The sequence below is a fragment of the Dendrobates tinctorius genome, unplaced genomic scaffold (assembly GCF_039654945.1).
Source record: "Dendrobates tinctorius isolate UK_male_01 unplaced genomic scaffold, ASM3965494v1 ptg000226l, whole genome shotgun sequence".
Classification (NCBI taxonomy): domain Eukaryota; kingdom Metazoa; phylum Chordata; class Amphibia; order Anura; family Dendrobatidae; genus Dendrobates; species Dendrobates tinctorius.
The window spans coordinates 1,421,130-1,565,308 of record NW_027361893.1 but is presented as its reverse complement, the minus strand read 5'-3'; the positions used below and the strand labels follow the sequence as shown (position 1 = coordinate 1,565,308).

The 144,179-nt window shown below is 48.3% G+C and overlaps 2 protein-coding genes across 2 annotated transcripts; both read right to left on the bottom strand.

Moving 5' to 3' along the window:
- Window positions 1–33,092: 33,092 nt before the first annotated feature.
- On the bottom strand, window positions 33,093–136,602 carry LOC141059296 (uncharacterized). Its single transcript, XM_073555626.1, has 8 exons — window positions 136,445–136,602; window positions 128,161–128,310; window positions 127,852–128,031; window positions 127,645–127,768; window positions 127,457–127,554; window positions 127,170–127,260; window positions 91,060–92,311; window positions 33,093–36,605 (listed from the first exon to the last, which is right to left on the bottom strand). Exons 2-8 carry the CDS (start codon window positions 128,236–128,238, stop codon window positions 35,444–35,446), a joined length of 2,985 nt encoding a protein of 994 aa, XP_073411727.1. The 5' UTR covers window positions 128,239–128,310; window positions 136,445–136,602; the 3' UTR covers window positions 33,093–35,443.
- On the bottom strand, window positions 37,150–66,940 carry LOC141059295 (oocyte zinc finger protein XlCOF29-like). The gene is made up of 8 exons (XM_073555625.1): window positions 65,741–66,940; window positions 64,745–64,894; window positions 64,440–64,619; window positions 64,234–64,357; window positions 64,057–64,154; window positions 63,768–63,858; window positions 48,153–48,219; window positions 37,150–37,263 (listed from the first exon to the last, which is right to left on the bottom strand). Exons 2-8 carry the CDS (start codon window positions 64,820–64,822, stop codon window positions 37,260–37,262), a joined length of 642 nt encoding a protein of 213 aa, XP_073411726.1. The 5' UTR covers window positions 64,823–64,894; window positions 65,741–66,940; the 3' UTR covers window positions 37,150–37,259.
- Window positions 136,603–144,179: the final 7,577 nt, after the last annotated feature.

The following is a 144,179-nucleotide window of genomic DNA, read 5'->3' as shown; positions in this document are numbered from 1 at the left end:
AGGCCATGTTTTTTTGGTAAAAAATCCTTTGATGGGCACGAAAGAAGAACCTCCGTCGCCCCGAGACTGGTCTTAATTAGCTGTAAATTCTTGAGAACCAGCTCGACACCGTCCCAAAAATGTCTCAATTTGGGACAATCCCAAAATATGTGTGTATGATGCCCTCCAGGATTAAGGCATCTCCAACAAGCATCATTATCAGCAAGACCCCTCTGAAAGAGCTTCGCGGGAGTCCAATGCCACCTGGTCAAGATTTTATAAGAGTTTTCTTGCAAAAGAACACACCTGGAGAATCCTCGTGCACTAGATAGCATCCTAGATACTTGTTCCCCTGTAAACGTAACATTAAGTTCCATCTCCTAGGAGTAAATAAATGAGGGCTTAAAATGTACTCCTGGAGAGATCAGATGTGAGTAAATACGAGATAAGATTTTTAACCGTGGAAGCGGGATTTTAATCATAATATCTAACCAGGACCAGTTCGACTTGATCGGGAATTTCTTCCTAAACTGCATGAGCGTGCGTCGAATATGCTGGCACTGGAGAAAGTTAGTTGGTTGACTCGTTGCATTTGATGGCCAAACTCCTCCCTGTAATATTTTATTACCGTAAAAGCTATTCAATGTATCTCTAGGGAGGGTAAACCACAGATTATCGGGATCCAGAAAATCAGAATCCAATAAAAACGGTATCGAGCTAATCGGCGTGAATGTCGAAGGGAAAGTGCCCTACGGTAACTCCCCCAACATCAATCTCCTGGTACGCAAAGTAGTAGATGTTATCTCATCCAATCTAAGGGTAGCCGGTGGTTTAGCCCTAGTCCATAAATAAGGCAAGCCCCTCGGACCCAACAAAGTCAGGTCGACACACGCTCCCTCCCCTCCTTCAGAGCAAGACACCACCTTTAACCATCTGCCAAGGTGAATTGCTTTATAATATACCAAGGGGTCTGGAACTCCCAATCCACCAGAGGCGACTGGGTAAGTAAGAAGCCTATAAGGCAACCTAGCCGGTTTAGATTTCCAGATGAATTTTCCTATCAGTGACTTTAAAGATCCAAAAAAGGTCAGGGGTATCTGAATCGGCACCATGTTCATGGCGTACAAAATGATAGGCATAATATATGCCTTAAATACATTTATACGACCCAACCAAGATAAAGTAGGTAGGTTATATTTATGCATCAGGTTAGTAACTTTCTTCAGTAAGGGTATGAAATTACTTTGAAATAAGTTAGTAGGATCCCTAGTTATAAATATTCCTAAGTATTTGATAGAGTCTTTAGCCCAAGAGAAGGGAGTCTGAGTACGAAGAGTGGAAAGTTGGGAATAAGGGAGAGTGATATTTAACGCTTCAGATTTAGCTAGATTAATTTTAAAATTGGATAGGGAGCCAAATTGTTGAAAAATTTGAAGGATGATCGGGAATGCCTGAGGTGGATTGGATATGAGGAAAAGCAAATCATCTGCGAAAGCTAGCGTTTTAAATGTCCCCGGGCCCACCGTCAACCCCTCTATATGTTGTTCTTGTCGGATACGTTGTATCAAAGTTTCTATAACCAAAATGAACAAAGATGGGGACAAAGGGCATCCCTGCCTAGTCCCGTTGTGAATCTCCAAACTTTTTGATAAGGTGCCGTTTATCCTGACCCTGGCCGTCGGTTGGGAGTAGAGAGAAAGGACTGCTGTTATATATTGAGGAGGAAAGCCAAACTTAATCAACACCTGCTCCATAAATCTCCAGCACACTCTGTCAAAGGCCTTCTCGGCATCAGTTGACAAGAGTACCAAGGGGACCTGTCGGGTTTTGGCGAACATTATGGACTGTATGGCCCTAGTGGAGTTATCTTTACCTTCCCTCCCCCTCACAAAGCCCGCCTGATCTGCATGAATCAATTTGGGTAAAAAATTACCTATTCTGCCCTCCAGTATTTTAGCCCACAGTTTTATGTCCGCATTTAGTAATGAAATTGGTCTATAGCTGGCGCACAGGTTTGGGTCCTTACCCTCCTTCGGGAGAACAGTAAGATATGCCTCTAATGATTGCTTGGGGGAAGCTGGCCTTTCAAATAGGAGTTAAACAAGGTCACCAATTGAGGTAAGAGTGATTTTATAAACTTTTTATAATATATAATGGGGAGACCATCCGGACCCGGGGCCTTTCCATTTGGAATGGTGGAAAGAGTATCCAAAATTTCTTTAGGGGTAACTGGAGCGGTCAACAAAGCCTGGCCCTCCGGGGTTATTTTAGGTAAAACTAGTGGAGTCAGGAATTCTCTAATTTTTTCTATTGCTATTATTGGGTCTCGCATGCTGTCTGGTACATTTAGATTATATAAGCTATCATAAAAGGATCTAAACTCCTCGGCAATATCAGCAGTCTCGAAAATTGAGGAGCCATCCAGAGTCCTGAGTTGCGTAACAAACGTCTTTTCTTGCTGCTTTTCAAGCAATGAAGACATAAGCTTGCTACTTTTATTGCCATGAAGATAGAACCTCTGTTTACATCTCATGTAGGTTTTGGCCGATTGGATATTCAAGAGATTTTTTAGCGAATTTCTTAAGTCCGTTAGTTCAGCTAGTGTCTTATTTACTTGAGATCTCTTATGTAATCTTTCCAAAGAACTAATTTGGTGTAAAATAGACACAACCTGTTTTGTCCTCTCTTTTTTGAGATAGGAACTCAAAGCTATAAATTCTCCTCTCATAACCGCTTTATGTTATTCCCACACCATAGGAGTAGATGGGCCAGAGTGCAAATTTGTCTGAAAAAAGAAGTCCAGAGTGTCAGTCAGTCTCGTAATATGGGAATCTGAATCTAATAATGTCTCATTAAGCGACCAAGACCCGGCTGGTCGCGGAAGAGTTTTTATGCCCATATCGAGGAAAATAGGAGCATCGTCCGATAGTGTGATGACGTCTATAGTCGCGTTTTTGACTAATGAGAGGCTGGTTGTCTGTGTCAATATATACACTCACTGGCCACTTTATTAGGTACACCATGCTAGTAAGGGGTTGGACCCCCTTTTGCCTTCAGAACTGCCTCAATTCTTCGTGGCAGAGATTCAACAAGGTGCTGGAAGCATTCCTCAGAGATTTTGGACCATATTGACATGATGGCATCACACAGTTGGCGCAGATTTGTCGGCTGCACATCCCTGATGCGAATCTCCCGTTCCACCACATCCCAAAGATGCTCTATTGGATTGAGATCTGGTGACTGAGGAGGCCATTTGAGTACAGTAAACTCATTGTCATGTTCAAGAAACCAATCTGAGATGATTCGAGCTTTATGACATGGCGCATTATCCTGCTGAAAGTAGCCATCAGATGTTGGGTACATTGTGGTCATAAAGGGATGGACATGGTCAGCAACAATACTCAGGTAGGCTGTGGCGTTGCAACGATGCTCAATTGGTACCAAGGGGCCCAAAGAGTGCCCAGAAAAAATTCCCCACACCATGACACCACCACCACCAGCCTGAACCGTTGATACAAGGCAGGATGGATCCATGCTTTCATGTTGTTTACTCCAAATTCTGACCCTACCATCCGAATGTCGCAGCAGAAATCGAGACTCATCAGACCAGGCAACGTTTTTCCAATCTTCTACTGTCCAATTTCGATGAGCTTGTGCAAATTGTAGCCTCAGTTTCCTGTTCTTAGCTGAGAGGAGTGGTACCCAGTGTGGTCTTCTGCTGCTGTAGCCCATCTGCCTCAAAGTTCGACGCGCTGTGCGTTCAGAGATGCTCTTCTGCCTACCTTGGTTGTAACGGGTGGCAATTTGAGTCACTGTTGCCTTTCTATCAGCTCGAACCAGTCTGCCCATTCTCCTCTGACCTCTGGCATCAACATGGCATTTCCGGCCACAGAACTGCCGCTCACTGGATTTTTTTTCTTTTTCGGACCATTCTCTGTAAACCCTAGAGATGGTTGTGCGTGAAAATCCCAGTAGATCAGCAGTTTCTGAAATTCTCAGACCAGCCCTTCTGGCACCAACAATCATGCCACGTTCAAAGGCACTCAAATCACCTTTCTTCCCCATACTGATGCTCGGTTTGAACTGCAGGAGATTGTCTTGACCATGTCTACATGCCTAAATGCACTGAGTTGCCGCCATGTGATTGGCTGATTAGAAATTAAGTCTTAACACACAGTTGGACAGGTGTACCTAATAAAGTGGCCAGTGAGTGTAATCAATTCTATGGTAGCTACCACACGGATGGGAATAAAAAGTGTAGTCTCTGTCCGAAGGAGAGAGTGTCCTCCAGGGGTCTATCAAATGCAACTTCTGGAAAGAAAGGTGTAATTTTCTCATTGCCTTTTGGGAAAGGGCAGACTTGCCCGTGGAAGTATCTAAAGATGGATTGAGTGGTACATTAAAATCTCCCCCCCATCAGCAGTAAACCTTCAGTAAATAGTTTTAAAGTATCCATCGTCTTGCACAGCCATCCAACCTGACCCTTGTTTGGGGCATAAAGATTACATAAGGTAACTTTGGTATTAGCAATAAGGCCCTTCAGTATAATGTACCTTCCTTCAGAATCCGAAAGGCAATCATGCAAGACAAAAGGAACACCTTTTTTAATAGCAATACTCACTCCTCTAGATGCCGACCCCCCTGTACTATGATACCAGGTCGGGTAACGAGATCTGGACATGTCTGGTACTCTCCCCGCTTTAAAATGTGTCTCCTGTAGAAAGATCACACTAGCCTTCTTTGTATGCAAAAGGTTCAGTATCTGATTTCTCTTACACGGGGAGCGTAACCCCTTTACATTATACGAAGCCACTATTATAGAGGCAAATTTTTCCATGTCACCCATAGTAAGTTAGATGTAACAAAAGAAAAAATAAATAATAAAGTGTCACATGCCGACAGACCACAAAAAATACAAAATACAAGGTGAAATAACAGTAACCGATAAATAACAATAACCATCTACCTGCCAGTGGCAGGATCAGGGGGACCAACGTACCCCCCATGACAGATTAGGGAATCATATCCCCAACACACGAGTAGCACACATTAGCTTGTATAGTAATTAAATGAAAGTGTCAACACCTAGGCAGGCGTCAATCAAGGCAAACACAAGTGAACCAAGCCATTGTAAAATTAAAACAAGAAACTACTGAGTCCAAAGGTAAGAAAATACGACTAGACCCAGTTATACAATATTCAGGGGGGCATCTCTCTTCTTGCCACAGATTTCCCTCGCTTAGGGGGCATGCGTCTCTTCACTGAGGCCCACTCCCCCTGACCTCCTGTATAAGCGTTGATAGGAGGAGGCGTGCGAAGATCCATATCCAAAGGTAGCCATGAGGGGATATCAATAGAAGCAATGCCAAAAGTGTCCCATATTTTGCTTAAGTCGTCAGGACTTCTCACTGTTACTTGTTTGCCGTCTCCATTTACCGATATTCCAAACGGAAACAGCCATTTATAGAGAATTTTGCGCGAGCGTAGTATTTCCAATAAGGGTCTCAGGATTCTTCTCTTTGCAAGGGTCGACGGCGCAATGTCCTGGTAGAGTTGTATGACAGATCCTTCGTAAGCGAGATTTTTAGCATCCCTCGCAGCAGACAGAATAACATTGGTGTCCACATAACTCAACAAGCCGCAGATCACATCCCTCGGGGGTTCAGAGGACTTAGGCCTGGGTCTGAGCGATCTATGGACCCTCTCAATCACAATTTGGTCGCATTTTTCTTGTGGAATTAGAAGGGCAAAGATTTCTTTCGTGGATTTTTCCAATATTTCTGCAGAAACACTTTCAAACAATCCCTTAATCCTTATATTTTTTCTGCGGCTTCTATTCTCTTGATCTTCCAAGGCCAGAAGAGAGTTATTAAGCTGTTCTCTGTGGTATTCCAAATGGTCCCTCATGGCATTAGAGTGACTAATAAGAGAGGACTGAGATGCTTCAAGAGACTCCACTCTGTTACCAATATGTGACAAATCAGCTCTCATACCGGATATCTCTGTAACCAAAGGTTTTAATGCTTGGGTCAGAAGTTTTTTGAATACTGATCTAGAGAACTTCCCAGAGTCTGAGTGGGTAATGTCACTGCCTGAGACATCTTCACTTGAGTCAGAGTCCTCGACCCGTTCCTCTACCTCAGCATTAGTGTGTAGCTTTTTTGGTGTGGGCCTAGCCGACCCTGATTTATTTTTCAAAAATTTCTCCATTTCGCCTTGCCTGCCCCGATGTGCCCCAGTATCCAGCGATTTTGCACGCTCTTTATTAGATTTGACCATAATGTTATATTGAAGCGTGCATTTAAAGTCACCACTCGTGCATTTAGGGAGAGTCTATTAATACATGTTCATGGATGAAAATGACCTCATGTTTCTTAAAAGGTGGAGCGCTGGCATCAGTAAATAAGGCCTTGATATGGTGCTCTATATATATTGTTTCTCACTGCTATAGTGTGGGGACAGGCAGGTCCCGGCGTCTCCAGGAAGGGGGAGCAGCACCCCCAAATCTCCAGTCACTATGCACAGCAAGGAGCGCCTGACCCAGCCACCAGGAGCACCCAGCACTGCGGTCACCCTCTGATCACCAGCCAGGCTTCTGTGTCCAGCTCACCTCCTTCTCCTCCGGTAAGCAGACCTCTTCCCTTCTTCCCGCAGCGGTCAGCGGTCTCCCCTCCAACAAAGGCTGCGGCCCTCCACCTCCCCCAACGGCTCTCCGCAGTCTTCTGGCCCACGCCGCTCAGGAAGAAGCAGGAAGACGTGGCAAAGATGGCGCCCGTCCACCTCCGGCGCCAAGGTCTGTTCCCCGCGGCCGCTCTCCTCCCCGAGAGCCGCGAATTCCTCCACTGAAGCCTCCACCACTCTCTCCTGGTCTAATTCTCTCTGGGGGGCACACCCAAACCCCCGTTAGGGTCAAAATAGGGCTCCCTTCGTGGCTGGCAGCGGGAGCAACAGCGACACACGTCCTCCCCACAAGCGATCCAGGCCACGCCCCGACACATTATTTTTTTTCCCTATTTTCCTTCTGAAAATTGGGGTGCGTCTTATGGTCTGGTGCGTCTTATAGTCCGAAAAATACGGTATATGGGGGCTGTTAAACAGGGAGTTTATAGGAACAATAAGACCTCCTGTCTGGAGCTCTCGGATGTTATCATGTATCACCGCATTCTGGACAATACTTATAGGGTCCGGCTTCATACAGCGGGTTGGAGACTTGGATTAAGTTTTACTGTCACCAGAAAATGGGTAGTTGTCCGCAATAAAGTCTGTGATGTGCTACAGCTGGCTGGTTATGTTTTTGAACCAAGTAGGTAGGAAATGGTGTTCAGAGCATGTACTATCCAAGTCTGTGGGAAATGCCAGGGACAGAAGACTACACAGGGGACCTTCGCCTATGGGGCTTGTCATCTTGGGGCTATTTGGAGTGAATTCTATGCAGGCTCCAGTTTTCTGCAACACATCCCTAACAAATTTAAAAATACAATCGGGGAAACGAAAACCTGGGTCACAATTGAAATTGAATCAAGAAAATTCAGTCCGAAGGGCTGTCACTTGTAATTTAGTAGGTCGCCCATTTATCCTTTCACAAGTTACATATTTGGGGGGACACTATGTCCTCTGAGATGTGGTCTTACATTAATACTGTACGGGCTGCTCCAGTGTCTATCATGAATTAAACAGTTTGTCTCTCCCCTGAAACAAGACCCTCTGCTGTGAAATGTATTACCACAAGCCCCGAACATTACATTTAGAAGGGGAAAAAGAATAAGGAATATGGTAGCTCCCAGCCGACTGAAAAGCTCTTAAAAAAAACAAAATTCCTTAAAAAAACTTTACAAAAATCCATGGAATCATACATCAAAAGAATGTTAATAAAATTGAGGTATACAAATGCAGACAGAAAAAATGTTAGTGTTGCTATAATATAGCAGATAAACAGCCACAAATAGTCTCCTACAGTACAGGTGGAATATTTCAAATAGAACAATTTCTGACATGTACGAGCGACTTTGTAATATATGTCATCAATTGTGACTGTGGCCTCCAATATGTGGGGAGGACCACCCAAATGGTCCGAACCCGATTGAATGGCCACAGGCACAATGCCAAAGTCGGTCTCCTCATTCACAGTCTATCAAGACACCTCCTGCTAACACATAAAAAAAAATTCAATGTGACCCTGACACCGGTTGAACAGATTCCTGGAGATGTTTCGAACAGGATACAACAGTTAAATAAGAAAGAGGCCTTCTGGTTATACAGACTGAGGACTCTGTATCCAGATGGCCTCAATGATAAGCTAGAAAATATATAGTACTGTTGTCTTAAGTCTAAAAAGATCCTTTGATATATTCACCACCGGTTCCTTGTTGGTTCGCTTTGAATCCCCCTAAAGAATGTGATCATATGCCATTTCTGATGAGATGTTTCCTCTAGTATATAATAATGATTTGTGTGGAACACAAATATCCCCGGCTAGAAATCAATGGCTAAAAACCCCATTGAAAGAAACTAAGCACCCAGAGACCAGACATGTGGGTGGCTCTGTAGAGTAACTATGTACCGTATTTTTCGGACTATAAGACGCACCGGACCATAAGACGCACCCCAATTTTCAGAAGGAAAATAGGGAAAAAAATAATAATGTGTCAAATGGGGGTCCGTCTTACAGTCCGAATTCAGCTTACCTGGGAAGGGATCTGGCACAGGTGGAGAAGTAGTCACAGGGGTCATTCAGTGGTCCAGGCTCGTGCGGTGGCGGCGGCTCTGTGCTGGGGCAGCTGCACTGGGGCTGGGGCGGGTGGGCTGTGCAGGGGCAGCTGTGGCAGGGGCTGCTGTGGCAGGGGCTGCTGGGCAGGGGCAGCTGGGGTAGGGGCAGGTGTGGCAGGGGCAGCTGTGGCAGGGGCAGCTGTGCTGGGGCAGGGGCAACTGTGCTGGGGCAGGTGGGCAGGGGCAGCTGTGCTGTGGCAGGGGCAGCTGTGCTGGGGCAGGGGCAGCTGTGCTGGGGCAGGGGCAGCTGTGGCAGGGACAGGTGGGCTCTGCGGTGGTGTTAGCGGGCTGTGCTCCGGTGCAGGGGCGGCGGCTCCGCCGGCGCTTCTTCGCAGCCCGGAGGCCCCCGCACACCCCTTGCTGGGCGCCGCCATGTTGCGGTGGCCTCCGGAAGCATGGACGTCGGCAAGATGGCCGCCGGTCCGGGGATGGCGCATGCGCAGCTTCAGATCTCGTGCCGAGATCTCGGGGGGCGAGATTCAAATCTCGGCAACAAGATCTCGGCACGAGATCTGAAGCTGCGCATGCGCCGTCCCCGGACCGGCGGCCATCTTGCCGGCATCCATGCTCCCGGAGGCCACCGCAACATGGCGGCGCCCAGCAAGGGGTGTGCGGGGGCCTCCGGGCTGCGAAGAAACGCCGGCCGAGCCGCCGCCCCTGCACCGGAGCACAGCCTGCTGCCACCACCGCATCGCAGAGCGCCGCCCGCTGCCACCACCGCACCGCAGAGCCTCACCCGCTGCCACCAGCGCACCAGGTACTGTGCATTGCGACCATAAGACGCACCCCCCACTTTCGCCCAAAATTTTGGTCCGAAAAATACTGTAAGTGCGATAAAGATATAGGGAATGCATGAGTTCTAGTCCCGACAGATACTAGTTAATCTGATGGTCCCTAGTGATGAAACTAATAAAAAGAAATTATCTACGGGCTGGAAAAATGGTTTTGTCTCACCAGAGATATATACAAAATCTTTAATATTGATTGTAAAAGATAAATAACTTTATTAATTTTATGAATTTTAAACATGGAAGAAGTTATCTTTTATAATCATTTCCCTGTTTGAGCATGGGGATTTTGCAATCTTCTTAAAGAAATGGGAATTATAAGAACAATTTTACCTGATAAAATAAAAGGGAGAGAGGGAGAGGAAAAGAAAAGAAGGAGAAAAAAAGAGAAAAACCCCACATAGAAAATGAGTTTTTTTATTAGATTCCAAGTAATATAGATTCCACCTACAACTAGCCTCCCAACACTTTGGAGAGGTGTGCATGTGTTTTTAATCGATGATAATTGATTGAAGGGTGGAACTTTTTTTTTTTCTTCCCCTATATAAATGTGTCTTTTAAAGATATATATGATTTTACCTGATGAAGGCTAATTTTATGTATAGCCGAAACGCGTTGTGTTTTTATGTCTAATAATAAACTGGATATTCCTTTAAATATTCGGAGTAATTAATGAATCACCCGGAAGCGCTCCTTGACAAACTGGAAATCCTTTTCTGCTTTGTCTCTCCCCAGGAAATGTGGACAGTGACTGTGGGTCCCTGGGGGGTGATAACGGAGCACAGGGTGACATCTGGATGGCCAGTTTCCTATGGGAGGTTCAGGATAGTAGTTATTGATATTGTAAACAATTTGGAAGAAAAATGTCCTTTTTGCCCACAATACCAACATTTTCTTTGCTGCAGTCTCTATTTCTTCCTTGCAAGTTACTTCCCCCGCTTTCCTTTCTGGGCTGCACGGGTCCTCATTTACACTTTTTTGACATGCTTTCTAGTTCAGCACCCTGGGATATTTCCTTCAGAACAACCCATTGCATATTACACCACTTCGGGCGACTAGTACAGACTGCGGTCTGGACTAAAGGTTTAATACCTTTCATGAAACACTGCAGCAATAGTAATTGGACACTATAAAATGCCTGAGACTAGATCATCTCATGTGGCCCGATATGTCTCCTCAGCACCTTGGAGACACATTCTGTTAGGGATCCGGGAGCTGGTAACGAGAGATAAGCTCACTGGGGGCCAGCGCAATGTTATGCTTTTGGCTATACCTGTGGCTGATCATGTAGCAGCAGGTTATTTTCTATCCCAGAAGGTAGAAAGTGTACATGACTCGTGGTCTTCATGGGGAGCAGAGGCACCTTAGGCATCCATGGCATGGGGACCCAAAAGACACAGCAATTAACCCCACGGCGATTCTGTTGGCCACAATATCTGCAGTCTCATCCTCTCATTTCTGCATAAGGCAGGGGTGTCAAAAGGGATGCAAGTTTGACATCACGTACAGAGACTACAGGGGTCTCTGTGTTTTCATACTATCATAGATTACACACACAGTTCTATGTCTATTTCCTCTGATTTATCTTCACGCATTGAGATACAGGAAAGATCTTTTTCCCGTGTTAGCCAGTAGATAGAAAAATATTTAGAATCTAGAGTCCTCAGTGGTTGATGCCTTTTAATGGCTAACTGAAAATATAGTAACAAATTGCAAACTTTCAAGACTACTTAAGTCTCTGTGAGGTATAGAATAATGCAAAATCTGAAGAGTCACATATTTATACACAAGACAGAAATAATGCAATAGATAAGACAATTCACGTGAAGCAAACCTATCATTATGGGAGAGGGAGAAATAGTGGTGGCCATAAATATTGGAACAGTTCATAGATAAGGAATGTAAAAGTTTTATTGTCCTCTGATTGTGGTCTGGTTCTGTGTTGTAATGCCTCCACCAGATCTGAGGAGCAAACTCCTTCATTGATGTAAAAAGACATAAATCCATGTGACACATTCATTCCTGCACTGATTGCCTCAAAGGTTGTCATGAGTTTATACTCCCAGACTCTTCTTAGAATCTTAGAGCTTGTTTAGTCCGGAGCCACTATCAATGTGATGCAAGGTCGGCATACATTGATGGCGTTGGGCCTGAGCGTGGATGTAGGCCATGTGACCGGTGTGTTGCCTGTTCAAATGTTGATCGGGTCAATACATTCTTTAATTCATCTGGATCAAGGACCAATGAGATCAGGAAACACATTACATGTGTCTCCAAAAATATAATTTACTTTGCCGTTTGTCCTTGCAATTTAATTTATCTAGGATTGACCACTAGACAATTCAAAGAACGTGTCCGCGAGCATGTGTTCGGAATTGAGGCAGCTGTTGATCATGATGACATATCTATGCTCAGGACCCTACCTCGCCATTTTAAACAATATCACAATTGCGATGGTTCCTTACTTAGATTTAGGGGAATCGACGCGGTTGATCCTGGTATTCGTGGTGGGAGGATTTCCTCTAGATTAGGCCAACGTGAAACCAGGTGGATTTGGGTTTTGGATACCGTACAACCCAAAGGGCTCAATGAAAACATCAGCTTTGTTCCTTTTTTGTGATTTAGCATGGTTCAACATGTGCATGTTTTGGTTTTAACTTTTTCTTTTTTTATATTTTTTATCTAGCCTCATCTGCCTTCCATCTACCTTTACATTTTCAGCGATTAATCTATCTACATAATATGGATCTCAATGATGTCTTCCACCTAGATATGTAACCTGGTCTTCTGGCTGTTCATCATATGTCAGCAAGAAATGAAGATATGCTGCCATTTGTTTAATCACTATAACTGTCTCTAGTGGTATTTATGGGATTAGATTGCAATAACATCATATAATTTTTGATTTTGGTGATTTTATCTTCCAAACTGTACACTACTAATGTGGATACTTGTAAATCTTTATCAGGTTTTTTGTTGTGGATTATTTTACTATGTTTAGGTAGTATGGATAAATGTCCAGCAATTGTCCTTTATGCAATTTTCTTTGCAGCCGCTGTACTCGTGCGCGTCATGGTCCTGGTCCGTCTGGGGGCTCTTGGCGTCTCTGGTTGCTGCGGTGATGGTCATGTGATGTGACGTCACGGGCACGTGACGCCGTCGGGCATCCCGTTACCATGACTGCGCATGTAGCATCAAGCGGCTTTGGTGCTCGCTATGATGTCAATTGACAGATATCTGTGTATGGGTGCGATGCTGCAGATCTCACTGCAATTGGTGTGCCTGTTACCGAGGACACCTGAGACTAATTAGCAGACGCTAACATCATTGGCTGATGGGGCTTTTTAAACCCCTGTTCTCTCACTTCCTGCACCCCTTGGGAAAGGCACAGACCGCCGAAACGCGCGTTGGGGTGGACGCTCCAGGACATGCTCCCGTCTATTGATCTGGTAATGTTACATTTGGATGATCAATCACTAGCAATGCGGGTAGTATAGGTTTTTTTCAATTAGGCCATGTGGGGAATGTGCAATATTACTATTTAGCAATAAATTTTTATATACATCCCCATTGGTGCTCATAATGGATATATTGACTTTTACATATATGATGTTCCTGTGAGTGCCCCCTTTGCTACATGTGCTGTTTGGTGGACCCCTTCCCCTCCTTGTACCTACACATCTAATAAAATTTTGAGTTTTTGCATATTTTGAGGTATTATTGGAATTTTTTGATCACAGTTTTTCTTTGTATATTATCCCAGTCTCTTCTGTCTGAGATTTTATTTATTATTTATTTATATAGCACCATTGATTCCATGGTGCTGTACATGAGAAGGGGTAGCATACAAAGTACAGATATCACTTACAATAAACACACTAACAATCACAGACTGATATAGAGGGGAGAGAGGAACCTGCCCTTTCGGGCTTACATTCTACAGGAGGGCGGGGAAGGAGACAGTAGGTTGGGGGGTTGCAGCAGCTCCAGTGATGGTGAGGCGGTAGCTCCAGTAGTGGTGAGGAGGCAGCGGGGATCATTGCAGGCTGTAAGCTTTCCTGAAGTGACAGGTTTTCAAGTTTCATCTGAAGGATTCGATTGTGGTTGATAGTCGGACGTATTGGGGCAAAGAATTCCAGAGGATGGGGGCTATTCGGGAGAAATCTTGGAGGCGTTTGGGTGAGGAGCGAATAAGTGTGGAGGAGAGAAGGAGGTCTTGAGTGGACCGGAGATTATGTGAGGGAAGATATTGGGAGATTAGTTCAGAGACATATGGGGGAGATGGCCTTGTAGGTCAGTATTAGTAATTTGAACTGGATACGCTGAGGGAATGGGATCCAGTGAAGAGATTTGCAAAGGGGAGAGAGATGAATTAGTCGGGTGGCAGAGTTAAGGATGGACTGGAGAGATGCGAGGGTGTTAGCAGGGAGGCCACAGAAAAGGATGTTGCAATAGTCGAGGTGGGAGATGATGAGGGCATGTACAAGCATTTTAGTAGAGTGAGGGTTGAGGAAGGGACGGATTCTGGAAATATTTTTGAGCTGGAGGCGACAGGAGGTGGAGAGAGTTTGGATGTGTGGTTTGAAGGACAGGGCAGAGTCAAGGGTTACTCCGAGGCAGCTGACCTCTGGTACGGGGGAAAGCGTGATGTCGTCAATTGTTATAGATAGGTCAGGTAAGGAAGATCTGGGAGATGGGGGAAAGATGATCAGTTCAGATTTGTCCACATTGAGTTTGAGGAAGTAAGAGGTGAAGAAGGAGGATGTGGCTGATAGACACTCTGGGATTCTGGACAGCAGAGAAGTGACGTCTGGGCCAGAGAGGTAGATCTTAGTATCATTGGCATAAAGGTGTTACTGGAATCCATGGGTCTTTATGAGTTGCCCCAGGCCAAGTGTATAGATTGAGAAGAGTAGGGGTCCTAGAACAGAGCGTTGGGGCACTCCAACAGAGAGAGGGTGGGTGTCAGGATCACAGCACTGCACTTGCTCACTGAGCCAGTGCGCGTGTCCTGAGTACAAAAACAGTGCTCAAAGATACCTGTGGAGCGGGCAGCAGTGGTGACGTTGCATGCTCCAGGACCTGAAGCACGTGACTACTGGGGGCGTGGCCTAAGCTCCACAGAGCAAGGAGCTGCAGGGAAACTCCTGGAAAGGTAACTACAGGACAATGTTACCAAGGGGCATAGACAGAGACAGAAACCAGATCAAGCTGGGTCAAAGCACGAGATAGCAGGGCAGCACCAAAGGCTTAGACAGAGCGAATAGTCAGGACGTAGCAATAGGTCAGAAAACCAGAACGGACAATGGACGGTGCAATAGGGACAAACTGCAACGGAGTAACAATTGTCAAGCCAGGAGGTCAGAACCGGAGAAGACAATAGTACCAAAACGAGAGACGGAGTACAGAGTGAGGGAACAGGCCGGGTCATACACAGGAATCAAACAAGCAATGCAGAATACACGCACACCAGGGGGGTCGGTCAGACACACAGCCAGAATAACAGTATAGCTGACAGAGAATGCTTGTCTGGAGTGAGTATAAATACCCCTCCCAGATCCAAAGAGAGGCCGGCAAAAGTTAACCCTGTGAGAACAGAACATTAACCATGTCCTAACCATGACAGTGGGATGAGGAGGTAGTGTGGGAGTGGGAGACGCTGAATGGAACAGGCTGCCATGAGAGGTGGTGAGTTCTCCTTCAATAGAAGTCTTCAAACAGAGGCTGGACTTCTGTCTGGGATGAATCCTGCTTTGAGCAGGGGGTTGGACCAGATGGCCCACGAGGTCCCTTCCAACTCTACGATTCTATGAATGTGCGGTTGGAAAGGCATGAGGAGATCCAGGATAGGGCGAGGTCTTTGATGCCAAAGGAGGAGAGGATCTGTAGTAGGAGACAGTGGTCAACTGTGTCGAAAGCAAAGGACAGGTCTAGAAGGAGGAGTATAGAGTATTGTCCGTTAGTTTTGGTTGTAAGTAGGTCATTGGTAATTTTGGTCAGGGCTGTCTCAGTGGAATGATGGGGATGGAAACCAGATTGCAGATTGTCAAAGTGCAAGTTAGTTGAGAGGTCGGAGGAAAGTTCAGCGTGGACATGCTGTTCCAGGAGTCTAGAAGCTAATGGGAGCAGCGATATCGGGTGATAGCTGGACATGGCTGTTGGGTCGAGGGTTGGCTTTTTAAGGATAGGTGTGATTGTGGCATGCTTGAAAGCAGAAGGGAAGGTTAGTGATAGGTTGAAGAGGAGGGTTAGAGATTGGATGAGTGGTGGTGATGTTGGGGAGGAGGTGGGATGGGATAGGGTCAAGTGCACAAGTGGTGAGGTGCGATTTGGAGAAGATGAGCAGGCTCCCCTTTACTGATGTAAGGTAGGGAGGTTAAGGGGTTTGGGCATTGGTCTGGCGTGCAAAGGGGTGGTGGTGGTTGAGAGAAAAAGACTTGCCGTGTTTGGTCTATCTTGTTTTTGAAGTGTGCGGCAAAGTCGTCGGCAGAGATTATGGAAGTCGGAAGGGGCAGTGGTGGGCGGAGGAGGGAGTTAAAAGTATTGAACAACTGTTTGGGGTTGTGGGATAAGGAAGATACAAGGGATGTAAAGTAGGCCTGTTTAGCAGAGGTGAGGGCAGATTTGTGTGCTTGTTTGAATGCAATGAAGTCGTCTTGCGAATGTGTTTTCTTCCAGTGCCGTTGTGCAATTCTGGATGCTTGCTGAAGCTTTTTAGTGATGTTATTGTGCCAGGGTTGTCTATTGATTCATCGCACTCTGTTATGCATGACAGGGGCGAACGAGTCGATGGCTGATGCAAGAGTGGCATTGTAGAAACTAGTGTCAGTATCGTGGAGTGAAGCTATGGAGGACAGTGGTAGAATAGAATCAGAGAGTGTGCGAGTGCCTAGATGTGCAAGGTTTCTGCGGGGGTGTGCATGTTGCTGAACATGGGTGACAGGTGAGGACAGTGATGAGAAAGTGAGTAGATGATAGTCAAATAGAGGGAGAGGGGAGGTTGTGAAGTTGGAGCAGAGACGGGTGAAAACCAGGTCTAATGTGTCCATCTGTGTGGGTGGCTGAGGAGGACCACTGAGTAAGTCCAAAAGAAAGATTTGAATACAAATTTCAAAAAACTGACTGTCACATCCAAACATAGACTAGGTGTGAAAATGTGTGTTACGTGTTACAGAACCACTCAGCACCCAGAATATGTTGTGCAGTTATATGTATGTATAATAGGTTCTATGTGAGATGCATGTCCCTAATGCATCAGCCCACAGGCTGTGCCCCTGGGCAGAGGAGACACAATATTCTCCTTTTGTCCACCCTCCCCCCACTTTTGTAATTCCCACAGTAAACATCGGCAGGCTCCGGCCACCTGCGGCTTTTGTAATGCATGTCTGGCCTGCCGATTTTCTATTGGCCTGCCCTCTGTATCTGTGTGATATATTCTGTGTCCTGTGAGTAAAGTGTTGTCAGACTGGAAATACGTGGAGAAGCAGTGATCTTTTATATGCGCCCACGTAACCAAGGAATTCCAGCCAGCGTCATTCATTCAGACTCCAGCCAACGCAGAGCGGACCTCTGAAAACACGGGGTGGTACTGAAAGAGGTACCCCAGCTTGGTAGACCCCGTTACACTGGTGGCAGACAGTGGGATATGATACCCCTTCTACAGGAGGAAAGGAATGAATGGAAAATAACTACCAGAAGTTAATGAGGACTACATTAAAAGATCTGGTGGAAGCCCGAGGATTGATCGCCAGCAACAAAACAAAAGTGGATTTGATAGCAGCCATCATGGAACACGACAGTGCAGCGCCCCCCAATGTGAATGTGGAGGAGACAGAATTCCAGAGGGAGGTAAAGAACAGACTGGCGTTCTATGGCCTAAACCCTGCAGTAGAGATCATACGAGAGGTGATGGCTGATGTGCGTACTGATCTGAAGGAAAAGATGGCCGAGCGGACCAGGATAGAGCTAGCCAAGATGGAGATGGCCGAGCGGACCAGGATAGAGCTAGCCAAGATGGAGATGGCAGAGCGGACCAAAGTGGAGCTGGCCAAGATGGAGATGGCAGAGCAGAGAGAGGAGAGTCAGCGAGCAGGGGGAGCTCTGGCCTTCGACCAGGTACCTTCAACAGTAAGCCACAAAAAGATCCAGTATAATGCCTTCCGACAGTTGGGGGAGGCAGAGGAAGACATTGATGGCTTTCTGCAGGACTTTGAGCGGCAGTGTGCCCTTCATCAAGTGAAGCTGGAGGAATGGGTTCAGATTCTGGCCAGCAAGCTGACAGGCCGGGCAGCGGACGCCTATCACACGGTACCTGATGAGGACTGTATGGACTATGAGCGGATCAAAGAAGTGATCTTGGCCCGGTATGCGCTGACACCAGAGGCCTACCTCCAAAAGTTCTGCGGACTTATAAAACGCGTAACCGATACTCACGCTGAATGGGCCTGTAAATTATGGCGGTCACTGCTACAGTGGGTACAAGGGAGCCAAGCAAACACTAAGGAGGACGTCCTCCAGCTCTTCCTGTTAGAACGATTCTTTAATGGACTAAACCCCGAGACACAGGAATGGCTTCGGGACAGGCGGCCAACGACTCTTGAGGAAGCCGCTCGTCTGGCCGATGAACATCATGATGCCAGGATGCCGCAGTTGTCCGGATCAAAGGTGGTCACTAGGGGTCCGCCCATGGACCTGGAGGGCCCCAAACCACCGAAGATTGTAGAGGGACCAGCTAGAAAAACCGGCCTACCACAGTCCCCCTGGGGCGCAATGCCACACCTGTCAGCTGGGCCACCTGCAAAGACAATGTCCCAACCGGACTCAGCATACCCAGTGGCCAAAGGCGGGAACAGCTACCTTCAGCCGGGCTGCTGTACACTGCTACCAAGGCGAAACTGACCCGGCATTGGGGGCAACGACTAACCAAGGGGTGGAAGAGATGGAGGAAGTGCTGCATGAAGTAGACCCCGTGCAGGCAGATAATCGACAACAGCATCGACAGGTCGTGTGGGTTAATGGGAAACGTATGCAGTGACTAAGAGATTCATCTCGTCCGGGACCAAGAGAAGACGGACCGGACAGTGGCAGTCCGTGTAGCAGGGGGAGCCATACATCGACTACCCACTGGCAGGATTCACCTGAACTGGGGAGTCGGGGATGGCCTTGTTGAGGTCGGCTTGATGGAGGATTTGCCTGCAGACGTTTTGCTGGGAAATGACTTGGGGCCCATGTTGTATGCATTCTCGGCCGCCCCTCTGACTGAGACCTATCCTGTGACCACCCGGAGACAAGCTCGAGCTGCGGAGTCGGAATCACACTCAGAGGAGGCCCAGGTAAGACATCCCAGCCCTACATGTATTCCCATAGCCAGACACATTTCTTGGGCCACCCCAGATGAATTTAAGAGGGAGTTACTTGAGGATCCTTCATTAGAGGGATATCGTGGGAAGGCACAGGAGGGGAGAGGAGTACTGGAAGGGGAACAGTTTGTATGGAAGCAGGGACTCCTCTACCGGATCACAGAGCAGCACCACACGGGGACGAGCCCCACTATAAAACAACAGCTGGTAGTTCCCAAGAAGTATAGGCAGGAGTTACTGCGAATCTCTCATGATATACCCTTGGCCGGGCACTTCGGCGTCAGTCGCACCAGGCATCGTCTGACACAAAACTTCTTTTGGCCGGGGGTAACCTATGATGTTCGTCAGTACTGCCAGACCTGTGACAGTTGCCAGCACATTGACAAGAGGGGGGTTCGATGCAAGGCCAAATTACGCCCCCTCCCCATTGTGGAGGAACCATTTAGCCGAGTAGCAGTCGATCTGATAGGGCCGTTAGCCAAACCCAGTCCGTCCGGGAAAAAGTATATATTGACAGTGGTAGATTATGCCACACGGTATCCGGAGGCGGTTGCGTTACCTAACATACTGGCAGAGACGGTGGCGGCCACCCTGCTCCAGGTTTTCTCACGGGTTGGATTTCCCCGGGAGATTATCTCGGACCAGGGTACCCAGTTTACAGCAGAGGTGACCAACCAACTGTGGAAGCTGTGCGGTGTAAAGTCCATTAGAAGCGCCCCGTACCACCTGCAAACCAATGGGTTCTGTGAATGCTTTAACGGGACATTAAAACAGCTCATTGGGACTTTTACCAGGACCTACAGGGACTGGGAGAAATTCTTGCCACACCTCCTGTTTGCCTATTGGGAGGTGTCCCAAGAATCCATGGGGTTCTCCCCGTTCGAGCTGGTATACGGGAGACGGGTAAGGGGACCCCTAGACTTAGTGCTGGAACACTGGGAAGGGGAGGGCCTCATAGAAGGGGTACCTATTGTACCCTATGTGCTGGAATTCCGGGACTGCCTACAGGAGCTGACCCAGGTTGTACGTGAGAACTTGCAGGCGACTCAGCGGCGCCAGCGCGTATGGTACGATCGGAGGGCCAGAGAGCGCACCTTGGAAATAGGACAGAAGGTCCTGGTGTTAGAGCCCACTAAGCAGAATAAGTTTCAAGCTGCATGGCAGGGGCCCTACCAGGTAGTGGGGAAAATAGCCGACACAACCTATAATGTCGACGATTGTGACGACCCCAGGGTTATCCGCATGTTCCACGTGAATATGCTGAAGCCCTACCGGGAGCGCCCTGAAGAGGTAGTGGCCATCTGTGCACCTGTAGCAGAGGATTTAGCCGGACTTCCCTTGCCGGATGTCTTAGGGGAAAGGACTCAGTCTAAAACATGGGACCAGGTACACTTGGGTGAAGACCTAGGCCCTGGGAGAGACAGCGGGCAGAGGCGTTGTTGAGGCTGCGACAGAGGATGTTTTCAGAGAGACCGGGGTACACTCGCCTAGCACAACACAAGGTTGAGACCCAGGATCAGACCCCCCTGCGACAAAACCCCTTCCGCGTCCCTGAGTCTGTACGAGAGGGGATGCGACAAGAGATACGAGATGTTGCGTTTAGGGGTCATTGAAGAGTCAGATAGTCCCTGGGCATCCCCCGTAGTGTTAGTGCCCAAGAACGATGGGACTACACGGTTTTGTGTAGACTATTGTAAGCTCAATGAGAAAACAGTGACGGATGCATACCCCATGCCACGTGTGGATGAGCTGTTAGACCGGCTGGCGGGGGCAAAGTATTTGACCACCATCAATCTATGCAAAGGCTACTGGCAGATTCCCCTTAGTCCTGACGCTATTCCCAAGTCGGCATTTGTCACCCCGTTCGGCTTATTCCAGTTTCGAGTTATGCCATTTGGGATGAAGAATGCTCCGGCGACCTTCCAAAGGCTGGCTGACCAGCTTTTGGATGGTCTCCAGGACTATGCTTGTGCCTACCTGGACGACATCGCCATCTACAGTGCGACATGGGAAGAGCATCTAAATCACCTAGAGACAGTATTGGACAGGATCCACCAGGCCGGAATCACCCTGAACCCAAACAAGTGTCACGTGGGCAAAGCAGAGGTTCAGTATTTAGGGCATTGGGTGGGAAGTGGGAAACAGCGACCAGAACCAGTCAAGATTGAGACCATAGCCAAATGGCCCATCCCACGCACTAAAACCCAGGTCATGGCGTTTCTAGGGACAGCGGGGTATTACAGGAAATTCGTTCCCAATTACAGCAGCGTAGCCAAGCCCCTAACTCATCTGAACCGTAAGAACCAACCCCGCCAGGTAACCTGGACCTCCGAGTGTGAGGAAGCCTTCCGCCAACTAAAGGACGCCCTCACCAATACCCCTGTATTGGCCACACCCGATCCAACTAAATGTTTCCTTGTTCACACAGACGCTTCTATGTTTGGATTGGGGGCAGTACTGAGCCAAGTCGGGCCGGACGGCCAAGAACACCCGGTAGCTTACCTGAGTCGGAAACTACTGCCCCGTGAAGTAAGCTATGCGGCCATCGAGGAGTGCCTGGCGGTAGTATGGGCACTCAAGAAGTTGCAGCCATATTTGTATGGACGACAGTTTTCCCTCCTAATGGACCATAATCCCCTAGTCTGGCTTAATCGGGTCTCCGGAGACAGCGCCAGATTGCTGCGGTGGAGTTTAGCCCTACAACCTCTGGACTTCACCATCCACAGAGCCGGCAAACAAAATGGTAACGCCGATGGACTAAGTCGACAAACGGAACTTGTACCAACCCCATAAACTTCGGTCATCCCCAAACCGATCCGTTGAGGATCAGACTGTATATGCCGATCGCGTCACTGAAAAGGGGAGCCGTGTTACGTGTTACAGAACCACTCAGCACCCAGAATATGTTGTGCAGTTATATGTATGTATAATAGGTTCTATGTGAGATGCATGCCCCTGGGCAGAGGGGACACGATATTCTCCTTTTGTCCGCCCTCCCCCCACCTTTGTAATTCCCACAGTAAACATCGGCAGGCTCCGGCCACCTGCAGCTTTTGTAATGCATGTCTGGACTGCCGCTTTTCTATTGCCCTGCCCTCTGTATCTGTGTGATATATTCTGTGTCCTGTGAGTAAAGTGCTGTCAGACTGGAAATACGTGGAGAAGCAGTGATCTTTTATATGCGCCCATGTAACCAAGGAATTCCAGCCAGCGTCATTCATTCAGACTCCAGCCAACGCACAGCAGACCTCTGAAAACACGGGGTGGTACTGAAAGAGGTACCCCAGCTTGGTAGACCCTGTTACAATGTGCTTACCTAGAGTCATCAACTCATATATAATAAAATAAATAAGGCAGCACTCTGTAGCGCCATAGCTTGCAAACATAAAATATGAAAATTGAACTGCGTTACAGCACTAAAAATATGAAACATTGAGAATGCTTAGTGCATAAATTGGCCAATTCATGTGTACCTGGAAGCCATGTTAAGGCAATTCTCATTTACAGGACCTAACACTGCCAATACTCGCTTAGAATTATTATTTATTTATATAGCGCCATTAATTCCATGGTGCTGTACATGAGAAGGGGGTTACATACAAAGTAATAGATATCGTTAACAGTAAACAAATTTACAATGAGACTTGTACAGAGGGGAGGGGACTTACATTCTATGGGATAGTAGGGAAGAGACAGAAGGTCGAGGGTGCAGCAGCTCTGGTGGTGATGAGGCTGCAGCTCAGGTGGTTAGGCGGCAGAATGGTCATTTCAGGCTGTAAGCTTTCCTGAAAAGATGCATTTTCAGGTTCCGTTTGAAGGATCCGAGGGTGGTGGATAATCGGACATATTGAGGCATGGCATTCCAGAGGATAGGGGATATTCGGGAGAAATCTTGGAGGCGGTTGTGTGATGAACGAATAAGTGTGGAGGAGAGTAGGAGGTCTTGGGAGGATCAAAGATTACATGAGGGAAGATATTGGGAGATTAGTTCAGAGATATAGGGAGGGGAAAGGTTGTGGATGGCTTTATAGGTCAGTGTTAGTAGTTTGAACTGGATTCATTGGGGAATTGGGAGCCAATGGAGGGATTTGCAGAGGGGGGAGACAGGGGAGTAGCGAGGAGAGAGGTGGATTAGTCGGGCAGCAGAATTGAGGACATACTGGAGTGGTGCAAGAGAGTTAGCAGGGAGGCCACAGAGGAGAGTGGTGCAGTAGTCAAGGCGAGAGATGATGAGGGCATGTACAACAGTTTGAGGACTGAGGAAGGGATGGATTCTGGAAATATTTTTCAGTTGGAGGCGACAGGAGGTGGCAAGAGATTGGACGTGTGGTTTGAAGGACAGGGCAGAGTCGAGAGTTACTCCGAGGCAGCGGATTTCAGGTGCGTGAGAGAACGTGATGCCGTTTACCATAATAGATAGATCAGGTAGGGAAGATACGTGAGATGGAGGAAAGATAATGAGTTCAATTTTGTCTACGTTGAGTTTTAGGAAGCGAGAGGTGAAAAAGGAGGATATGGCTGATAGACACTCCGGGATTCTGTACAGCAGAGAGGTGACATCTGGGCCAGAGAAGTAGATGAGTGTCATCTGCATACAGGTGGTACTGGAAGCCATGGGACTTTATAAGTTGTCCTAGGCCAAGAGTATAGATAGAAAAAAGTAGGGGTCCCAGGACAGAGCCTTGGGGTACTCCAACAAAGAGGGGGCGGGATGAGGAGGTAGTGTGGGAGTGGGAAAAGCTGAATGTGCGGTCAGAAAGGTATGAGGAAATCCAGGACAGGGCAAGGTCTTTGATGCCAAGGGAAGAAAGAATCTGTAGCAGTAGGCAGTGGTCAACTGTTTCAAAGTCAGAGGACAGGTCAAGAAGGAGGAGGATGGAGAGCTGTCTGTTAGCTTTGGCTGTAAGTCATTAGTAATTTTGGTCAGGGCAGTTTCAGTGGAGTGGTGGGGGCGGAAGCCAGATTGCAGGATGTCAAGGAGGGAGTTGGATGAGAGGTGGGAGGAAAGTTGAGCATGGACATGCTGTTCAAGGAGTCTGGAAGCAAACGGAAGCAGCGATATGGGGCGATAGCTGGACATAGCACTTGGGTCAAGGTTTGATTTTTTGAGGATGGGTGTTATGGTCGCATGTTTGAAGGCAGAGGGGAAGGTACCAGAAGTTAGGGATAGGTTGAAGAGATGGGTTAGGGCTGGAATGATCATGTTAGTGAGGTTGGGGAGCAGGTGGGAAGAGATGCGGTCAAGTGCACAGGTGGTAAGGCGTGATTTGGAAAGGAGATGAGTAAGCTCTCCTTCAGTGATGTTGGAGAGGGAGATTATTAGGGAAGGGCAGAGGTCTGGTATGTGGAGTGGTTGGGGTGGTGGAACTGTAAAGGTTTGCCTTGTTTGGTCAATCTTGTTTTTGAAAATAGGTGGTAAAGTCCTCAACAGAGGACAGAGGTAGAAGAGAGTCTGAGTCTGTGAATGTCTAGGTGTGCGAGGTTTCTGCGAGGATGTGCTAGTGGCTGGACATGGGGGGCAGGTGAGAAGGACAAGAATGAGAAGGTGAGTAGATGGTGGTCAGATAGGGGGAAGGAGAGGTTGTGAGATTAGATAGGGAACAGAGGCGGGTGAAGATGAGGTCTAATGTATGTCCATCTGTGTGGGTGGCTGTTGAGGACCACTGAGTAAGTCCAAAGGATGAGGTAAGTGACAGGAGTTTGGAGGCTGCTGGCCTGGGGGGTGTCAATGGGGATGTTGAAGTCCCCCATGATGATGGTGGGGATGTCAGCAGAAAGTGGAGGAGCCAGGTGGAGAATTGGTCGATGAAGGCAGTGGCTGAGCCCCATGCTCGGTATATGACAGCCATTTGGAGTAAAGTCTTCATGTGTATGGGAAAATGTGAATCCTCTCTTGGACTGAAATCTATATCTCCGTGGAGGGGTAGGGTCCTGCTGTGATTAAAAACGCCTGAGGCTAAGAGGCGGAGTGCTCAGTCAGAAGGCTAATGAAAGCAAATTTAAAAAAACTGACAGTCATAGCCTAGGTGTGAACAGATGCTTACCTAGAGTCTAGGTGTGAACAGATGCTTACCTAGAGTCACCAACTCATATATAATAAAATAAATAAGGCAGCACTCTGTAGCGCCATAGCTTGCAGCATGAAATATGAGAATTGAACTGCATTACTGCACTAGAAAAATTGAGAATACTTAGCACATAAATTGGCCAATTCATTCGCCTTAACGTGGCTTCCAGGTACACATGAATTGGCCAATTTATGCGCTAAGCATTCTCAATTTTTCATATTTCAATTTTCATATTTCATGTTTGAAAGCTATAGCACTACAGCATGCTACCTTATTTTATTATCTCTGAGATTTGAAGTTACATTTTATTACAAGTAATTTCATGTCCAGGCTTCTCCCCTGTGTGAGTTTTTTTTTTTAATTCGTTTATTAAACTTCAGAACAAGAAAAAAAATGTACAACGTACATATTTGCTTGTGGTTGTGAGCATTATACAGAGCATACACATTGCCGTCTATTTGTTAAATACTAAACAAAAATTGCACACTCTTATTAATATACAGGGTGATATATACATAATCCCTCAAGCATATACAGAGAACAACAGGTTATCTATAATATAACGCTGTAAGCATCACTGTCAGAAGCCTTTATAGACTGCGCAGTCCGACTCCAGACAGAATGAGGCATCCAGCGGTGAGGAGTGTGTCTGACGCCGGAGATGGCGATACCGTACACACTGCATACCGCCATCTCCAACGCCATACTTACCTGACCGGGAGGAGCGCTGCCACGGTGCTTCTCTGCAGCCGGCAGGAGTGTGGCTGGAATCGCGCATGCGCATAGCGCGATCCGGCGCCTTTTTACTGGAGACTCATTGGCAGTGTGTCTTCATCAATATGGCGCCGGACAGCGCTATGGGTATGTGCGATTCCGGCCGCACTCCTGCCCTGGCCTCCAACAGAACGTGACCGTGCTGGAGCACAGGAAAGAGGGGTGAGTATAAATGTTTTATTGTATGTGTGTAGTTTAATAGGGGTGAGGGAACCATGCATACCAGGAAAGGAGGGGTGAGGGAGACCCATGCATACCACGAAAGGGGGGTGAGGGGACCATGGATACCACGAAAGAAGGGTGAGGGGACCAAGAATACCACGAGGGGGGTGAGGGAACCATGCATACCACGAAAAGGGGGGTGAGGGGACCATGCATACCACGAAAGGAAGGCGAGGGGACCATGCATACCAGGATTGCGGGGTGAGGGGACCATGCATACCAGGATTGGGGGATGAGGGGTACCATGCATATCAGGATAGGGGGTGAGGGGACCATACATACCAGGATAGGGATGAGTTGTACCATGCATACCAGGACAGGGGGTGAGGGGACCATGCATACCAGGATAGGGATGAGGGAGTACCATGCATACCAGGATTGGGGGGTGAGGGGACCATGCATACCAGGATGAAGAATGAGGTGCCATGCATACCAGGATTGGGGGGGTGAGGGTACCATGCATACCAGGATAGGAGTGAGGGGTGCCATGCGTACCAGGATACGAGGGTGGCAGCACATACCAGGATGGGAGACCATATACCAATAAAAATGCTCACCATCCGGGCGAAGAACGGGTTCATAGCTAGTACATTATAAGCAAGTATATCAGTCATATCTCACAAGCCTTTATCGTGTTACTCAGATAATATAGTTTAATTATAAGTTCCTAAACTACAACTACATCAACTATTTACTAATTCGCAGCCTAATGTCTCATATGCAATATCTCCATCTTACAAAGTAAGAAGAGAGGAATTCCACCTCTCCCAGATCTTTTCAAATTTACCGGGGCATCCCCTGTTCTGATATAATGTGCGCTTGTATGGAACAATCGAGTTTACCAAGTCAATCCAGATTCTAAGAGAGGGACATGAATTTCCCATCCTCCATAGTGCCAATACTTTCCGTGCCATAAACAGCGTCTCACGTAGAAAAATCCCGACATAGTGACCCCAAATCTCCTCATCCCATACCCCAAACAAGCAGACCAGTGGTTCAAGAGGGACAGGAGCTTGCACCAGGGATGACAAGAATAACGTCACCTCTTTCCAGTAATGTAGGATAGTGGGACATTGCCATATCATGTGAATAAAATCTGCATCTAGTGAGTGACATCGCAAACATTCTGATGATTGAAATCGACCCACCTTAAAAAGTCGTATCGGAGTCAAATATGATTGATTTATTATATACAACTGTATCATTCTATTATTAATAGATGGTGACACTCCGATCGGAGAAATCAAAATCTCTTCCCACTCCTCTCCCTGTGTATTGGGGATGAGTCTTTCCCACTTCCCTTTAACAGAGCTTATGGTAGATTCTGCTCCCACCGACAGCATGTACGTATACAAAGAGGAGATACTGTAAGGCCTTGTGGACCCTGTGAGTTAAGGATTCCTATCAAAGGTAGGGATGAAATAGCATGGCCCACACCCATACACCTTATGTGAGACTGAAGAGCAGATCTTAGCTGTAGATAGCGGAAAAATTGGGATCACGGGACATTATCTTTAGCTTGTAATTGTTCAAAAGACATTAGGGTCCCATGATCATACAAGTCTCCTATTGAGGAGACGTTATGTTGAATCCAAAAATCAGTGGACGGGTGATTTAGTAATACTGGAAAATAAACATTATTCCTTAGGGGCATTTCAGCTATGATATCCTTAAATCCAATCACTTTCTTAATTTGCCTCCATGCTAATCGCGCCAGATGGAGCAAGGGCAGTAGACGAGGGACACTAGTCTTTTCCAACTCCAGGAAACCCAGTAGGCAATCAGCTCCTGCAGCATGAAGCAGGTGATTTTCAGAATTGGGGAGATAATTACCCGGCATCCATTTACTTAGGGCTTTAGCCTGCCCAGCCAAATAATATAGGAAAAAATCTGGTAACGCCGCCCTACCTCCCTTTTTAGGCCTTTGTAGGGTGGACAATTTAAGCTTGGGTCTGGTTTTTCCCATATAAAAGATGTGATCTGGGAATTGAGATTCACAAAGGATTTAGGTACCATTACAGCACTGTGCTGAAGGGAGTAGCTAAGCATAGGGAGCAATATCATTTTAATCAGGTTAATGCATCCGGCTACAGACAGCGGAAGTTTGCTCCAAGTTGCAAATTTAGCTCTAACCAGTTCCAGCAATGGATGGATATTAAGTTGTAAGTCGAGCGCACTATTATGAGATATGTGGACACCCAAGTATTTAAAGCTAGATACACTAGACAGCGAGGAGAGAGCCTCAAGTCGGGGCATCGGGGCACGAGAGAGAGGTATCAGGGCAGACTTCTCCCAATTTATATATAAGCCTGAATATGTACTGAATCTATCTATGGTGGCAATCACTTGCGGCAAAGTTTCCTCCGCCTCATCCATAAATATCACCATATCGTCAGCATATAAACCTATGGTATCTACCCGACCCGCTATATCCATACCCCTAATGCCAGAGGAAGACCTTATACGTTCTTGCCAGTGCCTCAATCACAAGGGCGAAGAGTGCCGGGGAAAGGGGGCACCCCTGATGGGTCCCCCTGTGTGATGAAAAGGACTCAGATATGGAATTGTTAATACGGGCTTTAGGTTTCATATATAGTGTTTTGACCCATTTTATAAACTTATCACCAAAGCCATACCTCTGTAAGCATGCGGAGAGGAAAGGCCACTCAAGAGAGTAAAAAGCCTTGGCGGCATCTAGCGATGCAAGTGCCCATTTGTTGTCTGGCATCAGGGAGCTATATTGAACTATCGACTGGACTCGTCTAATATTAATGGAAGTGCTCTTACCAGGCATAAAGCCCGTCTGGTCAGGATGTATAAGGTTCAGTATAATTGAATTCAATCTGGTGGCTAGGATCTTAGTAAAGATTTTATAGTCCACATTTACTAACGATATGGGACGATAGGATCCACATTCTAAAGGGTCCTTCCCCTCCTTCCTAAGCACTAGGATATTGGCCTCGTAAAAGGATTCAGGCATAGATTCCCCGAAATACCTTTATCAGAAGTGGCGTTAAAATATCTTGATATTTCCTGTACAATTCAATAGGAAACCTGTCCAGCCCAGGGGCCTTGACTGTCATGGCATTCGCCATCTCCTCCACAGTGAACTCAGGGTCCATAAAGGCTCACTGATCAGGATCTAATGTAGGGAACGTTACATCTCACAAGTAATCCAAACACCCCAAATTATCAGAGCCACTTTTAGATTCATATAATGACTTGTAATAATCGTAGAAGCAGCAGAGTATCTCCTCAGTTGAAGACACCAACGAATCATCTGACACGAATCTGTAATATTGTGTTAGAGGTATTATGTTGGCGCACCAGATAGGCCAAAAATGTTCTTGCTTGATTTCCCAACTCAAAATAAGACTGGCGAGCAAAGAATAATTTACGCTTAGACTTAGTGTCTATATGCTGGGTCTATAACCGCTGAGCAGCCAACCAGTCAATCCTATTGCCGTTAGTTTGGTGAGATATGTACAGTTGTGGCCAAAAGTATTGACACCCCTGCAATTCTGTCAGATAATACTCAGTTTCTTCCTGAAAATGATTGCAAACACAAATTCTTTGGTATTATTATCATCATCATCTTCATTTAATTTGTCTTAAATGAAAAAACACAAAAAAGAGAATGAAGCAAAAAGCAAAACATTGATCATTTCACACAAAACTCCAAAAATGGGCCATACAAAAGTATTGGCACCCTCAGCCTAATACTTGGTTGCACAACCTTTAGCCAAAATAACTGCGACCAACCGCTTCCGGTAACCATCAATGAGTTTCCTACAATGCTCTGCTGGAATTTTAGACCATTCTTCTTTGGCAAACTGCTCCAGGTCCCTGATATTTGAAGGGTGCCTTCTCCAAACTGCCATTTTTAGATCTCTTCACAGGTGTTCTATGGGATTTATAGAATCATAGAATTGTAGAGTTGGAAGGGACCTCCTGGGCCATCTGGTCCAACCCCCTGCTCAAAGCAGGATTCGCTAAATCATCCCAGTCAGATGTCTGTCCAGCCTCTGTTTGAAGACTTCCATTGAAGGAGAACTCACCACTTCTCGTGGCAGCCTGTTCCACTCATTGATCACTCTAACTGTCAAAAAGTTTTTTCTAATATCTAATCTGTGTCTCCTCCCATTCAGTTTCATCCCTTTGCTTCTAGTCTTTCCTTTTGCAAATGAGAATAAAGTTGATCCTTCTACAATGGGATCAACATCACATCACATCACATGGCATCAGATTCAGGTCTGGACTCATTGCTGGCCACATTAGAAGTCTCCAGTGCTTTCTCTCAAACCATTTTCTAGTGCTTTTTGAAGTGTGTTTTGGGTCATTGTCCAGCTGGAAGACCCATGACCTCTGAGGGAGACCCAGCTTTCTCACACTGGGCCCTACATTATGCTGCAAAATTTGATGGTAGTCTTCTGACTTCATAATGCCATGAACACGGTCAAGCAGTCCAGTGCCAGAGGCAGCAAAGCAACCCCAAAACATCAGGGAACCTCAGCCATGTTTGACTGTAGGGACCGTGTTCTTTTCTTTGAATGCCTCTTTTTTTCTCCTGTAAACTCTATGTTGATGCCTTTGCCCAAAAAGCTCTACTTTTGTCTCATCTGACCAGAGAACATTCTTCCAAAAACATTTTAGGCTTTTTCAGGTAAGTTTTGGCAAACTCCAGCCTGGCTTTTTTATGTCTCGGGGTAAAAAGTGGGGTCTTCCTGGGTCTCCTACCATACAGTCCCTTTTCATTCAGACGCCGACAGATAGTATGGGTTGACACTGTTGTACCCTGGGACTGCAGGGCAGCTTGAACTTGTTTGGATGTTAGTCGAGGTTCTTTATCCAACATCCGCACAATCTTGTGTTGAAATCTCTTGTCAATTTTTCTTTTCCATCCACATCTAGGGAGGTTAGCCACAGTGACATGGGCTTTAAACTTCTTGATGACACTGCGCACGGTAGACACAGGAACATTCAGGTCTTTGGAGATGGACTTGTAGCCTTGAGATTGCTCATGCTTCCTCACAATTTGGTTTCTCAAGTCCTCAGACAGTTCTTTGGTCTTCTTTCTTTTCTCCATGCTCAATGTGGTACACACAAGGACACAGGACAGAGGTTGAGTCAACTTTAATCCATGTCAACTAGCTGCAAGTGTGATTTAGTTATTGCCAACACCTCTTAGGTGCCACAGGTAAGTTACAGGTGCTGTTAATTACACAAATTAGAGAAGCATCACATGATTTTTCGAACAGTGCCAATACTTTTGTCCACCCTCTTTTTTATGTTTGGTGTGGAATTATATCCAATTTGGCTTTAGGACAATTATTTTTGTGTTTTTTCATTTAAGACAAATTAAATGAAGATAATAATACCAAAGAATTTGTGTTTGCAATCATTTTCAGGAAGAAACTGAGTATTAGCTGACAGAATTGCAGGGGTGTCAATACTTTTGGCCACAACTCTATGCAGCCTCTGAATCTTTCAATCGTTCCATCACATCTTCCTCCCTCGAGGTTACCCGCTTGATATAAGAAATTGTGGAGGACAAGCAGCCCCTCAGATATGCCTTAAGGGTATCCCAAAATAAACTGATATCCTGAGGTTCCCGGTGGGACGAAATGAAGCAATGCAATTGTTCGATTGTTCTATCGGGAGGTACTATCAATTTCAGCCAGGAAGGGTTCAGCTTCCAAACCATCCTGTTATTTAATTGCCCGTACTTAAGTTTAAGGATGACCGGGCTATGGTCTGAGATCCCCCTACTGCCATATTATCTACCCACATCGCCAGATCACTGGATCCGAATATATAACACAGGTCAACGAAAAAAAATTTTTTTTCTGGTGTCCAAAATATTTTAATGAATTTGGGGTATTTTTGGGGTGCTGATTCTGAATATGTCATCAGTTTTGCCAGATTGGCTCAAGTTTTTGAGATTTTTGGTATCTTATTTATAGCACTTGTTGGTAAATGCGACGCATCATCTCATTAATTTCTTTGGATTAGTACTTGAACTGAGCAGTTCTCAATATAGTTTTGTGTTAATTAGTGTTCTAAAAGTTTGTTCATAGCTTGATTTTTGCACTAACTTTATGTTGTTGTCTGTTTTCCAGTGAAAAGCATGAACTCATCATGAAGAAGTTGTCTTAACGATCCAGACTCATTCTGTTACATTTGTGGTGAATATACACTGCCAAAACATAGAAGAAACATAACACACTTCGTAAAAAAAGTGTATTTTGCCTATTTTGGGGTTATGCTTGGGGACCAAGACAAGTTTTGGGCACCACACATAGTGTGCAAAGCATGTATCGAATTATTACGAAAATGGAGCAAAGGACAAAGAAAAAGCTTCAAATTTGGTGTTCCAATGGTGTGGAGAGAGCCAAAAAATCATCATGATGACTGTTATTTCTGTGCAGTGCAAGTGCAAGGATTCAATAAGCATAAGAAACGAAAATGGGAGTAACATGGAATCTGCAAGAAGGCCTGTCCCTCATTGTGAAGATGTGCCTGTACCTGTGTTTACCATAAATAACAGTCATCATGATGATTTTTTGGCTCTCTCCACACCATTGGAACACCAAATTTGAAGCTTTTTCTTTGTCCTTTGCTCCATTTTCGTAATAATTCGATACATGCTTTGCACACTATGTGTGGTGCCCAAAACTTGTCTTGGTCCCCAAGCATAACCCCAAAATAGGCAAAATACACTTTTTTTACGAAGTCTGTTATGTTTCTTCTATGTTTTGGCAGTGTGTATTCACCACAAATGTAACAGAATGAGTCTGGATCGTTAAGACAACTTCTTCTTGATGAGTTCATGCTTTTCACTGGAAAACAGACAACAACATAAAGTTAGTGCAAAAATCAAGCTATGAACAAACTTTTAGAACACTAATTAACACAAAACTATATTGAGAACTGCTCAGTTCAAGTACTAATCCAAAGAAATTAATGAGATGATGCGTCGCATTTACCAACAAGTGCTATAAATAAGATACCAAAAATCTCAAAAACTTGAGCCAATCTGGCAAAACTGATGACATATTCAGAATCAGCACCCCAAAAATACCCTAAATTCGATGAAATATCTTTGGCACCAAAAATGCTGTTGACCAGTGTAATCTATGTGCGACAGGGAGCGCTTAGTGGTATACTCTCTCAACTCAGGGTGCCGCACTCTCCACAAATCCAGCCACCCGCTACCTTCCATAATTAGCGACAGTTGGGTTGCTGTCGGCCCCCAGATACTCCATCATCCAATCTCAATTTAATAAAACGGTTGTTCATGAACATATTAAAGTCCCCCATACAGATAACATCCGCGTCCGGATAATTTAGGGCAAAGCTTATCGCATTCTGAAGAATGGACATATTAGCCGGGGGTGGATTATAAACACATAGAATTACATATTTCCTGGTATTCATCAATGCATATACGAAGACAAAACGACCCTCAGGATCCCTCCGGGTCTCCCTGGCTTCCCATCTAATGTCTCTATGTATCAACAGTGAAACCCCTCTCGAGTAGCTAGTATGGAATGCGTGAACAGACCATTGTACCCATGGCTTCTGCACGCACCAAGCTGTATCCCTGGTCAGGTGCGTCTCCACCAAGGTCACAATGTGAGGGTGATAATGTCTAATCTGCAAGAAAACTTTGATCTTTTTCTGAGGGGTTTTTATACCTCTCACGGTCCATGTCATACATATTATCTCAGACCCCATGTTTACTCCACTGGATATGGCATGCATCATTACCAGAGTAAAATTTAGAGACACCACACATAGACTGAGATTGCTGTTGGCTGCGAATTCTACCTAAAAAACAAAAAGAACCACTATAAATAACAGAGTGAAAAACCAAACAATACGGGAGCAAAGTCCTGCACTCCCATCATGAGATAAACAAGGGGATACCATCACTGAAGTCAGTGTCTGGTATTGTTGGTAGTCTGGACACCTGCGGAAAAAGCTCCAATCAAACCATTAATAAAAGAATTCTGATTAACAGTAGAAACATTAGGATTCCTTCGCAGCAGACCCCTTGTGGGACCGCAACCACTCAGCCGCCTCCGCTGGATCCGTAAAAAATATAGAAGAACCCTCGTGGCCCACCCGGAGCCGAGCCGTATAGATCATTGAGTACATAACATGCCTCTCCCGGAGCCGCTTCTTGATTTCAATGAATTGTGCCCGTTGTTTCTGAAGTTCCATAGAGAAATCTGGAAAAATCGAGATTGTGGCATTGTTGAACTTAATGGGACTTTTTTGTCGAGCTAGACGTAGAATCACATCCCTGTCCCTGCAGTTGAGGAGACTTTCCAGGAAAGGTCTAGGTGGGGCTCCAGGAGGAAGAGGCCTTGTAGGGACCCTATGAGCCCTTTCCACAGCAAATGTTGGGGAGAATTCATCTCCCAGAGAAGCTTTGAGCCAGTCTTCTAGAAATTGCTCTGGATGTTGACCTTCCGAGTGTTCCGGCAGACCAATAACTCGGATGTTATTCCGACGCATTCTATTCTCCAGGTCATCTGCTTTTTGTCTCCATGCATTTACAGAGCCCGCTGCTTTCGCTAGCTTGGCCTCCATGGGTGCGATAGTGTCCTCTACCTGGGACACCCTTGTCTCCACCTCCGTAATGCGCCCTCTCATGGCCTGCATATCTTGTCGAAGACGCCCCACCTTGGTAAACACGTCCTCTATTTTCCCAGGCAGCGATGTCCTGTTAAGGAGATGGCCTGCATCAGTTGTTCAGATGCTTACTTGAGGGTTAATTCCACCTGCTCATTCTCTTCACCCCCAGAGGGACGATTTTTACGCTGAGTCTGTGAGGGGGTATTTCTGAGGGACCGCGTAGTATCAGGATGGTCAATTCTAGCAAACTCTTTCAATTTTTCGGCTGCTCCTGACCGCTTGGAGTGGTTCATTTTCAATAGCAATATGGCACAGCCAGGCAACAGAAATGGTATATTCAGGGGGTTCCCAGGTCTAAAGTTATGAGCACATCAGGGCTATAATATGATAGTGACAGTGTCCCAAGGGCAACAAAGAGCAGAAGGGCCACACAGGGAGGCAAAATCCAGCTCTGCAAAGCAAACGAGAGGCCCTATAGCCAGGGGGGATCCGCAGTGCCCACAGAAACAGCAGCCAGGGAGGGGTCCATAGGCCCCTAAAGTAAGAACACTGGCAGGTTAGGTGACTTAGCAGGGGGGAGTGCGGGGCCGAGTCTTCCAGAGCACTCACCGCTTATCCCCTTCAGGTCCTCATGATGCGTGCTCACTGTCCTGTCAGTGCTGCAGCGATGGAAGCCAGCACCGCGTCTCTTACAGTCAGAGCGCGCGCTTCTGAAAATGGCCGCCGCCTCGAGCAGGTCCCGCTGACCGCTCCGGCCTTTATAGCTATCAGCCCACTGGAGCAAGGCCTCCCGCGGGGGTCTAAAAGTTCTCCAGAGTCCAGGGGTCTGACACCGGTAGCTATGTCACGGCAACAGGGGTCCACTGACCGGATAGATTACGCGTCCTCTCTCTGCCGCTACATAGCCACACACCCCTGTGTGAGTTCTTTGATGTGTAAAAAGAGCCAATTTATCTCCAAAACATTTCCCACATTCTGAACATGAAAAAGGCTTCTCCCCGGTGTGAGTTCTCTGGTGGACATCAAGATGCGCTTTCCTGTTAAAACATTTCCCACATTCTGAACATGAAAAAGGCTTCTCCCCGGTGTGAGATGTTTGATGTCTAATAAGAGCTGATTTATCTCCAAAACATTTCCCACATTCTGAACATGAAAAAGGCTTCTCCCCTGTGTGAGTTCTCACGTGCCTATCAAGGTCCGTTTTTAAGTTAAAACATTTCCCACATTCTGAACATGAAAAAGGCTTCTCCCCTGTGTGGGTTCTCACGTGCCTATCGAGGTCCTTTTTTAAGTTAAAACATTTCCCACATTCTGAACATGAAAAAGGCTTCTCCCCTGTGTGGGTTCTCACGTGTCTATCAAGGTCCACTTTATGTTTAAAACATTTCCAACATTCTGAACATAAAAAAGGCTTCTCCCCTGTGTGAGTTCTCTGGTGGCCATCAAGATGCGCTTTCCTGTTAAAACATTTCCTACATTCTGAACATGAAAAAGGCTTCTCCCCTGTGTGGGTTCTCACGTGCCTATCAAGGTCCGTTTTTAAGTTAAAACATTTCCCACATTCTGAACATGAAAAAGGCTTCTCCCCTGTGTGGGTTCTCATGTGTCTATCAAGGTCCGCTTTATAGTTAAAACATTTCCCACATTCTGAACATGAAAAAGGCTTCTCCCCTGTGTGGGTCCTCACGTGCCTATCGAGGTCCTTTTTTAAGTTAAAACATTTCCCACATTCTGAACATGAAAAAGGCTTCTCCCCTGTGTGGGTACTCGTGTGTCTATCAAGGTCCACTTTATGGTTAAAACATTTCCCACATTCTGAACATAAAAAAGGCTTCTCCCCTGTGTGAGTTCTCTGGTGGCCATCAAGATGGTCTTTCCTGTTAAAACATTTCCTACATTCTGAGCATGAAAAAGGCTTCTCCCCTGTGTGGGTTCTCACGTGCCTATCAAGGTCCGTTTTAAAGTTAAAACATTTCCCACATTCTGAACATGAAAAAGGCTTCTCCCTTGTGTGGGTTCTCACGTGCCTATTAAGGTCCTTTTTATGGTTAAAACATTTCCCACATTCTGAACATAAAAAAGGCTTCTCCCTTGTGTGAGTACTCTGATGTTTAAAAAGAGCTGATTTACCTTGAAAACATTTCTTACATTCTGAACATGAAAAAGGCTTTGCCCCTGTGTGTATTATTTGGTGCCTAACAAAATCTGATTTCTGGTTAAAACATTTACTTTCTGAACATGAAAAAGACTTCTCCCTTGAACGGGTTCTCTGGTGGCTATCAAGATGCGCTTTCTGGTTAAACCAATCACCACACTTGGAACAAGAAAAGCTATTCTTCGCCGTGTGATTTTTTTGATGTTGAAGAAAAGACTTTTTGATGGGAAAACTATTTCCACATTCTGAAACTGAAAATGGCTTCTTTGCTTTAGGAGCAGTTCGTTTTTGAATTCTTATTTTGTGACTTTGATTTTCCTTAGTAGTCGGTAATGAATCAGAAGACAGCATCTGTTTCAAAGGATCAGATGACAGATCTTTGCTGTGAAGGGATGATGGTATATCTGGAGTAATAGCAGTCACTTCAATTGTATCCTGTGGAATCTCAAGATCATCCGATTTAAAAATTGAAGATGTCAGCTGTCCCTCTGATCTTCTGGTACAGTCATCTGCCAAGAATAAAACTAATATTTATTTTTAAGCCAACAACTAAGTGCCAAACAAGATCACTGAATAACTCTATAACATGTTAGGATATTCATAATTAACATCATAACCTTGTCAAAAAATGAATACACCAAAGAGTCCAGAAATACAAAGACTCAAATAATTTTAGTAGTACAAAAAAAGAGAACAGAACAAATGGACATGATACATTTTAATATTTTTTATGGTATTCTAACAAGGAGATAGATGCATAATAAACACATTGGCCACATCAACAGAGTAATCATATGAATATAATACCAAAAAATAAAGTGCACAGTGCAAACAGGCTGAAACTAGCCAATTAAAGTGCTTAAGAAATATAACTAAATCATAGATACCAGTAATAAGTGGCTCAGTGTGCCTCCAGCTGGGTATCTATGATTTAGTTATATTTCTTAAGCACTTTAATTGGCTAGTTTCAGCCTGTTTACACTATGCACTTTATTTTTTGGTATTATATTCATATGATTACTCATTTGATGTGGCCAATGTGTTTTTTATGCATCTATCTCCTTGTTACATTTTAATATTTTTTATGGGATTCTATCATGTCCATTTGTTCTGTTCTCTTTTTTTGTACTACTAAATAAAATTATTTGAGTCTTTGTATTTCTGGACTCTTTGGTGTATTCATTTTTTGAGAAGGTTATAATATTTATTTTTGAATAAAATATCCTTAAATGTTATATTTTTTAACATTTCTACTTAAACTGTTAGTAAAAAGAGCAAGTTATGTAAAAATATTGAATTATTCACCAAGACAATGACAGTTTACAGTCTAATAGAAAACTTAATAGGATGAACCAGTAGAGCATGGTGTTCATCTTTGTTCACTCTGCCTCCCAAATATGGAATAAAAAGCCACCAATGGTATGTAGGTGAAAACAATACCAAAAAATCTTCTACTCATCTCACAAAAAACAAGCCACCCACTCAGGTCCATCATTTGTAGGTGGAAAAACAGAGGTTTCTACAATATTAGTGGCTCAAAGGCTCTTGAAAAGCAACATGGTTTCCATAAACCAATCCAGCAAAGTCAAATCTCCCCCTCGCTTCTGAGCCTTGAATTGCGCCCAAACCACATTTAGGATCCATGAATTTGGCATTGCTATAGTGAGAAGAACCCACTTAATTTATGGTGTGTGTGTCTCCTGAAACACAATCTGGGCACTATGTGTTGGGTAATAAAACTGCAAATGTGCAATTTTCACTCTCCAACATCCACTGATTGCTAATATGCGTAAAGTGTCTTTGTAGTCAAAATACTCCCTACTTCTAAAGATTAATTCAAGGTTATAATTCCCAAAATGGCATCACTATGTGAATTTTGTCATGATCCTAGTGCAGGTTTTGGACCTACACATCAGGGGTTAATGGTTGTGGCCTCTCTTTGGATCAGGGAGGTCTTCTTATAGCCCTGAGAAGCTGCAAACTGTCAGCTGAGTAGTTTGACCCTTTTGTGCTTGTGCCTGCTCTGTGTTTGATTCCCTGTTGCTGATCCAGTCCGTCCTCCCATCTTGGTTTGTGTATAGTGATTCTGTACTGTTTGCTGTCTGCCTGGCACTTGACCCCTGCTCCGCTCTGACTGCCCGCTTCATTTGTCCCTCTTGTACCTCTTCCGCCCTCCATGGTTCTTACCCCTGGCCTGCATCTGACTCCTCTTCTGCTATACTCCCTTTGGTACCATTGCTGCCCTCTCAGTCCCTACCTTGGCTTGGCTGACCTTTTCCTGACGGCACTCTCCGCTGTCTCCCCGGGGAGTGTCGTGGCGGACTCTGCCCTAGTCCCAACTACTGCAGTCACGTGCCACAGGTCTTGTGACCCTGTGGGTACGCTCACTCCCAGCAGCCTGCGGGGTCTCCTGCCCCTCTTGTCTCAGGCTTAAGGTACTGTCACACTAAGCGATATTGCTAGCAATATCGCTATAACTTATGACGTTATAGCGATATCGCTGTGTCTAATACTTACCAACGACCCGCTCCCCCGCTGGTTATCGCTGATCGTGCGAGAACGTCCTGGACTGTTTATCGCCGTCAGCTTCCTGCGGCGCATCCTGTCGAGAGACGAGCGATGAGCGTGGAGCCGGGTGGGAGGACATCAGGATCGCCTAGTGTGACACGTAAGTAGCGACCCCCGTCCCCAGCGATGTCGCTGGTGAGATCTGCCTGTGAGGCAGCTCACTAGCGACCACTTAGCGATGTACCAGCGATCCTGACCGCGTCATATCGCTGGTCGGGATCGCTGGTACATCGCTAAGTGTGACAGTACCTTTAACCGAATCCGTGCTGTGTACACATCACCAATTAGTGCCGTGACAAATTTCTACTGCTCTAGTTTTCTGCCCCTTTGTCACATTCGGTTTTCTGCACATACTGTGTCCCATCTCCTCTGTGATCTGCTCCTGCGACGTCTGCTTCTGACACCAGGAGCCGCCTTATTCATTCTGCAGGCAGCGTTGGTAATGGAGGAGACATGGGAACCAGAAAATTCAAGAGAATTTAGGGCAGTGAGAATCTGGAATTCCTTGCCTGATGAGGTGATGATGGCAAACTCAGTTGAGAGGTTCAAGATAGGCCTGGATGTCTTCCTGGAGCATAACAATATTGTATCTTACAGTTATTAAGCTTTTTAGAAGGACGTAGACCTGGAGATTTATTCTGACGGAATATAGACTGAACTGGATGGACAAAGGTCTTTTTTCTGCCTTGCGAACTATGTTACTATGTCCACTTGTTTCCTATTATTCTTTGCGAAAAATTCAAAAGTTATCACCATATAAAGTGACATGTTAGATTTGGAAAATGGACCCTGATTAGGAACACAAAACTGGCTAGGGGAAGGGGTTAAATCAGAGTATTTTGGACACTATTGCAGTCAAAGACTGAATATAGACAACAACACATCTACTGAAATGATCAAACACAACATTCTTACTCATTAAAAAATGAGTAACTAGTGGTGAAACCTCTCGGGGGTCATTACAGTTTGGGGCTCGGTGGCTCTTGGCAATTTAACTACAGATCTGGGCATGCGATGGTCAGCATCTTTTTATTTCAGTAAGTAGTTGGATCTACCAGGTTGTAAGTTCTAGAGAAAAGGGCTTTCAATGCCTAAATTCATTTGAACACTTTTGGGTGGTTGAATATGTTGTGGTCAAAAAGCAAACTGGAGATCATATGATTGTGATACAGCCCGACTACACGACCGATAAAGCAGACACAGCCAATGACTGAGAAGAATCTTTGACTTCTTTGCATTTAGTGGTTACTATTCACTAGAGATGAGAGAATATATCACTATTGGCTCTGACAAGTTGTCCCGCATGTATGCAATTGAAAGGGCCCATCGTGTTCCTATACATCCCCTCCCCCCTAGACGCCCTCCCAGAAAAGCGCTGGTTAAGGTCCTGCACTATCGTGACAAAGACGCAATTCTTAGGCACGCCAGAGAACATCAGGATCTCAAGATAAACGGCTCCAGGATCTCTATATTTCTTGACTTTTCCATGGAAGTGCAGAAACAGCGGGTTAAATTTGTGAATATCAAGAGGAGGCTGAGGGAACTGTGCATCACCTACTCGATGTATCCGGCTAAATTGAGAGTGGTTGCTGAGGGGGGTAGTACAATTTTTCACGGAGGATAAGGAGGCACTCAGATGGCTGGACAGCAATGAGCAACACTTGCGCCAGGAAAAATCAAAGAATTCAGCGCGTTGACGGGGTTGCTCCCCTTGCCTACTGCTACATTCTCTGGAGTGATCCGATGGCTCTATTCTCCTTCTTGGTATTGGTATTTTTATTTTTAAGTTTTTGGGATTGTGTTCATAGATCCCTGTTGGTCGTGAGACCCTTTTTTGAAGAACTGGAAACTGTGGCGATTTACCTGGCTGCAATCTGCAAGTCATGAGGAAGTCCTAATGGGTTGGGATAAGTGGCGGGACTGTTGGGTGAGACTGTTCTGGATAAAGTACGCTCTCTTCTCCACGTTAGGAGGAGATGGAAAGATGGGATGGGGTTTTGTTTGGGGACGTGGTTTGTTGTTTGGGGGGTGGGAGGGGGAAAACATTTATACAATGTATGTCACTCTGATTATTGCTGTTATGGCTTCAGCTGCACTTGGATGAAAAAATGTGGGGCAATATGTTCTGAGGAAAGAAAATGACAGGAAGAATGAAAGTGGCGAGTTGGAATGTCAGGGGTTTGGCGTCTGGGGTGAAGCGGCAAGCTGTGTTTAAGTTTTTGTGTGATGTCAAGCAGTCAGTGATTTGCTTGCAGGAAACTCAGATGATTAAAGAGAGAACACACTTTTTAGCCAAGAGATGGGTACAGGCGGGATATCATGCCACGCATTCTACATACTCCAGAGAGGTTAGCATTCTCATATGTGCTGGGGTACCTTTTGAGTGTCACAGAGTGATTATAGACCAGACAGGTAGATTTGTGTGCCTACTTTGTAAGGTGTATGGTTCCTTGACGTGGCTGGTCTCAATATATATTCCACAGCTATATTGTGGGAAACTGCTTTACAGAGTTCTAGAAATAGTGGAGGAGACCCCAGAGGTACCATTTTTGATTACGGGCGACTTTAATAACATTCCAGACACACTGGGACAGGGGCAGACGGGAGCCATTGAAACCGGGGGGGTAACTGTCATGGTATCTGGAATTTTGGTCTGACAAGCGAAGGGTTTATGGTTAGAGCCTCTCTTTGACCTCAGGGAGGGTATTGATGGCCACAGGCGAGCAACCTTCCCTGTCGTTTATACTTCATACATGAGTGTGTCCGACCCTGTCTTTGCTAAGTGCCTCTCGCCTGTTCCCGTGTCTATGGTGTGTATGGTCTGGTCTGGTTTTGTCTCTTGGCTTTCTGATTTGGTACCGTCCTGCTCGACCCATGTTCTGAAGTTTGGCTTCCCTCGATTACCCTCTCGTTTTCTGATTTTGTACCGTGCAGCCCGACCCGTGCCTGACTTCCTGCTTGCCTGACCATTCTTGTTCTGCCTGATTCTGTACCGCATTGCTCCTCCTGTGTATGACTTCTGGATTGCCTGACCATCGCTAATGTATAAACCCCTGGCTCTCTGAGCCCCCTGCCTGTCACCTCAGCGTTCCTGCGATAAGCTCCGCCCCCGCTGACGTCACAGGTCACGTGGTGCTAGGTCCTGCAGCCTCTGAATGCTTCTATCAGCGCTCCGCCCCTTTCACAGGTCCTGCGACCTCCCAAACTGTGTTCGTACACAGGCCCCTCTGACAGCCCTGCGGTCTGAGTTGCTTCGCTGACGCCGGGACCGCTGACCGGTCACGCTACCCTCCTGCAGATAAGGGTAAGCGTGATATTAACTGTACACCATTTGGAGCGGTCATGAAGGAAACTGCTCTGTATGATTTATGGAGGATTTCCCATCCTGGAGTGTATAAGTGTAGGGAAGCTGACTGACCTATGGACTTGTCTGCAGTAGGAAGGAGAATGCAAGATGTACCGTAAATGTACTTGACGTGGACAGAGGAAGCCCGGTGGTACCAGACGGACGGACTCGGACAGGTGAAGCGCTGTGATGGTAGGCCTAGGGCAGCCACAGTGATAGAATCGCAAAGTACGTCAATTTGAGGAAAGAGGAGGTGGTGAAAGGTACCCGGGCCTGTGTGTTCGGAAGCTGTCGTGCTGCTGTGGTCGTCGGGAGGACGACCAATAAAGACCTGTTGAACGTACATTGGTTTCTGTATCCAGTCTGTTCGTGGCGCAAAGGGACCACTCCCCATTCGGCGCACGTACCTACATAAGTATTCCTGCTTCTCGTCTTCCTTTGCATCTTTGTTGAGGATTGACCTGGCGTTGGGCACCACTCAGATGTTGGGCCTTGTTGGGGAAGTAACATACGTGGTTAGAATATTGGATCATTCCCCCATGAGTGTGACACTTGAGGGAGTGGGATCTGCGCCTGCTAGGAGACGCATGTGGAGGTTGAACCAGTTCTGGCTACAACTTATTGACCTGGACAGACATATAGAGGGCAATATTAGAGAATATTTTAAAACTAATGCTGGGACGGCATCGGTTTTGGTGGTCTGGGAAGCTATGAAGGCTTATTTTAGAGGACTTTGCATTAAAGAGATATGCCGGATAAGGGCAGAAACTGGCAGGAAGGACCAGATGCTGATTAGAGAATTGGAGGAGGCACAGGGGAGGTTGAAGGAGGCGCAGAATAGAGTGGGTCATATGGCAATGAAAGCGGCGGAACGCAAGAGAATGTTTCAAAATATTAAATACTATGAGGAGGGGTCAGGGCGGGCCATGTCCTTTGTAGGATAGTGGCGGCCCAGAGAGATTCCACACATATAGCTGTTCTGAGGGGAAAGGATGGGTGTGAACATACTGGTAGCTGTGAAGGAGGAGGGGTCCCCGCTGTGTGCCCGGGCCGGAACCAAGGGGACTGTCTCCAAGGTTCCTAGGGGACTTGTTTCCGGGGGACAGTATTAGGAGACGGACCCCAGAAAGGTTGGGGGAGGAGCTAATATAAAAAGGGGTGAGGACGCCAGCAGACGGCAGACGATGGAGCAGGAGAGAATGAGCAAGGAAGTTAGAGGGCGCCAGAGAGCCAAAGCCAGAGCCAGAGAGGAGAGCTGCGACTGCAGAGACTGAAGGGAGACTCACCTCGGACAGAAGGGAGACGGCACCGCAACATCCAGCAGAGGAATACCAACCGCCCGTCCGCGCTCCCCACAGCCGCCACCATCAGATTCCAGCCCGCGGCTGTGGCCTGTCCGCTACTGCCCGCGGCCGTCGCGGCTCCCCTCCAGCCCGCGGTTCGCCGTCCCCCGCCACCATCTTACTTCAGCCTGCGGCTGCTACCGTCTTACATCAGCCCGCGGTTGCCGCCATCTCACTCCAGCCCGCGGCTGCGGCCTACCCGCTGCCGCCCACGGCCCCCGCAGCTCGGCTTCGGCCTGCGGCCAATCTGCCGTCTCCCTCGGCAGCCGCTACCTCTTCCCACCTCGAGGCTGCGGCCTCCATTGTCCGGTCCCTGGGCAACGCCACGCCACCCCTGCCGGGAGCCGCCACGCGGGGGGACTCTCCAGGGGCCTGCTGCGCCTCCACTTCACCTGGGCATAGAAACGCCCAAAGTCTCCACCAGATCCTCGTCGACTGGACCCAGCGGCTGAAACGCCGAAGCATCATCGAACAGCACCCTGCCGGACGTCAGAGAGGATAATTGACACGTTATAGTTAACATTTAGGAACCGTAGTCAGCCATACTGTGGCCCTATAGTGACCGGTCTTTGCCGGGTTAGTTGTGTTTGTATTACCAATCTACTCTTGTTTCGATCCCTGTGAGGATAACTGCTGTTAGCTTGTTTGGTTGCTCGAGATTATATATATATATATATATATATATGCGCTATGTAACACCTTAAAATTCATCCCATCTCCTGCCTCGTCACTGCATCCCGTGTACCTGTGATTAATACAGCGGGGCAGTGTTGGAGGTGATGACGGAGTATTATTCAGATCTTTATAAATCAAAGGTGTGGCCGACAGAGGAGATGGATAGTTATTTGGCAGAGCTGCAGCTTCCCAGACTCACGGCAACTGACCGGAGGCTTCTTGAGGGCCCATTTAATTTGGAGGAACTTGATGCCGCACTGACCTCTATGCCTAATGATAAGGCCCCAGGGTGGACAGGATCCCAGGAGAGGTATGCAAAAAATATAAAGAGACGCTTCTTCCTGCTTTGCTGGAGATGTACGGTGCCGGTGTGGTGGAGGGGGAGTTGCCACGGTCCATGCGAGAGGCAATAATTGTCCTGCCGAAACAGGGTAAGGATCCGGCAGATCCAACCTCTTATCGTCCAATTTCGTTGTTGAAGACAGATGTTCAAATTTTGGCTAAGATGCTGGTTAACAGCTTAAATAAGGTGATAGTTACAATAATACATAGGGATCAATCCGGGTTTATGCCCAATAGTTCTACGGCACACAACCTCAGGTGATTATTTCTTAATATGCAGGCAAAGGCGGATAATGTGGGTCGGAGGATAGTGGTGTCTCTGGATGCTGCAAAGGCGTTTGATAGTGTGGAGTGGAAGTATTTGTGGGCGGTCTTGAGGGTTATGGGTTTTGGCGAGAAATTCATAAGTTGGGTGCAACTGTTATACGCACCTCCGAGAGCTAGGGTACGGGTGAATGGCCTTCTGTCTGGGGATTTTCCCTTGTATAGGGGAACGCGGCAGGGGTGCCCTTTATCTCATCTGCTGTTTGTGATTGCTATAGAGCCTCTGGTGACGCCGATACGAGAGGATAGGGGTATAAAGGGATATAGATATGGAAGGCACGAAGAGAAGATAGCCCTGTATACGGACGATGTATTGTTATTTCTGGAAGATGCACAGGAGTCTTTGAGGGTGGCTATGCATAGTATTACTAAATTTGGGGCTCGTTCGGGCTATCAACTGGGATAAGTCTGTGTTGCTACCCTTGGACGTGATGGCTCCCCGACCGTGAATCCTGTGATTCCCCTACAGGTTGGTTCTGAGTTCAAATATTTGGGTATTGTAGTTTTGGCTAAGATAGAGGATTATGTGTGGCTCAACCTGACTCCTTTGCTTGGAAAATTTCAGCAGAAGATTGTGGCTTGGAAGAAACTATTTTTGTCGGTGGCAGGTAGAGTCAATCTGATCAAAATGATACTTATGCCTCAGCTCTTCTATATACTGCATAATGCTCCAGTGTGGTTGGCACAGAGAAAATTCTATAGAATTCTCTGTTTAGTAATTTAATTTGTAAGGGTGGACGGGGCACGCATCAAATTAGAACATCTGCAGAGATCTAAGGATGAGGGTGGTTTGGCGGTCCCTAACCCTGGGATATATTATATAGCGTCTCAATGTCAGCACATGATGAGCTGGGGAGAATCTAGCCAAAATACATAATCTGGAATAGTCACTGAATTTATAGTGGGGAAGGGTCCATTGTTAGCTAGTTTGCAAGTGGGTAGACAGACTGAACCCAGAAAAATTTCCAACCATAGTTATGATGGGGAAAATTTGGCAGAAAATTAAACAGTGGAGGGGGATGACATAATTTACTCGATATGGATCAATTTGGTTTGACCCTAGAATGACAGAGCTCATGAGATTGTGGGGGTTTGGTCAGTGGAGGCATATTGGCATTTGGTTCGTGTCTCAGTTGTTCGATGGTGGTGTTATTAAGACGTTTGAAATGCTCAGGAATGAGTATCCTCTGAGCCAGAAGCTGTTTTTCCAGTATCTGCAGCTGAGACATGCCCTAAATAAACTGAACGAGGTGTCACGTGTGGTTCTGCAGTCAGATAGTTGTTGAATCTCATAGGACCTCGGAGAGATACGAGGGGGTTCATTACCTTGATGTATAGGGGCCTGTTGGACACTTTTTTACTGAAACACCCATTAACGGTGAGGGGAAATGGATAGGTGATTTGGGTCCTTTATCGAAGTCTCAGTGGGAGTCCATATTACAATATATTCCCAAGGTTTCTCTGAGTGAGGCTAGAAGGGTGTCACAGCTATATTTAGTCTATAGAGCATATAGGACCCCGCTATGGATGATGAAGGCAGGATTGAGAAGAGACTCAAAATGTCCAAGGTATTCTGAGGAAGGAGCCAGCCTTCTACACATGATGTGGTCGTGTTCTCGTCTTCAGCCCTTTTGGGTGAAAGTGATCAATCTGATTCAAGAAGTGACGGGGTAAATGCTGTGCGAGACCCGCTGACTTGCCTTTTGGGTTGCATGGAAGATGTTGCCATGAATGAATGTGGGAAATTGGCCATTACAAGATTGCTTTATGCCGCTAGGAAGCTTATTGCGATGCATTGGTTAGATAAGAAACCACCAACGAGAAAAGTTTGGGAATAAAATAAACTTTATTGTCCTGATGGAAAGAAATATATATGTCAAGAGAGGTCAACATACACAATTTGAAAGTGTGTGGGGTGGATGGATGGAGTGTCTGGGTGTGGCGTCTGCTGGAGCTATTGCAGACAAGGATGGTAGCCGGTTAATTGCATCAGTAGGAATCGTACTTGTGTGGCTGTGTTTAAAATTATCAAGAGGTGATGTATTAGCTTGACAATGAAGGATATGGGAATGGGTTTGGGGGGGGGGGGGGGGGGGTTGGATATTGGGTAAAGGGGCTAGTTCATGTTAAAGGAAAATGTATTAATCTGCTTTGTTATTTTGGTATATGTCTGGAGTTGTCAGACTGTACTACATTTTGTATATATGCCTTAATAAAAAGTACTTGATTTGAAAAAAAGAGATGAGAATATTTTAATGTTTGGTTCGGATTACGATTGCCAAATTTACAATATTCACCATTTTATTCATCCTATATTTGCTAAACATAACCGAAAGCCATTCAAGTCAATGGTAGACAAAAACAAACGCATGCACAACACCTTTTAACGGCCCCATAAGCTGCCAAAACACATCAAATGAGGGGCAGACACCAGGAAAGCGGCCTCAATTCACCCACAGTACAAATTGTAGCATGGAACTGCAGCAATCAGCCATGCATTTACAGCTTTCAATTGAATGTCAAAGTAAGAAGAGGTGGGTGAGGGATCGGTGTAGGCCTACTGTGCTGACAGTCCTGATACCACATACAATAGTTCAACCTGCTTTCATGCTCAGCCACTCAGGTGGCTCAAATATCAGTTTTGTAGACTACCATTGTCAGAAAAATCTAAGGATGGTAGTATCACTGGTAGGCGACTCCAATGAAGTGGAGGTCTGACGGTCACTAAAGCCTACTGCTACATGCAACACGCATGACCCAACCAGGAGTCTACACATTTACAAAAATCGTAGTTACTTACCGATAACGGTATTTCTCTGATCCCATGACGGCACCACGAGAGGGATCCGCTCTCAGGGACAGGAAACCTGCAGATGAAAAAGGCGGTACCTCTCTCCCACATCAGTTGGTTTACAGAGCATTACACAGAACTTTCAGCTGCAATTCAAATGGTTCTAAAAAAAATCCAAAAATTAATCAAATTAAGCTTAATAGAGGCACCGTGTGGCTAAGTACTAACGCTAAATAACTCCCTCTAATGTGCACACCTGTGTGTGAAAGGGAGGGGATGTACGGGTGCTGTCATGGGATCAGAGAAATACCGTTATCGGTAAGTAACTACGATTTTCTCTTTCCCAACATGACGGCACCACGGAGAGAATTACAAAGATTGTACATCTAGAGAGGGGCCACCGCCTCCAGAACCCTTTTCCCAAAGGTGAGATCTGAAGAGGAGGTCAAGTCTAGACGGTAATGTTTGAAAAATGTAGAGGGGGAAGACCAAGTGGCAGCTCTACATATCTGGTCTATTGAAGTGCCGGCTTTCTCCACCCAGAATGATGCCACTGCCCTGGTTGAGTGGGCCCTTACGTCCTCCGGGATGGCCGCCCCGCAGGAGGAGTAGGATAGGGTGATGGCCTCTCTTATCCATCTCGCCAGTGTGGCCTTCGATGCTTTTTGACCCTTCCGAGGACCCTGAAAACAGACAAACAGAGCCCTATCCTTCCTAAACTCCCTCGTGGTTGTCAAGTATTGGACCAGGCACCTTCTTACATCTAAAGTGTGTAATACCTCTTCTGTTTTGTTCTTGGGATTGGGACAGAAGGAGGGTAGGGAGATTTCCTGGGTCCTATGAAACTGTGACGATACCTTGGGGAGATATGGTGGGTCGATTCTAGGAATTACCCTATCATCCAGTACTTGCGTGAAGGGTGAGTGGGCAGACAAAGCTTGCATATCACTAATGCGGCGGGCAGAAGTTAAAGGGGTTGTCCAGGCTTTTCACATAATCTCAGTACATACTGCCATAATTCTGCAGCCCAGATAAGAAATTTACTTTCTGTCACTAGTTTGCATGGTTTTCTAGATATTCTGAACAGAACGTCCAAGGGGGGGGGGGGTGTTATGGCGTTGAAATGAGAACTAGTCGTAACCTCCTACTCTACTCCAAACATGCCCTCTATAGCAACAACCCCACCCTCCATAGCTACAGGCCCTCCCTGTCCACATGAAGAAGCCTCTTATGAATGGGTCACCGAGGAGAAAAAACAACACCAGCTAAGTCTCAGAAAACCAGAGAGGTTGGTAACTATGCAGATTGCAGATCCCTGATACTAACCACAACAACTAGCAGCAGTCGTGGAGCGTACCTACGATGAATCTAGACGCCTCGTCACAACCGGAGAGCTAAATAAGCCTAAAGCAGGAAAAGGGAAAAACTAACTGCCCCAGAGCAGACGCCAAAGAAAAGACAGCCCCCACACATGTATTGACGGTGAAAAAAGATGATAACACAAACACAGGCAGGAAAATAGGCTGAGCAAACGATGGGGCCAAACTAACTAGAAAGGACAGGAAAGGAAAGACACTGTCTGAAATCTGCCAAAAACCCTACCAAAATAATGTCCAACACTTGTGATAGCAAAATTAACCCTGAAGTCACTAGACAAGGGACAAAAAAGGCAAATTGGAAAATACAGATACGGGGCTGGCTGACCACACAAAAAACTGAATAGACCAACAAAGGCAAGTGTAAACATTAGCAGAAAAAACTTAGCTTTGAGAAGACTGGAACAGAGCTGAAGTCCAAGACCTGAGAAGCAGACTGAATCACCAGCACCAGGATAGGGCGTCGGCTGTCTTATATCCAGTCTGATACTCCAGAGATCCAATCGTTATACTCGTCATCAGGTGGCAGATCACTACCTACTGTCACCACCAGAGGGAGAACGGAAGGAGAACTCTCAACTGGTGGACCAGAGAATGAACTCACAACAGAAGCCCTCATCACACAGTAACAAATCCTCCCCCTCTAGCAGTCTCACTGCAGAGAGCAGACCACCCAGCTGCTCTTCCCCCCCAGACACACGCTGAACAGTGTTCTATGGAAAGTGAACCTAGTGAGGAGGAGGGAAAATCGTCCTGTATTCTGGGACAGGCTGCTCCCATCAGTATTTGTGTCACAGTGCTCACACATACACTGCACCAAATCTGCTGCTGTGTGAAGACATCAGTGACACAGAGCTGTCTCATTTATACAGCAGATGCTTTGTCACACAACAGATTACATCAGTGACTGCCATCCCCTGTGCAGATTAGAAGCTGCAGACCCCCATCACACAGTCTGTTCTCACTGCTGCCAGCAGCCTGGGACAGTGAGGGAAGGAATTACTGATAATGAGTTATGTATTGTAATCATGGAGTGGCCCAGAATACAGGACGATTTTCCCTCTTCATTAGTTTCACTTTCCATAGAACAGTGTTCAGCATGTGTCTGGGGGAGGAGCAGCTGCTCTCTGCAATGAGGCTGCTAGAGGGGGAGGATTTGTTACTGTGTGATGAGGGCTTCTTCATGTGGATGGGGAGGGCCTGTAGCTATGGAGGGTGGGGTTGTTGCTATAGAGGGCATGTTTGGAGTAGAGTAGTAGGTTACGACTAGTTCTCATTTCAATGCCTTAACACCCCCCCCTTGGACGTTCTGTTCAGAATATCTAGAACACCGTGCAAACTAGTGACAAAGTAAATTACTTATTGTCATAATTCTGCAGCCCAGATATGTACTGAGATTATGTGAAAAGCCCGGATAGCCCCTTTAAGGCTACGAGGAGGGAGGTCTTAAGGGACAATATTTTTAAGGGAACCTCCGCTAGGGGTTCGAAGGGAGATTTGGTTAGTGCGTTTAGCACTAGGTTTAGATCCAGGGGGGGGGAGGGGTGGGATGGTTCGACCTGGATCTACTTGAGGATCTAATGAATCTCATAACCCATCTTTTATTGACTAGGTCATGGCTATACAAAGCTCCCAAGGCCGCCACCTGTACTTTTAAAGGTGCTGGTAGCTAACCCCTTTTCCAACCCCCTCTGTAGGAATTCCAGAATTTTGTCTATTGGGATTTCTCCCGTTGGGTCGGGGCCTGACACTGACATGAATTTTTTCCACACTTTGCCATACGCTTTAGTGATCACTGGCTTTCTGCTTTGTAGTAGCGTGGATATCAAGTTTGACGAGAAGCCCCTGTTGCTTAGGAGTTCCCTCTCAAAAGCCAAGCTGTCATGTGTAAGTTTTTTTTATGTGGGGGTGATACACTGGTCCCTAGGATAGCAGGTCTGGAGTTTCTGGTAAAACCCAGGGATCTGTTACAGACATTTTTCTCAGCCAGGGGAACCATATTCTCCATGGCCAGAAGGGCGCTATTACCACTACCATCACCTTGTCCCCCATATTTTCCTCAGTACTAAGGGGATAAGAGATACTGGAGGGAAAGCGTAGGCCAGATGATAATCCCAGGGTATCATGAAAGCATCCAGAGCTACTGGGCCCCCCCGGGGATCGATTGAGCAGAAGGTTTCCAACTTCCGGTTCTGACTGTTCGCAAATAAGTCTATTTCTGGCCGGCCCCAGAGTTTCACAACTTGGTTGAAGACTGAGTGGCTTAGTTCCCACTCCCCCTGTTTTATACATGTCCTGCTTAAGAAGTCCGCTGTTCGATTTTCCTAACCTTTTATGTGAAGGGCTGTCAGGGATTCTAGATTGCGCTCTGCTAGGTGGAAGATGGACTTTGCCATCTCCATCAGCGCTCGAGATCTGGTGCCCCCCTGGTGGTTTAGATATGCTACCACTACCTGGTTGTCTGAGAAGACCCTTGTGTGATGGGAGCGAAGTGAATCTAGAAAATGAATGAGAGCTAGTTTTACTGCCAGCAACTCCTTCATATTTGAGGAAGCTGACTCTCTTCCCTGGGTCCAGGGCCCTTGCGCCACCTAGTTGCCTAGATGTGCACCCCACCCCAAGGGGCTTGCGTCCGTAGTTAGGATCTTTGTCGCAGGCAACGCCCAAGGAACCCCCTTGGTTAGGTTGTCTGGATCTGTGCACCACGTTAAGGAATGTATTGTCTCTGGTGAGATACCTAATTGCTTGTCTAAATTTCCGTGTAGGGAAACGTCTGCACCTAATATTTCCCACTGTATGTCTCGAGTATGGCTCGGTGCCCACTGTACTGCTGGCATGCAGACTGTCATTGACCCCAATAGAGACATTGCTTTTCTCAGGGTAGTGACTGGGGAAGCTATCATTTGTGACACCATCTTTGCCATTTTTTGAACCTTTGTCTGCGGAAGATAACATTTCTGTTCGGTTGAGTCCAGTATTATCCCCAAGAACTCCTGCACCTGACTTGGTACAAGTCTGGATTTGGGCAAATTCAGTATCCATCCTAGACTCAGTAGAGATCTCATGACCATGTCCAATTGTTGTTTGCAGTGGTGAAAGGTGACGCCTATTATTAAGAGATCGTCCAGGTATGGGACCAGGATGTTTTGCTCTCTTATGTGGGCCATTACCTGTGACATTACCTATGTAAATACTCTTGGAGCAATAGCTAGCCTGAAGGGGAGGGCTCTGAACTGATGTTTTACCTGGATTGTCACCACCACCCTGAGGTATTTCCTGTGGTCTCTGTAAATAGGCACATGGTAATATGCGTCTCTTAAGTCTAATACGGTCATGAAGCAAGATGGGGGGGGGAGGGAGTATTTTTATACAAGATTTTATTATCTCCATTTTGAAGCGCTGAATTTCCAGGAACTTGTTCAGCCTTTTTAGATGTATGATCGCCCTGTATGATCCGTCTGGCTTCCTGCGAAGGAAGAGAGGGGAGTAGAAGCCTTTGCCCCTGTCTTGGAAGGGGACTTCTTGTAATACGTTTTTCTCTCTTAGATTCGTTATTTCTTGTTGTAGAACCAGCTGCTCGTGTGATGTCCTTTGGGGCGTTATCACAAAAGAGTTGTTTGGGTGGGTAATGAATTTTAGCCTCAGACCTTCCTTTATTATGTTTAGTATCCATGATCTCGCGGATATTTTTTCACAGGCCTGGAGAAAGTAGGTAATCTTCCCTCGGCCCGGGGAGTACCTTCATTGTGGCTTCTTATTGTCGGGGGGGGGGGGGTGTTAAACAAAAAGCCTTTATTTTTGTTCCTTCTATCCTCCCATCCTTCTTTGTTCCCTTTTTGGGGGCTTCCGTCGCATAAACCTTCTGTTCCGAAAAGGCTGTTTGTATGACTGGCTAGGGAACCCTGGAAAGGATTTTTTCCTTGTCCCCTGCCTTGTCCAAGATGTCGTCTAGCGTTGGGCCAAATAAGAATTCCCCCTCGCATGGGATTGCGTACAATATGGTTTTTGTTTGCAAATCTCCAGGCCAGCATTTCAGCCATAAGGTGCATCTTGCGGCATTCGAGAAGGCCGCTGTCCTGGCTGCCAGCCTGGTCGAGTCTACTGACGCATCCACCAGGAAAGCTGCTGCTCCCTTCATTACAGAAACTGATCTCTATTGTTTCTCTTGGGACTTTCCCCTTTATCTGAGAATCTAAGCGGTCCAGCCAGACCATCAGGGCATGTGCCGTACACGTGGCTGCTATGGCTGGCTTTAGCCCCCCTCCCAAGCATTTTTTAAAAACGTTTCTGCTTTTTTTATCCATTGGGTCCTTCAGGGTACCCATGTCTTCGAAGGGCAGGGCAAATTTTTTAGAAGCTTTTACGACCGCTACATCTAAATTAGGTGCTTTACTCCAGGCCGGGTCATCAAAGGGGTATTACCTCTTTGGTGTTAGGAGGACAATTTTTGTCTGGCTTTTTCCACTCTCGTTTGATTAGGGAGTGGATTTTCTCATTGATCGGAAAACCCTCCGGCTTTTTTTTTTGCTCTAGCCCTCTGAACATTAGATCTTGGGCTGTTTTCTTAGGGCGTTCGTCTACCAGCCCCATGGTTGTCCTCACAGCTTTTACCAGGGCGTCCGTCTCTTCAATGGGAAAGCAGCTGCGTTCCCCTTCTGAGGATGATGAAGAGGACTGGGAGGATGATGAATTACTTGAGTCGAATAGTTCACTTCCTGACTCACTAGCGCTGGACTCTGGGGGATCGAAGCCTGGACCTACGTTTTTTCTTTGAGGTTCTGACACCCTTAAGGGCGTCTTCGAACTGGGTTTTTATTAGTGTTTTGAGGTATAAAGCAAACCTTGGGGATTCCTCCTGTATTGTCTGCTCTATGCACGCCGCACAGAGCCTTTTCTCCCACGTAGGGGGTAACTCCTCCGTTCATATAGGACATACCATGTGTTTAGATTTGGTCATGCATTTATGCCCCTGAAAAAGAAAAAATTAATAATCGCACATTAGCGAGCGGGCATTCACAGAGATCACTCACCTGCCTCATGGAACGAGTGATACTGTCTCGGGCGTAGGGATTATCTCCACTGCTGAATCCACTTCTGGCTGTGCCGCCATGGTGGACCTTTGGCTGCACCGCGATCCCGCATGACCACTGCTGCTGCGCTGCTGGGAAGAGTCGCGCTGGTGCTGTTCCTGCGTTTGCTGTGGTCCCTGCTTCAGGGACCGCCACCGTGTCTCCTTCTCCGTCTGCGGTTTCCCGCTCATGGTGACTGCTTCTTTTTCCTTCAGCGGGGCTTTAAACATGTGTCATGTCCGCCATGTCTGTCATGCCGCAAGATGCCTGGAGCAGTGTGCACGCGTGCCTTACCTCATGGCTGCACGCTGTTGCTGGGTAACCATCCATCTCTGTCTGACTCTGCAATCCGCTGTATTCCTGGAACCCCTGATCATGTGACCTTTCCTATGTTCCAGCCCTGCTCTGGTTCTGCAATCCGCTGAATTCCTGGAACCCCTGATCATGTGACCTTTCCTATGTTCCAGCCCTGCTCTGGTTCTGCAATCCGCTGTATTCCTGGAACCCCTGATCATGTGACTTTCTCTATGGTTCTACCCAGGCTGTTCTAGCAATGCTCTCTATGATCCTGGAGGATCTGAACCCAAAGTCCCTCCCTGGTCCTGACCCGGAAGTACTGGAGCTATGGTGCTATATCAGACCGCCCCTCCCTATGGTCAGGGCCTGAGTATTGTGTTGCTTCCCTGCATGGCTGCTTGGTCTGCTGGGTCGCTTCCTGTATTCTGTGCCCCTGCACTCTGCCCTGTCGAGCGTCTCTGCACACGCTCCGTGCTTGTACTCCGTCTCTTGTCCCGTGCCTTGTATTATGTTTGTCCGTTGTGCCATGTTTCGTTCTTGTCCTGCTTGGACTTGTTGTCCTTTCGTTGTTCTCTGCCTTGCCTGTTTCTGCCATGTCTTACCTTCGCTATGCTCTGCCTTGTGTTCCTTCCTATGTTCTCGGTCTTTGCTTGCTCTGCCTCGCTCTCTTCCTATGGTGCTCTGTAGTGCCTCCTGGCACACACACCATTCCTCCTCTCTTACCTTTTGTGCTCTCTGGCACATTTCTATGTCTAGTCCCATGGCTCTGCCTTGGCCCGGTTCTGGGCTTCGGCCCACGATCCGCTGCTAGCTCTGTTCTCTCTCTGACCTGACTGTGTTTCTGCCTATGCTCCTCTCCCTGCCTTGCCTTGTTTCTTGCTTTGCCTCGTCTTGTTGCTTCGTGTGCTCTTTGCATGCGCCTAGCCTTCCTAGCCTCCTGTTTGTACCTCAGCCGTGCCCGCTCTAGCCATGCCCGCTTGCTTGTGCCTCAGCCGTGCTCATTGGTCAGTGACAGCTGTGTCGCCTTCTATGCCCCAGCCGGGTTCGCTGGAGTCTTACCCGCCTGATTGTGCTGCAGCCCGTCCAGCTAGCCAGTGCCTCTCTAAAGCACGAACAGGCCCTCGCCTGCCCCGTGGCATACCTCCCCGTGCTTCTGTGGAAGTACGCGCAGGTCTTGCCATGTACCCTGTCGTGCCCTATCGAACATACAGGTCCTTGCCTGTACACTGTCCCTAGATATGGCAGATGGCTAGCACTCGACTAGTGTAATGAATAAACGGTGCTAGTGAAAGGGAGCCTCTGCGCCATCCCCCACTGCGCCACCAATGTTTTTTTGCCATACCAACAGGATCTCTGCTCCTCTAGCACCTGGACTATTGGCTATATTGGATAATCCGCATTTTTTTTTTTTTAAATATTGCCTGGCAGTGATAAACTATCAACCGGTGACTACCAAAACTCTACTTTAAAAGGGCGACTATGTGATAAAGGCCGTTGTTAGGCCGAAACGTCAGCTGTCGCTTCATCACCGTCAATTAAATAATAAAAAGCTCACTTTAGCATAATTTACGTGTGCAGTGTACTCTGTCCCTGGCGTGCCCTCTGCACGCGCAGGCCTCCGTCCTTGTACCTGTCCCTGGCGTGTCCTTCTACACGCGCAGGCCTCCGTCCTTGTACCTGTCCCTGGCGAGTCCCTCTACACGCGCAGGCCTCCGTCCTTGTACCTGTCCCTGGCGAGTCCCTCTACACGCGCAGGCCTCCGTCCTTGTACCTGTCCCTGGCGTGTCCCTCTACACGCGCAGGCCTCCGTCCTTGTACCTGTCCCTGGCGTGTCCCTCTACACGCGCAGGCCTCCGTCCTTGTACCTGTCCCTGGCGTGTCCCTCTACACGCGCAGGCCTCCGTCCTTGTACCTGTCCCTGGCGTGTCCCTCTACACGCGCAGGCCTCCGTCCTTGTACCTGTCCCTGGCGTGTCCCTCTACACGCGCAGGCCTCCGTCCTTGTACCTGTCCCTGGTGTGTCCCTCTACACGCGCAGGCCTCCGTCCTTGTACCTGTCCCTGGCGTGTCCCTCTACATGCGCAGGCCTCCGTCCTTGTACCTGTCCCTGGCGTGCCCACGGCACGCGCAGGCTTCCGTCCTTGTACCTGTCCCTGGCGTGCCCACGGCACGCGCAGGCTTCCGTCCTTGTACCTGTCCCTGGCGTGTCTCCTAGCACGCATCCTGCCTCGTATCCTGGTTTGTCTGCCGGATTCCCGAAGCCAGCCGACCGCTGCCAGAGGGTTCTCACTAGGTCAGCTCGCCCTAGGTGGGTGGGGTCCACTCTAAGGAGAAAAATGACTCAGCGTAAGCTGACGCTCGTCAATACATGATCTCCTCTTTTTTTTTTTTTTTTTTTGAATTTGCTGCCGCCCTCTTCCCAGGGATCCCTGCGCCCCGCCGGAAGTGGCCGCCGGCACATGTGCACCGCGAGATTACCCAGCGGTGCACCATGCCTCCCTTCAAGGGAGCTGTGATCGCGCGCGCCCGCCCTACCGGTGTCCTGCGTGTGTCCGGCGCCGGTATCCTGCGCCCTCCTCTCAGTGCGCCCTGTCGCTCGCAGCTTCCGGTGGCCACCCCCGCTCCGAGCTGCAGAGACCTGCATGCCTCGCGGCTCCCGGTGGCCGCCGCTCCGAGGTCTGGCAGGCTCTGACTTGCGGCTCCCGGTGACCGCCTCCACAGGCTGCCTCGTCCGGCGCTCGGCGGGGCTCTCCTATAGTGACCGCCGCCACTATACTGCAGGAGGCAGCCCCTTTTTTTTTTTTTCTTCTGGGGTCGGCAGACTTCTCCTGATCTTCACTGCCTCTCCCCACTCACCCTCAAGGCCCGTCGACCCCGGTGGTGGTGCTTCAGTGGAAGCCCGTCCAAGGCCTCGACCCAGCCGAGACAGGGAGCCCCGCTGCCCATTACCGGACTGGATCGGTCCCTGGAATCCCGCGTCGACTGCAGGTACGTGCTGTAGGTTCCTCGTCAGGGACAGGAAACCAACTGATGTGGGAGAGAGGTACCGCCTTTTTCAATCGGTAGGTTTCCTGTCCCTGAGGGTGGATCCCTCTTCGTGGTGCCGTCACGGGGGGGAAAGAGAAAATTAGTGGCAGACACCAATAAAGAGGCAACAATTGCAATAGAGTAGAACTGTCATGGTCACGTGCAGCCGGATACACCGCCTCCAGCAGGCGAATTTCGGTAATACACGCAAGCCTGGATACACCGCCTCCAGGAGGGCGAATTTCAGGATAAAGGGGAAAACCAGGGAAACAATTACAATGGTGGCCCTGCGATAGGGAACGGGGACGTGGAGACCTCCTGCACTCCCCCGAGTCAGTGTCTCTACACTCCTAACGATCCCTAGGCCGGTTCCGCACCAGGCGCCGATCAGGATACCTAATATCACTAGTTCGCCCTGCACCTAGCCCTTTCTAGTGCAGTGGACGGTGCGGAAACTAATCCCACCACTGTACTAAAACACACACAAGGAAAAGTGTCAAACAGAGAAACACCACTTAGCTTTGCTCTGTTGCTAACGCTCCCAGCAACAGAGTCCACCACCTGTGCATCTTTTCCTCCGACCGGGTCCAACACCTGAGTGCAGCTCCAAAGCAACAACGTCCCGCACCCGAGTGCAGCCTTGGAGCACCAGAGTCCAGCACCTGAGTGCAGCTTTTCACCATAGCTGCCACTCCGCCAAGCTATGCAGGCACTCCTCACTGACACCATAGCTGCCACTCCAGGACTCTGACCGGGCTGCCCGGGACTCTCCTCCAGCTCCTTCCTTCCCCAAGGCTTGGTTGACACTGAGCAAAATCACCAACAGTGAGTGAGCACAACTGACACACACCTTTATTGATCAATCACACCTGTTTCATAATAACGTGCACTAAACCAAAGTAACCAGTGTGCAATGACCCTAATGGCCACCGGGGGCAAAACAAACTCCGAGCACACAGCTCAAGGAAAAAAAAAAAAAGGTTACTTGTGCATTTATCTGTCAAATCCAACCTGGATCATGACAAGAACTAGTATAGCGAAAACCAACACCTCTTCCACTACAGCCAACCGAGCAGATGTACGCTGCAACGGGCAAGGTGGTGGAAGCACTGTGCGGTATCCCTCTGAAAGCCTGGAGGGGCCTAACTAGGTGGCTTACCAAATCCAAACTCACATAAGTGGCAACAGGCGAAAACGCAGACCCAAGAACGTACAAAGAGGTGGCACCAGGTGCTACTCCATGGCTGACCTACAAAAGGTGGCAATTGACCCCCTACAGCGGGTAGTCTGCTACGGCCCGAAGGAGGGATGAAGAATGCAGGCAGGCACTGTAGAAACACTGGAAACACGGGTGCAGATGGGACCGGCTGAGGAACAGAAAAGCACTGGCAGGTGCGGGCCAGAGCAGCTTATAGACATAAGAGCACAAACAGGTACGAGCAGATGGGCACAGGCAGGTACGAGCAGACGGGACAAGCAGATGGGCAGACCTAGGAAACCTGACAACTAGCAAGCATGCATGGCAAACTAACTACATAGCTCAGGCACATCCATATTGCAGGAAAAGCCTTAAATAGAAGGTGTCATCCAGCTATAGGCTGGGAATACCTTAGGTTGATGCGGGAGGGAATGAGCACCCTAAGCATAGTGCCCAGTTCTACAACTGAACCTTGGTGGTCACTAACACATAGGAGGCGAGATGAGGAGGTGGTGTGTGAGTGGTAGACACTGAATGTCCTGTTAGGTATGAGGAGATCCAACAAAGGTCCATGTCTATAAAGTCAACAGATCACAAAGTCTGTAGTAAGAGGGAATGGTCCACTGTGTCAAAGACAGATGTTAGGTCCGGGAGAAGGAGCACAAACTCATGTAGTTTTCATTTGGTGTTAGTAGGTCTTTGTGACTTTATTCAGGGCAGTTTTAGTGGAATGGTGCGGTCTAAAGCCAGATGGTAAGCGGTCAAAGAGGGAGCAAGAGGAGAGGTGGAAGGACAGTTCAAAATGGACGTGTTGTTCCAGTAGTTTGGCGTCATAGGGGATAATTGATATAGGCGACAGCTAGACACAGAGGATGGGTTAAGGGTGGGCTTTTTGGTTATGTTTGTGATCAAGGTATGTTTCAATAAGGAGGAAAGACACCAGTTGTTAGTGACAGGTTGAAAAGGGGGGTTAGGCTTGAGATGAAGACTGTGGTAAGGTTTGGAAGAATGAGTTGGGACATAATTGTGGTGAGACCAAGTCTTCAGCTGAGATGAGAGTGAGGGGGAGCTGGTGGGCGGAGGAGAGAATTTAAAGTGCTGAATAGCTGTTTAGAGTTGTGAGACAGGTATGATATGAGGGGTGAGAAGTCAGTTTGCTTTGCTGCAGTAAGCATTTGTGAAGCATTTTTACAACTTCAATTACTGGATGGGCTACTCCATTCCCTTTCTTTGGCAGCAGTACAGTAATATGCTTTGTAGATGAGGGCCAGAAAGAACTTGTGCTCTAATAGATGGCACGTGCTGCATCAAGTGGTCTCTGCTCCTCTTCCTCCACCTTAACATCACACACACAGTACAGTCCTCAGAGGTGGCACCCCAAATACCCTTGTTTTCTCCCACGTCACAACTCTACAACCGCCCAACTGACTGTTGGGAACCACAGATGGCCGAGTCTGCAGATCTGTTCACACATTGTATGCCATCGGCATCGGAAGTGTCCTCCAAAGATTCACAGTCAAGAGGAAGAAATCATCTTGTCACGCCGCCTGTCACGCCGCTCTCACCTGGGGACGGAACCTCGGTCCCGACGACACCTCTTCCGGAGCCGCGGCCGTTCCGGGGGTCCCGTCGGGTGAGTACGCACACCACTTGTACTTAGTTCCATGTTTGCACCATGTTCTTTGTGCGCATGTGTGGCGCCCGTGGGTTCAGTCGCCACAGAGGTGCTGCACCTCCTCCTGAGGTGTAGTATCCCACTCCCCAGGTAAGATGGTAACACCTTGCCAGCCTCCAGCACCTGCATCCCACACAAACACAGTAGTGTAGCAGAGCAACCTTCATGGCTCCCTGCTTGGAACACGAAGCGTGCTGGGAGGTGGGTGGAGCTTAGACTGCACAAGAGAGCAGGAGAATATTAGGAAAAGGCCCGTCTGTGAGAGGAGATCCCCAGAGAGGGATGCAGTGAAGGAAGTGCTGCAGCAGACTCCTGTGACCTGGAGCTGCTGGCACAGGAAAGAGCCATAGAGAGCCTGATTCTTCAGAAGGAAGATAGTTCTCTTCTCCTTACGTTCCGTACTAAACTAAGGACTAGGGTCAGAGCAGAACCCTTCCTGACGTTTGAAGCGCATGGCCGGACTCCGGTCCCCGAGACTGTGAAACTAATGTTCCAGCAGCAGACACCGGAGGAATAGGAGCTGTGACCACTCTATTCCCACAAAAGACTCAAAGACACGGTGGCAACCTATGTGTGAGCCGGGACATGATGGATGGAGTCCCCGAAGCAGGCTACAGTCACTTGTCATGTGAGTAAAGTTCCAATGAACATCTGAGAGGAGGAACTTGGGTTTAACACACAACTACAAGTACTTCAGTACAAGCGCTAGAAAGGAGACGTTCAGAACAGGCACATGAAAAGGAGAGCTGGAAAGGTTAATTCAATCTGCCTGGGAGTTGGCTGAGCCCCTGATCTGGAGACCGCAGCATTGAAGCGAGCACCTGTCTGTGCCAAGAACATGAGTAAAAGAACTGGAACTGCATTCATCTGTCTCATTGCCTTCTTCCTGCGCCAATCCACTCAGCACTGCTACATCTATGTGCCTAACACTGCACCATCTACTTCTCCTCACTCTCTCCTCATTTGCCAACCTCATCTACTCTGCCCTAGGACTAACAGCCCTACCTGTGGAGGGCTACAACATCATTGCTGCACCACACCATCTGTCCCAGAGAAGCAACCCTGCAGCGCTGGTCAACCTGACCAGAAACCACAGGTGGCGTCACGAATCATCTCAACAACTTTATCCCCATCAATCTACTCCTTTTACATTGACCGCCTGAGGCCACGGACCGGGTCATTGCCACTGTGACATCTCCCATTGTAATCAACAAGCCCGGCACAGAGTACCCCATGGCCTCTGGGGGCGAGTCACATGCGCACTCTTCTCAGATCTGCCTCCGGGCCTGTCCTCTCTATGGTATTGGAGGACTTGACCCGGAAGTCCTAGTGATCATGCGCTATATCAGGCTACCTCTTCCTATGGGAGGTGCCTGATTATTGTTGTGCTTCCTGGCTTGGTGTTTGTCCTTGCCTGGCTGTGCGCTGGTTTCAGGACCTCTGCCTTGTGCTCTGGTACATGCTCGGTTCCTGTATTTTGACCTGTGCTTTGTTGTGCCTCCGGGAACATGCTCTGTTCCTGTATTCTGACTTGTGCTCTGTTGTGCCTCCTGGCACATGCTCCGTTCCTGTATTGACTTGTGCTCTGTTGTGCCTCCTGGCACATGCTCTTTTCCTGTACTCTGTTGTGCCTCCTGGCACACCTTCTGCCTAGCCTTGCACTCTGACACACTTCTCTGCGCACGTTCTGTCTAACTCTGTACTCTGACGTGCTCCTTTGCACGCGCCCTGCTTTGCTCACACCCGGGCGTGCTTGTCGGTGTATGCCATAAGTGCTCTCGTGTACTTGCCTTGCCCTATCCTGTATCTAGCGCACTCCCGTATACACGCCTTGTGTTCTCCAGTACTCTCCGTGCCTCGCCCTGTACCCAATGTGTCGCTGTGTCCACACTTTGCACGTTCTTGCAGACACTGTTATGAATGAGTCACCGAAGGAGGAAAAAACAAAAATACAAGCTAAGTCCAGAAAACCGGAGAGGTTGGTAGCTATCGGATTGCAGACCCCTGATCCTATTCACCACAACTATTAGTAGCCGTGGGGGGTTCCTACGGTGCCCTAGACCCCTCGTCACAGCCGGAGAACTACATAAGCCTAAAGAAAGAAAGGGGAAATCTAAACTGCCCCAGAGCAGACCCCAAAGCAATAGACAGACCCCAACATGTATTGTCGGTGAAAAGCAGATGAAAACACAAACACAGACAGAAAGACAGGTTGAGCAAACGATGGGGCCCAACTAACTAAATAGGAAAGGACAGAAAAGATGCTGGCTGCAATCTGCAAAAAACCCTACCAAAAATGTCCCAACCGTCTGATAGGGAAAAAGGCCCTGAAGTCGCTAGACTTAAAAATCACTATATCAGTACTCAGGTATATTCTGAAAACAGAGCAAAGAGATAAACTGATCCGAGACAAAAATGGAGCTCAGCCCGTCCCAACAAAGGCAGGCTGAACACAAAACACGAAGCAAACAGACAAAATCTCATGGAAAAATAAGAGAGCAAAAACTTAGCTTTCAGTAGACAGGACTAACTGGTTGCAAGAGCTCAGAGCAGAAAGGATCACCAGCACCCCTGTAGGGCGTCGGCTGCCTTATATCCACTCAGTGATTCCGGGTGTCCAATCAGGCTCCACCTGTTCAGATGACAGGTTCTTCTCAACCCAATCAATTTCACTACCTCTCTTCACCAGCATCAACGGTGAAGGGGAAAATGAACTCACAACAAGACACACTCACTTGTGTCTCCTGTGAGCCGGCCACCTGGTGCCAGCAGTCATGGCACCTTACCCCCTTGGGCTTGCCCCTGACACTCCCTGTATAGGGGGTGGTCCTCACTAGGTCAGCTCACCCTAGGAGGGTTAGTGCCACGACCCAGAGGGTCGACTCCAGGAGTTGTCGCATATCTGCACTGATACCCAAATTTTTCTCAGTTTTATCCAAAGCTGGACGTTTTCCGAAAAAATGTGTTCATCTTTACTACTCACCTGGGTAGTCATATGTAGGAATCTCCTCTTTACACCGCTCCTCACTCCTCACATATGTCTCTGTAGAATTAATATGGGTCAGATCTTCACCCTGAAACAAATATTGTAAAAGTCACGTACAGATGGAGATGTCACATCTATGATCAGCTCTAATCCTGCCATCTCCACAGTTCTCATTACACAAGTACAAAACATATAATACTGGTGGATAAAACAAGACTGAGCACAAGACCTTCACAGCCGTCTACACATCACAGGGGAGATCTCATGACACCTTCTCTCCATCTACCTGATGATCCAGAGGAGCACTAGGATCTTCTTGTTTACAGTCCTGTGGAAGAAGAGGACGGGGACATCTCTCTGGTGTTGTCCTCTTACTGGATAGATCTGGAGGAAACACATACAGGGACTGAATTCATTCTTTACATACAGATAATTATAGGCCGTGTGTATTTAATCCTATTACCTGGTGATGTGAGGGGCTGGGGAACCTCCATCATGACGTCCTTGTACAAATTTTTGTGTCCTTCTAAATACTCCCACTCCTCCATGGAGAAAAAGACAGCGACATCCTGACACCTTATAGGAACCTGACACATACAATGATACAGTCATCCCCTGATACCTTCATAGCGTTACTGTATAATGTCCCAGCCTTCCCACCAGTGTCACCTCTCCAGTCAGCAGCTCAATCATCTTGTAGGCGAGTTCTAGGATCTTCTCATCATTGATGTCCTCATGTATCAGGGGGTGAGGTGGAGGCCCCGTGATTGGGCTCAGGGGTCTTCCGCATCCCTCAGACACAGGGTCCTGACAGCGCTCACTAGAGGTCTTCTTCACCACTGTGTAATCCTGGTTATGGGGAGACACATTAATAAATCTCACTACAGACATTCCCAGAGTCCTCACCTCTCCAGTTCTGTCTGTTATTCCCATAGATAAGAATGATGTAATGTGACGTCATCAGGATCTCTCACCTCTCCAGTAAGCCGGAAGAGGATCTCTAGGGTGAGGTGTAATATCCTCTCCACCATCTTGTCTCTGTCCATATCCATCTTTGATGGGTAAATCAGGAAAATTCTCCTATGTAGAAGATCTTCGCTGAAAGGATCTGATATTGTAGAGACCTGAATGAGAAGAAGATGAGCCGATGTAACATCATAAAAATCCTGTGTAATAATACAATGACTGGAGATAATAAGGGAAACATATGAGGAGATTTATTATTTTACAGTATGTAGTCTAAAGACAGGCTGAATCAAGGAATTTGGAAACATCTGAACAAAAGGATGAACGTCATCAAAATGACCTAGGCAGGCTGACCTGAGCTCGGAAGTGTTTCACTACGACCCAATTCAGGACTATAGGTCACATCGGAAAGTCATAATAGGCAAAATGGATGTAATATGAGAACATTGTCAAACAAAGAAGTTGAACTGTAAATCGCCTGGTATGTGGTGGTCAGTGGTAAAGTCAGTTTGTCACCTTTATCTCTACCTCCTGAACCACTTTTTTCATACATGTTGGGAACAACTCATGAGTCTAAGCATTTACTACAAATTATTAGGTGATATAATTCATCTTTCCAGGTGACATCCTCTGGTACGAGAACTGGACTTGAAGAAGGATTTATGGCAACTTTTAGGCTATGTGCACACATGCAGAATTTCGGTGGAAATTTCCACGGCAATTCCGCAACTCCATGCCACGGGAAATACGCACGAAATGCGCATGCGCAATTCCCGTGAAAAACTAGCGTTTTGCAAGCGTAATTAGCATGCAGAATGCTAGTGTTTTCCAAGCGATCGGTAGTATCGCTTGGAAAACTGATTGACAGGTTGGTCACACTTGTCAAACATAGTGTTTGTCTAGTGTGACCAACTTTTTACTATGAGGCTGCCTATGCAGCATCAATAGTAAAAAGATATAATGTTAAAAATATTAAAAAACATAAAAAACCGTGTTATTCTTACCTTCCGGCGTCGCCCGCAGCGTCCCAAGGCCTCAGCGATGCTCCCGGCAAGTCCCGTTCCCAGCGATGCCTGACGCTGGCAATAAGCCCTGCATCGGGAAGGACAGGATGTGCGCTAGTCAATCCCCACTACCGCTAAAGACAGCTATGATATACAATACAAGGGGAAACTTAGCTTGTGTAGAGTCAGAGAAACACCGTTGTCCTTCAAACTTCAAAGAGGACGCTAGCTGCCTGCTGCAGCTCCAAGCCTCAACAGGGAAGTGCAAATAGAAAATATCACCCACACTTGCCAGGAGCAAGTAAATCAACACTCAGGTCCAGGTGTGGCCATTAGCACCGGGGGGGGAGGTGGCCACTTGTCTGCAAAGCAAACTACTGAGACCTTCTGCAGATGGATGCAGTGCAAAGATCTGCTGCCTCCGACAAATCCATGACAGTCTCGCTCCTATTGGCTGAGGATGTCTTCAGATGTGCAGGTGCTGCCCATTTAATAGGCAGGGAGCGCGCGTCTGGAGCAGACTCCCAGGAGACTGGCGTCACACAACCGACTATAAATCATCTCAGCGTCCATCTAGAAAATGGACAAGTTTATTTCACTACCAGCAATGCAGAGGAAAGAGCGGCTCCACCACCTGACACTACATAACTTTAGATGGAGGCGGACGGCTCGATCAGCACTAGGATCGCCCTGAATCTAGCGCTCCTGGAAACTCCCGTCTGTAAGATCACCGAGGGCTCAGGGAAAGAAAAAGGGTATGTACACACGTTTTTCCCCGTGGAATCTGCAGAATCCACAGGTAAAATGACCTGTGTTTTACCTGCGGATTTACTGCGGAATTACCGAGAATTTTGTGCGGATTTTGCCTGCGGATTCCTATAATGAAATGGGTGTAAAAACGCTGCGGAATCCACACAAAGAATTGACATGCTGCGGAAAATAAACTGCTGCGTTTCCGAGCGAAATTATCCGCAGCATGTGCACAGCGGTTATTCATTTCCATAGTACTGTACACCGCGCACAAATCTGCAAAGTATCCGCAGGGCCAAATCCCACTATGGATCTGCATACAAATCCACAACGTGTGCATATACCCTCCACCCGCAGAGCTGCACTCCACATAGAGAATGGAGCCTCCAGCACCGACCTCCACCCGCAGAGCCGCACTCCACATAGAGAATAATGGAGCCTCCAGCACCGACCTCCACCCGCAGAGCCGCACTCCACATAGAGAATAATGGAGCCTCCAGCACCGACCTCCACCCGCAGAGCCACACTCCACATAGAGAATAATGGAGCCTCCAGCACCGACCTCCACCCGCAGAGCCGCACTCCACATAGAGAATAATGGAGCCTCCAGCACCGACCTCCACCCGCAGAGCCGCACTCCACATAGAGAATAATGGAGCCTCCAGCACCGACCTCCACCCGCAGAGTCGCACTCCACATAGAGAATAATGGAGCCTCCAGCACCGACCTCCACCCGCAGAGCCGCACTCCACATAGAGAATAATGGAGCCTCCGGCACCGACCTCCACCCGCAGAGCCGCACTCCACATAGAGAATAATGGAGCCTCCGGCACCGACCTCCACCCGCAGAGCCGCACTCCACATAGAGAATAATGGAGCCTCCGGCACCGACCTCCACCCGCAGAGCCGTACTCCACATAGAGAATAATGGAGCGTCCGGCACCTACCTCCACCCGCAGAGCCGCACTCCACATAGAGAATAATGTAGCCTCCAGCACCGGCCTCCACCCGCAGAGCCGCACTCCACATAGAGAATAATGGTGCCTCCAGCACCGGCCTCCACCCGCAGAGCCACACTCCACATAGAGAATAATGGAGCCTCCAGCACCGACCTCCACCCGCAGAGCCGCACTCCACATAGAGAATAATGGAGCCTCCAGCTCCGACCTCCACCCGCAGAGCAGCACTCCACATAGAGAATAATGGAGCCTCCAGCACCGACCTCCACCCGCAGAGCCACACTCCACATAGAGAATAATGGAGACTCCAGCACCGACCTCCACCCGCAGAGCCGCACTCCACATAGAGAATAATGGAGCCTCCAGCACCGACCTCCACCCGCAGAGCCGCACTCCACATAGAGAATAATGGAGCCTCCGGCACCGACCTCCACCCGCAGAGCCGCACTCCACATAGAGAATAATGGAGCCTCCGGCACCGACCTCCACCCGCAGAGCCGCACTCCACATAGAGAATAATGGAGCCTCCGGCACCGACCTCCACCCGCAGAGCCGCACTCCACATAGAGAATAATGGAGCCTCCGGCACCGACCTCCACCCGCAGAGCCGCACTCCACATAGAGAATAATGAAGCCTCCAGCACCGACCTCCACCCGCAGAGCCACACTCCACATAGAGAATAATGGAGACTCCAGCACCGACCTCCACCCGCAGAGCCGCACTCCACATAGAGAATAATGGAGCCTCCAGCACCGACCTCCACCCGCAGAGCCACACTCTACATAGAGAATAATGGAGCATCCGGCACCGACCTCCACCCGCAGAGCCACACTCCACATAGAGAATAATGGAGCCTCCGGCACCGACCTCCACCCGCAGAGCCACACTCCACATAGAGAATAATGGGGCCTCCGGCACCTACCTCCACCCGCAGAGCCACACTCCACATAGAGAATAATGGAGCCTCCAGCACCGACCTCCACCCGCAGAGCCGCACTCCACATAGAGAATAATGGAGCCTCCAGCACCGACCTCAAACCGCAGAGCCACACTCCACATAGAGAATAATGGAGCCTCCAGCACCGACCTCCACCCGCAGAGCCACACTCCACATAGAGAATAATGGAGACTCCAGCACCGACCTCCACCCGCAGAGCCGCACTCCACATAGAGAATAATGGAGCCTCCGGCACCGACCTCCACCCGCAGAGCCGCACTCCACATAGAGAATAATGGAGCCTCCGGCACCGACCTCCACCCGCAGAGCCGCACTCCACATAGAGAATAATGGAGCCTCCGGCACCGACCTCCACCCGCAGAGCCGCACTCCACATAGAGAATAATGGAGCCTCCAGCACCGACCTCCACCCGCAGAGCCCCACTCCACATAGAGAATAATGGAGACTCCAGCACCGACCTCCACCCGCAGAGCCGCACTCCACATAGAGAATAATGGAGCCTCCAGCACCGACCTCCACCCGCAGAGCCACACTCTACATAGAGAATAATGGAGCCTCCGGCACCGACCTCCACCCGCAGAGCCACACTCCACATAGAGAATAATGGAGCCTCCGGCACCGACCTCCACCCGCAGAGCCACACTCCACATAGAGAATAATGGGGCCTCCGGCACCTACCTCCACCCGCAGAGCCACACTCCACATAGAGAATAATGGAGCCTCCAGCACCGACCTCCACCCGCAGAGCCGCACTCCACATAGAGAATAATGGAGCCTCCAGCACCGACCTCAAACCGCAGAGCCACACTCCACATAGAGAATAATGGAGCCTCCAGCACCGACCTCCACCCGCAGAGCCGCACTCCACATAGAGAATAATGGAGCCTCCAGCACCGACCTCCACCCGCAGAGCCGCACTCCACATAGAGAATAATGGAGCCTCCGGCACCGACCTCCACCCGCAGAGCCGCACTCCACATAGAGAATAATGGAGCCTCCGGCACCGACCTCCACCCGCAGAGCCGTACTCCACATAGAGAATAATGGAGCGTCCGGCACCTACCTCCACCCGCAGAGCCGCACTCCACATAGAGAATAATGGAGCCTCCAGCACCGGCCTCCACCCGCAGAGCCGCACTCCACATAGAGAATAATGGAGCCTCCAGCACCGGCCTCCACCCGCAGAGCCACACTCCACATAGAGAATAATGGAGCCTCCAGCACCGACCTCCACCCGCAGAGCCGCACTCCACATAGAGAATAATGGAGCCTCCAGCTCCGACCTCCACCCGCAGAGCCGCACTCCACATAGAGAATAATGGAGCCTCCAGCACCGACCTCCACCCGCAGAGCCACACTCCACATAGAGAATAATGGAGACTCCAGCACCGACCTCCACCCGCAGAGCCGCACTCCACATAGAGAATAATGGAGCCTCCAGCACCGACCTCCACCCGCAGAGCCACACTCCACATAGAGAATAATGGAGCCTCCGGCACCGACCTCCACCCGCAGAGCCGCACTCCACATAGAGAATAATGGAGCCTCCGGCACCGACCTCCACCCGCAGAGCCGCACTCCACATAGAGAATAATGGAGCCTCCGGCACCGACCTCCACCCGCAGAGCCGCACTCCACATAGAGAATAATGGAGCCTCCAGCACCGACCTCCACCCGCAGAGCCACACTCCACATAGAGAATAATGGAGACTCCAGCACCGACCTCCACCCGCAGAGCCGCACTCCACATAGAGAATAATGGAGCCTCCAGCACCGACCTCCACCCGCAGAGCCGCACTCTACATAGAGAATAATGGAGCCTCCGGCACCGACCTCCACCCGCAGAGCCACACTCCACATAGAGAATAATGGAGCCTCCGGCACCGACCTCCACCCGCAGAGCCACACTCCACATAGAGAATAATGGGGCCTCCGGCACCGACCTCCACCCGCAGAGCCGCACTCCACATAGAGAATAATGGAGCCTCCAGCACCGACCTCAAACCGCAGAGCCACACTCCACATAGAGAATAATGGAGCCTCCAGCACCGACCTCCACCCGCAGAGCCACACTCCACATAGAGAATAATGGAGACTCCAGCACCGACCTCCACCCGCAGAGCCGCACTCCACATAGAGAATAATGGAGCCTCCAGCACCGACCTCCACCCGCAGAGCCACACTCCACATAGAGAATAATGGAGCCTCCGGCACCGACCTCCACCCGCAGAGCCACACTCCACATAGAGAATAATGGAGCCTCCGGCACCGACCTCCACCCGCAGAGCCACACTCCACATAGAGAATAATGGGGCCTCCGGCACCTACCTCCACCCGCAGAGCCACACTCCACATAGAGAATAATGGAGCCTCCAGCACCGATCTCCACCCGCAGAGCCGCACTCCACATAGAGAATAATGGAGCCTCCAGCACCGACCTCAAACCGCAGAGCCACACTCCACAGAGAATAATGGAGCCTCCAGCACCGACCTCCACCAGCAGAGCCACACTCCACATAGAGAATAATGGAGCCTCTGGCACCGACCTCCACCCGCAGAGCCGCACTCCACATAGAGAATAATGGAGCCTCCAGCACCGACCTCAAACCGCAGAGCCACACTCCATAGAGAATAATGGAGCCTCCAGCACCGACCTCCACCCGCAGAGCCGCACTCCCCATAGAGAATAATGGAGCCTCCAGCACCGACCTCCACCAGCAGAGCCACACTCCACATAGAGAATAATGGAGCCTCCAGCACCGACCTCCACCCGCAGAGCCGCACTCCACATAGAGAATAATGGAGCCTCCAGCACTTACCTCCACCCGCAGAGCCGCACTCCACATAGAGAATAATGGAGCCTCCAGCACCGACCTCAAACCGCAGAGCCGCACTCCACATAGAGAATAATGGAGCCTCCAGCACCGACCTCCACCAGCAGAGCCACACTCCACATAGAGAATAATGGAGCCTCTGGCACCGACCTCCACCCGCAGAGCCACACTCCACATAGAGAATAATGGAGCCTCCAGCACCGACCTCCACCCGCAGAGCCGCACTCCACATAGAGAATAATGGAGCCTCCAGCACCGACCTCCACCCACAGAGCCGCACTCCACATAGAGAATAATGGAGCCTCCAGCACCGACCTCCACCCGCAGAGCCCCACTCCACATAGAGAATAATGGAGCCTCCAGCACCGACCTCCACCCGCAGAGCCACACTCCACATAGAGAATAATGGAGCCTCCGGCACCGACCTCCACCCGCAGAGCCACACTCCACAGAGAATAATGGAGCCTCCAGCACCGACCTCCACCCGCAGAGCCGCACTCCACATAGAGAATAATGGAGCCTCCAGCACCGACCTCCACCAGCAGAGCCACACTCCACATAGAGAATAATGGAGCCTCTGGCACCGACCTCCACCCGCAGAGCCACACTCCACATAGAGAATAATGGAGCCTCCAGCACCGACCTCCACCCGCAGAGCCGCACTCCACATAGAGAATAATGGAGCCTCCAGCACCGACCTCCACCCACAGAGCCGCACTCCACATAGAGAATAATGGAGCCTCCGGCACTTACCTCCACCCGCAGAGCCACACTCCACATAGAGAATAATGGAGCCTCCAGCACTGACCTCCACCCGCAGAGCCGCACTCCACATAGAGAATAATGGAGCCTCCGGCACTTACCTCCACCCGCAGAGCCACACTCCACATAGAGAATAATGGAGCCTCCAGCACCGACCTCCACCCACAGAGCCGCACTCCACATAGAGAATAATGGAGCCTCCGGCACTTACCTCCACCCGCAGAGCCGCACTCCACATAGAGAATAATGGGGCCTCCAGCACCGACCTCCACCCACAGAGCCGCACTCCACATAGAGAATAATGGAGCCTCCGGCACTTACCTCCACCCGCAGAGCCACACTCCACATAGAGAATAATGGAGCCTCCAGCACTGACCTCCACCCGCAGAGCCACACTCCACATAGAGAATAATGGAGCCTCCAGCACTGACCTCCACCCGCAGAGCCCTACTCCACATAGAGAATAATTGAGCCTCCAGCACCGACCTCCACCCGCAGAGCCGCACTCCACATAGAGAATAATGGAGCCTCCAGCACCGACCTCCACCCGCAGAGCCGCACTCCACATAGAGAATAATGGAGCCTCCGGCACCTACCTCCACCCGCAGAGCCGCACTCCACATAGAGAATAATGGAGCCTCCAGCACCGACCTCCACCCGCAGAGCCGCACTCCACATAGAGAATAATGGAGCCTCCAGCACCGACCTCCACCCGCAGAGCCGCACTCCACATAGAGAATAATGGAGCCTCCGGCACTTACCTCCACCCGCAGAGCCGCACTCCACATAGAGAATAATGGAGCCTCCCGCAGAGCCGCACTCCACATATATGGCTGCTCTGTGCGCACAGGACCTGTGATGAGGTCACAGGAGGGGAGGAGTCAGGGGTCACATGATCAGGGGCCTCAGTGTGTGCAGGACACTGCTGTGCTGGTTGTCATGGTGCTCAGCGTGGGACTGGAGCACCTTGTACTCACCAGAGAAAATCATTCTTGGGGCCCACTATGTTGCTACATAGAGATAAATACAAGACCACCAACTGTGCGGTAAAACACGCTAATATCCGGGTATAATATAAGGTAGTACAAATCTTAATTATGTAGCAGGAGTTGGGGCAGCCCCCTCATATAGTATAATGCAGCCCCCTCATATAGTATAATGCAGCCCCCTCATATAGTATAATGCAGCCCCCTCATAGGTTATAATGCTATAGATAGATGTAGAGATATAGAGATAGGTATAGATAGAGGAGATAGAGATATAGAAAAACAAACCACAATACTCACCTCTCCTTCTCGCTCCCACGCTGATTCCGGTGGCGGCTCTGCTTCAGGGTCAGGAGCTGCCGTCTGCCAGACACACAGCGGGTGCACTATGAAGTGACGTCATTGTACCGGCTGTGAGTCAGGAGCAGAGGGGACTGATGGGAGAGCTTCATCTGACGCTCTCTCTTCCATTACAATTGAGGGCAGCGCCGACCCTGACTTACTGCCGCATAGCGGCTGCCTGGTCTGGGGGAGTTGGGGGCCCTGGTCCCCCGGCCCTGATAGTGGGCAGTGTTAGCCGGCTGCTGCAGTTAAAACTTTGTCACTGACCGGAGAAAGCTAAAGTGAAATGATAGTCACCCCTTTCCACGCCCATGTGGGAATGGGGAGCAGTGAATATTAATTTCTGTTTTCCAGTGGGGACCGGGGCTCCTGCCTCCTATCACCCGCTGCTGCTCCGCTGGCATGAGACCCCAATAGCAGCTGCTATTAGTGACACGCCACTGGCTGGGGGCCCCTGGAGCAGCGGGGGCCCTAGGCAACTGCTAGCCCTGTATGCCAGCAGGTGTCAGGGCCCACCCTATTACAGGGCCCACTGGAGAATCCTCTGGTCCTCCAGTGGGCCAGTCCGATCCTGATGGTGCTGGATGAGGGGAAGTTTATGTGTGGGGTCATGAGGGGTTTACAGGAGGGATGTGGCCGAGCCGTATGTGTACGAGGTGTATGGAGCAGAGCCGTATGTGTACGGAGCCCTGTGTGTGCAGATCTGTGTGTGTATGGACCCCTGTGTGTGTATGGAGCCCTGTGTATGCGACACTCTGTGTGTGTGTGTACGGAAAAACTAGCAATGTGTGTACAGACCCCTGTGTGTACACAGAGCTCTGTGTGTGTAGAGACTCCTGTGTGTGCGGCACTCTGTGTGTGTACAGACCCCTGTGTATGCAGAGCTCTGTGTGTAGAGACTCCTGTGTGTACGGACCCCTGTGTGTACACAGAGCTCTGTGTGTGTAGAGACCCCTGTGTGAGCGGCACTCTGTGTGTGTACAGACCCCCTGTGTGTGCGGAGCTCTGTGTGTGTAGAGACTCCTGTGTGTATAGAGCCTTGTGTATGCGGCACTCTGTGTGTGTACAGACCCTGTGTGTGTGGAGCTCTGTGTGTATGGACTCCTGTGTGCGTAGCGACCCCTGTGTGTACAGAGCCCTGTGTATGCGGCACTCTGTGTGTGTATACGGACCCCTGTGCGTGCGGAGCACTGTGTGTGTACAGACCCCAGTTTGTGCACAGAGCTCTGTGTGTGTACTCACTCCTGTGTGTGCGGAGCTCTGTGTGTGTAGAGATTCCTGTGTGTATAGAGCCTTGTGTATGCGGCACTCTGTGTGTGTACAGACCCTGTGTGTATGGACTCCTGTGTGCGCGGAGCTCTGTGTGCGTAGAGACCTGTTATGATGAGTCACCGAAGGAGGAAAAAACAAAATACCAGCTAAGTCCAGAAAAACCAGAGAGGTTGGCAGCTATCGGATTGCAGACCCCTGAACCTATCCACAACAACTAGCAGTAGCCGTGGGGGGTTCCTACGGTGCCTTAGACCCCTCAATCACAGCCGGAGAACTATTTTAGATGTCACAGGATCTTTTTGGGACAACACCGCTCCTGCACCAATCTCAGAAGCGTCCACCTCCACCAGAAACGGGAGTGAGACATCAGGTTGCCGCAAAACTGAAGCAGAAGTGAATCTTCGCTTCAGCTCCTGAAAGGAAGAAACAGCCTCCGGAGACCAATTCAGCACATCATCCCCCTTCCTAGTCAAATCCGTCAATGGCTTGGCAATACCAGAAAAATTAGCTATAAATTTCTGATAAAAATTAGCAAAACCCAAAAACTTCTGGAGGGCCTTCAAAGAAGTGGGCTGAACCCAATCATAAATGGCCTGTACCTTGGCCGGGTCCATTTCAATAGTTGACGGAGACAAAATAAATCCCAAAAATGAAATCCTCTGTACCCCAAAAAGGCATTTCGATCCCTTGACATACAGGGAATTCTCCCTCAAAATCCGGAACACAGTCCGAACATGTTCCACATGAGAATCCCAATTCTTGGAGAAGATTAAAATATCATCTAGATAGATAATCAAAAATTTATCCACAAAGTCTCGGAATATATCGTTCATGAAGCACTGGAAGACAGAAGGGGCATTAGTGAGCCCAAAAGGCATCACCAGGTACTCAAAATGTCCCTCCGGAGTATTAAACGCCATCTTCCATTCATCCCCATGCTTAATGCGAATAAGATTATACGCCCCCCTGAGGTCAAGCTTGGTAAACCAGCAAGCACCTTTAACTCTGGAGAATAGATCAGAAATCAGGGGTAACGGATACTGATATTTAACAGTAATTTTGTTGAGGGCACGATAGTCAATACAAGGCCTTAATGAACCATCCTTTTTAGCCATGAAAAAAAACCAGCACCTAAGGGTGAAGAGGATGGTCTAATATGACCCTTCTCCAATGATTCCTTAATATAGGATTGCATAGCCTCGTGCTCGGGTACAGATAAATTGAAAAGCCGACCCTTGGGGAATTTACACCCTGGGTTCAGCTCAATAGCACAGTCATAACTCCTATGAGGAGGCAAAGACGCAGACTCATTCTCACTAAATACATCATAAAAGTCAGCCAAATAGTCAGGAACATCATGTGACTGGGGAGAGGTGGAGAAAACAGGAGCATCACTAAGGGCACACCGACAACCCCAACTCACCACAGACACAGATTTCCAATCCAGAACTGGATTATGGATTTGCAACCAGGGAAACCCCAGAACAATGGTATCATGCAAATTATGCAGCACCAAAAATCTGCAATTTTCTTGATGGTCTGGGGCAACCCGCATTACCACCTGGGTCCAAAACTGAGGTTTATTCTTCGCCAAAGGAGTAGCATCAATACCCCTCAAAGGGATAGGCGTCCGCAGAGGTGTCATAGGAAATCCACAACGTTTAGCAAAATCCAAGTCCATCAGGTTCATAGCTGCTCCTGAATCCACAAAAGCCTTGGCGGAAAATGTGGGCAGGGAGCAGATCAGATTAATTGCCAGAAGAAACTTAGGTTGAACACCACCCACAGAAAACATGTGTGCACAACGTTTCTCTCGTTTAGGGCAGACAGAAATAATATGCGAGGCATCTCCACAAAAAAAACACAGCTTATTACGCCTTCTGAACTCCTGACGTTGCGCCCTAGACAAAACTCTATCACATTGCATAGGTTCAGACATTTGTTCAACAGGTGGTAACATCTCTCGTGTAGTTTTGCGTTCACGTAAACGCCGATCCACCTGAATGGCTAATGACATAGAATCGTCAAGACCAGAGGGAACAGGAAATCCCACCATAGTATCTTTTACAGTTTCTGACAAACCCTTCCGAAAGAGGGCTGCCAAGGCACCATCATTCCAGGTAGTAAGGACCGCCCACTTTTGGAATTTTTGACAGTACAACTCTGCCGAATCCCGACCCTGGCTTAATGCGAACAGGGTCTTTTCAGCCTGATCAATAGCATTAGGTTCATCATACAACAACCCCAAGGCTTGAAAAAATGCGTTCACATTATTCAGAATAGGATCATCAGGTTTCAAAGAAAACGCCCAATCCTGGGGATCGCTGCGCAGCAAAGAGATGACAATTTTAACCTGCTGCGCGGAGTTCCCCGACGAGTTAGGCTTCAAGGCAAAAAATAATTTACAATTATTCTTGAAATTCAAGAATTTAGACTGATCCCCCAAAAATACATCAGGAGAAGGAATCTTTGGTTCAGCAGCATGTGAATGAGCAAGATAGGCGGAAATTCCCCGCACTTCAGCAGCGAGCTGCTCCACACGATCAGACAATTGCTTCATCTCCATTGAGAGAAAAATTCCCCCTACGGCCTCAGAGATATAGAGGAAAAAATATGCACACAAAAAAAAAAAATTCTGACACTTTTTTTTTTTTTTTTTTTTTTTTTTACAATTCTCTCCTGCTATTGAGTACCCTAGGATCTGCGGTATGGCTGGTGATTCTGTTATGATGAGTCACCGAAGGAGGAAAAAACAAAATACCAGCTAAGTCCAGAAAAACCAGAGAGGTTGGCAGCTATCGGATTGCAGACCCCTGAACCTATCCACAACAACTAGCAGTAGCCGTGGGGGGTTCCTACGGTGCCCTAGACCCCTCGATCACAGCCGGAGAACTATATAGCCTAAAGACAGAAAGGGGAAAAACTAAACTGACCCAGAGCAGACCCCAAAGCAATAGGCAGCCCCCAACATATAATGACGGTGAAGCAAGATTAAAACACTAACACAGATAGAAAGATAGGTTGAGCAAATGATGGGGCCCAAGCTAACTACATAGGACAGGATAGGAAAGCTGCTGTCTGCCATCCGCAAAAACCCTATCAAAATGAGCCAACCGACTGATAGGAAAAACAGGCCCTGAAGTCGCTAGACTTCAAAAGACTATATCAGCACTCAGGTATATTCTGAAGACAGAACAAAATAACAACAGATCAGAGACAAAAATGGAATTCAGCTCACCCCCGGCCGGGGATGGCAGAACTCCCAAAAAAACAAGGCAAAACAAAAACAAAACTGAAGAGTACAAAGCAGAGCAGAAAAACTTAGCTTTGAGATGCAGGAATCAGACTGGTCTCCAAGAATCCAGCAGGAAAGTCACTAGCCAGGAAGAAGGGCGTCGGCAGCCTTATATCCAGTCCTCAATTCCAGCCACCCAGTCATCATCTAGCTGCCCAGGTGTTTGATAATCAGTCTCACTACCTTCCTTCACTAGAGGAGGGAGTTCATCAGACCTCAATGGTGAAGGGAAAAATGAACTCACAACAGAGACCCCTGTGTTTACAGAGCTGTTATGATTGAGTCACCGTAGGAGGCAAAAATAGAAATGCTAGCTAAGTCCAGAAAACCAGAGAAGTTGACAGCTATCGGATTGCAGACCCCTGAACCTATCAACACAACTAGCAGTAGCCGTGGGGGGCTCCTACGATGCCCTAGGCCCCTCGATCACAGCCGGAGAACTACATAGCCTAAAGACAGAAAGGGGAAATCTAAACTGCCCCAGAGCAGACCCCAAAGTAAAAGGCAGCCCCCCACATATAATGACGGTGAAGCAAGAAGAAAGAACAAAACACAGACAGAAAGATAGACTGAGCAAAGATGGGGCCCCAGCTAGCTTAGATAGGAAAGGACAGGAAGGCTGCTGTCTGCAATCCGCGAAAAACCCTATGAAAATAAGAGCCAACAACTGACAGTAAAAAAGGCCCTGAAGACGCTAGGCTTCAAAAAAGGCTATGTCAGTACTCAGGAAAATTCTGAAGACAGAGCAACAGGCAAAAGGAGATTCAGCTCACCCCAGCAGGGAATGGCAGAATCCAGAAAAGCAAGGAAAACAAAACACTAATGCAAAAAGGCAAAGCAGATGAGCAGGAATCAGACTGGTTTCCTAGAAGTCCACAGAAAAATCACCCGCAGGCCAGAAGGGGGTCGGCAGCCTTATATCCAGTCATTAACTCCACTCAGCCAGTCATCATCATCAGCCCCAGGTGTTTGACAATCAGGCTCACTACCTTTCTTCACCAGAAGAGGGAGTTCCTCGGGCCTCAGTAGTGAAGGGGAAAATGAACTCACAACACAGAGCCCTGTGTATGCGGCACTCTGTGTGTGTACAGACCCCTGTGTGTGCGGAGCTCTGTGTGTACGGACTCCTGTCTGTACAGACCCCTGTGTGTACAGACCCCTGTGTGTGTGTGGTACTCGCAGGTACGCAGGATGCAGTAACAAGACGGAGCAAGCTTAAATTCAAACGTTATATATGGGTTATATGGATAACTGGTAAGCTGACAGTAGATTTCCTCGCAGGGATTTAGACAATAACACACACCAGTAACACGATATTAACTACCCTGCCGGTGCCGCTAACTATATGGCCGAGGTATGGCCGACTAGGAGTCTTGGGATTAGAACTAGCTAACAACGGAGTGTCACTTATCTTTCTCTGATGTCCTGCAGAGTTGTTGTCCGGGAGGTGTCCGTTCGGCGTCTCAGCTGCTGGGCCCAGCCGACGAGGAGCTGTGCCAGGCTTCTGGCGTTCCTACGCCCTGGTGTAGAGAAGGCACAACAGGCCCCAGGAGAGTTCCTCAATGTAGGGCCCCCTTGCGAAGGCGAGACGGTGGCAGCCGCTGAACTGAATGTATAGGCCGGCCGCAGCCGTGGGTTGGAGTCGGGCAGTGGGTGGCAGCGGGCAGGCCGCAGACGCGGGCTGGAGTCGGGCAGTGGTGGCCGCGGATCTCTCTGTCTGGGGGGCAGCTGCGGGTGTCTGGTCTGTGTCACTCACTCGCGCTACTCGGGGCCGTCCCCTCCTTGGATCAGATGAGTCCTTGTCCTGTCTCTCTGGCAGACGTCGACTCACTCCAGCTCTCCAGCGCCACCTTGGTTCCTGCTACTTCTGTCTCTCCTCGTCGAGTGCCCCCTGCTGGTCGCGTGTGCTCCTTTTATAGTAGCCCCGGCCCCATGCTTTCTGGAAGAGTCTCTGTCCAAACTGCTTATTCCTTCCCCCAGAAACAAACCCACCGGGAACCTTCGTGACAGCCCCCTTAGTTCCGGCCCGGGTACACAGCGGGGGTACCCTCTCCTACATGTGTATAGACCCCTGTGTGTGTGGAGCTCTGTGTGTGGACCCCTGTGCGTGCGGAGCTGTGTGTTAGGCTAGTTTCACACTTGCGTTAGAAGGCGCAGCGCACCGCCGCCGTGCAGCTCCGCCCCTGCCACGCCCCTTCCGATCAGCTGACGTCAGCGGGAGTCCCCGGCTGATCTGTGAATGAACTAATGACCGTGGGAAAAAAGTCAGAAACTTTCCCACGGTAATTAGTTCATCTACAGGCAGCCATTGAGGTTGCGCAGAGCTGAATCAATTCATTTTGTAGTAGATTACAGTGAGGCTGGTCGCATTAGCAGCGGTCCTCATTGTAAACTATTTAACCCCTTGTGAAGGATTGCAGCGTGGTACATGACTGAACGGCAGAGAGGTAAGGATATTGGTGATTTTTTTGTGTTATTTTTGTTGCAGGTCATGGTTTTATTTTGGGATTACCAGACTAATAAAAATTTGTGAAACACTTGGTGTATTTATTTCATTAAAAGACTTTGTAATTAATGTCTGTGTGTGGTTTTTAACCCTTTCTTAGTATAGGGTTAATAATGGATCGGTGTCTTATTAACACCTCTCCATTATTAATCGGCTTAATGTCACCTTACATTCGAATGGTGACATTAACCCTTTGTTATAGTAACCCATTCGCCACCGCTACAGGGCAATGGGAATAGAGAGGATAAGTGCCAGAATTGGCACATCTTTATAGATGCGCCATTTCTGGGGTGTCTGGGGGTAGATTTGTGTAGCCGGGGGGGGGGGGGGGCAAAAACAATGATCCCTCTCATGGCTATTAAAATCTGCCCTCACTCACCTGCTTTACCTCTCTGGTTGACAAATTACAGCGGGAGCCCACGCATTTTTTTACAACAAATTAATCCCTTAAATTAACACCTACACCTCCCAAATTTTGCACACAAACCCTCATCTAATTATTAGTCAGGGACATATAAAAAAAAAACAAAACATGAAATGAAATAGTTTACTGTATGTAACCATGTGTCATTTCATGTCGGGTTGGGGAATGATTTGATAGAAGCCGGCAATTTAATTAGTGGCAATTCTGCTATGAAGAACTCTGTGAAATATAAATGTATACATTAAATATAAATGTGTCTCAATGACATATGTATATATACACACACACACACACACACACACACACACACACGTCTAGGTTTTTTCTTTAGTTTCTTTATTATACCTGTCAGTGTGAGTTTACTGTATAGCGCACTGAATTGCCGGCTTTTCTAAAAGACACCGGGTGCGTATTTCTCGCAAGTCACACGTGTGTTCCGTGTGTAATGCGTATTTTTAGCGCACCCATAGACTTGCATTGGCGTACTACAGCCGTAGTACACTGACAATCTTAGCATGCTGCGATTGGCACGGACCGTAAAATATATGCAAGAAAAATACGGCTGATGGGAGCTACCCCATAGAGAATTATTGGTCCGTGTGCAATGCGTTTTTTTAACGCCTCTCACTCGTCCGTATTCCTCTCTAGTGTGACGCCGGCCTATCAGAGGACACCCAGATTGGGTTCTGAGAAAGGTGTACCCGTTGTCACTGATATAAGATAGGGGAATCCTACTTACTCCAGCTATCAAGGAAACAGCGCGGGGGGGGGGACCAATTAGGCTGATGGCAACATATGATAACGGAACACCACAAGTGATCGTGATCTTAGATAAGTATTTAAGCAACAAATAGTAAGGTTGCACCATAATATACAAAGAAGGATTACTCTAGAACACTGAAACTGCATTGCTGCCATAGGAAACAGGAAATAACGCTATATGATGTACACATGAAATATTTAGCTGCAAAATTGCTATGAAGAAAGGAAGGTATTGTGCATAGATTGGCCAATAGATGTGAGCCCAATTGCCATGTCAAGGCGTCCTTCATAAATTGGGTCCCTGTCCAGATATGTCACATCTCCTGGGCAAAAAAAAAAAACACAACTTAAGGGGCAGGAATGGACCAGGTAAAATCACCTGTGGCTAATGGGAGTGCACATGTCCAAAAGACTATGATTCAATAGAAAAAAAGGACCAGTACATCTAAACTAGTGTGAATAGGCACCAACAAAAAAAAGCATATAAGCTTTTGGCAATTGGGCTCACATAGAGTGGCCAATCTATGCGTGAAATGTTTACATAGCAATTTTTTAGATAAATATTTCATGTGTACAATATATAGCACTTTTTCCTATGGCAGCAATGCAGTTTCAATGTTCTAGAGCAGGGGTCTCAAACTTGGCAGAGTAAATGGGCCGCATATAAAAAAAAAAATTTGAGCCGGCGGGCCGCATTCCTTTCAAACTTAATACACCTCGTACACACACGGCTCCTCTCCGTACACCTCTTACACACGCGGCTCCGCTCTGTACACCTCGTACACACGCGGCTCCGCTCTGTACACCTCGTACACACGCGGCTCCGCTCCGTACACCTCGCACACACGCGGCTCCGCTCCTTACACCTCGCACACACGCGGCTCCGCTCCTTACACCTCGCACACACGCGGCTCCGCTCCTTACACCTCGTACACACGCGGCTCCGCTCCTTACACCTTGTACACACGCGGCTCCTCTCTGTACACCTCGTACACACGCGGCTCCTCTCTGTACACCTCATACACACGCATCTCCTCTCTGTACACCTCATACACATGCGGTCCGCTCCATACACATTGTACACACACGGCTCCTCTCCATACACACACGGCTGCGCTCCATACACTTTGTACACACACTCACACAGCTCCGCTCCATACACACATGGCTCTGCTACATCCACCCTGTAAACCCCTCCTGACCCCACACAAACTTACCTTCATCTAGCACCATGACAACCAGCACAGCAGAGTCCTGCATACACTGAGGCCCTTGTTCATATGACCCCTGACTCCTCCCCTCCTGTGACCTCATCCCAGGTCATGTGCAGTGTGTGCACACAGAACAGCCATCACCCGCTCCTTTTTGAATAGCCATATTGAATCAGGAGCCCTATAGAATGCTCCATACAGTTCATGATGGGCCCCATAAGATGCTCCATAGAATAATATGCCCCATATTATCTAAGCTACCTGTAAGACTTATCTGTAACTATGAACTGTCCACCCACCCACAATCTGGACCAGAAACACATGGCTACTGGTGAGGTTTCCTCCATCACAACAGTTAAAATCAAAAGTCTCTTTGTGGAAACAGATACAGTTGAAAGCCTCATATGGGGTTAGGGGCACGGTGAGATATGGCATACTGTAGTATTGGAGGATATTGGGGTATGAGTGCATCTCCAGCAGTTCTTAGGAATGTGTTTAGAAACTATGTGTCGCAGAAGGACTTAGTGATAATTATCAGTTTTTTTCCCCAGTCCTTCTTTAGTACCTAACTGAAGGCTAGGGTAATAGATGTAACCACCGTCAGGATGCTCCAGAGGGGCAGGGTCATCATGTTTGCTGGTCCTTTTTCAGTGACCGACGTGGATGCAAGTGTTTTTGCCTTGTAGCTTGACAGAAGTGGCAATAGTCAGTAGTACTTGAAATGGCTCACTGTATCTGGGTTTCTGTGGTCTCCTCATGTGACCATGACCCAGTCTCCTGGTACCGATGTGGGACACCTTCTCTCTACACCTTGGAGCGGTCATCACTGAATGCAATGAAAAGCAATCTAATCAGAACCAGTGTGTTTCTTCAACGCCCTTCTGGATTTTTATTTCAGAATACCATTAAGTCGTTCCACCTTCCCACTACTGTGTGGTTGTAGGAAACATGGAAATCCTGCTCTATCCCAAAAGTGACCATGATTTGTTTCATTAATTCTCCAGTGAAGTGTGTGCCTCTGTCTCGCTCTATGGATTGGGCTCCCCATATCTAAAACCACTCCACTGATCAATTTTTTTTTTTACTTTGATCACAGCCCAGGCTTCATATAATCTTAGGAAGAGATCAATGCATACTAGGACATATTCATAAGTACCCACTTAAGGTAGCTGTATGTAGTCCACCGTCTCTGAAACGGGTAGGTCTGCCGGGTTGTTTTGCGCAAGCAATACATACTTTTTAGCCACATTTGGAAACCCTGTGGCGTACCAGTTTTGTAGCACCACTGCACACATTACACCCTTTGAGTTGTGCACTGGGGAAATGTGCTAGGGCAGCCATCATGGGGAACAGTTAGCATGGGAGGCAAATCCGGGTATTTGCCTGCCATACCCCTGACAATGACCGCATGTCACTCACTTTGACCCATGTGCTCTGACCATGTGGGGGGCCTGGGTCTGGAAGACCTGCAGTACTTTGTGGCCAATGGCAACTGGGGATCGTGCGGTGACAGTCTCATCTGTCAAAAAGGGTTCTCGCACTTTCGGTTACTGAGTCCCCTAACTGGGATGTGTCTGCTATGGCCAGTATTCCAGTCATAGGTAGTTGAACTGCTTCCTTAGTCACCTGATCAGTCAAAGGATTCCGTATTGCAAGGAGATTTTGCTACCGTGTGCGTGCCGATACTTTGACTATGGCTGCACTTCAGAGAAGGGCGAGTGCTGCGAGTATCTGCTCTACCGTCTCATAGGTTTGCCAGCAGAGTCCAGAAAATTACAGCCAAATGGTGCCAAAGTTATGTGCAACCCTTTAAAACAAATCTCGAGCCCGACAATACATGAATTTCATTACCTTTTCTCAGATTGCACGCTACAGTGAGAGCCTTCAGAGAAGAATGTTAACAGCTGGTGGCTGTCAGCAGGAGAACAGCGTGGGTCAGCATATTGGCGCGTGGTGAGTCACCCGGAAGCGCTCACCCAAAGCAGGGTCAGAGTATCTAGAGCGCCTGCGCAGCCGGTGTATCAAAGCAGAAAAAAAGTAATCAGAGTGCTTACGCAGCCATCAGGCTGTGTACAGCGCTTGCGCAGTAGAATATACAAGTACGACTGCGCAGTCAGAGTATCTCACGGAAGAATTTACACCAATACATGGCGCTTGCGCAAAAAAAAAATCAACAAAAACTCAAGGCTTAAGCGTCGGTATAACAGACAAATATACAAGTCCTCAGACATGGGTCAATAGTGCTATAGTTATAGATGAGTAATGCTTATATAGATAACATTGGGAGAGTATTGATCATCTAACAGACTCTTAACAGAGAGTCCTAGCAAATGCATTTAATTCCCCATAATGCAAAGCATATTTGAAATATGACAGTTAAGGAAACATTCTTCTCAATGATTCTTGTATAAATAGTTGGGGTTTACAGAACTTGGTACACTCACCTTGAAAAAGACACCCTGAGTATCGGAACGCGTGGGTCCTCCTACGCCACTTTGCTTGCCTGCCTGCCTGCTGTACATGGGTGACGGGGCGACTATGATGTGTTATTCACTGGACTGAGCCGCGGTCGTGTATTATCCTGCTGATTGCTTGCAGACTTAGGACTGGTTCTGTATACCATGCTTCATAGTGTTCCATCCTAGTATCTTTAAGTTCACCATGTTAGGTCTGGATTTTCCTTGGCTGTCTATTTTGTCAAAAATCTGTGTTTATTTTTTGACATCAGGGGACCTGTATCAGCAGCATACTGGCACTATTTTGTATGTATTTGTATGCTATCCATTCATTAGGCAGCTAGTGGCTAATAGTATTAAGATCTTTGATTATGGGGACTACACTTGTTTTAGTCCCTAGAAATGTTTTTAAGTGTTTTTAATTGTGTGCAGTGTCTCTTGGTTTTGTATACAATAAAATATATTTTGTTATATTTACTGGTATTCAGTGTGGTGATCCGAAAACCTTTTTTGCATTGCTCTCTCTATTTCATGGTATGGTCGTTTCTGCATGCAATTTAGTGATCCCAATGGGGCTTATTTCCCCTATTATCTAATGATGGTGCCCGCCTAACTGTTTTATACTTCAGCTCAGCCTCTGGCGCAGGGCAGCTGGAGGAGAGTGGCTCATATATTACTGCCTTACCATTGTGGACTATTGCATACCCGGTGATAAACCGTCCTTGATCATTGATCCAAGCTCAGAAACCGTCTACAAAATACTCAGAAGAGGGGTTAGTGAGGGGACATCAAGGATATCTAATAAGCCCTGTGTCTTTGCCTCCATCAATGCCTGACAGTCATGTTCATGTGTCAAAGTCAAACTCCGTTTCCTCATCTGCTAGTTTACAGGCGCAGGTTTTGGCTCACAGTCTTCCTCCCCATCCAGATATTCTCCTCACTTTTCTTATTCAACTGATAGTAGTGTAGCTGGAGTTAGAACATTACTGCGTTTGATAGTAATATGGGGGCTGTTAAACGGGGAGTTTATAGGAACAATAAGACCTTCTGTCTGGAGCTCTCGGACGTTATCATGTATCACCGCATTCTGGACAGTACTTATAAGGTCCGGCTTCATACAGCTGGTTGGAGACTTGGATTAAGTTTTACTGTCACCAGGGAATGGGTAGTTGTCCCCAATAAAGTCTGTGATGTGCCCACAGCTGGCTGGTTATGTTCTCAAACCAAGTAGGTAGGAAATGGGGTTCAGAGCATGTACTATCCAAGTCTGTGGGAACTGTCAGGGACAGAAGACTACACAGGGGACCTTCGCCTATGGGGCTGGTCATCTTGGGGCCATTTAGAGTAAATTCTATGCAGGCTCCAATTTTCTTCAACACGTCCCTAACAAATTCAAAAATACATCTGGGGAAACTAAAACCTGGGTCACAATTGAATCAAGAAAATTCAGTCAGAAGGGCTGAGTCACTTGTAATTTAGTAGGTCGCCCCTCTATCCTTTCAAAAGTTACATATTCGGGGTGACACTATGTCCTCTGAGATGTGGTCTTACATTTAGGCTGGGTCCACACGTAGCGGAACTCTCGCGGAAATTACCTTGCAGAATTGCTAGCGTTTTCCAAGCGATCTGGAGCATCGCTTGGAGAACTGATTGACAGCTTGGTCACACTTGTCAAGCATAGTGTTTGACGAGTGTGACCAACTTTTTACTATTGAGGCCGCCTATGCGGCATAAATACTTTAGTAAAAGATAGAATGTAAAAAATAATAATAAAAAAAATATTGTTATTCTCACCTTCCGACGTCCCGCGCAGCCTTCCCGCCTCTCTCCACGCTCCCGGTCCCAGTAATCCTTTGCGACAATTACCGCGATTACGTCGCGCGAATGACCGCGAGACGGACGTCATCCCTCGCATAGGCTTACTGGGACCGGGAGCGTGGAGAGAGGCGGGAAGGCTGCGCGGGACGTCGGAAGGTGAGAATAACAATATTTTTTATTTTAAATTCTATTTTTTACAGGGATATGGTACCCAAAGCCCGGAGGACAGTCTCCACTCCTCCGGACCGTAGGTACCATCTGCAAATGTTCTGCTTACTTTTCGCATGGTGTGCACAGCCACATGCGGAAAGTAAGCAGAACAATGCATTCCTATGGGTGCGGGATCGCCACGATTCCGCGAAATTAAAGAGCATGCTGCGTTTTTTTTTACCGCGAAGCCATTCCGCCGCGTTAAAAACCGCAGCATTAGCACAGCATTGCGGAATCCCATAGGAATGCATGGGATGCTTATTTTTCGCTGAAAGGCAAAAAAAGCGCCACGTGTGAACTCAGCCTAATACTGTACGGGCTGCTCCAGTGTCATGAATGAAACAGTTTGTCTCTCACCAGGAAATGTGGACAGTGACTATGGGTCCCTGGGGGGTGACAAAGGAGCACAGGGTGATATCTGGATGGCCAGTTTCCTATGGGAGGTTCAGGATAGTAGTTATTGATGTTGTAAACAATTTGGAAGAAAAATGTCCTTTTTGCCCACAATACCAACATTTACTTTCCAGCAGTCTCTATTTCTTCCTTACTAGCTACTTCCGCTCTCCCTCTTTCATTTCTAGGCTGCACGGGTCCTAATTAACTCTTTCTTTGACATGCTTTATAATTCAGGACCCTGGGATATTTCCTTCAGAACAACCCATTGCATATTACACCACTTCGGGCGACTAGTACAGACTGCAGTCTGGACTAAAGGTTTAATACCTTTCATGAAACACTGCAGCAATAGTAATTGGACACTATAAAATGCCTGAGACTAGATCATCTCATGTGGCCCGATGTCTCCTCAGCACCTTGGAGACGCATGTCACCTGGCCAGCATTTGAGCCACAAGGCCCTATGGGCGGCATTGGAGAGGGCTGCGGATCTGGCTGCTAACTTCACCGAGTCTGCCGATGCGTCTGCGAGGAAGGCCACTGCTCCCTGGGCTGTAGAGAGGGAGGAAAGAATGTCCTGCCTTGGGACTTTATCTCTAATCTGCTCTTCCAACTGGTCCAACCATACCGTTAAGGACCTGGCGGTGCATGTGGCTGCAAATGCTGGCCGTAGGGCTCCAGCTGTTGTGTCCCAGGTTCCCTTAAGGAACACATCTGCCTTCCTGTCCAGCGGGTCTTTAAAGGTACCAAGATCCTCAAAGGGTAGGGATGTCTTTTTGCATGCTTTGGCGATAGCCGCGTCCAATCTTGGGGCTTTGTCCCCTGAGGATGAAGCTGTTTCTTCAAATGGATACCTTCTTTTGAAGGCAGGAGGTAGGGAGCCTTTTCTCTCGGGCTTTTTCCACTCCCCTGTAAGGGCACTAATCTTGTCTACCAATGGGAAGGACCTTAGATTTTTCCAATCCCCGATACATTGAATCTTGTACTGACTTTTCTACCGGGGTCTCCTCAATCCCCATTGTGGTGTTTACCGCCTTTACTAGATGATTGATTTGTTCTAGTGGGAAACAGGAGTGGCCCGATCTGGATTCAGATGATGAATCTGATTTTAACTCCCGCGAGTCACTATCGGAGACCGTAACGGGGGATTTTTCTCTGGACCTTGTAACCGGAGATAGGGATCTAAACGAACCCCTAACTTCCTATCTGACCATCTCCCTTATACTGGAGGTAAAGTCAGCGGTCTCTTCCGAGACCAGGCGATGTATGCAGGGTCTACCTAGCTTCCTTCCCTGACCGTCCGGGAGGGGAACCCTGCATTCAGCACACTCTCTGTGCTTGCTCTTCCCAGAGCACTTCTTCCCCTGGCAGAATGGAGAGAGAGCATAAGGGGGGCAGAGAATCATCAAGTGAACTTTCTCGTAGCTCACTTACCCTGGCTCTTAACAGCGCAGTACCGGGTTCTGTGGGGGGTCCATCGGAGCCGCCGGTCCTTTACGGCTCGTGGACTTTTCAGGTTTCTCCCTCTGAGTAGCCCCGTTTCTCAGAGCAGCTGCTGCTAGATCGCTGCTGGGGCCTCTCTGAAGACTGAGGCCGCGTCTGTGGCTCGTCCAGATGCTCTTGCTGCTCCTGCGAAACTATCCTGAGACAACACAGGGCCAGAAGCGCCTCTCCACTAACCCTCGGCTGGTGCGCGTGGCCCCTGGCACGCCGCGCACGCCCACCTCCCCCAGAGGTGCACACCGCTGACATCACAACCGCGGCCCACAGCCGGCGCGTCATTAACCGGCGCGCGCGTGCCAGCGGCCCTCACCTCCGGCGGAAGCTGACGCCCCAGCAATGCCGTGGACGCCCCCGGGCCCGCGCCCCCCCGCCGAAGGGGACCGCCGCCCCCCCAGGACCGGACGAGGAGGGAACTGGACCTACTCACCCGGTACCGGCGCCGGGCCTCCAGAAGTAGGCTCTCCCCCTGAAGGCCACTTCCACCTGCCGCCGCCTGCACCAACAGTCCCCCTGCCGTGCGGCGCTTCCAATGCTCCGGACAGGCAGAGGCAGGGGACCCCCGCTACCTGAGTCGACTGCCGGGCATGGGCTTCCATCCGGACTCCTGAAGGTATGTCTGAAGGGATCCCCTGTCAGGGACAGGAAACCAACTGAGGCGGGAGAGAGGGCCACCCTTTTTATGTCTGTAGGTTTCCTGCCCCAAAGGGCGGATCCCCTCTCTCGTGGTGCTGTCATGGCGACTGAATAAATAATGCAATAGATAAGGCAAGTCACGTGAAGCAGAACTATCATTATGGGAGAGGGATAAATAGTGGTGGCCATAAATATTGGAACAGTTCATAGATAAGGAATGTAAAAGTTTTATTGTCCTCTGATTGTGGTCTGGTTCTGTGTTGTGATGCCTCCACAAGATCTGAGGAGCAAATTCCTTCATTGATGTAAAAAGACATAAATCCATGCGACACATTCATTCATGCACTGATTGCGTCAAAGGTTGTCATGAGTTTATATTCCCTGACTCTTCTGTCTGAGATTTGAATACAAATTTCAAAAAAATACTATCACATCCAAACATAGACTAGGCGTGAACATGTGCTTACCTAGAGTCACCAACTCATATATAATAAAATAAATAAGGCAGCACTCTGTAGCGCCATAGCTTGCAAACATGAAATATGAAAATTGAACTGCATTAGTGCACTAGAAATATGAAAAATTGAGAATGCTTAGTGCATAAATTAGCCAATTCATGTGTACCTGGAAGCCACGTTAAGGCAATTCTTGTTTCCAGGACCTAAGACTGTCAAATCTCTCTTAGAATAAAGTCGTCATGTGTATGGGAACCTGTGAATCCTCTCTTGGACTGAAATCTATATCTCTGTGGAGGGGTAGGCTCCTGCTGTGATTAAAAAACACCGGAGGCTAAGAGGCGGAGTGCTTAGTCAGAAGGCTAATGAATACAAATTTCAAAAGACTGACAGTCGCATCCAAACATAGACTAGGTGTGAACAGGTGCTTACCTAGAGTCACCAACTCATATATAACAAAATAAATAAGGAAGCACTCTGTAGCGCCATAGCTTGCCAGCATGAAATATGAGAATTGAACTGCATTACTACACTAGAAATATGAAAAAGTAAGAATGCTTAGCGCATAAATTGACCAATTCATTCGCCTTAACGAGGCTTCCAGGAACACATGAATTGGCCAATTTATGCGCTAAGCATTCTCAGTTTTTCATATTTCAAGTGCAGTAATGCAGTTCAATTTTTATATTTCATGTTTTCACGCTATAGCGCTACAGAGTGCTACCTTATTTTATTATCGCTGAGATTTGAAGTTACATTTTATTACAAGCAATTTCGTGTCCAGGCTTCTCCCCTGTGTGAGTTCTTTGATGTGCAAAAAGAGCTGATTTATCTCTAAAACATTTCCCACATTCTGAACATGAAAAAGGCTTCTCCCCTGTGTGAGTTCTCTGGTGGACATCAAGATGCTCTTTCCTGTTAAAACATTTCCCACATTCTGAACATGAAAAAGGCTTCTCCCCTGTGTGAGTTCTTTGATGTCTAAAAAGAGCTGACTTATCTCGAAAACATTTCCTACATTCCGAACATGAAACAGGCTTCTCCCCTGTGTGGGTTCTCACGTGCCTATCAAGGTCAGTTTTTAAGTTAAAACATTTTCCACATTCTGAACATGAAAAAGGCTTCTCCCCTGTGTGAGTTCTTTGATGTGTAAAAAGAGTTGATTGATATTGAAAACATTTCCCACATTCTGAACATAAAAAAGGCTTCTCCTCTGTGTGAGTTCTTTGATGTGTAAAAAGAGCTGATTTATCACGAAAACATTTCCCACATTCTGAACATGAAAAAGGCTTCTCCCCTGTGTGGATTCTCCCGTGCCTATCAAGGTCCACTTCATGGCTAAAACATTTCCTACATTCTGAACATAAAAAAGGCTTCTCCCCTGTGTGAGTACTTTGGTGCCTATCAAGATGCTCTTTCCTGTTAAAACATTTCCCACATTCTGAACATGAAAAAGGCTTCTCCCCTGTGTGAGTACTTTGGTGCCTCTCAAGATGCGCTTTTCTGTTAAAACATTTCCCACATTCTGAACATGAAAAAGGCTTTGCCCCTGTGTGTATTATTTGGTGCCTAACAAAATCTGATTTCTGGTTAAAACATATACATTCTGAACATGAAAAAGACTTCTCCCTTGAATGGGTTCTCTGGTGGCTATCAAGATGCGCTTTCTGGTTAAACCAATTACCACACTTGGAACAAGAAAAGCTATTCTTCGCCGTGTGAATTTTTTGATGTTTACGAAAAGACTTTTCAATGGGAAAACTATTTCCACATTCTGAAACTGAAAATGGCTTCTTTGCTTTAGGAGCAGTTCGTTTTTGAATTCTTATTTTGTGACTTTGATTTTCCTTAGTAGTCTGTAATGAATCAGAAAACAGCATCTGTTTCAAAGGATTAGATAACAGATCTTTGCTCTGAAGGGATGTTGGTATATCTGGAGTAATAGCATTCACTTCAATTGTATCCTGTGGAATCTCAAGATCATCCGATTTAAAAATTGAAGATGTCAGCTGTCCCTCTGATCTTCTGGTACAGTCATCTGCCAAGAATAAAACCAATATTTATTTTTGAATTAAATATCCTTAAATTTTATATTTTTGAACATTTCTACTTAAACGGTCAGTAAAAATAGCAAGTTATGTAAAAATATTGAATTATTCACCAAGACAATGACAGTTTACAGTCTAATAGAAAACTTAATACGATGATCCAGTAGAGCATGGTGTTAATCTTTGTTCATTCTGCCTCCCAAATATGGAATAAAAAGCCACCAAACAATGTTATGTAGGTGACTAATAATACCAATAAAAACTTCTAATCTCACAAAAAACAAGCCACCGATTCAGGTCCATCATATTCAAGTGGAAAAACAGAGGTTTCTACAATATTAGTGGTTCAAAGGCTCTTGAAAAGCAACATGGATTCCATAAACCAATCCAGCAATATCTGCTCTTTCAAAGTCTAATCTCCCCCTCACTTCTGAGCCTTGAATTGCGCCCAAACCATATTTAGCATCCATGATTTTGGCATTACTATAGTGAGAAGAACTCACTTAATTTATGGTGTGTGTGTCTCCTGAAGCACAATCTGGGCACTATGCGTTGGGTAATAAAACGGTAAACGTGCAATTTTCACTCTCCAACATCCACTGATTACGCATATTAGCAAAGTGTCTTTGTAGTCAAAATATTCACTACTTCTAAAGATTAATTAATTCAAGGTATAATTCCCAAAATGCCATCACTATGTGAATTTTGTCATGATCCTAGTGCAGGTTTTGGACCTGCACATCAGAGGTTAATGGTTGTGGCCTCTCTTTGGATTAGGGAGGTCTTCTTATAGCCCTGAGAAGCTCCAAACTGTCAGTTATACTTTTGCCCTCAGCTGAGTAGTTTGACCCTTGTGTGCTTGTGCCTGCTCTGTGTTTGATTCCCTGTTGCTGATCCGGTCCATCCTACCGTCTTGGTTTGTGTATAGTGATTTTGTACTGTTTGCTGTCTGCCTGGTAGTTGATCACTGCTCTGCTCTGACTGCCCGCTTCGTCTATCCCTCTTGTACCTTGTCTGCCCTCCACAGTTCTTACCCCTGGCCTGCATCTGACTCCTCTTCTGTTATACTCCATTTGGTACCATTGCTGCCCTCTCAGTCCCTACCTCGGCTTGGCTGACCTTTTCCTTCCGGCACTCTCCGCTGTCTCCCCAGTGAGTGTTGAGGCGGACTCCGCCCCAGTCCCGCCTCCTGCGGTCACGTGCTGCAGGTCCTTTGACCCTGTGGGTACCCTCACTCCCAGCAGCCTGCGGGGTCTCAGGCTTATCCGGATCCGTGCTGTGTGCACATCACCGGTTAGTGCCGTGACAAATTTCTACTGTTCTAGTTTTCTGCCCCTTTGTCACATTATGTCTTCTGCACATAGGACACACTATCTCCTCTGTGATCTGCTCCTGCGACGTCTGCTTCTGTCACCAGGAGCCGCCTTATTCATTCTGTAGGCAGCGCTGGTAATGGAGTAGACATGGGAACCAGAAGATTCAAGAGAATTTAGTGCAGTGAGAATCTGGAATTCCTTGCCTGATGAGGTGATGATGGCAAATTCAGTCTACTGTGCTGGGAGCCCTGATACCACATACTGTAGAAGAGCAGAAGGCTAGCACTCAACTCTTGTGGATATGATGGTGCTAGTGAACGGAGCCAGTGGTCCAATGAATAGTAGAATATATAATCACTGCACTCAGAGGTTGAAGAGGATTGCTTCAAGTGAATCGTTTATTACAGGTGATAGGTGAACTGACAGGCAAAAATTAGGGGGAGTAAAAAAGCTGACAGGCTCCCCCATGCTTAGACACTTAATGTGCCGCCGGCTCCTGCAGCTGCGTCGCCCAAGAACGCTCCTGTGATACAGCAGTACCTGCATCTATTTCTGTGCTAACACCATTGGATCCTATACTACAGCGGTGACCAGATTATCTGAACCTGGCTTAATACATGCCAGCACCCCCATAACAGCTACTGATGTCTGCTTCTACTACAGAGCCATCCAACTGTTTCCATGACACAATTTAGGTTGCATGCACAACCTTATCAATTTAAGAATTACCTCATTCAAAAATCACATACAACCCGTGTGGCATCACCTTTGACCCCTATACACCATTCCCCCCTATTGTGGAATTTTCTGTCTATTTCTACATCAACCGTCTCCATTGATCGCTTGTATTTTAAACTAGAGAGATATTTTCAAAGGCGGCATTGTAATCAAGGCCATTAACTGGCCGAAACGTTAATTTTTGCCTGTCAGTTCACCTATCACCTGTAATAAACCTCTTCAACCTCTATGAGTGCAATGATTATATATTCTACTGATACCACATACAACAGCTCAACCTGCTTTCATGCTCAGCCACTCTCTGGTAGTCTACAAAACTGATATTTAAGCCACCTTTGTCAGAAAAATCTAAGGATAGTAGTAACACGGGTAGGTGACTCCAAAGACGTGGAGGTCTGACGGTCTCTAAAGCCTACTGCTACAGGCAACACGCATGACCCAACCAGGAGTCTACGCATTTATAAAAATAAGTGGCAGCACCAATAAAGAGGCATCAACTGCAATAGAGTAGAACTAGTATAGCGAAGAACAACACCTCTTCCACTACAGCTAACCCAGCAGATGTACACTGTAACGGGCAAGGTGGTGAAAGCACTGTGAGGTATCCCTCTGAAAGCCTGGAGGGGTATAACTAGGTGGCTTACCAAAACCAAACTCAGATAAGTGGCAACAGGCAAAATCTTAGACCCAAGGATGTACAAGGAGGTGGCACCAGGTACTACTCCATGGCTGACCTACAAAAGGTGGCAATTGACCCCTACAGCGGGTAGTCTGCTACGGCCCGAAGGTGGGATGACGAATGCATGCATTCACTGTAGGAACACTGGAACCATAGGTGCAGATGGGACCGACTGAGGAACAGAAAAGCACTGGCAGGTGCATTCTAGAGCACCTGATAGACGTAAGAGCACAAACAGGTGCGAGCAGATGGGCACAGGCAGGTATGAGCAGATGGTACAAGCAGATGGGCAGACCAAGGAAACCTGACAACTAGCAAGCATGCAAGGCAAACTAACAACATAGCTCAGGCACATCCATATTGCAGGAGAAGCCTTAAATAGAAGGTGTCATCCAGCTAAAAGCTGGGAATACCTTAGGTTGACGCAGGAGGTGAGTCCCTTTAAGCAGGAGCGAGTGAGCACCCTAAGCATAGTGCCCAGTTCTACAATTGAGCCTTGGTGGTCACCAACACATAGGGGGCGAGATGAGGAGGTGGTGTGTGAGTGGTAGACAAAAAAGTCGTGTTAGGTACGAGGAGATCCAACAAAGGTCTATGTCTATAATGTTAACAGATCACAAAGTCTGTAGTAAGAGGGAATGGTCCGCTGTGTCAAAGACAGATGTCAGGTCCGGGAGAAGGAGGACAAACTCGTGTCGCTTTCATTTGGCATTAGTAGGTCGTTGGTGACTTTATTAAGGGCAGTTTCAGTGAAATGGGGCCGTCTAAAGCCAGATGGTAAGCGGTCAAAGAGGGAGTAAGAGGAGAGGTGGAAGGACAGTTCAAAATGGACGTGTTGTTCCAGTAGTTTGGAGGCATAGGGGATAAATGATATAGGGCGACAGCTCGACACAGAGGATGGGTTTTTGAGGATGTTTTTGATCAAGGTATGTTTCAATAAGGTGGGAAGACACCAGTTGTTAGTGACAAGTTAAAAAGGTGGGTAAGGCTTGGGATGACGACTGTGGTAAGGTTTGGAATGAGTTAGGACATTATTGTGTCAAGTTCCCAGGTGTGAGACTAAGTCTTCAGCTGAGATGAGAGGGAGGGGGAGCTGGTGGGCGGAGGAGAGAATTTAAAGTGCTGAATAGCTGTTTAGAGTTGTGAGACAGGTATGAAATGAGGGGTGAGAACTCAGTTTGTTTTGCTGCAGTAAGCATTTGTGAAGTATTTTTACAACTTCTGTTACTGGATGGGCTACTCCATTCCCTTTCTTTGGCAGCCGTACAGTAATCCGCGTTGTAGATGAGGGCCAGAAAGAACATGTGCTCTAATACATGGCAGGCGCTGCATCAATAGGTCTCTGCTCCTCTTCCTCCACCTTAACATCACACACACACAGTACAGTCCTCAGAGGTGGCACCCCAAATACCCTTGTTTTCTCCCACATCACAATTCTACAACCGCCCAACTGACTGTTGGGAACCACAGATGGCTGAGTCTGCAGATCTGTTTACAAATTGTATGCCATCGGCATCGGAAGTGTCCTCCAAAGATTCACAGAGTCAAGAGGAAGAAATCATCTGCACTTACACCAAAATTTTTCTCAGTTTTATTCAAAGCTGGACGAAGTTGGGTCTGAGCAGAATCCAAAGCATCGTCAACAGAAGTTTACCCCGTTGAATGAAGGCGATTTGTGAAGAGACTCAGATACTTGAGGCGCCCGCGGACTGTACTGTGCTGTCAGGGTAGGAAGAGGATGACTTTCAGGGTGATAAGTGGGAGAACAGAGAGGGTGACAATGAAGTTGTAGATCACACTTGGTGTAAACCCAGAGCCATGCAGCCAAGTAGCTCAACAGAGGAGGAGGAAGACGAGGAAGTTATGTAGACACAGAGTTATGCAACCACGATGACCAATGCATTCTCAGCAGCAACTCTGGCAGTGGATAGCAGCGTTCGCGGTCATGCAGTTGCCTAGCTTACATGATTTTTCAGGCCGACAACAATCTAAAAAACATCACGTTTTCTGTAAACATTTTTAAAAACAACAGAGTTTAAAAATAATCAAATAATTTGAGTACTACATGCACGAACTGGCACAAGCGCAATCAACATGAGTTAATCTGGGAATATCACTGTGCTAAAATACAGACTAGTGGGCCTTGTCAATTATTGTCCACCCTATCAACCGCATCTTCCGATTCTTCCTCCTCCCTCACCGTGGCAAGTGTTGTCACTCAGGTCTCCGGCCGCAGAACCTCCACTTGTTTACCTCCTACAGTTGGGGTGACTGAGAGCCTGTCAGCTGATACAGAAGTGGACATGCCTGCTGTTTTTGTCTGATCTTAGATACCAAGCACACCCCATGTTTCTCAATCCATCGTAACATATCCACCTGCACCTCTTTCACAGTCCAGCAGCTTGTTGTGTTCACCCTACTTCACCCTGTGTCAGCACAGCAGCAAACCCTCATTTGTGCAGTTGTGCTCACATATAATATTCTTTCCTCCTACACATGGCAAAGCTAAGAGCTTGAACTTCACCTTCTTCAATCTACCAATAATAATAACCTTCCTTTTATATATCGCAAACATATTCTGCAAAGCTTTACAAGTCAGTAGTTCATATAATTACACCAAGTTTAAGATAATCAAACAATGTAAGCAAAAATTGAGATAACTCTGCTCTTACAATTTACAATGAGATTGTCATGCTCGCCATGTCTGTTATGTCCGCCATGTCTATTTTGCCTCATGACCGCTGGAGCGGTGTGCACGCGCATCTCATGTCTGCTATCATGTGTGATCCCTGGAGCAGTGTGCACACTTACCTTGTGACTGTTGGGCTGCAAGATGCCTGCATTTCTGCTCTGCCTCCTATGATCTTCTCTGCATGTCTGAAAACCCCTGATCATGTGACCTTTCTTGGGTTCCAGCAACGTCTGGTTCTGCAATCATCTCTGCATGTCTAAAACCCCTGATCATGTGACCTTTCCTAGGATCCAGCACTGTCTGGTTCAGGCAATCCTCTCTGCATGCCTGGAATCCTGATCATGTGACTGCTCTGTTGTCGTGAGGAAGTTCTCCCCTGGTCCTGATCCGGAAGTGGAGGTGCTAATGCCCTATATCAGGCCGCCCCTCCCTATGCTCAGGGCCTGAGTATTGTGTTGCTTCCCTGCATGGCTGCTTGGTCACTCCTTCTATTCTGTGCCCTTGCACTTTGCTCTGTCGTGCGTCTCTGCACACGCTCTGTGCTTGTATTCCGCCTCTTGTCTCGTGCTTTGTCTCGTGTTGTCCTTCGCGCTTTGTTTGTCCTCACTTTGCTTCCTTGCTATGCTCTGTACCCTGTCCCTGACGTGTGTCTCTACACGTGCAGGCCTCCGCTCTGTACCCTGTCCCTGACGTGTCTCTCTACACGTGCAGGCCTCCGCTCTGTACCCTGTCCCTGACGGGTCTCTCTACACGTACAGGCCTCCGCTCTGTACCCTGTCCCTGACGGGTCTCTCTACACGTGCAGGCCTCCGCTCTGTACCCTGTCCCTGACGGGTCTTTCTACACGTGCAGGCCTCCGCTCTGTACCCTGTCCCTGACGGGTCTCTCTACACGTGCAGGCCTCCGCTCTGTACCCTGTCCCTGACGGGTCTCTCTACACGTGCAGACCTCCGCTCTGTACCCTGTCCCTGACGGGTCTCTCTACACGTGCAGGCCTCCGCTCTGTACCCTGTCCCTGACGGGTCTCTCTACACGTGCAGGCCTCCGCTCTGTACCCTGTCCGACGTGTCTCTCTACACGTGCAGGCCTCCGCTCTGTACCCTGTCCCTGACGGGTCTCTCTACACGTGCAGGCCTCCGCTCTGTACCCTGTCCCTGACGGGTCTCTCTACACGTGCAGACCTCCGCTCTGTACCCTGTCCCTGACGGGTCTCTCTACACGTGCAGGCCTCCGCTCTGTACCCTGTCCCTGACGGGTCTCTCTACACGTGCAGGCCTCCGCTCTGTACCCTGTCCGACGTGTCTCTCTACACGTGCAGGCCTCCGCTCTGTACCCTGTCCCTGACGTGTCTCTCTACACGTGCAGGCCTCCGCTCTGTACCCTGTCCCTGACGTGTCTCTCTACACGTGCAGGCCTCCACTCTGTACCCTGTCCCTGACGTGTCTCTCTACACGTGCAGGCCTCCACTCTGTACCCTCTCCCTGACGTGTCTCTCTACACGTGCAGGCCTCCACTCTGTACCCTGTCCCTGGCGTGCCTCTCTACACGTGCAGGCCTCCGCTCTGTACTCTGTCTAGTCCCAAGGCTCTCCCTTGGCCCGGCTCTGGGCTTCGGCCTACGCTCCGCTGCTAGACTCTGTCCCTGTCGTGTCTCTCCACACGTGCAGGTCTCGTCTTGTACTTTGACCCTGGCATGCCCTCTGCATGTGCAGGACTCTGCCTCTTACCCTATGCCTTGTCTCTGATGTTTCATGCGCCCTTGCACTTTTCGTAGTAGGCTTTGCCGTGCTGTTTCGCACGCGTTTCTGTCCTGTACCTTTGCCTAGCCCTGTCTTGTCTTGTGGCTCCGTGCCCTCGTGCACGCGCCTGGTCACCCTGTGCCTGCCTGTTGTGCCTCAGCCGTGCCGCCTCTAGTCATGCTCGCCTGTGTGCCTCAGCCGTGCCCGCCGTCCAGTGCTATAGTGGTAATCGCCTGTGTGTGCCTCAGCTGTGCCGCCTCTAGTCATGCCCGCCTGCCTGTGCCACCGTCGGTACCGCCTGCCGGTGCCCCAGCCGTGGTTTCCGTGCTCTCTTGCACTCACGCTGGTTCTCGCACTGTGCATTTTCGTGCTACTCTTGCACAAAATCTTTTGCTTACTTTGCTCTGCTTCGAACCCTGTCTTGCTTGCCGGATTCCGTAACCTGCCGACCGCTGCCAGAGGTCCGGACCCTGATGACTGCGGCCTGATGTCCGGAGCGGATTTCCGCAGTCTGATTCCTGGATCCTGTCGGTCGATGCCAGCCCTCCAAATTCTGGTGCCACCGTACCCTATCTTGGGTCCTGGCGTGTCTTCGGGCACGCACTCTGTCTTGGACCCCGGCGTGTTCCTTGACACGCATCCTGTTTCTAACTTTGTCTTGTTTCCTTGCATGGAACCCTGGTTTGCTTACCGGATGTCCGGATCCTGCCGATCGCCTACAGAGCTACAGAATCTGATGTCCTGGTTGATCATTGCCTGCTGTCCGGAGTCCGTTGTCATCGTGCCCCTGTCTAGCATCTGCACGCACCATGCCTTGGTCCTCGGCGTGCCCTAGCACGCACCTTGCTATATGCACTCTGTGTGTTTACGTTTTGCACCTGTTGTACCCTGAAGTGTTCCTTAATGAAGTTACTTGAACTAACGTCTTGTCTCGCCTTGTCTCCCTGAGCCGGCCATCTGGTCCAGCTGCCGTGGTGGCTCACCCCCTTGGTCCTGCCCCTGACACTCCCTGTATAGGGGGTGGCTTATCACTAGGTTAGCTCGCCCTAGGTGGGTGGGTGCCACGGCCAAGAGGGTCCACTCTCAAAGAAGAAAAACGACTCAGCGTAAGCAGACGCTCGTCAGAGGTGGTGGTGACACAAGTCACAGATGCTCATTTGCAATGATGGCACAACCATCTTAAGGAAATGGGGGATAGATAAATGCTGCATGAGCCTTTTGGGTACGGTGGAGTTTGATGGCGATTTATGTTCAATGAAAAAGAGAATAGGCTAAATAGATATATAAAGGACTTTGATTAGGAAACATGATAGGCCGCCCTAAACAGATGTGCTTTTAGGAAGCGCCAACAAATGTCTTAATTGTGATTATACTCCTAATTTCATGGGGCACAAAGGGTAAGAGGTGCATTATCTAGGTAGGAGATTGGACAAAGTCCAGATTAGGGGTGTTACCATATTTGTGTGTCTCAGAGGTTTAATGTTGCGAAAGGCCACAAGAAGTGGTTAGAGATAGAAGCTGGGATTCAGTTGAGGAGGTGGGACTGTTGAAGTCTCCCAGGATAAGGGTTGGCAAATCTGAGGACATGAAGTGTGGCAGCAACGCATAAAAGCAGTCAAGGAAGTGGTTGGGTGAGCCTAGGGACCAGTATATGACTGCTATTCTGAGGGAGATGGGATGGAAGACCCTGATGGTGTGAACCTCAAAAGAAGAATGACATCTAATTGGCCTGTATTTATTTGGTTAAAAACAGGATTGTTGTTGGCAGCGAGAGTGGTTATTGTGGAGTTAGCAGTGATCGTATGGCGGGATATACACATATTGCATGTGTTGTAATCTGGAGGTGGATAAGCGGTACATACGCTATTACTTTTCAGAGAACTAATTATTGTGAACAGCGTGCGGCCTCCTCGGATGATTCGTTTCCCAATCTCGACATTGTCTGAACGATAGGGGCCAGCTGAGGACTATTCGCTTCAAAGATCACAGTGCTTGTTTCTGCATAACTCACGGCCTGTGATCTCTGTGATTATTGCATGGCCACTCCAATCTGTTGGCCACAGAAATGCAGCCTTTCCGCCTTGTGGATACAGATTGTTTCCAAAAGCTGATGGCCTTCGCAGTCCCCCAGTACCACTTGCCCAGTCATCATTACTTCTCTAAGAAATATGTGCCTGCGCTACAGCAACAAGTCGCAGGCAGCATGATCCATTCCGTCTCCAGGATGCATTTCAACACTGACACCTGGACAAGCAAGCATGAACATGGGAACTACATCTCGATGACTGAAAAAAAACTAGGAGGAAAAAGACAACGCAATAGGGTTTTATCCAAGGGAAATAAAGGTGTTTAAATAAGGTTATACTAACCTGAATTAGGTGTGTATACACTACATTTCAATCACTTATACATCCAGCTGCTGCAGGTCCAAGGGGTCTTCAGACCGGGAAAACACAGATAAGGAGGGTTTGTGGATAATCTGCGCTGCGGGTATCCCATATAATAAATCCAAATCCAGACAAAGTACATGCGGCTATTTTTCATTTAGTTTACGTGTTTTGAAGTACTACAGACTTCATCAGGACAAGAAAAGCCTGTTGCATTTCAAAACACAGACTAAAAGAATAGCCGCATGTACTTTGTCTGGATTTGGACTTATTATATGGGATACCAGCAGCGCAGATTATCCACAAACCCTCATTATCTGTGTTATCTTGATGACTGGGCACTGTGTGACTCTGGTGGCTGTCGGGGCAGTCGGGGAAGGGGTTGCTGGACAAGTCTTGCAATCCCCAAGACTTGCAGGGAGCGTGGGGATGGAGAAATAAACCACTACACACCATAAGATGGATAACTAAACTACTAGACAACCGGGGATGGAGAACTAAAGCAGTAGACACCAAAGTTTCACTAGAAACCAAGTCAGGTTTTTCTCCTGATGAAGAGGTCCTGTGTAACCTCTAAACACGTTGACTTTTAAAAACCTTCACAATAAATCTATCCAAGTACATTCTGTTTGGATCCTTCATCAGCAGCACTTTGTATGACACCTCATTCCCATCTTTAACATCCAGTAATATAAGTTGTCAGTGGTCTTTGGATAGGATGTCACGTTGTTGGTTCACTAGTGCTTTCAGAAACATTAACACCTACCCCACATACACCTCGAACACCAAGCCTAATCCCCCTTCCACCATGACCTCACTTTTTCCCAGTCATGTTGCTCAGATAGTGTGCTAGGAGCACACTATTAGTAACAAAAAATTAGATTTTTTACTCTGTACAACCTCTGTACACAGCTGAATTTCAGCGGCACAAAATGAGGTGAAATATGGCGTGATAAATCACTTTACTCACAGACGAAAGAATTATTTCAGTATGGATGAGGCCTGTATGACAAAGAAGATCTGCTCCAAAAAATTTCAAAGTGAGATGTCCCCTGCTGTATGACATTAGTAATCAACAAAATTTTGGGGGGCCTGTCGATGAGACCTGTATAACATTGACTAGATGTTCAAAACCATTTCAACATTTCAAACTGAGAGCACCCCTTTTGTATCACGTTAGTAACATAAAAAAATATTTTCAGTGTGGATGAGGCCTGTATAATCTAGAACAGGGGTAGGCAATTAATTTTTCAAAGGGGCCACATAAGAAACTGGGACTGCTGCGGTGTTGTGAGTTCATTCTCTGGTTCACCAGTTGTGAGTTCTCCTTCCAGACTCCCTCTGGTGGTAACAGAAGGTAGTGAGGATGATTTGATCAGTGGAGATCTGCCACCTGTGAATGAGGATGACGATTGGACCTCAGGATTCTCAGATTGGATTTAAGACAGACGACGCCCTATTCAGTTGCTGGTGATTCCTTCTGGCTTGTCAGCTCTTGGTTTTCAGCTCTGTTCCAGTCATCTAAAGCTAAGTTTTTCTGCTAATGTTCACACTTGATTTTGTTGGTCTATTCCGTTTTTTGTGTGTCAGCCTGCCCCGGCTGGGGGCTGTGCTGAATTTCCACTCTTATTTATCAGTATTTTGCCAATTGGCTTTTTGTCCCTTACTAGTTTGGTCTCTTTTTGCTCTGTCTCAGAATATTTCAGAGTGCTGATATAGTGGGAGAAGTCTAGTGACTTCAGGGTTAATTTTGCTATCAGAAGTGTTGGACATTATTTTTGTAGGGTTTTTTTGCAGGTTGCAGACAGTGTCTTTCCTTTCCTGGAATATCTAGTTAGTTTGGGCCCCATCATTTGCTCAGCCTATTTTCCTGCCTGAGTTTGTGCCTTCATATTGTTTCACTGTCAATACATGTGTGGGGGCTATCTATTCCTTTGGGGTCTGCTCTGGGGCAGTTAGTTTTCCCTTTTCTTGCTTTAGGCTTATTTAGTCCTCCGGCCGTGACGAGGCGTCTAGGTTCATCGTAGGCACGCTCCACGTCTGCTGCTAGTTGTGTGGTAGGATCAGGGATCTGCAGTCTGCATAGTTACCAACCTCTCTGGTTTTCTGTGACTTAGCTTGTTTTGCTTTTTTCTCCTCAGTGACCCATTCATAACACTGCGGGGTGCCGAGCCAATTGGCTGATCATAATTCTCCTTAAGGCTATGTTCACACGCAGCGTTTTGTTTCTGAAGCCCAAACCTGCTCTCTAGGCAGTAAAACTACTGTGTTCAAAAAGCTAGTTTTGCTGCATTTTATTGGGTGTGGATTACACGTGTGCTTTGTCTACATAGAACCAACTTTATTAAACAAGTTATTTCCCAAAAATTCTTTAAAAATGCTGCAAAAACAGTTATTGCGTATTGTGCAGCAGTTTTGCACTCTCTCAGAACTTTCTATGGGTGAAAGAGTGAAAAACACTGAAAGAAGTGACATGCTGCAGACTAAACGCTGCCGTTCTCAAATTTAGTCAGGAAAAAAAAACAAGCGTTTGCATGAGATTTCTGAGACCACATAGCTTCGGCTCGTGCTGTAAAACACAGCTTTTAATTTGCATTAAAAAATCCCACTGCATATGAACATGGCTCAACAGTGATATCAGTTTATAAGAAACAGCAAGTTGTATGTTTTTAATTTGCAGCTAAGACCCACAGTAACTTGTATTAGCAGTTATCGTAATTAAAGGGGTTTTCTAATTTCAGAAAATCCTTCTCATTAGCTGCAATTATAAAAATAGAATTAAGGCCCCGTCACACACAGCGAGATCGCTGATTTTGTGACGCCACAGCGATCTCACCAGCGATCTCACTGTGTGTGACACACATCAGCGACCGGTCCACCCGCCGGGTATCTCTGATAGTGCAGGAGTGTCCTGGGCCATTTTTTGATCGTTGGTCTCCCGCTGGTCAACGCGCATCGCTGTGTGTGGCAGCGGGAGACCAACGATCAGCGAGCTCCCGGCGCAGTAAGCAGATGATGGGAGCTGGTATCCAATATTAATATCGGGTAACTAAGCGCGCGCGTTGCTTAGATACCCGATATTTGCATTGGATACCAGCGTCCTCGCTGGTCCTGATCGCTGGTAAGTCTGCCTGTTTGACAGCTCCCCAGCGATCATGTAGCAATGCACCAGCGATACTGACCATGTCGTATTGTTGTCGGGATCGCTGGTGTATCGTTTAGTGTGACAACACCCTTAGACCTACCGGTAATTCGGTTTCTAGGAACCTTCCACGACAGCATAGGAGGTTGTCACCATACCCTAAGGAGGGACAGGAAGCAAAAAGAGGTTAAAAACCCCTCCCACCTCCCGTTAGCCAGTGACTTACAACTAACATTATAGCTCCGGTTCTCTTTAACTTCTCAGAAATTTTTCCAAGAATGTCAGGAGGGAATTAGTGCTGTCGTGGAAGGTTCCTAGTAGCCGATTTAGCGGTAGGTCTAATTCTATTTTCTCTAGTCACCTTCCACGATAGCATAGGAGGAATACCAACCAATTCTGCACGGGGGGGGACCACGGCCTGGAGCCAAAGACTAGATCCTTATTGGACCAGAATTCCAATCTATAATGCTTGGTAAAGGTGTGTAAGGAAGACCACGTCACAGCCCTGCAGATGCCCGGCCCTTTCAGCCCAGGAGACAGGGGTGGATATGGTAGAGTGAGCTTAAGAGCCCGTAGGTGTCATCATGTTCTTGGCTAGATAGGGCCATAACTGAAGCCTTTTAATCAAATTTGCAAATGTACTTTTCGCTACTTTCTTGCCTTTGTTTCGACCCAGCAAATGTACAAAAAGGTTTTGGTCAATCCTGACTGGTTTGGATTGTTCCAGGTAGTGCAAGATTATGCGCCGTACATCTAGAGTATGAAAATTCTCTTCTTTTGGATTTGTCGGGTTTTGGCAGAAGGATGGGGGGGTGGGGGACTATGTCTTGAGATCGGCTAAACTCCGATACTACCTTTGGAAGAAAAGATGGGTCTAGACGAAATACAATGGAGTCGTCTTTAATGCTTAAGTAAGGCTCTCTGACCGATAGAGCCTGTAACTCCCCTACACGCCTTGTTGTAGATATGGCCGCCAAGAATGCTGCCTTGCACAAGAGGAGCTGGGGAGTACAAGAAGACAGGGGCTCGAATGGAGGACCCGTGAGGCCCCCTGAGAACCAAGTTTAAGTCCCAAGATGGGACAACAATTTGTCTTGAATGTTGATGTCTGACTGCTGAAACCATGATTCTCTTTATCCACCGATGGACAGCTAGATCCTGGTCAAAAAAAAGGTACTTAAAACGGAAACCTGAACCTTTAGCGTACTTGGTCCAAGACCCAGTTCTAGTCCCTTTTGCAAAAAGTCCAGTATTTGAGACATGTTTGGGTGGAAGGGATCAGGTGTATTAGGGTGACACCATGAGGAGAAATTCTTCCATACTTTATTATATATGGCATTGGTAACAGGTTTCCTTGACTTTTGTGAGGTGGATATTACAGATTCTGAGAGCCCCCTGGCTCGTAATACTTGGGCTTCAGTAACCAGGCCGCCAGGTTCAGCATTCGGGGGTTTGGGTGACAAAGAGGACCCTGTAGAAGGAGGTCATGTGTCAGTGGCAAGTGAACTGGCCCGTCCACCTGGAGCTCTATGATGAGATTGAACCAGCTCCTTTTCAGCCATATCGGTGGGCTACCAGGATAGTCGGTACCCGATCGTCCCGAATCTTTCAAAGGGTCTTCGCGAGTAATGGTATCGGGGGGGGGGAAACACATATGCCAGCCGAAATCTCCATGTGTGGGCGAAGGAGTCTACTCCCTGAGAGGTGTCCCTGGGATTTAGGGAAATCTAGGCCTCGACTTGTGTATTCTGGCTTGAGGCCAATAGGTCGACCTCTGGTAGGCCCCATTTGTCTGTCAATATCCTGAAAACTTCCTTCTTCAGGCACCACTCTCCTGGCTGGATGTCTCGGCGGCTTAGAAAGTCGGCCTGTTGGTTTTCGGACCCCTTCAGGTGTACTGCTGTCAAGGAGAGGAGATGTTTTTCAGCCCAGCAGAATATCCGGCCTGAGATAATTCTCAGACTGTCGAATCTCATGCTCCCTTGATGTTTGAGATGGGCCACAATAGTCATATTGTCTGAGTAAACTCTGACGTGGTGCCCCAAGATAAGACTATCTGCTGCATATAGAGCCTTCTCCACCACCTTTAGCTCCCTGAAATTGGAGGATTTGGTGCTTACTTGCTGGCTCCAGGGACCGTGGAATGGAAGGGGAGATACCACAGCCCCCAAGCCTCTTCTGCTGGCATCTGTCGTCACTGTCACCAGGGTGGATTGCACCCAGCCTACACCTTTGCGAAGATTTGCTTGATTTGACCACCAGGCTAGGGAGGCTTTTACTCTCCCTTTTGTTGGGTCCTTCTGGCTAATGAGTTGGGATTCCCATCCCAGTTTTTTAGAATGTGTGCCTGCAGAGTTCGGGAGTGGGCCTGAGCCCAAGACACCGATTGTATGCAGGCAGTCATTGAACCCAGGAGAGACATAGCTGTCCATAGGGTAGGTGACCTTTGTTTTTTGAAGTTCAGTACCTTTTCTATCAGATTTTTGCGATGGTCCTCTGGTAAGAATGACATTTGCCTCACCGAGTCCACAAGAACCCCCAAAAATCTTATCGACCTTGAAGGCTGGAGTTGGGATTTTTTTTAGGTTGGGGACCCAACCCAGGTTTTGTAGAATGTCCAGAGTTCTGGCCACATGGTCTCTGAGGATCTCAGCGGAAGGACCAATAATTAGTAGGTCGTCAAGGTAGGGTACGATGGAAATACCTTGTCTCCCGTATATACGACACTGCATCCGCCATGACTCTGGGGAAGATCCTTGGGGTCTACGAGATCCCGAAGAGGAGAACAATGTATTGAAAGTGCATTAACCTTTGGTTCAGCCGAACCACAAATCTTAAATATTTCCTGTGTTGAGGGTGTATAGGCACATGGAAATAGACGTCCTTTAGGTCTATAGTTGCCATAAAGGAAGGCGGGCCTATCAGGGGGATGGCTGATTTTATGGATTCCATCTTGAATTTGTGGTAAGTGATGAAATGATTGAGAGCCCTTAGGTTTATGATAATATGGGCCGGTCCCGTGGGTTTCTTTACCATAAAAAGACAGGAATAATGACCTCTTCCCTGTTCGTTTCCTGGAAACGGGGATATCGCTCCTGACACCAACATCAATAGGGCCTGAGCCTCCCGAGATGGAGGGGAGGTGACTCAAGATAAAGGGAGGGGGAGCCTCGAATTCTATTAGAAGGCCCTCTCTGATGACATTGAGAACCCAGCGGCTGCTGGAAATGGTGAACAATTGTTGACCAATCTCAAGAGCCTCCCCCCCACCGGATCGGAGTCATTGCTTTTCCTGCTGTGATTCTGGGGAACGAGAATGTTTTGGGGCTTCCTCTTGGCATAGCTCCATCTCCCAGTTTTTCCCTTTCCCTTGGGCTGGGTGGGCTGAGATTGAGAGGGCCGAAAAAAAATGCTTCCTAGGTGGTCTTTGCTCAGGAAGGGCTTTTCTTCTATCCGTGGCCTTTTACAGGATCTCATCTAGTGCTGGTCCGAACACATACTCGCCCTTAAAGGGAATAGAGCATAGTTTTATTTTTTGAGGTTACATCCCCGCTCCACATCTTGAGCCAGAGTGCCCTTCTGGCCGAGTTAGCCTGGACCAATGAATTGACTCCATAGAAGTGTCTGCCAGGAACCCGGTCGCCTTCTGGAGAATCAGCAGTGAGTCTAGCAAATCCCCTCTAGGAGTCCCTTGGGAGATGTGATTCTCCAATTCATCCAACCAGCAGAAAAAGGACCTGTGTCACGGGGCAGTAGGAAAATAACAGGAGAGGTGGAACTTGGGCCCCTGAACTGCCCCTCAGGTTAAGGAGGTGCACGGACTTTCCTTAACTTGGGGGTACACTTGATGGTAGTGAGACCCAAGTCCCCGACCTGTCCCTATCCCCTGTTTAGCCCTGAGCAAATCTACCAACCCCCTCCCCAGAAGGTGAGACAGGGACTAAAGTGAACTGCACCAAATAACACACAAGGGAAAATAAAACAGACACCACGGGGTTAAAGCAACTAAAACCCAAAACTTAGCTTTGCTCTGCTGCAAATGCTTCAAGCAACAGAGTAAGGATCCTGAACTCAGCTTCCAGCAGTAACACCACTGCTCCAGATAAGCTGAACCACCTCTGCACCAGGTAGGTCCAGTCTTCACCACGGTTGGTTTCCAAATGAACAATATTACCAACAGGGAGCCACAGCAGCTGATGACCTTTTAAAGGAAGGAGGGGGCCACCACCTGCTGACTAATTAAAACTGTAGTAACACCAGTGGCCACCGGAGGGGGAAAAACCCAGCAGCCGACCAACTACAGTTGTAGTAACACCAGCGGCCACCGGAGGGAGAAAACTCATATTAACCCCCCCCGAGGCCAGAAAGGAAAAGGTTTATATACACGCAGTGTGGGGTGTAGCACGCAAGCATCCCATAAAGCAAAACATCACAGAAGCTAAGCATCAGGAAAACGGCAGTTCTACATGGCATGGAATTAACATTCATCTTCTCTCTTCACACAGGTAATCAACTGAGCCACCCTGCATGTATTTACTCCATTCACTGCTAGCAAGCAGCCTGAATGGCACAACTTCCCACCTCTGCTGCATGTATTTTCTGCTGTAATATATCCAAATGGTACAACTTCATACTTCTGCTGCTTTACCATTTTGCTGCATATTTTAAAGCTTTGGTCTAATTCATTTGTTACACTGTATGTAATACCTACTGCTTTAGATCGTGACTGGGGCCTCTCTAGATCTTATCAGGGGGAAAGTGCTATAGCATATTGACACAGCCTGGTCTAGTGCCTTTGATCATCATCCATCCCCTGGTGTGCTGGCCCCAGCTGCCAAATTATACCCAACCAGCTCCCACAATCCCTCTCTCCTGACCCTGTAGTGTTGCCTATATATGTAGTAATTCCTAAGGTGAAGCACGCAGTGTGGGGCGCAGCACGCAAGCATCCCATAAGCAAAGCATCACAGAAGCTAAGCATCAGGAAAATGGCACTTATACATGGCAGGAGTCAGGTAACCCACACTTTGCTCTCCCCTTTAACCATGTGCTTTATTTTTATCCTCCTGTGTTCCCTTGCCATTCACATTCACCACCCTATCCCCCCTCTATCACGACTCATACACATCAGCCCCTCTATACTTCCCATTCCCATGTACAGCTCCCATGCACTCCTCACCTTCCTGAGAAACCTCAGCCCATCTTGCCCAAACACATCGTAGAAAAAAACTACTTACAATTCCAATAACTATTTGCTCTTTATCTTCCTACTCCTACTGATTTCAGGGGACATCTCCCCCAACCCTAGTCCACCATCCCCCAACCTCAATCCCTACCCTACCTCATATCGAAACCATAATAATCTTATTAATATTACTTGCACTCCCTCATCTCCATCTTTTAATTGTGCCCTCTGGAATCCACAGTCTGCTTGTAACAAGCTTCCTTTCCTACACAACTACTTTCTGATCAACTCTCTTAATCTGTTGTCCCTCACTGAAACCTGGATTCAGGATTCTGACACTGTCTCTCCTGCTGCCATTTCCTATGGTGGCTTACAATTCTCTCACTCCCTGAGACCCACAAACAGACTTGGTGGTGGAGTCGGTACACTCCTGTCCCCACAATGCACTTTCCAGGTCATCCCCCCAGTTCCATCACTCTTATTCCCTTCTTTTGAGGTCCACACCATCAGGCTCTTCCGTCCCCTCCCCCTCAGGGTAGCGGTCATATACCGGCTCCCAAACTCACCCACCTACTTCCTTGACCACTTTTCAGCCTGGCTGTCACACTTCATGTCCTCAGAACTTCCAACCCTCATCCTGGGAGACTTCAACAACCCCATTAACAGCCCTAATTCCACATCTGCATCCCAGCTTCTATCACTAACCACCTCTCTAGGCCTCTTGCAGATTTCAACCTCTGAGACACACAAGGACGGTAACACCCTTGATCTGGTCTTCGGCTGGCTCTGTTCAATCTCCCACCTAAATAACTCACCGCTTCCACTCTCTGACCACAACAGTCTCTCCTTCACGCTCACAAATCCTCGCCCACCCCAGCTCACTCCTACCTACCACACAGTCAGAAATCTACAAGCCATTAACCCTCAGACACTTTCAGACTCCCTACACTCATCACTGTCCCCAATCTGCTCTTTTTCCTGTCCTAATCTGGCTGTTCATCAATACAATGACACTCTTAGAAGCTCCCTTGACCAAGTAGCTCCCCTCACCCTCAGAACCTCCAAGCACAGAGTAAAACAGACCTGGCTCACATCGCAAACTCAATTTCTCCAGCGATGCTCTAGGAGTGCTGAACGCCTATGGAGAAAAACCCGCACACCAGAAGACTTCATCCACTTCAAATTATGTTACGAACCTATAACGCGGCCCTTCACCTCGCCAAACAGACCTACTTCACCACCCTGAACTCCTCACTAGCCAACAACCCCAAGAATCTTTTTGACACTTTTCACTCCCTCCTCAGGCCAAAAGCACAAGCCCCTATCACAGACATTTGTGCTGATGACCTGGCTTCCCACTTTACAGAAAAAATAGATAATATCCGTCAGGAAATCTGCTCCCAACCACTAAGTGACTCCCATCCCTTCCTGCATCTCCCCTGGCTCACTTTCCACATTTGATCCCATCACAGAAGAAGTCTCCAGACTCCTCCCTTCTTCTCGTCCGACTACATGCACTACCAACCCCATTCCCTCACATCTCCTCCAGTCTCTCTCTCCAGTCGTCACAACCCACCTAACTACAATATTAAATCTCTCCCTCTCCTTGGGCATTTTCCCATCCTCCTTCAAACACGCCATTGTTCCTCCATTACTAAAGAAACCCGCTCTCAACCCATCCTGCACAAACAACTACAGACCAGTCTCCAATCTCCCCTTCATCTCTAAACTTTTGGAACGCCTAATTTACTCCCGCCTTACCCGTTACCTCTCCACTCACTCCCTTCTAGACCCTTCACAGTCCGGCTTCCGCCCCCTACATTCGACTGAAACTGCACTCATCAAAGTGACCAATGACCTTCTGACAGCAAAACGTAACGGTGACCACTCTCTGCTCATTCTTCTTGACCTATCTGCAGCTTTCGATACTGTTGACCACCATCTCCTACTCTCTAGGCTCCAGTCACTAGGCATTAAGGACACTGCTCTCTCCTGGTTCTCTTCCTATCTCTGACCGCTCCTTCAGTGTTTTGTTCTCTGGCTCCACGTCATCTCCCCTTCCTCTTGCTGTCGGGGTACCTCAAGGCTCAGTCCTTGGCCCCCTTCTTTTCTCTCTCTACACAGCCCCAATTGGACAGACCATCAGCAGATTTGGCTTTCAGTACCATCTTTATGCTGATGACACACAACTATATACGTCTTCCCCCGACCTTACCCCCGCTGTACTACAGAACGCCAGTGACTGTCTGCAGTCTCCAATATCATGTCCACTCTCTGAAACTCAACCTCTCCAAAACTGAACTTCTGCTCCCGCCATCTACTAACCTCCCTAAATCTGACATTTCCCTCTCCGTAGGTGGTACCACAATAACACCCCGGCAGCAGGCGCGCTGTCTGGTGTCAAACATAACACCCAATCTCTCCTTCACATCACATATACAATCTCTTGCCCGCTCTTGCCGCTTACACCTAAAGAACATCTCTAGAATCCGCCCTTTTCTCACCATGGAAACAACAAAAACCCTCACTGTAGCATTGATCCACTCCCGCCTGGATTACTGCAACGCTCTATTAATTGGCCTCCCTGTCACTCGACTATCCCCTCTCCAGTCCATACTTAATGCAGAGGCCAGGGTCGTCCATCTGGCTAATCGGTATTCGGACGTGTCAGCTCTTCGTCAGTCATTACACTGGCTGCCCATTCATTATAGGATCCAATTCAAAGTTCTTGTTCTCACCCTCAAAGCTCTCCACAGTGCGGCATCCCCTACATCTCCTCCCTCATTTCTGTCTATCGGCCTAGCCGATCGATGCGCTCTGCAAACGACTTTCGACTAACCTCTGCACTAATCTGTACCTCCCACTCCCGACTCCAAGACTTCTCCCGTGCTGCTCCTATCCTCTGGAATGCTCTACCCCAAGAAATTAGGACTAACCACAATTTGAATAGTTTTAGACGCTCCCTCAAAACACATTTGTTCAGAGCGGCCTATCACGTTCACTAATCAAAGTCATTCTATGTGTAAGTGTACGTGCATAGCCCATTCACTATCTCCATCCATCCTTCACTCCAAGATGGCTTGACCTTCACTGTAAATACACAATTGTAAATACACACCTGTACTTTGTATCTCCCTCACCTCATTGTAGATTGTAAGCTCTCACGAGCAGGGTCGCCTTATTTCGCTTTAATTATTGTATTGTTAACGTTGTTACTTATGACTTGTGTTTTGAAACTGTTAAACTGTAAAGCGCTGCGGAATATGTTGGCGCTATATAAAGATTATTATTATTATACAAGAGAGTCCAGACTCTGACACAGATCCAAAAATGGATCGTGACAACCTGGCTACGCAGGTGGATGCAATATTAGATCTGAGAGAAGAGGTGGAAGTTTCCCAGGATTTTTTTTTAGAAGACTCTCAATCTTCCTATCCATGGGATCTCTTAACTGGGAAGAGTCTTCAAAGGGTAGGTGTCACGTTGCCGTCAGACTCGGAGCCTGCTGTCCCGGCCTCGGCCACTAGGAGGCGCCGGACTGTCACGTCGCCGTCAGACTCGGGGCCTGCTGTTCCTGCCTTGGCCACTGGGAGGCGCCGTGGTTCGCCCCCGAGTGATGGTGGCGTCAGAGAAAGGGCTCCTGCGCAGGCATCTGATGGACGCAGGCTCCGCTCCTCTGTCAATCATGAAAGGGTGGTGCATCACCATCTGGCCTGGTCCTGGGGGCGGTCCTGATGATATCAGTCCGGGAGCCTGTGAGGGATGACCTGATGCCTCAAATAGCTTGGGACTGGTCTTGCAAGCCGCCGGATATATTCTTGGCTGCCCTATGTGCTACTGTGAATCCTTATGGATATAATGTTATTCTCGGGCTTATTGTGCGCTGCTTGACCAGGATAAAGTCACCACAACATGAGACATTTTAACCGTTTAATTCCCAACACGTTTCAAAGTGTGAACCACTTCTTCCTCAGGGAGATGGGAAGATTCTGTATGTCATCCCCTGAGGAAGAAGTGGTTCACACTTTGAAACGCGTTGGGAATTAAAAGGTTAAAATGTCTCATGTTGTGGTGACTTTATCCTGGTCAAGCAGCGCACAATAAGCCCGAGAATAACATTATATCCATAAGGATTCGTATTGGCGGTCACACAGTGGACCTTCGGGCGTGCAGCAGGCTGACGGCGAGTCTATATGCTTATACTTTTCCTGGAAAGGGTGAGTATACTCTTGCTATATCTAATCAATTGTCCGCCAGATAAGACCCTATTGCGCTTTTCTGTTTCTTAGTTTTATTATATTACTATGTGCTACTGTGTGATTTGCTATTGTTTGACTGACCTCAGCCTGGATTTCTGACCCCTCTACTGCCTGACGATTTTGTACCTCTGCCATTCTCCCGGTTTGTGACCTTGGCCTGGATATTCGACTCTGCTACTGCCTGCCGTTTTTGTACCTTGCCGCCCTCCCGTTTTGTGACCTTGGCCTGGACTGTCGACTCTGCCACTGCCTGCCGTTTCTGTACCTCCGCTGCTCTCCCGGTTTCTGTCTACGTTTTTGGTTCCCCGCCTTCTTCCCTATTGGCGATCGTGCTGCTCTGGCGCACTGCTCCACCAGACAGCCACCCCCTGGGCCTTGCTACAATTCCAGATCCCTGTATAGGGGTTAAGGGTCTCAGGGTTTCTCGGGGTGCTGTCCCTACTGCAGTCCAGATCCACGGACGGACGTCACACTAGGGCGGTTTTCTTTGCCACTCTTGCCACCTGAACATCCACCTTAGGGATACCCCACTTAAGATATTCATCAAGGGGGAACCTGTGTTTGAAGTCTGAGGGGGTGGATAGCCGCTTTTCTGGAAGCTCCCATTCTTGATTGATCATATCCACAATACTTTTATGTTTGGGAAAGCCAATCTGTTTATCTGCATGTAACCCACTAAACAATTCGTCCTGTATGGATTGAAGGATGGGTTCTTCCTCCAACCCAATAGTTCTCCGTACAGCACTCACCAATTCTTCAATATGTTCAGAAGAAAAAAAAGAGATATTTCCTAACCTCAGGGTTTCTATGGGGTACAGAATCTTCCCATCTCCCTGACGACGACTCGTAAGAGATATCTGAATCAGAGTCCTCCACCTGAAACTTTCTCTTTTTTTGGGAGAGATGGACCAGGCGAGGGTTGCGGTGGGGGAGGAGTAAACGTGGCCAAAGAGGTCTGCACCTCCTGTTTGACAAGCGTACGTATCTCCTCAATTAGAGAGGGGTGCTCCGCTCTGACTACTTAATCTGTACAGGGCTGGCACAGCTTTTTCTCCCATCTTAGGGGCAGCTTTAGGTTACAGATGACACACTTGGTGGGTCTTTTAGTGGAGGCTTTATGGGTAGACTTGTCTCCCTAAAAGGAAGGGAGAAAAGTATAAGTAAGGGAGCCTATAATACCCAGACCCTCATGTTAGGACCCATCCCACCACACTTACTGGGGCTGGGGGAGTGCTCTTCATGCTGACAGGGATCTGTCTTACCTGGGGACGTCTTATGGCAAGTTTATATACTGTATAAACACTGCCCCCAGCGCTGGCAATATGCCTCCCCCTCCGGGGTCCAAAGCAGGCATCAGCGTCTTTAGAAACCGGAAATTCCATGCGTTAAACGCTGTAACGCAAGACCCGGAAGTGACACGTGCAACTGGATAACACGACTTCCAGGTCACCAAACGGCGTGTACAGGAGGGGGAGACGCCGGAGAGATCAGGGAGGGGGATCACTGGCCCGGTTTGCCTCCACAAGGGGACGCAGGTGGGCCAGGAAAAGGTCCTTGAATGAGGGGAGATGGGAGCAGGAGGGAAGAGGAAAGGCAGAGCCCACGACCACCACTGCCCGGCTGAAGGTCTAATCTCTAAGGTACTACTGCAGTCGCCGGCCACGCAGCATACCTGGAACCTGTCCATGCCCCATGGGGGACAGGAAAGACACTGGCTAATGGGAGGCGAGAGGTGTTTTTAACCTCTTTGTGCTTCCTGTCCCCCATTAGGGTATGGAGACAACCTCCTACACTGTTGTGGAAGGTGACTAGAGAAAAAAAAAAAGTTTTTTTTCCTCACCATCCCAGGGCCAGTGCCGTGTCTCCGTGACAGTTCCTGGTGCCTGTCATTGTTTGCAGTGCTCAAGTCACGTCTATAACGCTGCAACCAGTCGGTGAGCTCAATGGCTATGACGACTCATGGCGTCAACTCACATGAACCTGCTGAGCTCAGGTATTGGATCCAGTAGTGTTGATATGACATCCAAAAATAACAGGCACTGGAATCAGTGGCTGAACCCGGGATTGGTGAGTAAGAGCTAATTCAGATATACCGTATTTTACGCATTATAAAATGCACTACCCCCCCCCCCAATTTTTTTGGGGGGAAATGGGGGGAGGGGTGTCTTATAATGTGGATATACCTTACCTGTACTGTTGCTGCGGGCTGGGATGAGGGGGTGCCCGGCGGTGCTGCTGGGGTGCTTGGCAGTGGTGCTGGGGTCACCGGTCCTGCGGAGGGGCTCTGCCGACATTTTGTGAAAGGCCAGAGCCCCCCCGCAGTTCCATGGTTTCCTGTACAGTGGACTGCGGAAAAATGGTCGCTGGGGGATGGCACATGCGCAGATAGAGATCTTGATGCTGAGATCTCCATCAGAGCATGCGCCGCCCCCCGGCAGCCATTTCCCGGAGTCCTCCGCACAGGAAGCCACGAAACTGCAGGGGGCTCTGGCCTTTCACAAAATGAAGGCAGAACCCCCCCGCAGCACTGGAGACCCAGGCAGCAGCTCCAGACATCCCAGCACCACCGACGGCCACCACCCGCAGCACTGGACACCTGCAGCGGCGAACTGCACATCGGATACCCCCTCATCCCAGCCTGCAACAGCGACCCAGTGACCCCACTTCACCGCAGCCACCACCCCCAGTAAGCAATAAGATGCATGGATTATAAGAAACACCATCATTTTAATTTAAAAAAAAAAAAAATCCTATTTTGCTCTTCAAAATTTGGGGTGCATCTTATAATCCGGAGCGTCTTATAATCCGAAAAATACAGTAGTTTTTTATCATGTATCAGAAAAACAATCCTTGTTTCATCAGTGATTCTGTTCAGCATTTCATCAGATCTTCCACAATGTCAACATCTCATTTGCGTTTGGTCTGAGTTTCATCCGTTTTATTCCATGAGAAATAAGTAAGTTTCTCTACCTTTTCCTATCTAGCAGCCGATGACATCTGAGTGCTATCAGATTTTTTTTTCTCAGACTTGCATTGCTGATTTTGATAAGACACTCGGATCAATACCAGAAATGTGTCTGTGATTTTGCAAAGACCACTCAGTATGCAAAAATAACAATGAAACTTGGACATGTGAACAGCCCCCCCAGATGATACTAGGTATGAGTGCTGAACTTGTACAGCCCTTTAGGAAAAAAAAATTAAGGGCATTCAAAAAAGTAATTGCTCCCCACTCCCATGTGCTGAGAAGTGACAATCAGTAAGAAGTCTTCCTTTTCCTTTCAGTCCATGGAGTGGAGAAGAGGCACACACACACACAGACAAGCCACCAGAGTTAATGGGGCACACGCAGACAAGCCACCAGAGTACATGGGGCACACACGGGCACGCACACAGATCAGCCACCAGGGTACATGAGGCACAGAAGAAGAAGAGAAATTTGGGAAGCATATTTCACTACAGAAGGATAGAGGGAGGGAGGTGCACACAGAATGTGAGATTTCCAGGTTGCATATAGTGAGGCTGAGGGGGCATTTCACTATTAGACACTGTATACTTGGCCCAAGTGTTTTATCTCTCATCAGCCTGATCCCTGAGATGCAAGAAGTTGCCAGGGAGGGAGAGAATGGTGCAGCAGATAATAAATTAGCTGCTCTCCCTCCAGTTTGATTTCAAGTTGTGATCCAGCAGTTGTGGGGTTAAAAGGACACAGCTCTGCCGGTCATCATTTACACAGCACAACTGCCTCCTAGTTCTAATTTCACTTAGGAGGTGACTAATTACCAGCATGTGGAGAAGCTGCTGGGAACTGCAGTCCGGACTTCTCAGCGACCCTACAACAGCAGCCAGAACTGCTCTGCTGTGAGGGATCTCAGCAGCTCCTCGCTTCCTCCGGCAGAAGCTGCTTCACCAATAGTAAGACAGAGGGGCTGGGCGAATACCAAGCCATGAGCTCACATCTGTGTTCCTGCCCTTTCTGTGTTTGTCTGCGGGCCAGAAAGGTACAACCAAAGGGCCGGATGTGGCTCTCAGGCCGCCATTTGCCCACGTCTAATCCAAAAGACTGTCCGTGGCATTGGAACGCCCACTTTCTTACAGTTCCTGCTGGTAAGACTGCCGGAGACATATGGCCGATGTGTTGTTAGATGAACTGAGCAGGAAAAGGGGCATGACGGGGGAAAGAACGGGAATGAACAACAGGATCAATAACAGGGCGGTTATGGGAGGTATGAGATCCAGTATCCAGCCTACAACTATTACTCATCTGCCCAACACCAATTACCAGAGAGTGTTTGATGCTCGTCAGAAGATAGGTGTAACAGATGTGCGTCTCAAGCTAGGCATAAAAGATGACCATAAGAAACTGGATGCCAAAGATGCACATAATCTAGAAGATCGCCTCCAACAATTTCAAACTCAGATCTCAGCTCCTGTATCACATTTATTAAAAAAAAAAAAAAAATGATGTGCAACAGCTCTGCACACAGAACAACTTCAACACCATTAAATGAAAAGGTTGCAGGCGGCTTTATATCACCGCCACAAAATGACATTGTGGAATACAGCGGGCTGGATCACATTTAGCAACAGAAAAAATTAATATTATTAATATGCACACTGTGGAATTTCACCGCCACTAAATAACAAGGCGAGATATGGCATGGTGAATCACGCTAGTAACTGCCCCCAAAAATATTTCTTCATGCACAACATGTCAAATCACAGAACAATGTCACCACAGCACTAAATGACAAAGCGGGATATGGCATGCTGTTTCACATTTAGCTAGTGAAAAAATAAGATTTAGAATGCTATACTTGGGCATGGAGCACAATAGAAGTAGTGCACAACACACTTGTATGAAATGTTCCTTGCTGTCTTTGTCTGTGGACCTCAGTAAAGGCAAAAACAAAATGTCTTAGTTACTCACCGGTTAACAGTATTTTTCGGAGTCCATGAGAGCACCACCTGAGAGAGGGGATCCGCCCTTCAGGAACAAGGAACCTATAGATACAAAAAGGCGGCACCTCTCTCACGCATCAGTTGCATTACAGAGCTCAAGAGGACCACCAAGGTTAATGGCATGATTTATGTACAATACCATTACTACTAACTATTTACCACATGTGGATCATAAGAGGGAGAAGTGCACACCCAGAACTAAAGAAATGGAGGGAATCTATGGGTGATGTCATGGACTTCGAAAAATACCGTTAACTGGTGAGTAACTAAGACTTTGTTCGAGCGTCCATGACAGCACCACCTGAGAGAATTACAGAGAGTAATAACTATTTAGGGAGGGACTACAGCACCCTTATACCAAAGGAGGGGTCTGAGGAAGCACCCAGGTCTAGCCTATAATGATTGTAAAACGTGCTCGGAGAGGACCAGGTAGCTGCCTTACATATTTGGTCGACCGAGACTTCCGATCTCTCCGCCCACGAGGTCGCCATGGCTCTAGTGGAATGCGCCCTCAGTTTTCCAGATGCCGACCTGCCCTTCGAGGTGCATGCTAGCGAAATAGCCTCCCTAATCCACCTGGCTAGTGTGCTTTTTGAAGCTCTAAGGCCCTTCCTAGCGCCTTAATAGGAGACAAACAAGGCATTATCCTTTTTCCAGGGATCAGTAACTGCTAGGTATTCCAGGAGACATCTCCTTACATCTAGGGTGTGTAGTTTCTTTTCCTTCTCATTCACTGGATTAGGGAGGAAAGATGGAAGGACTATTTCCTTCGTCCTATGGAAACTTGAAGCTACCTAAGGTAAGTATGCTGGATCAGGCCTAAGTATTACCCTATCGTCGCTGAATTGTGTATAAGGAGGAAGCCTATATAACGCCTGGATGTCACTTACTCTACGAGCAGACATCAGTGCTACCAGGAAGGCTACTTTGAGGGACAGGATTTTTATGGAGGCCGATGGAATAGGTTCAAACGTGGCCTCCATCATGGCCGTGAGGACTAAGGTTCATGCCGTGGGATCTGAACCATCTTTCACTACTGGTCTGGATCTACTCGCCACCTTAATGAACCTACTGATCCAGTAATTACCGGCGATGTTGCAGCTAAAAAGGTCCACTAAGGCTGACACTTGTACTTTAAGGGTACTGGTGGAAAGCCCCATGTCCAGACCTTTCTGTAGAAATTCTAGAATCTGAATTATCGGAGCCGATTATGCAGCTACCACCCGAGTCCTGTAGGAATCTTTTCCAGATTCTGACGTAAATTTGGGTAGTAATAATTTTCTTGCTTTTAAGCAGGGTATTAATCAAGCCTGGGGAGAAACCACTATCCTTCAGCAGTGACCGTTCAAAATCCATGCCGTCAGATGTAGGCCAGCCACCTGCGGATGGTAAACTGGGCCCTGTGATAGGAGATCCAGGACATCTGGTAGGACCCCAGGGTCGGACACTGACATAGTCCTGAGGCATGAGAACCATGCCCTCCTGGGCCAGAATGGAGGAATCACTATAATCCTCGCCCTTTTTTTTACTGATTTTTCTTATCACCAGGGGTAGTAGAGACAGGGGAGGGAAGGCGTATGCTAGCCTGAAGTCCCACTTTATCAGAAAAGCATCTACTGCTAGAGGGTCTTCTCTGGGATTTAGTGAGGAAAAACTGCTTCACTTTCCTGTTCTCCCTGGTGGTGAAGAGATTCACCTCTGGTGGTTGACCCCACTTTTACATAATCAGTTTGAAGATGGAGGTTTTTAGGGACAATTCCCCTTGTTTTAGAAGATTGCGGCGTAAGTAATCCGCTGTGGTCTTTTCTCTTCCTTTTATATGTAGAGCTGTTAGAGACAGAAAATGCTGCGCTGCCAGTTGGAACAAACGCTCCTCTACATTCATCAGGGGTTTGGAATGAGTCCCGCCTTGGTGATTGATATAAGCCACGGTGACCCGATTGTCAGAGAACACTCGTACGTGATGACCCTGTAGATACACAAGGAGCCCTTTAGCCGCCTGTTCCACTGTTGTTAATTCTTTCAGGTTGGAAGACATCTCAACCTGATATTGTTCCCATAGGCCCTAGACTAACACCTCACCCATGTGAGCCCCCCAACTGGAAGGGCTTGCGTCCATGGTGACTATAAGGACTATGTTATTCTCCCAGGGCACCCCTCTGGATAGATTATTTCCCTCTAGTCACCAATCAAGGGATTTTCTAGTGTTTCGGGATAAAAGTCAGCTGGCCTTCTAGGTAACCCCCAAGAATTTTCTGATGCAATAAACCCTCGCCCTGTAGTTTCCTTGTATGAAACTGGACACACCAGACCGAGGAGATAAAGGACGAGAGAGCCTAAAAGCGACATGGCTTTCCTAAGGGACATGGTGGGGTTATTGGAGGCGTTCAGAACCTGATCGTGTAGGCAAACTAATTTTTCAGGAGGCAGATGGCATTCTTGATTCTGGTAATCTAAGATTAGATCTAAGAATGGCTGAACTCTCATAGGCTGTAGCCGAGATTTCTTGATGTTTAGTAGCCACCCTAATCGCTCCAGGGCAGATATTGCTTTTTGTAATTGCTCCAAACAATGTTCAGCTGTTTTGCCTATAATAAGGAAGTCATCAAGGTAGGGGACCACCAGAATGTCTGATTCACGCAGAAGGGCCATAACCTCGGCTATAACCTTAGTGAATACCCGGGGGGCGACTGCAATGCCAAAGGGAAGGGCAACATATTGGAAATGCTGAACTGACCCATCTAAATGAACTGCCACTCTAAGGAATCGCTGGTGAGCTGCATGGATGGGTATGTGGTAGTAGGCGTCTTAACTCCAACACCACTATAAAGCAGTTTTCAAACAATTTTATAGTGGAATTGATTGTTTCCATCTTGAACAGGCGTATGACCAGAAACTCATTGAGGGCTTCAAGATTGATTATAGTCCTAAAGGAGCCATCTCGTTTACGGACTAGAAATAGAGGGGAGTGAAAACCTCTGCATCTTTCTGCCTCCGGTACTTCTGTCAGGACCTTTTTGCTGCATAGGTGACGGATTTCGGTCTCCAGGGCAGCCTGCTCCAATGGGGATGACATTAGTGGGGTGATACTAAATCTGTTTTGGGGGACATAGGAGAATTCTAACCATAGACCTGAGGCCATCAACCCCAGGATCCAGTTCCTGCTGGAAATTAGGGACCAGGCCAGGTAGAAGGCAGCTAGCCTACCTCCTACCGGAGCAGCTAGTCATTGGGGTGGCTTCTTAGCTTCATGAGATGCTCTTTCCTGGCGACCCCCTCCTCCAAACATAAATCCTGTACCTCTCCTTTTTTCATCCCATCTGCCTCGATCTCTGAATGACCTTCTACGAAAATATCTTTTCCTGGTGAAGGGATGTCTGTAAGTAGGGGTCGGCAGACTGGGAAATTTCTTTTTATCGTCCCCAGCTTTTTCCAAAAGTTCATCCAGAACTGGGTCGAACAGAGATTCTCCTTCACATGGAATGGAGCAGAGACGGGATCTGGCCTGGATGTCCCCTGGCCAACATTTCAACCATAGAGCCCTTCGTGCTGCATTTGACAGTCCTGTGGCCCTGGCCGCCATCCTTGCTGAATCTGCCGAAGCATCGGCTAGAAAGGCTGCAGCATTCTGAATCATTGGCAGGGTCTTCAGGATGGATTCTCTCAAGGCTCTGTCTGCTAACTGGGATTCAAGCTGGTCCAGCCAGACCATCATGGTTCTGGCTGTGTAGGTAGCAGCAAACGCTTAGGGTGCCAGCTGACATTTCCCAAGTCCCTTTCAGAAATGAGTCCGCTTTCTTATCCAGCGGATCCTTTAAAGAGGCCATGTCATCAAAGGGAATGGAGGATTTTTTGGAGGCTTTAGCCACCGCTGCATCCAGTTTTGGAGCTTTATCCCATCTGTTCACCAAGGGGTCCTCAAAGGGATATCTCCGTTTAAAGGCAGGTGGTAGGGGGATCCCCTTTTCTCTGGCTTCTTCCATTCTCTTATTTATCAAGTTTTGCACTTTGTCGTTTAGTGGGAAAGATTTGCGTTTCTTTGGGTCTAGGCTGCAGAACATCAGGTCCTGAGCTGAAAGTTCCAGCTTCATGTCAGCTACCCCCATGGTAGACCTTACTGATTTGACCAATTTGTCCATTTGATCTAGGGCGAAGCAAACCGGTTGGAGTCTTCATCCGAAGACGATACCGAAGAAGAGGCAGAGGCCTCTGAAGAATATTCGCCCTTCCTAGGGGCAGCTGAGGAGTCTGACCCCGAAAAACTTGCTCCTCTTTTGCTTTTAGAGGATTCCCTGTTATGATTGGGTCACCGAGGAGGAGAGCAAGCCCAAGCTAAGTCACAGAAAACCAGAGAGGTTGGTAACTAAGCGTATTGCAGACCCCTGATCCTATCGACACAACTAGCAGTAGCTGTGGAGCGTGTGTCATGATCCATGCTGGATCAGGACAGATATAGTGCACTAGTAACCTTTTTTTTTTCTCAAGCTGTGCTTAGAGATGTTTTTGCCCCCGGTGGCCATTTGGATTATTGCACTGTGGTGTCGTTTGTTCTAAGTTTGCCCCCGGTGGTCGTGAGCGTCTTGCACTCTGTTTCTTTAGTTAAGTGCACATTTATAATGCAGGTGTGATTGCTGGCTCTGCTATAAAAGAGTCACAGGTGTTGCAATCAGTGTTGGTGATAGTATTCATTTCAACCATCCTTGGTGGAGGAAGGAGCTGGAGAACGTTCCTTGCAGCACTGGTGTGGAAGGATTCATAGGGGATTTCCTTGTAGCTCTGACAGAGCTTGGTGGCAGCGATTCAGGAGGAGCGCTGCATTCTGATGGTGGACTCTGTTGCCAGGAGCAAGTGCAACAGAGTAAAGCTAAGTGGTGTTCACCTGTTTGTGTTTTTCCTTCGTGTCTATTAGTACAGCGGTGGGGGCCAGTGCCTGCGCCACCCAGCTCCCTAGCAAGGGATAGGTGTAGGGTGTGCTAGGACGACAGGTATCCTGACCGGCACCCGGTGCGGAACCGGCATAGGGAACGTTAGGAGCGTTAGGGACACCGACTCAGGGGAGTGCAGGAGGTCTCCACGTTCCTTTTCCCTATCGTAGGGCCCACCCTTGTAACTGTTTTCCCTTCCCCTTGTCTTGTTGTTTTAGTTACCGGCCGGCTGGCCGTGTCACACAGGACAATATCACGTGCCGCGCCTTGTAGTTTCAGTTACCGGCCTGCGGGTCGCGTCACACAGGACGGGTCCACGTGACAGTGTGCCTACGATGATCCTAGACGCCTCGGCACAGCCAGAGAGCTAACCAAGCCTAAAGCAAGAAAGGGGAAATCTAAACTGCCCCAGAGCAGACCCCAAAGGAATAGATAGCCCCCAAACATATATTGTCGGTGAGACAAGATGAAAACACAAACGCAGGTAGGAAAATAGACTGAGAAAACTATGGCACCCACACTGACTAGACAGGACAGGAAAGGAAAGACACAGACTGCAATCACACAAAAAACCCTGCAAAAAGGTCCAACACACAACAAGAAAACACAAAATTTGTGTGTTTTCTTGTTGTGTTTCAGTTATTGGGTGGTGTGAGCACTGTCCGACCGACTTGTTCACATTTGTGCATGTCACATATGTTTTTAATCCATTTTTTTCCCTTGCTTAGCATGGTTTGGGAGACCCCACCTCTCTCTTGTGTGACATGCACATAAATGAGCTGTCTTACACCACGAGCCCATACTAGGAGGCGCCTGTCTGTATCCTGTCCATTTAGACACTGTTCACATGTTCAGGTTCTAAATACATTAGATAGGGATTGCTCCGTGAAGGGTTACCGTGACGAGGTGGAGCAGCTTGGCATACATTTTTTGCAAAAAACGTATCGACTAAATACCCTGTATTTTTTATCCAGCACTTGCTGATTATTGTCATAATTTTTACTGCAGAGTATTTTTGCAAATTTGTCATTTTGTGTTTTCTTGTTGTGTTTCAGTCATTGGGTGGTGTGAGCAGTGTCCGACCGACTTGTTCACATTTGTGTATGTCACATATGTTTTTAAAAAGGTCCAACACGTCTGATGCAAAAATACTGAAGTTGCACGACTTCACCCACTATATCAGCACTCTGGTATATTCTGAAAGCAGAGCAAAAAGAGGCCAATCTAATAAGTGACAAAAATAAACTGGCACAAGCAGCAACATATGGATGGTGATTCAGCACAGCCCCAGCCGGACCTGGCTGAACACACAAAACTGAAATAGACAAAACCAGATCAAATGTGAACAGAATAGCAAAAGAACACTTCGCTGAGCATGCAGGGACTGAGCTGGAAACTAAGACCTCAGGAGGCAGGAAAAAAAAAAAAAAAAAAAAATCACCAGCAGGGATAGAGGGAGTCGGCTGTCTTAAATCTAGTCCGAAACCCCAGATCTCCAATCGTCGTCCTCATTATCAGGTGGCAAGCCTCTGTTAATCAGATTAGCTCCATTACCTCCAGTAACCACCAGAGGGAGCCCAGAGAGAGAACTCGCAACCCCTCCGTCAACCTGACCAGCTCCACCACCTTCAGCAGTAACCTGAGGTAGGCCAGAAAGCGAATTCACAACAATTCCCCATGAGATAGGGATTTTAGAGAATCCTTTACTTCTGTCCTAATAATCTCCAGGGGTTTTTTCTGCCACCTCTAGAAGTGGGGGAAGAGTGTAAGGAGGGACTATGTATCTTAACTAGGGACCACCGGTTCACCCCATTTTTTTTTCTTTTACCCCCTACCGTCTGTCGCACACATGGCTGACAACTTTTTAGGGTAGGCGTCTGGCAAGGGACAACTGCAAAGGGCACATTCCCTGCTTTTCATTTTACCAGAGCATTTCTTCCCCTAAAGAGAAAATATAAGGGAAACACTGCATCAGGGTACATTGTGGAGCCCTGCCCAGTCCCACCGTGGCGCCTCCAGGGATCCCGCACTGACCGAGGTAGGAGACCCCCCCCCGCCACCCTGGTCGGTCAGCCGGCCTGGGAATCCTGATGATCGAAGAGGGACGATCTGTAGGGAATCCTGTCCTCCAAGAACAGGAAGCCAACTGATGCGTGGGAGAGGTGCCGCCCTTTTGTATCTGTAGGTTTCCTTTTCCTGAAGGGTGGATCCCCTCTCTCAGGTGGTGCTGTCATGGACACTCGAATAAATATTGGTGGAAGGTCAATTTCACAGCCATACAGGACACTACATAGCTAAACTAGCTGAGTAAGAAAAAACTGCCTAGCTAAATAGCTAAAAACTAGCTGCTAACAGTGCTGGCATCAGGAGCAGCCGCTCTGCGCTGTTAGTGTCAAAATGGCACTAAAACAAGATGGCCGCTGTTGATATGCAGAGGGACATGTGATTTCAGCATCTAATGACACAAGCTGTTGGGTCAGGACATTGTCGATGTTTCCTGCGCCATGATTGGTTAGCCAAAATGTGCACACACAAAGTTAGGAGAAAAAAAAAAAAAAAAGACTGTTTATAAGCACGCCGCGCCTCTGAGCTCTGTAAACCCGCTCCCCTCATAAAACACATGTCCCACACTCATGATACACCACCATTATGGTTACAATGGAAAGCTGAAAATACTTTTGTGGCAACACACACATTTTCCTGCACTTTTTAACCAAATGTTTCCGATTTTTTTAATATTTTACTCATGTTTCTGATCACGAGTCCGAATGTTCCATATTTGTGCCGAATTTTTCGAAAAAAATGTGTTCATCATTACTACTCACCTGGGTAGCCATATGTAGGAATCTCCTCTTCACACCGCTCATCACCCCTCACATATGTCTCTGTAGTATTAATATGGGTCAGATCTTCACCCTGAAACAAATATTGTAAAAGTCTCAGACAGATGGAGAAGTCCCATCTATGATCAGCTCTAATCCTGCCATCTCCACCGTTCTCATTACACAAGTATAAAACATAATACTGGTGGATAAAACAAGACTGAGCACAAGACCTTCACAGCTGTCTACACATCATAGGGGAGATCTCATGACACCTTCTCTCCATCTACCTGATGATCCTGAGGAACACTGGGATCTTCTTGTTTACAGTCCTGTGGAAGAAGAGGACGGGGACATCTCTCTGGTGTTGTCCTCTTACTGGATAGAACTGTAGGAAACACATACAGGGACTGAATTCATTCTTTACATACAGATAATTATTGGCCATAGACTGAGTGTATTTAGTCCTGTCTATTACCTGGTGATGTGAGGGGCTGGGGAACCTCCATCATGACGTCCTTGTACAGATCTTTGTGTCCTTCTAAATACTCCCACTCCTCCATGGAGAAATAGACGGCGACATCCTGACACCTTATAGGAACCTGACACATACAATGATACCGTCATCCCCCCGATACCTTCATAGCGTTACTATATAATGTCCCAGCATTCCCAGCAGTGTCACCTCTCCAGTCAGCAGCTCAATCATCTTGTAGGCGAGTTCTAGGATCTTGTGGTCATTGATGTTCTCATGTATCAGGGGGTGAGGTGGAGGCCCCGTGATTGGGCTCAGGGGTCTTCCCCATCCCACAGACACAGGGTCCTGACAGCGCTCACTAGAGGTCTTCTTCACTACTGTGTAATCCTGGTTATGGAGAGACACATTAATAAATCTCACTACAGACATTCCCAGAGTCCTCACCTCTCCAGTTCTGTCCATCTGTTATTCCCATCGATAAGAATGATGTAATGTGACGTCATCAGAATCGCTCACCTCTCCAGTAAGCCGGAAGAGGATCTCTAGGGTGAGGTGTATTATCCTCTCCGCCATCTTGTCTCTGTCCATATCCATCCTTGATGGGTAAATCAGGAAAATTCTCTTATATAGAAGATCGTCACTGCGAGGATCAGATATTGTAGAGACCTGAATGAGAAGAAGATGAGCCGATGTAACATCATAAAAATCCTGTGTAATAATACAATTACTGGAGATAATAAGGGAAACATATGAGGAGATTTATTATTTTACAGTATGTAGTCTAAATTAAAGACAGGCTGAATCAAGGAATTTGAAAACATCTGAACAAAAGGATGAACGTCGTCAAAAAATGACGTAGGCAGGCTGACCTGAGCTCGGAAGTGTTTCACTACGACCCAATTCAGGACTATAGGTCATATCTGAGAGTCATAGTAGGTAAAATGGATGTAATATGAGAACATTGTCAAGCAAAGAAGTTTAACTGTAAATCGCCTGGTATGTGGTGGTCAGTGGTAAAGTCAGTTTGTCACCTTTATCTCTACCTCCTGAACCACTTTTTTCATACATGTTGGGAACAACTCATGAGTCTAAGCATTTACTACAAATTATTAGGAGATAAAATCCATCTTTCCAGGTGACATCCTCTGGTACGACAGCTGGACTTGAAGGATTTATGGCAACTTTTGAAGTCCAGGGCCAAATATATCACAAAATAGGTCCGATGCTTCCTGTAGCAAATCAAGACCCACTTTTACAAGTTTACTGTTTGGGAGATGAACAGATGCGAGCTGATCGATGTTGTGAAGTTATACCTGAGACACAAAAGACATTGATTTGAATTTGCAAAGACTTTTCCATCAACACAGTCAGTTAGTAACCCTTTGTAGAGTGGCCTTAGAAAGAATGCCAAGTGCGGAATATCAGGCTGTAATAAGAGCAGACAAGACACCGGATGGTGAGCACAAAAGGAGATTTACGTCTCACAGTGTTAATGAAGGAGCTACTGTAATGGTTGGACGGGACTTTCTAAGCCGAGATAGAATTATTCAGCGACAAAGGGAAAATCTTCAACGTAGAAACACAAAGATCATATGATGCTCTGCAATATCCGATAATATTGTGGAATGTCCAAGATGGCGATCACTATAATCTAACGCAGGCTGATCCCAACACTGCTAGGCCAACCAATAAAAAATATCATCTATGGACTTCTATGTCTACCAAATAATGATCAGACAACAATGTAGGCAACATTTTCATCAATTTATTGGACATGTATGCCAAGGTGGAAAGTGAGCGTCTATTGCACATACAGCTCAAGCAAGAAAAACGTACATAGAGTGGAACGTGGCCTGAGATAAGGGAAGCACTTCCGATTGAATCATGTTAATCTGATGGGCACTGACCAAAGGGAACCTGTCAGCAGGATTGTGCACAGTAACCTACAGACACTGTCAGGTCGGCGCCGTTATACTGATTACATCGATACCTGGTGATGAAATCCGTCTTGTGGTTGTTTAATCTTTATTTGTAATTTTCAGGTAATGAGATTCTCATGCTCTGGGGCGGGGCTGTGGTCAGATTGTGAGCGGGGCTCTGTATGTGCTGCTCTACTTACATATTCATCTGTATGGCTTATGACAGGTCACTGATCCCTCAGGGACCTGCCCTCTATTTTACATATTGAATATAATATGGTTTGAAAAAAAAAATTAATTCACATTCAGCAGGCAAGTGCCGGTGGTGCCGCCTGCACTGTAGCATGATCACATCTATAATGTCTATTTAATAATTTTATTTGGTGTTCAGGAACATAGGACGGACTCAGGTACAGGATCAGGTTCAGACTGCACTGGTGAGGGTAGCGGTATAGGTGCGCACAAGACAGATCAGGTTCTGTTAGATGCAGGATGGGGTCAGGAGTAGGTTACAGAAGGATGCACATGATCAGGTTCAAATAGGGCAAGCATGATGGACAGGATCAGGTTAAGGGAGCACAGGTACAACTAAGTAGCAGAAAACACAATGATAACTAAAATTGCTAAGGTACCTCCCAATAATGGAGGGTGCCTTAAATATCAAACGTCTTTATCATGTACAGTGAAGGAAAGGCTAAGTGTAACACGAAGGTATAAGGGAAAGAGAACCAAACACTAGGGAACGGGGGAGTGAAGACCCCTAGACAGATCTAACGTCACCTTGTCTGCCCCATCGTCCCTATATAGGTTATGCATCTATCACCGAGCAGGATAACTAATTCCTGCCTGACCCTGGCAATAAGCCCTGCATCGGGAAGGACAGGATGAGCGCTAGTCAATCCCCACTACCGCTAAAGACAGCTAGGATACATAATACAAGGGGAAACTTAGCTTGTGTAGACTCAGAGAAACACCGTCGTCCTTCAAACTCTAAAGAGGACGCTAGCCGCCTGCTGCAGCTCCAAGCCTCAACAGGGAAGTGCAAATAGAAAATATCACCAGCGCTTGCCAGCAGCAAGTAAACCAACACTCAGGTCCAGGTGTGGCCATTAGTACTGGGGGAGGTGGCCACTCATCTGCAAAGCAAATTACTGAGACCTTCTGCAGATGGATGCAGTGCAATGATCTGCTGCCTCTGACACATCCGTGACAGTCTCGCTGCTATTGGCTGAGAATGTCTTCAGACGTGCAGGTGCTGCCCCTTGAAAAGGAAGGGAGCGCGCACCCGGAGCACACTCCCAGGAGACCGGCGTCACACAACCAACTATAAATCATCTCAACATCCATCTAGAAAATGGACAAGTCTATTTCACTACCAGCAATGCAGAGGAAAGAAAGAGCGGCTCGACCACCTGACACTACATAACTTTAGATGGAGGCAGACGGCTCGATCAGCACTAGGATCGCCCTGAAACTAGCGATCCTGGAAACTCCCGGCTGTAAGATCACTGAGGGCTCAGATAAAGATGAAGGGTATGTACACACGTTGTGGATTCTGTGTGAATTTTTCAGCGTGGAATCTGCAGAATCCACAGGTAAAATGACCTGTGTTTTACCTGCAGATTTACTGCTGAATTACTCAGAATTTTGTGTGGATTTGGCCTGCGGATTCCTATAATGAAATGGGTGTAAAAACGCTGCGGAATCCGCACAAAGAATAGACATGCTGCGGAAAATAAACTGCTGCGTTTCCGAGCGAAATTATCTGCAGCATGTGCACAGCGGTTATTCATTTCCATAGTACTGTACACCGCGCACAAATCGGCAACGTATCCGCAGGGCCAAATCCTGCTATGGATCCGCATACAAATCCACAACGTGTGCATATACCCTCCACCCGCAGAGCTGCACTCCACATAGAGAATGCAGCCTCCAGCAGCGACCTCCACCCGCAGAGCCACACTCCACATAGAGAATGATGGAGCCTCCGGCACCTACCTCCACCCGCAGAGCCGCACTCCACATAGAGAATAATGGAGCCTCCGGCACCTACCTCCACCCGCAGAGCCGCACTCCACATAGAGAATAATGGAGCCTCTGGCACCGACCTCCACCCGCACTCCACATAGAGAATGATGGAGCCTCCGGCACCTACCTCCACCCGCAGAGCCGCACTCCACATAGAGAATAATGGAGCCTCTGGCACCGACCTCCACCCGCACTCCACATAGAGAATAATGGAGCCTCCGGCACCTACCTCCACCCGCAGAGCCGCACTCCACATAGAGAATAATGGAGCCTCCAGCACCGACCTCCACCCGCAGAGCCACACTCCACATAGAGAATAATGGAGCCTCCAGCACCGACCTCCACCCGCAGAGCCGCACTCCACATAGAGAATAATGGAGCCTCCAGCACCGACCTCCACCCGCAGAGCCGCACTCCACATAGAGAATAATGGAGCCTCCAGCACCGACCTCCACCCGCAGAGCCGCACTCCACATAGAGAATAATGGAGCCTCCAGCACCGACCTCCACCCACAGAGCCGCACTCCACATAGAGAATAATGGAGCCTCCGGCACCTACCTCCACCCGCAGAGCCGCACTCCACATAGAGAATAATGGAGCCTCTGGCACCGACCTCCACCCGCACTCCACATAGAGAATAATGGAGCCTCCGGCACCTACCTCCACCCGCAGAGCCACACTCCACATAGAGAATAATGGAGCCTCCAGCACCGACCTCCACCCGCAGAGCCGCACTCCACATATAGAATAATGGAGCCTCTGGCACCGACCTCCACCCGCACTCCACATAGAGAATAATGGAGCCTCCGGCACCGACCTCCACCCGCAGAGCCACACTCCACATAGAGAATAATGGAGCCTCCAGCACCGACCTCCACCCGCAGAGCCGCACTCCACATATAGAATAATGGAGCCTCCAGCACCGACCTCCACCCGCAGAGCCGCACTCCACATATAGAATAATGGAGCCTCCAGCACCGACCTCCACCCGCAGAGCCGCACTCCACATAGAGAATAATGGAGCCTCCGGCACCGACCTCCACCTGCAGAGCCACACTCCACATAGAGAATAATGGAGCCTCCAGCACCGACCTCCACCCGCAGAGCCGCACTCCACATAGAGAATAATGGAGCCTCCAGCACCGACCTCCACCCGCAGAGCCACACTCCACAGAGAATAATGGTGCCTCCGGCACCTACCTCGACCCGCAGAGCCACACTCCACATAGAGAATAATGGAGCCTCCAGCACCAACCTCCACCCGCAGAGCCGCACTCCACATAGAGAATAATGGCGCCTCCGGCACTGACCTCCACCCGCAGAGCCACACTCCACATAGAGAATAATGGAGCCTCCAGCACCGACCTCCACATAGAGAATAATGGCGCCTCAAGAACTGACCTCCACCCGCAGAGCCGCACTCCACATAGAGAATAATGGAGCCTCCAGCACCGACCTCCACCCGCAGAGCCACACTCCACATAGAGAATAATGGAGCCTCCAGCACCGACCTCCACCCACAGAGCCGCACTCCACATAGAGAATAATGGAGCCTCCGGCACCTACCTCCACCCGCAGAGCCGCACTCCACATAGAGAATAATGGAGCCTCTGGCACCGACCTCCACCCGCACTCCACATAGAGAATAATGGAGCCTCCGGCACCGACCTCCACCCGCAGAGCCACACTCCACATAGAGAATAATGGAGCCTCCAGCACCGACCTCCACCCGCAGAGCCGCACTCCACATAGAGAATAATGGAGCCTCCAGCACCGACCTCCACCCGCAGAGCCGCACTCCACATAGAGAATAATGGAGCCTCCGGCACCGACCTCCACCCGCAGAGCCACACTCCACATAGAGAATAATGGAGCCTCCAGCACCGACCTCCACCCGCAGAGCCGCACTCCACATAGAGAATAATGGAGCCTCCAGCACCGACCTCCACCCGCAGAGCCGCACTCCACATAGAGAATAATGGAGCCTCCAGCACCGACCTCCACCCGCAGAGCTGGACTCCACAAAGAGAATAATGGAGCCTCCAGCACCGACCTCCACCCACAGAGCCGCACTCCACATAGAGAATAATGGAGCCTCCAGCACCGACCTCCACCCGCAGAGCCGCACTCCACATAGAGAATAATGGAGCCTCCAGCACCGACCTCCACCCGCAGAGCCGCACTCCACATAGAGAATAATGGAGCCTCCAGCACCGACCTCCACCCGCAGAGCCGCACTCCACATAGAGAATAATGGAGCCTCCAGCACCGACCTCCACCCGCAGAGCCGCACTCCACATAGAGAATAATGGAGCCTCCAGCACCGACCTCCACCCGCAGAGCCGCACTCCACATAGAGAATAATGGAGCCTCCAGCACCGACCTCCACCCGCAGAGCCGCACTCCACATAGAGAATAATGGAGCCTCCAGCACTGACCTCCACCCGCAGAGCCACACTCCACATAGAGAATAATGGAGCCTCCAGCACCGACCTCCACCCGCAGAGCCGCACTCCACATAGAGAATAATGGAGCCTCCAGCACTGACCTCCACCCGCAGAGCCGCACTCCACATAGAGAATAATGGAGCCTCCAGCACCGACCTCCACCCGCAGAGCCGCACTCCACATAGAGAATAATGGAGCCTCCAGCACTGACCTCCACCCGCAGAGCCGCACTCCACATAGAGAATAATGGAGCCTCCAGCACCGACCTCCACCCGCAGAGCCGCACTCCACATAGAGAATAATGGAGCCTCCAGCACCGACCTCCACCCGCAGAGCCGCACTCCACATAGAGAATAATGGAGCCTCCAGCACTGACCTCCACCCGCAGAGCCGCACTCCACATAGAGAATAATGGAGCCTCCAGCACCGACCTCCACCCACAGAGCCACACTCCACATAGAGAATAATGGAGCCTCCAGCACCGACCTCCACCCGCAGAGCCGCACTCCACATAGAGAATAATGGAGCCTCCAGCACCGACCTCCACCCGCAGAGCCGCACTCCACATAGAGAATAATGGAGCCTCTGGCACCGACCTCCACCCGCACTCCACATAGAGAATAATGGAGCCTCCGGCACCGACCTCCACCCGCAGAGCCACACTCCACATAGAGAATAATGGAGCCTCCAGCACCGACCTCCACCCGCAGAGCCGCACTCCACATAGAGAATAATGGAGCCTCCAGCACCGACCTCCACCCGCAGAGCCGCACTCCACATAGAGAATAATGGAGCCTCCGGCACCGACCTCCACCCGCAGAGCCACACTCCACATAGAGAATAATGGAGCCTCCAGCACCGACCTCCACCCGCAGAGCCGCACTCCACATAGAGAATAATGGAGCCTCCAGCACCGACCTCCACCCGCAGAGCCGCACTCCACATAGAGAATAATGGAGCCTCCAGCACCGACCTCCACCCACAGAGCCACACACCACAGAGAATAATGGTGCCTCCGGCACCTACCTCCACCCGCAGAGCCACACTCCACATAGAGAATAATGGAGCCTCCAGCACCAACCTCCACCCGCAGAGCCGCACTCCACATAGAGAATAATGGCGCCTCCGGCACTGACCTCCACCCGCAGAGCCACACTCCACATAGAGAATAATGGAGCCTCCAGCACCGACCTCCACATAGAGAATAATGGCGCCTCAAGAACTGACCTCCACCCGCAGAGCCGCACTCCACATAGAGAATAATGGAGCCTCCGGCACCGACCTCCACCCGCAGAGCCGCACTCCACATAAAGAATAATGGAGCCTCCGGCACCGACCTCCACCCGCAGAGCCACACTCCACATAGAGAATAATGGGGCCTCCGGCACCTACCTCGACCCGCAGAGCCGCACTCCACATAGAGAATAATGGAGCCTCCAGCACTGACCTCCACCCGCAGAGCCGCACTCCACATAGAGAATAATGGAGCCTCCAGCACCGACCTCCACCCGCAGAGCCGCACTCCACATAGAGAATAATGGAGCCTCCAGCACTGACCTCCACCCGCAGAGCCGCACTCCACATAGAGAATAATGGAGCCTCCGGCACCGACCTCCACCCGCAGAGCCGCACTCCACATAAAGAATAATGGAGCCTCCGGCACCGACCTCCACCCGCAGAGCCACACTCCACATAGAGAATAATGGGGCCTCCGGCACCTACCTCGACCCGCAGAGCCGCACTCCACATAGAGAATAATGGAGCCTCCAGCACTGACCTCCACCCGCAGAGCCGCACTCCACATAGAGAATAATGGAGCCTCCGGCACCGACCTCCACCCGCAGAGCCACACTCCACATAGAGAATAATGGAGCCTCCAGCACCGACCTCCACCCGCAGAGCCGCACTCCACATAGAGAATAATGGAGCCTCCAGCACCGACCTCCACCCGCAGAGCCGCACTCCACATAGAGAATAATGGAGCCTCCGGCACCGACCTCCACCCGCAGAGCCACACTCCACATAGAGAATAATGGAGCCTCCAGCACCGACCTCCACCCGCAGAGCCGCACTCCACATAGAGAATAATGGAGCCTCCAGCACCGACCTCCACCCGCAGAGCCGCACTCCACATAGAGAATAATGGAGCCTCCAGCACCAACCTCCACCCGCAGAGCCGCACTCCACATAGAGAATAATGGAGCCTCCAGCACTGACCTCCACCCGCAGAGCCACACTCCACATAGAGAATAATGGAGCCTCCAGCACCGACCTCCACATAGAGAATAATGGAGCCTCAAGAACTGACCTCCACCCGCAGAGCTGCACTCCACATAGAGAATAAGCACTGACCTCCACCCGCAGAGCCACACTCCACAGAGAATAATGGTGCCTCCGGCACCTACCTCGACCCGCAGAGCCACACTCCACAGAGAATAATGGTGCCTCCGGCACCGACCTCCACCCGCAGAGCCACACTCCACAGAGAATAATGGAGCCTCCAGCACCGACCTCCACCCGCAGAGCCGCACTCCACATATATGGCTGCTCTGTGCGCATAGGACCTGTGATGAGGTCACAGGAGGGGAGGAGTCAGGGGTCACATGATCAGGGGGCCTCAGTGTGTGCAGGACTCTGCTGAGCTGGTTGTCATGGTGCTCAGCGTCGGACTGGAACACCTTGGGCCCACCAGAGAAAATCATTCTTGGAGCCCACTATGTAGCTACATAGAGATAAATACAAGACCACCAACTGTGCGGTAAAACACGCTAATATCCGGGTATAATATAAGGTAGTACAAGTCTTAATTATGTAGCAGGAGTTGGGGCAGCCCCCTCATATAGTATAATGCAGCCCCCTCATATAGTATAATGCAGCCCCCTCATATAGTATGATGCAGCCCCCTCATATAGTATAATGCAGCCCCCTCATATAGTATAATGCAGCCCCCTCATATAGTATAATGCAGCCCCCTCATATAGTATAATGCAGCCCCCTCATATAGTATAATGCAGCCCCCTCATATAGTATAATGCTGCCCCCTCATATAGTATAGTGCAGCCTCCTCATATAGTATAATGCAGCCCCCTCATATAGTATAATGCAGCCCCCTCATATAGTATAATGCAGCCCCCTCATATAGTATAATGCAGCCCCCTCATATAGTATAATGCTGCCCCCTCATATAGTATAATGCTGCCCCCTCTAGAATACAATGCTGCCCCTCATAGGTTATAGTGCTATAGATAGATATAGAGATAGGTATAGATAGAGGAGATAGATATAGAGATATAGAAAAACAAACCACAATACTCACCTCTCCTTCTCGCTCCCACGCTGATTCCGGTGGCGGCTCTGCTTCAGGGTCAGGAGCTGCCGTCTGCCAGACACACAGCGGGTGCACTATGAAGTGACGTCATCGCGCACCGTCTGTGAGCCAGGAGCAGAGGGGACTGATGGGAGAGCTTCATCTGACGCTCTCTCTTCCATTACAATTGAGGGCAGCGCCGGCCCTGACTTACTGCCGCATATCGGCTGCCTGGGCTGGGGGAGCGGGGGGCCCTGGTCCCCCGGCCCTGATAGTGGGCAGTGTTAGCCGGCTGCTGCGGCTAACACTGTGTCACTGACCGGAGACCGCTAAAGTGAAATGATAGTCACCCCTTTCCACGCCCATGTGGGAATGGGGAGCAGTGAATATTCATTTCTGTTTTGCAGTGGGGACCGGGGCTCCTGCCTCCTGTCACCCGCTGCTGCTCCGCTGGCATGAGACCCCAATAGCAGCTGCTATTAGCGACACGCCACTGGCTGGGGGCCCCTGGAGCAGCGGGGGCCCTTGGCAACTGCTGGTCCTGTATGCCAGCGGGTGCCAGGGCCCACCGGAGAATCCTATGGTCCTCCGGTGGGCCAGTCCAATCCTGATGGTGCTGGATGAGGGGAAGTTTATGTGTGGGGTCATGAGGGGTTTACAGGAGGCATGTAGCAGAGCCGTATGTGTAGGAGGTGTATGGAGCAGAGCCGTATGTGTACGGAGCCCTGTGTGTGCAGAGCTTTGTGTGTAGCTGTGTCTTTATTGACCCATTTGTGTACTAACCACTGTGTGTGCAGAGCTCTGTGAGTGTACGGACTCCTGTGTGTATGGAGCCCTGTGTATGCGGCACTCTTGTGTGTACGGATCCCTGTGTGTGCAGACCCCTGTCTGTGCGCAGAGCTCTGTGTGTGTAGAGACCCGTGTGTGCGGCACTCTTTGTGTGTACAGACCCTGTGTGCGCGGAGCTCTGTGTGCATAGAGACCCCTGTGAGTACGGACCCGTGTATGCGGCACTCTGTGTGTGTACAGACCCCTGTGTGCGGAGCTCTATGTGTACAGACTCCTGTGTGTACAGACCCCTGTGTGTACAGACCCCTGTGTGTACAGACCCCTGTGTGCGGAGCTCTATGTGTACGGACTCCTGTGTGTACAGACCCCTGTGTGTACAGACCCCTGTGTGCGGAGCTCTATGTGTACGGACACCTGTGTGTACAGACCCCTGTGTGTACAGACCCCTGTGTGCGGAGCTCTATGTGTACGGACTCCTGTGTGTACAGACCCCTGTGTGTGTGTGTGTGGTACTCGCAGGTACGCAGGATGCAGTGATGAGACAGAGACGGAGCAAGCTTAAATTCAAACTTTATATATGGGTTATATGGATAACTGGTAAGCTGACAGTAGCTTTCCTCGCAGGGATTTAGACAATAACACACACCAGTAACACGATATAACTACCGGGCCGGTGCCGGTAACTATATGGCCGAGGTATGGCCGACTACGAGTCCTGGGATTAGAACTAGCTAACAACGGAGTGTCAGTTATCTTTCTCTGATGTCCTGCAGAGTTGTTGTCCGGGAGGTGTCCGTTCGGCATCTCAGCCGCTGGGCCCAGCCGACGAGGAGCTGTCGCAGGCTTCTGGTGTTCCTACGCCCAGGTGTAGAGAAGGCACAACAGGCCCCAGGAGAGTTCCTCAATGTTGGGCCCCCTTGCGAAGGCAAGACGGTGGCAGCCGCGGACCTGAACGTATAGGCCGCGGTGCGGAGCGGGGCAGGGGTGGCCGCGGGTTGCAGCGTGTAGACTGCAGCCGCGGGACGGAGCAGGGCAGTGGCAGCCGCGGGCTAGAGTCATAGAATCATAGAATCGTAGAGTTGGAAGGGACCTCCTGGGCCATCTGGTCCAACCCCCTGCTCAAAGCAGGATTCGCTAAATCATCCCAGTTAGATGTCTGTCCAGCCTCTGTTTGAAGACTTCCATTGAAGGAGAACTCACCACTTCTCGTGGCAGCCTGTTCCACTCATTGATCACTCTAACTGTCAAAAAGTTTTTTCTAATATCTAATCTGTGTCTCCTCCCATTCAGCTTCATCCCATTGCTTCTAGTCTTTCCTTGTGCAAATGAGAATAAAGTTGATCCTTCTACAATGTGACAGCCCTTTAGATATTTGTAGACAGCTATTAAGTCTCCTCTCAGTCTTCTCTTTTGCAAACTAAACATTCCCAAATCCTGCAACCTTTCCTCATAAGACAGGGTTTGCAGACCGGTCACCATTCTGGTCGCTCTTTTCTGAACTTGCTCCAGTTTGTTGATGTCTTTTTTAAAATGTGGTGCCCAAAATTGGACACAATATTCCAGATGAGGTCTGACCAAAGAGGAGTAGAGGGAAATAATTACTTCACGTGATCTAGACTGTATGCTTCTGTTAATACATCCTAGAATTGCATTTGCCTTTTTTGCTGCTGCATCACACTGTTGACTCATATTCAGTCTGCGATCTATTAGTATACCCAAGTCTTTTTCACATGTGCTGTCACTTAGCCCTATTCCTCCCATTCTATATATGCTTTTTTCATTTTTATTGCCCAGATGTAGTACTTTGCATTTCTCCCTGTTAAAAACCATTCTGTTAGTTGCTGCCCACTTCTCCAGTTTATTTAAATCTTTTTGAATCCTCTCTCTCTCTTCTCTAGTATTAGCTATCCCTCCTAGCTTTGTGTCATCAGCAAATTTAATCAGTTTACCCTCAATTCCTTCATCTAAATCGTTGATAAAGATGTTGAACAATACAGGGCCCAGGACAGAGCCCTGTGGTACCCCACTTGAGACATTCTTCCAACTGGATGTGCAGCCATTTACGACCACTCTTTGGGTCCGATCACTAAGCCAGTTATGAATCCACCTAATAGTTGCCTTGTCCATTCCATACTTAGTCATTTTTTCAATAAGGATTGTATGAGAGACTTTGTCAAATGCTTTGCTGAAGTCAAGATATACTATATCTACAGCATTTCCTTGATCCACCCAATCAGTAATACCATCATAGAAGGAAATTAAATTAGTCTGACATGACTTATTAGTTACAAACCCATGCTGACTTTGTTTAATCACTTCATTCTTATCCAGGTATTGACATACATGTTGTTTAATAATTTGTTCAAAGATCTTTCCTGGTATAGAAGTCAGACTCACCGGCCTATAGTTGCCTGGGTCCACCTTCTTCCCCTTTTTGAAGATAGGAACAACATTTGCTCTTCTCCAGTCTTCTGGCACTTCTCCTGTTCTCCAAGAATTTTCAAAGATTATGGAGAGGGGTTCAAAAATTTCTTCTGCTATCTCCTTCAGTACTCTGGGGTGTAATTCATCTGGACCTGGAGACTTGAATACATTTAGGTTAGCTAAGTGTTTCCTCACTATCTTTCTGTTTATAGATATCCTGGATTCTTCTATTCCCTTAATAGGACAGTGAATAACAGTTGATGTTACATTTCCTTTCTGAGAGAAAACAGATGCAAAATAGGAATTTAAAAGTTCAGCCTTCTCAACATCCTGTCTTACCATTTCATCATTTTCAGTCGGGCAGTGGCAGCGGGCAGGCAGCAGCCGTGGGCTGGAGTCGGGCAGTGGAGGCCGCAAGTGGCATCGGGCAGGCCGCAGACGCGGGCTGGAGTCGGGCAGTGGTGGCCGCGGGTCTCTCTGGGGTGCAGCTGCGGGTGTCCAGTCTGTGTCACTCACTCGCGCTACTCGGGGCCGTCCCCTCCTTGGATCAGATGAGCCCTTGTCCTGTCTCTCTGGCAGACGTCGTCTCACTCCACCTCTCCAGCGCCACCTAGGTTCCTGCTGCTTCTGTCTCTCCCCGTCGAGTGCCCCGTGCTGGTCGCGTGTGCTCCTTTTATAGTAGCCCCGCTCCCATGGTTTCTGGAAGAGTCTCTGTCCCACCTGCTTATTCCTTCCCCCGGAAACAAACCCCCCAGGAACCTTGGTCACAGCCCCCTTAGTTCCGGCCTGGGTGCACAGCGGGGGCTCCCTCTCTTACATGTGTATAGACCCCTGTGTGTATGGAGCTCTGTGTGTGTACGGACCCCTCTGTTAGGCTAGTTTCACACTTGCGTTAGGAGGCGCAGCGCACGGCTGCCGTGCAGCTCTGCCCCCTGCCACGCCCTCTGGTCAGCTCCTCCTATGGGTGCATGACGCTGCATGCGACCTGCGTACCCTATCGTTAGTATTGGGTACGCAGGCCGTTCGCTGGTATGATTTTGACGGCGCATGCGCCCTTTTGACGGTGCGCCGACGTGCGCCAAACACCCCGTGCTGCATTTTCGTGCGCTCGGCGTACCATCAAAAGGGCGCATGTGAAACTAGCCTAAGGAACCCTGTGTGCGCGGAGCTGTGTGTGTATGGAGCCCTGTGTATACGGACCCCTGTGTGTGCGCAGAAAGCAAGGGACCCAGGAGATAGTGTTTTTAATTGTGTGCAGTGTCTCTTGGTTTTGTATACAATAAAATATATTTTGTTATATTTACTGGTATTCAGTGTGGTGATCCTAAAACCTTTTTTGCATTGCTCTCTCTATTTCATGGTATGGTTGTTTCTGCATGCAATTTAGTGATCCCAATGGGGCTTATTTCCCCTATTATCTAATGATGGTGCCCGCCTAACTGTTTTATACTTCAGCTCAGCCTCTGGTGCAGGGCAGCAGGAGAGTGGTTCATGTATTACTGCCTTACCATTGTGGACTATTGCATACCCGGTGATGAACCGTCCTTGATCATTGATCCAAGCTCAGAAACCGTCTACAAAATACTCAGAAGAGGGGTTAGTGAGGGGACATCAAGGATATCTAACAAGCCCTGTATTTCTGCCTCCATCAATGCCTGACAATACATGAATCTCATTACCTTTTCTCAGATTGTACGCTGCAATGAGAGCCTTCAGCTCAGCCTCTGGCGCAGGGCAGCTGGAGGAGAGTGGTTCATATATTACTGCCTTACCATTGTGGACTATTGCATACCCGGTGATGAACCATTCATGATCATTGATCCATGCTCAGAAACCATCTACAAAATACTCAGAAGAGGGGTTAGTGAGGGGACATCAAGGATATCTAATAAGCACTATGTCTTTGTCTCCATCAATGCCTGACAGTCGTGTTCATGTGTCAAAGTCAAACTCCGTTTCCTCATCTGCTAGTTTACAGGCGCAGGTTTTGGCTCACAGTCCCATCCTTCCTCCCTATCCTGATAATCTCCTCACTTTTCTAAATCCACTGATAGTTGTGTAGCTGGAGTTAGAACATTACAGCGTTTGATAGTTATATGGGGGCTGTTAATCGGGGAGTTTATAGGAACAATAAGACCTTCTGTCTGGAGCTCTCGGACGTTATCATGTATCACCGCATTCTGGACAGTACTTATAGGGTCCGGCTTCATACAGCAGGTTGGAGACTTGGATTAAGTTTTACTGTCACCAGGGAATGGGTAGTTGACCCCAATAAAGTCTGTGATGTGCTACAGCTGGCTGGTTATGTTCTCAAACCAAGTAGGTATGGAATGGGGTTCAGAGCATGTACTAACCAAGTCTGTGAGAACTGTCAGGGACAGAAGACTAAACAGGGGGCCTTCGCCTATGGGGCTGGTCATCTTGGGGCCATTTAGAGTAAATTCTATGCAGGCTCCAATTTTCTTCAACACGTCCCTAACAAATTCAAAAATACATCTGGGGAAACTAAAACCTGGGTCACAATTGAATTAAGAAAATTCAGTCAGAAGGGCTGAGTCACTTGTAATTTAGTAGGTCGCCCCTCTATCCTTTCACAAATTACATATTCGGGGAGACACTATGTCCTCTGAGATGTGGTCTTACATTTAGGCTGGGTTCACAGGTAGCGGAAATTACTGCGAGAATTCCGGAATTCCATTCCGTGGGAAAATCGCATTTTATATTCCCGCGGAAAAACTAGCATTTTGCAAGCGTAATTAGCTTGCAGAATTGCTAGCGTTTTCCAAGCGATCTGGAGCATCGCTTGGACAACTGATTGACGAGTGTGACCAACCTGTCATAGTTTTTGATGAGTGTGACCAACTTTTTACTATTGAGGCCGCCTATGCGGCATCAATAGTAAAAGATAGAATGTACAAAAAAAAATATTGATATTCTCACCTTCCGACGTCCCGCGCAGCTTTCCCGCCTCTCTCCACGCTCCCGGTCCCAGTAATCCTTTGCGACAATTACCGTGTTGACGTCTGTTCTCGCGGGATCGCGACGTCTCGCGGTCATTCGCGATGACGTCGCGCAAATGACCGCGAGACATCGCGATCCCGCGAGAACGGACGTCATCGCTCGCAAAGGCTTACTGGGACCGGGAGCGTGGAGAGAGGCGGGAAGGCTGCGCGGGACGTCGGAAGGTGAGAATAACAATATTTTTTATATTAAATTCTATTTTTTACAGGGATATGGTACCCAAAGCCCGGAGGACAGTCTCCTCTCCTCCGGACCGTGGGTACAATCCGTAAGTGTTCTGCTTACTTTTCGCATGGTGTGCACACCCAAATGCGGGAAGTAAGCGGAACAATGCATTCCTATGGGTGCGGGATCGCCGCGATTCCGCAAAATTAATGAGCATGCTGCGTTTTTTACCGCGAAGCGATTCCACCGCGGTAAAAAACGCAGCATTAGCACAGCATTGCGGAATCCCATAGGAATGCATGGGATGCTTATTTTTCGTGTTTTCGCGGCAAAATCATGCGGTTAAAACAACCGCGGAAAGGCAAAAAAAAGCCACGTGTGAACTCAGCCTAATACTGTACGGGCTGCTCGAGTGTCATGAATGAAACAGTTTG

Excerpts from the sequence above, each read along its gene's own strand:
- LOC141059295 (XM_073555625.1), bottom strand. The coding sequence starts at position 64,822 with ATGGATATGGACAGAGACAAGATGGTGGAGAGGATATTACACCTCACC. Across the intron at positions 64,620-64,744 it reads TCTTCCGGCTTACTGGAGAG|GATTACACAGTGGTGAAGAA; the intron begins GTGAGAGATCCT and ends CCCCATAACCAG. Across the intron at positions 63,859-64,056 it reads GTGCTCCTCTGGATCATCAG|GGTGAAGATCTGACCCATAT; the intron begins GTAGATGGAGAG and ends TATTTGTTTCAG.
- LOC141059296 (XM_073555626.1), bottom strand. The coding sequence starts at position 128,238 with ATGGATATGGACAGAGACAAGATGGCGGAGAGGATAATACACCTCACC. Across the intron at positions 127,555-127,644 it reads CCAGCCCCTCACATCACCAG|TTCTATCCAGTAAGAGGACA; the intron begins GTAATAGACAGG and ends TGTTTCCTACAG. Across the intron at positions 36,606-91,059 it reads AGAACTCACACAGGGGAGAA|GGAGAAGCCTTTTTCATGTT; the intron begins GCCTGGACACGA and ends AACCCACACAAG.